Source organism: Nuphar pumila, chromosome 4 (assembly GCF_984573655.1).
Source record: "Nuphar pumila chromosome 4, dmNupPumi1.hap1.1, whole genome shotgun sequence".
Lineage (NCBI taxonomy): Eukaryota > Viridiplantae > Streptophyta > Magnoliopsida > Nymphaeales > Nymphaeaceae > Nuphar > Nuphar pumila.
This window is the reverse complement of record NC_143252.1, coordinates 44,321,822-44,452,005: the sequence shown is the minus strand read 5'-3', so window position 1 is coordinate 44,452,005 and position 130,184 is coordinate 44,321,822. Positions and strand designations below refer to the sequence as shown.

The window sequence follows — 130,184 nt, the reverse complement described above, 5'->3', positions numbered from 1 at the left end:
TTTTACCCTGTCTAAGGTAGGCAAAGCCAGCCTGACTAGGTCTATGATCCTGGGGGTGGTTTCTCCAAGTAAAAAAAAAAAAAATAGCCACATGATTCACTGGTAACTTCACTTTTGTCCTACGCCAAGTTACTGTTTGAATTTGAATAACTCTGAGATTTGAGGATCTCTAGTTTGACCCTCCCCACCCCTCAGATTGAGCTAGAGATATGCAGATTTTGGACTTGTTGGATCTGAAATACCTCATTTGAGACGGAGTTGGATCAAAGTGTGGGGCACATGCCTTGATCCGTGAACAGAGGCAACCGGCCTTGTTTTTTTTTCACGCACAAAACCAAAGGGCACACTAATTCAGGGTGAAAATGGGTCAGATTCGGGCTAGATTTTGCCAGATCTGAGTCTGAATCCAAACTGCAAGCAGTACATCAGAATCCAGGTTCAAATCTGACAAGATAAGGCTGAATCCGAGTCCCAAAAACACATGGTGATTGGATCCAAAAAAAGAAACAAAAGCAACTATTTATATCTAAAAAATGCAATTTGCGGGATTTTGAATCTGATCAATTTCAGACCTGACTTAAAATCTTGATCTGAATCCGACCCAAATCTAAAAGTAATCCTATTGAGCAGATATGAATCCAATATGAATGCACATTCAGATTTTACTTAAAAGATTCATTTTCAGAAATAACATATCGAACTCGAATCAAATATCCAATCATATTTGAACAGTGTGAAGTCTCTCTCTCTCTCTCTCTCTCTCTCTCTCTCTCTCTCTCTATATATATATATATATATATATATATATATATATATATATATATATATATATATATATATATGCAATACGCGCACCATCGGGAGAGGAGAAGAGTCCGGTCTTGTTATATCAATTAAGGTAGCGTTTGGATGACAAGAGGGAGAAACCTGGTTTTCTTCAAAACTTGGTTTTTGGTAAAGCATAAACTAAGTTTTGGAAATTTAAAATATAGAAAAAAAATGCTAAATTAACAAAAAAACAAAAAGACCATTTTTTGGCCAGGCTCCAGCCGTGCAGTGGTCGGGTTGTTGACTCCTGACAAGGGTGTCCATTTTCCGTCTGGTGGATGGCTGGATATTCTAACATTTAAAAAAATATTAAAAATTATTTAAAAAATGGCCGGGCCATTTTCCAACCAAAAATGGCGAGGATGGTGCCACCCGGCAAGGGAGGCAATAGTCTCACTGTTTCCCGGCTGGTGGATAGCCAGAATATGGCTAGATACCATAAAATAAAAAATAATATTAAAAAAACAAAAATGTTGAAAAAAGAAAAGAAAAAACACCAGGCTATTTTCCAATCAGCCATTGGCCTGGTTGCTGCCACCCGGCAAGGGAGGAACTAGTCTGGCCATTTCCCATTGGTGGTTGGTCTAATATCATAAAATTAAAAAAAAATATTGAAAAATGCTAAAAACTATTGAAAACAAAAAGAAAAAATCATCTGGCCATTTCCCGGATATCCACCAGTTGTAAAATGGCCAAGATGGTGCCACTTGACAAGGGATGCATCAATTCAACCATTTCCCGGTCAGTGGATGGTAGAAAATGGCTGAATAGCCAAAAAAATTAATAAAAAATAAAAAATGGTTGGGTGGTGCCACCCTTGCCGAGGGGCACTAGCCCGACCATTTTCGGGCTAGTAGCTGGCAAGAAAATGATCGTATATGTATAAAACAAAACTTGAACTTTTTGGACATTTTCTAGCCAATCACAAACCTGAAAGTGGCCGGCCGGGTGGTACCAGCCTGACCATTAACCAGCCGAAAATGGCCGGCCTGAGTTCTTTAAAGAAAGCAGTATGAAGAATAAGGGGTGAGAGGGTTGAGAGGGGGGGCAAGATAAGGTCACGAGGACAGGGGTAACCCGATAAACCTGGCCAAACCTTCCCCGTAGTTTAAACCAGGTTTTGCTAAACCAGATTTTATAAAAAACAGGTTTGGTGTGATGCAAAGTTGCAAACACGCACCAAATCTGGTTTTCAACAGAAAACCAAAACCAGGTTCACCCCAAGACCAGGTTTTAAACTCATCCAAATGAGGCCTCAACTTTGCGGATTACGTGTTCATGACGGTGGACCCTACTGTTGGATTAACCACTACGATTGACGTGGTGGTTATCCACGATGTTGATACATCCCCACATCAGGGATGATCCATCCGATAAATCAGCATACGATAAGGGGGAATGGTTACGCAAACCGTTCCCACCCTATGCTTTATAAATATAGGGTATCATGAGCGACCCTGATACGAGGAATACAGGTCTACTCACCGGCTGCTTGAGGAAGCTTGCGCTTGTGGTAGCTGCAGTCCGGCTGAGCAAAGAACCTCCGACGACCTCCATCTCCGGTAACCACAACCTTCTAATGGTCGGATCAGGTATGAGTTCCCTGCAATTTTTGTTCTATGTTTTTTTGTCTTTACGCAGGGCCACCGCCATTCAAGGGAGGCGATGCATTTGCCAGACGAGCAATCCCAACAATGGGTTATGGGCCCACTCCTCGCTTCCGCTGCAGGGTGTGTTTTTCGGTCGTCCAACAATGCAGGTTGCCGTGGGGCGATGATGCAGCTGGTCACCGACACCCGGCGATTGTCGTCGTTGGGTGACAGGACAAAAAAATCATCGGCTTACCTCCAGGTTTGGGGGTTTTCAGTCAGGATCAGCATGCCGGTTGCTCCTGCTGTATTTCTCCTCCATTAAGGTTTCTGCAGAGCCGATGATGCTGTCGCCGACGACTGTCGAGTCGCCGGAGCATGGCAGCGGGGTCTGTAATGGCTGGTTTCGTCCCACCATCGAAAGCAGGTGACCATTGGGTCACTGACGGTGGCAGCAACCCCGCCCTTGTCTTCGAACCGCCGGCAATCGTCGAAATGCCGGATCGATGCGATCGACGACCGCCATCTTCATCTGCATCTAGAGGAGAAAGAGTGAAATAGGGTTTTTCTGAAACCCTATTTCGTGTTTCAGGTTCTTTTAAACCTGTTTTGGATTTTCGGGTCCCGATTTGGATCTAAACCCTCCCCCACCCGAACCGATCCATAAGGCTCCTCTGGATCGGATCTGGGTTTCGGGTGGGGACCCGCTCTGTTCTGACCCGGATCAGGCTAAATCCTGGGTCAGACCCGGATCCGATTCATATCGGGTCTGGCCCAGATCCAGTTAAGCCCCGGGTCTGGCCTGAATCTGATCAAACTGGGTCTGACCCAGATCCAGTTAAACATAGAGGTCCGACCCAAATCCGGTTGCAAACCTGGTCTGACCTGGATCTGATTAAAACCGGGTTTGACCCGGATCTAGTTCAAACTGGGTCCGACCCGAATCCAGTTTGAATTGGTTCTGACCTGGATCCAGTAGGGTCCAGGCACTATTTGGCTTGAACCGGATCAGGGACTGATTCAGCCACTTTCGGGACCGGTTCAGAGCCTTTTTTAACCGGTTTCTTCCAGTTTCTCATCGGTTTCGAGATGCTAAGACCCTGTTTTCTTAAATATAAGAAAATACATGGATTTTGGCATACAGTTATAGGGTCTTTTATGAACTTTTGTTCATACTTGACATCGGTTTATAAGGTTTAGAACTGGTTTAGACCCTTGGATAACCGGTTTGGGGTTGTTTCAGACCGGTTCAGAGTGCTTTCAAATTGGTTCCTGCTTGAGGACCCAGGGTTTTACCCATTCAAGCTTGTCTTGGGTTATTAATCATGCATTTATTTGTAATTATGCATGCGTGAATGATTGTGTATAGTATTGGCATTAAGGATAGTCAGATGACTTAGTGAATTCATGTCACCAAAGTGACTGAATACACGTATGTTGTCAAAATTTTATACTATCATATGGTTTTAGCCAATATTACTTTTGTACTTATATTCATAAAATGATAAACGACCCAAAGGTAGTTTTATCGTGTTTGGAATTTAAGTAGGGTGGAATAAGATAAATGTGTCGAGATACATCACACATGTGTATCCAAAGATACCTTGTGTTGATGGTCTAACTTCACAAGAACCTTAGTTTTACCGAATATGGTTGGTAGGCGAAATGGTTTCGCGTGTCGGAGCTCTTACCAAAGTAGGACTCCGATGACCCCCTTCACTCGCCTGGAAATAAGCATATTAAGGGCATTTATTCTTTTGCTTTTTTCATTAAAGTTTTAGTCTCGTATGAATGCTTCTTGATACGTGTCTTTTGTCATACAGTTTCTAGTTCTATGATTTTAGATGACTCAAGCTCTATATCTTTTCTTGATGGATCTAACTTTAGTGATTGAAAAGAAACTGTTATTTTTACATTAGGGTATATGGATTTAGATCTGGCCCAAAGGATAGATGAACTCGCTGCCCTCACTGATCAAAGCACTGCTGATGAAAAGATTGCTTTTGAGAAGTGGGAGCGCTCGAATAGGCTTAGTTTGTTGCTTTTGCAATCTAAAGTAGCTAAGAATATTCACAATGCTATCCCACAATGTAGAACAGTGAAGAAATTTCTGAATGCCATTGAGGCACAGTTTGTGAGTTCAAACAAGGCCAGAGCCAGTACCTTAATGTCAAAACTTATAACTATGAAATATTCTGGAGGAAGAAATATTCGTTAGCACATTTTGGAGATGAAAAACATAGTGTCTCAGCTAAATAACATGAAGCTCACCATCTCTGATTCTTTCCTAGACATTTAGTTCTAACGTCCTTACCTTTGGAATACGGACCTTTCAAAATCTCTTACAACACACATAATGATGAATGGACATTCAATGAACTTATGTCCAAGTGTGTTGAAGAAGAAGAGAGGTTGAAATGAGAGAAGGTGCAGAGTGCACATATGGCTTCTCATACATCCAAGGTAGGACCAAAGAAGAATGCATTTAAGAGAAATGCTAGGAAGAAGTCAATTGGGGATAAGTCATCCCAAGACAAGCAATCTGACTCTACTCCCATAAGGTGCTTCTTTTGCAAGAAGAAGAGATATAAAAAGGCAAATTGCATAAAGCACAAGAAGTGGTTGGAAAAGAGAGGTAATTTGTCATTTGTTTCTCATGAATGTAATTTATTATAAATTCCTGAAAATAGTTGGTGGATTGCTTATGGTGCTATTGTTCATATTTTCAACTGTCTACAGTTGTTCCTGAGCAGAAGGGGACCAACAATGCATGAGAAGAGCATCTATTCAGAAAACAAGATGTGTTCACATGTGAAGGGTGTTGGAACCTGCAGGATTACTCTAGATACAGGCGTAGTTTTAGATCTTCATGATGTCTTTTATATTCCATCATATAGTAGAAACTTAATTTCAATTTCGAAGTTGGATAAATTTGGATATTGTTTTAAGTTTGAAAATTCCAAATTGTTCATTTATAAAAAATCAATTGAAATTGGTTCTGCATCAGTTTATGATGGTTTATATAGATTAAATGTGAAGATCCAAACTCAGAAGTTTTTGACTTCTGAATACGCATTGGTTGAAAATAAACATAGTTTGATAAATGATGAATCTTACATGCTTTGGCATCAAAGGTTGGGTTATATCTCTGAAAAGAGAATAAAGAGACTCGTAAATGAAGGGATCTTGGAATCTCTAGATTTTACCGATAATGACCCATATGTTGATTGCATAAAGGCTAAGCATACAAACACATATAAAGAGGGTGTCAAACACAGCATTGAGCTATTGGAGATAGTCCATACGGATGTATGTAGACCATTTTCCTCCTGTTACACAAGTGAAAAATATTTTATCACCTTTATTGATGACAATTCTCGGTATATGTATCTCTACTTGATCTTTGAAAAATCTAATGTTTTTCAGATGTTTAAGGAATTTAAGAAAAAAGTAGAGAAACAAATTGATAAGGTTATTAAGATAGTCAGGTCTGGTAGAGGTGGTGAATATTATGGTAGATTTACTGAGATGGGGTAAAAGGAAGGACCATTAGCGTGATTTCTCAAAGAGAAAGGCATTGTGCCTTAATATACCATGCCTGGTAGTGCCTGTCAGAATGGTGTAGCTAAAAGGAGAAATCGTACGCTTAAGAAAATGGTCAGAGCTATGTTGAATTATTCAACACTTCCCATAAAGTTGTGGGGTGAAGCCTTAAGGACTGTTGTGCATATTTTGAATAAGGTTCCTACAAAATCTATGCCTAAAACTCCTTATGAGTTGTGGACAGGTAGGAAACCATCATTGTCTTATATGCATATATGGGGATGTCCTGCAGAGGCTAAATTGTATAACCCCCATATTAAAGCCTTTGATTCAAGAACAACCAGTGGATATTTCATTGGTTATCCAGAAAGATAAAAAGGGTACAGGTTTTATTGTCCATCTCACTCACCACAGAATGTTGAAACATATAAGGCAAAATTCCTAGAAGATGGTTCAGTAGGATTGAGTGCACTTCAAAGCCTTGGTTTTGAGGAAGTACAGGATCGAGTTTCATCACCTATTAAGGAAAACATCAAAAGATACCACATTATTATTCTTAATGATGATGTGGTTGATTATTCGATTGTTAATGCACAAATCCAAAGTGAACCTATTGTGGACAATGCAAAAGAGCACGAACAGGATGATCAAGTTCAATATGAGCTTGAAGAACGACCTGTTTGGAGATTCACAAGGATTAGGAGATCTGCCATACATCCTGATTATGTGGTGTACCTTCAGAAGCCTGGTGATTGCATAGATATAGATGATGACTCATTGACTTTTATGGAAGCTGTTGAAAGCAAACAATCTTCGCACTGGATAGAAGTCATGAAAGAAGAGTTAGACTCTATGGCTAAAAATCAAACATGGAATCTTATCACGTTACCTGAAAGAGTAAAATCCGTAGGGTGTAAATAGGTCTTTAAGACCAAGAAGGACTCTAAAGGTAATATAGAGAGACATAAAGCAAGATTGGTTACTAAAGGATTAACCCAAATGGAGGGCATTGACTATAATGAGACATTTTCTCTTGTCTCAACTAAAGAGTCAATAAGGATAATTTTGGCCCTCATAGCTCATTATGACTTAGAGCTACATCAGATGGATGTGAAAACAATGTTTCTCAACGAGGATCTGAATGAAGAGGTATACATGGAACAACCTCTTGGTTTCTCTGAAGATGATCGTTTGGTTTGCAAGCTTAACAGATCAATATATGGACTTAAACAGGCCTCCCGACAGTGGTATATTAAATTTTTTCAAGTCATTGTGACTTTCGAGTTTACGAAAAATATTATTGATCAATGTATATACCTTAAGGAAAGTGGGAGTAAGTTCATTATATTGATGTTGTATGTGGATGACATCTTACTTGCAACCAACGATATGAAGTTGCTTTCAGAGACAAAACAGTTTTTTGCATCACATTTTGATATGAAAGATATGGGTGAGGTTGTTTATGTTCTTGGCATTAAGATCCGTCGAGACAGAGCAAAAGGTTTTATTGGCCTCTCCCAGAGATCCTATATAGATAAGGTGTTAAAGCGATATGGGATGGAGATTTGTTCTCCTAGTTCAACATCCATATCTAAAGGTGATAAGCTAAGCCTAAAGGATTGTCCACATAATGATATTGACAAAGCACAGATGAGTGATTATCCATATGCTCAGTTGTTGGCAGCTTGTAGCACGCACAAACATGCTCTCGACCAGAGATTCCTTTTGCAGTAGGGGTACTTGGCAGATTTCAGTCTAACCCAGGTTTACCCCATTGGAAGGTTGCCAAGAAAGTCTTGTGGTACTTGCAAGGGACAAAAGACTATATGTTGACGTATCATAAAGTTGATCACCTCAAGGTCATTGACTACTCAGATGCGGACTTAGGAGGATACCTCGATAGTAGAAAGTCTACTACTGGGTATATCTTCCTATTTGTTGGGGGCACTATCTCTTGGAGGAGTGAAAAGCAGACGACCACTGTTGCCCACACCATGGAGGCTAAATTCATAGCATTGTACGAGACTACCTCGCAGGCTATATGGTTAAAGAACTTCATATCACAGTTAAAGGTGGTCGATTCCATTTGGAAGCCACTGAAGGTCTACTGTGATAATGAAGTTGCGGTGTCCTTTTCAAACAATAACAAAAGTACTACGCCATGTAAGCATATGGAATTGAAGTATTTTGTTGTTAAAGAAAGGACAAATAATCATTTAGTGCATATTGTTAATATTGGTGCCAAAAAGATGATCATTGGTCCTCTTACTAAAGGGCTAGCACCGGGATTATATTCCAAACATGTAATGTGGATGGGATTGTTAAACTCTTTTTTTGACATATACACATAAATAAAGTGATCACTTATAGTTTTTTTATTCTCATTATGATTGTTATTAATCTCATAAGGATTAGAGATTCAACTAAGGACCTATAAAATAGAATAAAAAGGTCATTCTATTCATTAAATTATTCCCATAAGGTTTTCTGGTTAAAAAGGTTTATCGTCGGATCAAGTGGGAGAATGTTGAATTAACCACCATGATTGACATAGTGATTATCCACGATGTGGATACATCCCCACATCAGGGATGATCCATCCGATAAATCAGCATACAATAAGGGGGAATGGTTATGCAAATCGTTCCCACCCTATGCCTTATAAATATAGGGTATCATGAGCGACCCTGATACGAGGAATACAGGTCTACCCACCCACTGGTTGCCTGAGGAAGCTTGCGCTTGTGGTAGCTGCAATCCGGCTGAGCAGAGAACCTCCGACGACCTCCATCTCCGATAACCACAACCTGCTAATGGCTGGATCAGGTATGAGTTCCCTGCAATTTTTGTTCTCTATTTTCCTGTCTTTACGCAGGGCCACCGCCATTCAGGGGAGGTGATGCATTTGTCGGATGAGCAATCCCAACACCTACCTGATGCAAAAGGGGACCACAAACGTGTGTGGTCTTCAATCATCATAATATATAACATACAAGTCCCCCAACTCCTCTCTTGATTGGTTTTTGGATAATCCAAATAGGATGGATAATAAGGATCTTCTAAGGGTTGACAATTTTAAATTTTCATAAATATTCAATCATTCAAAATCACATTTCTGAATACAATAACCCAACAGTCTATTGATTTACAAAAAAACTATGAAAACCTCAATTCATACCGGCAAACATATTTGGTTGGTATACATATTTTAGTTTTCCTATATATATATATATATATATATATATATATATATATATATATATATATATATACACACACACACACACGAATCATTAGAATATGAGAACTAAAACAATGAGAACTAATGTGTGAATCACAATTTTCATATTTTTTTTCTTAAATTTAACCATACAGATGTGATCTACATGTAAGACCCATGAATTTTTTCAGAAAATTTAATACATGATGGAATTCTAGCATATATATATATATATATATATATATATATATATATATATATATATATATATATATATATATATATATATATATATATATTTCTCCATAGAATAAATTCATATAGCCATATGAATCGAGGCTCTAAATATTTAAAATGCATACACTCATTGCATTTCAAACATTTTTTTTAGAATTGAGGTTTTTAGAAATGATTAAGTCTTTGTGTAAATTTAGAAAGTTCTTTCAAAGAAACAAGACCTAGGTGTAATTTAAAAAAAAGAGAGAATAATAAAATATAATGAGTTTTAAAAAAATTAATTTAAAAAGATGTTGGCATAGGGCCAACATCATTATTTTAGGCAAGGGTGCACGCTAGAGTGCAACCCACGCCTAGTTCTTGAAATGACTTCAAAAAAAAAAACCGTGAATAAGCCTAGAGGGGTGATAGTTACAGTAACATTTTTGAAAGAGTATTCATGGAAAAATGCCTAGAAGGGTGTGAAACCCTGGAGGAGGACTACTAGCTGTCCATCTGGCCTGACAAATCCCAGCCCTTCATTTTGAAGACCCTACACTATAAATCCTCACTTTGAGAAAGAAGAGAGACAAATAGTCGATTCTCTCTCTCTCCACATCTCTTTCTTGCTAGTGTGTAGGGTCGGGTACCACTTGGGACTCCCCTCTACACGCCTAAGCAAAATGAGGTTCACGTTTTGGAGGGTGGTGTTCTTGTTCTAGAAAAGAAGAGCACGGTGAGTTTTTCCTAGAAGCTATCATTTTTTGTAAAAGCTCGAGTTCTAGCATGATGCCATGCCTCAAATGCAATTGTGCATATACGGGAACTGGGCAGATTAGAGCCCCTAATGAGTTTTGATTTTCTTTCTTTTCTGATTTTTTCTCTTTTGGTTTTTCCTTGGTTCAAATGCATGAACACACACACAATGTCTCCTCTTATTTTTATATTGCTGGTTTTCGTTTTTGTGCAACATAGTATATTTATTTTTTTTAGCCTCAAAGCTTGAAGGCGTTGATGGTTTGAGTGTGGCTAGAGGGTTTCGGTCACCTCCTTGCAGCATTTAGTGCAAGGTGTACTGTTTCCAGCACCCTAAAATGCACGGAGACTCCTCTTTTGTCGCATTCCCCTTTTGTCAGGCATTTGTCTTCTGTTCTTCCCCTGGGTTAGAAAATAGGTGTTTGCTACACCTTTATCCTAGCCATTCCCAACGCCGACAGACCTCGGTTCTGCCCTGATGTGGTAGCAACCCAAGCATATCCAAACATGCAGTTTGTGGGTTGTCGTATCGACTTTGGCCTATAGTGTTCTGCAGCTCAGAGGTTCGTCTTTCGGGTCTGGGTCCCTGCATGTCAGGCAAGACCAAACCGTGTGTCAGCCCGTTGGGTGCTATAGTACTTGACTATCAGCCCTGCTTTGCAGGGGCAGCAGCCCAAGTTTTTGCTCAGTAGGTTATTCAGAACTCCACCTATGCGAAACAGGCCCATGACAATGTGCTCCTTAGCCTCGCAAATTATACCCTAACGAGTGCCATGCGCAACTTCACGTGGTTGTAGCCGGTCCCATCTTCATATTAACCATCTGCCTGCAGCCCATCGTGGCGCAGTCCGATGCTTTGTAGAGGTTGTACTTCGGAGCCCCCTTGAACCTCCTTCCTATTGCACACTCCAGAGTTTTTTGACAGCACCCTTATTCATGCAAAATCTTGCAGAAAGGTTGCGTCATAGCAACATCTGGTAGCTGCAACTAATTTCTTGGACATAACCCTTCGCGACAGCATTCAGGTTGCTGCCAATTTCCTGCAAATCCACCGCTTTGTATTAGCTTTTTGCTTCTGTAATTTTTGCAGAAATGTCGCCTTGTGGCAGCCTCTTGCTGGCTGCATTTTCCTACATGAAATGGAACTTCTAGGCTGCACTTCACAAGTGCATTTCTCACACATTTCACACACACAGCAGCGCTTCACAGACTGCATTTTTTCGATATGGCAGCACCCCCTTGCTGCCAATTTTCTGCAGAGAAGATGCTCCTTGGACAACGTCTTTGTTGCTGCATTTTCCCGCAGCAGTGGCACCTGTTGGGTTGTGTTTCGCTGCTGCATTGTGGCTGCAGAAATGCGCACTTTGGCAACCCTTCTGGTTGCAGCAAATTTTTGCAGCAACAACATTTTTGGACAACATTTAGCTGGTGCAATTCCTGCAGTGGCGACATTTGCGAAACCGCGCTTCGTTGGCTGCAATTTTCTGCTTGGTTGGATACACACTGCAATCACCCTGCTTGCGGAAATATTGTGCATGTTTAATACCCTTGGCAATGCTTTTCTTGCTGTAAATTCTTGTAATTCTGGCACACTTGACATATATTTGGCAGTACGTATGACTTGACAAAATGACAAAGTTTAAACTCCAAATTATTGCAGCATGCTTGATAATTTGACAAGTCTACATGCATTATTGGCACATCATATCACTGAACTAAAATTTACTAAATTGAGCATGCTTTGTTTATCAAGTGTCTTAAAATTATCGTTGTTTCATAATGTACAATGTATGCTCAGATAGAATTGTGTATGTTTTCACATAACTTCTGATGCATGTTACACATTCAACACTTGATTCATTCCAAAAGGAAAAAGGGACTTGGAGCACCATTATAAGGGTATAAAATGTTGTTTTGAGACCTTGTGCATGTTGAAACTCCATGGCGAGTTAGTTGGGCGTTGGGCCCATTTCGTGAGCAGAGGTCACTTGAATGTCATACACCCTTGAAAAATAAAATGTGTGGTTATCGCCTTCATCGGTGAAGTGCTTCTCTTAGCCTAGATATGCTAGAGCACGTGAATGGGCGGGCTGACTTCGTCATGGTGTTCGTGTTGCTCTGCGGGGAGCACAAGGTAAATGTGCCTAAGCACCTCGAAAGGAAGGAATGTTTACTAACCAAGCCTAATAAGATAAACCGCCTAGTAGCCCATTTATAAACGGTTCACCTTAGAGAGGATGGATTATACAACCCTAAGTGATCGGTCAATTTTACGATACGTTTTAAGGAGCAATGGTATCCTCGTGGCCTCCAGTCACTCAGAGTGAGGGAGGTCGAGGTTGCCAATAGTGGTATCCCTCAGCTAATGCAGTAGTGTGGATTGCAATCTGTTGCTTATGCAATGTTTATCTCAGCCACGAGTTGCTCACATGAGGTTGTTACTCGGTTTGTATGTACCCCGGTTATCACACTAAATAGAATAATAAACATTGATGGTATTTTTCACAGATACGATATTTTTCTTCGTGTACTCGAAGGAGTAATCAAGACAAAATAAATAAACTAACTTGCTAACTGCTGACTCTTTGGTTATATGATTGTTGTTTTAGTTCATTGTTTAACTGTTTAATTGCACTTGGTTATGATTTTGAAAGCATGCCAGTTACTTGATATTGTCACTCACTGCTTATTCTGATTTCCGTTGCAAGTGGTACTTTTTTTGTTATAGTTATAGTTGCTTAATGTTAATTATTGCAATGAATAATGTTTATAATTGCCTATGCATGCTAGATGTACTCTTATTTTTCATTAGTGGCAAGTTATGATTTTATCTCACCGACTCGCAAGAGTTTTGACTCCATTTTATGGGGTACAGGTGATGCTTGACAGGTAGTGCGATGGAGTTGATGTATCGTAAGGACTGGACCCATGCTTCTAAACGTTTCATGTGATTCTGGTGGTCATTTTGGGAGAATATCCCAAGTGAATTTTTGTAAAAGATTGTAAATCTAATTGTCTCAATTTTGTAAACGAAATGTAATTTTGTAATTCTGCAAATGTCAAACTCTGTCTGTAACCTGCTCAAAGATTTTCAACTCATTTTCCCTTTTCAATTTTTCCACTTTGCACAATCTTACAAGAAAAAAGTTTTGTATAAAAAATCACGTATTTTAAGTTGGTATTTTTAGGGCGTCATAGCTTTTGGTATCAGTGCAGTGTTTTAGAAGTATGGTCTGAGACTGCATGCATCGATCATCATAATGTAAGTATACTCGACTCAGTAGATTAGTTTGATTGTTTTTTTGCTCTTGTATAATTAGATAAATGTATGGTTTATTAGATGTCGTCGGATGTGAGACATGACAAGTTGCTTGAAGCTTTACACGATTTGGCTCAAGGCATAGAGGGCCTGAACCAGGTAGTTCAGACAATAATAAGAAGTGTGTGAGTGCTTGTAAGTCGGACACCTCCTTGCGCGAGATGCAAGATGGAATATGTGGGACAAATATGTCCTTGTGAATTATGTGACTGCACCTATTGTAACCTCAGAGGACACATTGAAGTCGAGTGTCAGTTGAAGTTTGGCAAAGAGTTTTGGAAGAGAAATGATGCTACACTAGAGGATGTAGTTTCCCAAGCCAGTCCCATGCTGACTCCTGCGAGAATTAAAGTCCCTGACCTAGACCTTGAGACAGTTTGGCGTACTTCATCGAATTCTCCCCAGTACACACCAGCTTCACCTCTTCGTTCCCCAGTACCTAAGCGGAGATGATTGATGAATCGTAACGACTATCATGACTACTACACCAGTCATAACTAAAACAATGTTGTTCTTGTTAAAAGTCTTTTTGGATGAAGTCCTATGATAGTACTTCATTTTTGTGTTTTCCAACTCAGTTGGATATATTTTGTGACTTTATCACTGCTTAAGGGTATTTTAGATGTGATGTTTTAAACAGAATTATATGACTTACTTTTCTTGCGATAAGATTATGTGCATATTATCTTATACGAGCCTTTTTCTTGTTCAAGATGGCTTGACAAGGATGTTGCAACGACATTATGGATACCCTCAACAACATTGCGGAGGTTGTGGATCACCAAGTTGAAGCAATACGCACTATAGGTGACAACCTTCAACAGGTTGCTCAAGGGCGCGAGACTCCTGCCCCAGTACCGATCACTGGCGTCCCTTACAAGCAATTCATGAGCATGAATCTGCCATCATTCAACGAGAAATCCACTCCAGAAGCAGCAGAGAACTGGATTCGAGAACTGAAACAAATCTTTCACGTACTTTAGGTTGGTGTGGATAGGAAGGTGGATTTTTGGGATGTACCGATTACGCGAAGATGCTGAGAGGTGGTGGGCTACCACCTTGGAAGTCAAGTTTGCCAATGAACCAGTCACATAGTGTAACGCCCCAAACCCCAACCAAGGAAAAACCTTAGATTTTTAGAGTTAATTTTTTTTTGAAAGGTTTTAAATAAGCAACGAAAAACAAGGGGAAACAATGGTTGCAGGTCTGGACGAGTTATAGATGAATCATTACAAAACTCACTATAAAGTAGTCCTTTACAAAATGAGACTGTAATTATATCAAGAATACAAGTCTCCCAAAAATTGGAGAAAATCTCCTCAAAACCCAAAACTAAGACCACAATATCGAAGTGTGGGCCCCAAGCCTCCAGACGTGTAACCGTCACATCGCAGCTAATCTAACCATCACCTGCATCCCCATAAAACGGGGTCAGTACTCTTGTGAGTTGGTGAGATAAACCATTCATAATATACTATTTTCAAGAAAGCATGAACATGATAACAGTTATGACATGAATTATGTAAAAGAACTATGGCTAACATGATTGAACTGTTAGAAATATGCAACCAAAGTATATGTGTATGTGAGCATATATGTGCATCGTGCGATAAGTACGAGAACTAGCAAAAGTATCAATACAAAGCTATGTGCATCATGATAAGACTTGTAAGAAACATGTAACCAAAGTAAGGCAACTACGATACATATAATGAGGAAAGTACAAGGAAAGAAATACATTATACAGTTCTAAGGTACAAAGCAAAACATCTAACAAGGCAAGGTCAACATGTGATTGGTTAGTGATTATGTTCTTCTTGCTTACTTCTTCGGGTACGCGAAGGAACCTCGCATTCTGTGAGACCTGCACTCGGCGTCTGTTATTCAATTTCTAAAATTATAACCGGAGAAGCTACAGACCGAGTAAACCTCATGCGGGCGGCCCTTGGCCGAGAGAAAACCGCACATAGGTAAAGAATTGCAATCCATACTACTGCAATAGTTGAGGCACCTCAATAGGTCACCTCGACCTCCCTAACTTTGAGTGACTGGAGGTCAAAAGATGCATTTGCTCCTTAAAACGTGTCGTGAAATCGACCGATCACTCAGGGTTGTACTGTCCACCCTCTTCAAGGTGAACCATTTTGTGATTGGGTAATCACACGGTTTATCTTTCTTAAGATGGTTAGTCTGACACACCTCCTTCTGAGGTATTTAGGCACACTTGCCTCATGTTTCCCGCAGGGCCATACTATCGAGGTCTTTTCTCGCCCATTCATATGCTTGAGCCTCACACGGCTAAGAAGAGCATATCGCCTGTGAAGGCGGTATAACACCATTTTTTTTCTTAAGGGTATTACAACACGTGAGTTCACTCACGAACGTGGGACCATCGCCCAACGCAACTCATGTTGAGTTCAACAATATTAACTAGAAAATGTGCCAATGCCCTAACATGGTGTTCGATCCCAAACCTTTGTCGAGACACATCAAGTGCGTAGTGTGTGTCATGCTTCAGTGTGGTGCCAAGAGGTGAAATCAAATAATGAACATAGATAACACACATGAGCTAAGTACAACACTTGATGATATGCTTTGATAAGCAAATTATGCCATGTAACATGATGTGCCAAGGTGTAACACAGTCTACGAACATGATAGTGCACAAACCCAATATGACACTCGATGTAAGTGAACGACAGTCTAGTTTAGTGTAATGGTGTGCCAAAGTGCAAGTGTGAAGGCATACAACATATTTTCTTATTCTCGCACATATATCGAAATGTAAACAGTGGCAATTACTCATATTACATACAATCCACATTGCAATGTGCGAATATGTGCAAGTGAGGGGTTGTCTTTTGGCAACCACATTCGAGACATGAGTCAAATATGTAATTCCATAAATTATTGAAATTATGACACTAAAGCAAATTAAAAAAATATTTCCAAGCATGTGCCATTATATACAAGTGATGTGCGATGCTTTATGCAACAGAAATGCGAGAGAATATATATATAGAGGTATAGGCGTGCGATATTTCACAACCAATTTGCCAAAATCCATACATCTTATAAGCGAAAATCGTGCCACGATGAGCACTTAGAACTCACACGGCTTTGCTTACTATTCTTGCGCAAAAAAAGGAAATTATGAAGACGCCACACCTTAGCTCAAGAATTTTGGAAATAGGGGCAACATTCAGCTACAACGCACACATGCAACATAAGGCACATGTGCAGGGAAAAAGGTGCCAAGGCAGCCCGCAACTCGCTGCCTTGGGTCGTGCCTCACAACCGGCCGTGGGACTACAAAGCACTGCAGCCCCATGTTGCCAATGCAGCAGGGCTGCAGCCTGCACCGACACTAGGACGTCCAGCAGTAGGGAATGTCCTCCTGCCAACGTTAGCTGTGACGACCAGATAGCGGGCTACAAGGCCAGTCCGCGGCTGCCTTGCAGGCCACGACAACCTCCCCAGACTGTAACCGTTTGGGTGCTAGAACCACCAAATCCAGGTCTGGTCTATGAGGGACCAGAGCCAGCTGAACATGCCCTGGTATGAACCAGTGAGGTTTGGACCAGAGGAGGTGAGGTGCGGTTCACGCGGACAACCCCAGACTAAGACAGTTCGGGTGCTCCAACGGCCAAACGGCCCCCAGCCTGGTCCGGTCCATGAGGGACCAGACCATGCTGGAACAAGAAGGTCTCTGGTCTGAACCAGGGAGGTTTAGACCGGAGGAAATGGTGCAGGTTGTGGGCCCGCGCAGGGAGGCATGCGGCCAACAACCAACTACCCGGGAGCAACCTGCACCAAGTTGCCAGCCCCCTCACGGCTGCATAACAGGGAACCCCTATCCGATCCCCTGCTCAGACCAAGGAGCTCCTAGCAGGTCTGAACAGGGAAGGTTCAGATCAACCAGACCGAAGACAGGGGCTGCAGCAGGCCCCAGACTGGGGGTATTGTTGTAGCTCGATTGTGGATAGGGAAAAGGGAAGGGGAAGGGTGCTCTGGGCTGACCATCACTCGGTCGGCCTGAGTCACAGTTGCAACGCATGCAGCCACCACAAACAGAGCTATGGCAGCCCGAAATAGAGAAAAGTCGATGGTGACTGGGCTGGGTTGTGAGTGAGCTCAATCTGATCATGCATGCATCCAACCGAACCCCTTTAAGAGAGAGAGAGAGAGATGAAGAAAACATAAGAAAGAAAAAAAATGCAAGGACATACATGCTCACAAAAATGAAAGAAGAAAGCATACTTTCACTATGCACAAGAACAAAAATGACATTCTTTCATAGATTTACCTAGAACCCCTTGCATTTCACAAAATGAAAGAAGGAAGTTCTGGGTTCTGAGCATTTCAAAAATCAAATGAACTCATTTCAACAAGAAACGAGAAACCGCGAATGAGAAATGCATTTACACGGACAAATGAGTGTGTGGGTGCTCAAAAACATGAAGAAACAACTATTCTAACACATGCACACTCTAATCCGCTGAAAACCCTTGTGTGCACCGGATGCAAAGAAGGTTTTGGTTTCATGCTCAAACCGAATATGCATTCAACATTTCATCTAACTCAAAAACAGAAAAAGGAGTGGAACATCTCACCTTGGTTTCAAATGCAGAAGGAGAAGATGTTATTCTTCTCTAGCTTGAAGAACAAAAATAGAGCACACACCACACCCACAATTTTTGGTTTTTGGAGGAAGAAGAGAGGAGAGGAAAGAAAGAGAGAGGGAGAGCTCCAAAAATGTCACTTTTTTGGTCTCTCTCTCTCTCTCTCTTTTAAAAAAGTTTTTATACCTTGCATGCAAAATGGATGGCTAGGATTGATTTGGAGGATCTGACGGCCATGTTGTGTTTCACACCCATCAAGGCAATGGCAAGAGTGAAAGACTCTAGCATGGTCGCCCAAATGCTCCATTAGCATTCTCCTTTTTAAATCTACTTTTAAAACTTTCAAAAGTGTCATGGGGCTGCCGCCCCATGCACCCAATAGAAGCTCTCTTCTTTAATCATTGCATTTCTTGAAATTACATGGATGTCATGGGTTGCCGCCCGCTTGGCCAATCCGCATGCTTTCTTTTAAAATTCTTACCTTTTTTACCAACTTGCCACCGCTCAGCTTGGTCAACTCGACCAGCTACGCTCCCTCACATGGGTGACACCCAGTGAGGTCGAGCCATGGCGGGGTTTGACCCTCCAGTCAAGCCCAAATCTACCTACGACGGAAAATTTTTGAACATTCTATTTTATTTTCTAAAATTTGATATTTCTTCCTTCATAATTCCCTGAGAATTAAATTCGTCGCTTCGATAATTCGATAATTCGATAATGCAATAAATTCGAGAGATGACTAGAGCATCGCTCTCGCGAGCCTCCCAATTTCTAGACTCTCAAAGCCTAGCGACTAACGCGGATCCGTCGAGACCATAATTCGACTCGAGCTTTTTATATAAAATTTCCTGCGGAAATTTTTGGATCTTACACATGGACACAGTTCGTGGAGGTTTTCTATGTAGCATACTTACCGAAGCACGAGTGGAGTCGGAAGATACAAGAATTTTTAGATCTTTAACAAGGCAACGCTACTTTGGCAGAATATATCACTAAGTTTAGAAGCTTGGAACATTATTTTTTGAACGTCTATACAACGAAGGAAGAACGAGCGATAAAGTTTGCTCATGGACTGAAGCCAACATTAAGAATGAAGGTTTATATTCATGGCCCCAAGACTCTGGATGAGGCCTTGGAGGTGTCTACTCTTCTAAACCAAGATTGGTCAGAATCTCAAAGGATACAACCTTTTCGTGGAAACTAGCAATCAGGCCAAAAGAGTTGGCCTAAGAAGAGATCTTTTAAGAAGAATTCTGACAGAAAGAAGTTTACTCCCCCAGCAAAGAAGCCTAGATCCCAAGGAAACACCAAGTATCAACAACATAAACCACCAGCAGCAACATCAGGTTGTTAGAAGTGTTTCATCGATCATCCCGACAGGTCGTGTCCACGTGATACTGGTGGATGTTTGTATTATGGCAAGATGGGTCACTATATTAAGGACTGTCAAAAGAAGCAATCAGATGACTTGAAGAAGAAAAACCCCGAACCATCGCAACCATCATTTCAGTGACCGCAGCAACAATAACCTCAACTACACAAGGTGAGTGATCAGAAGGCAGTGGTGGGATGTGCTTATGCAGCTACGGTGAAACAAGTAACCAAAGACAAATTGGTTAAAGGTACCGTATTAGTCGCTGGACAAGCAGCTTTTACTTTGTTTGATTATGGCGCTTCACATTCTTTCATTTATGGTAAAATTGCTAGAACTTTGTATGTTCCTATTGAATCCTTGAATTACCCATTGGAGGTCCACACTCCGACCTGTGATCTTTCTTTATGCACTACTTATATCCCAAATATCGAAGTATCTGTGGTAGGTCAGAATTTGCTAGCTGACGTAATCCTGCTAGCTATGATTGAGTTTGATGCCATTCTAGGCATGGATTGGTTATTCGAATATCACGCTCAAGTTTTATGTAGAGAAGGAAAAGTTGTCCTATCTCATCCCAATCATACGATTATGGAGATCAGACTCTCTCGACCACTGCAGAACAGTCGTTTGATTTTTTCTTTCAAGGTTCAAAAATATTTTCGAAACGGGGGTACTACGTTCTTATTCAGTATTTCCCCAGTTGAACCAGAAATAATCTCAATTGAGAACCTAGATGTGGTTTAAAAGTTTCCAGATGTGTTCCCTGAGGAACTGCCTGGACTACCTTCTCAGCGAGAGATCAAATTTTGTATCAAATTGTTGCCTGTAACCACTCTGATTTCCAAGCCACCATATTGTATGACTCTAGCTAAACTTGAGGAACTAAAGAGACAGTTGCAATAGTTGATAGAGCAAAGCTTTATCAGACTGAGTGCATCTCCATGGTGTGCACCAGTATTGTTTGTGAAGAAGAAGGATGGATCCATGAGGTTGTGCATCGACTACAAGATGTTCAATCAAGCTACGATTAAGAACAGATATTCGTTACCAAGAATAGAAGATCTCTTTGACTAGTTACAGAGAGCGAAAATATTCTCAAAGATTGACCTCATATCGGGTTATCATCAACTCTGAATCAAGGAGGAAGATGTCTTAAAGACAACCTTTCGAACTAGATACAGATTGTATGAGTTCATAGTGATGCTATTTGGGCTCACGAATGCACCGACAACACTTATGGATCTGATGAACCAGATCTTTCGTCCATTCGTGGACACCTTTGTGATCATATTCATCGACGATATCATGATCTATTCAAAGAGTCCTGAGCAGTATCGAGAGCATTTATGAATTATGTTGGGAGTACTTCAGAAGCATCAGCAGTTTGCCAAGTTCTCCAAATGCGAGTTTTGGCTCAAGCGAGTCCTGTTTTTGGGTCACGTGATATCCAGTGATGGAGTGTCAATGGATTTAGCAAAGGTCGAAGTCGTGTTAGATTGGAAACAGCTCCAGAATATCTCAAATATCTAAAGCTTTCTTGGATTAGCTGGATATTATCGGCGTTTCATTCAGGATTTCTCCATAATCGCGCTACCAATGACGAAGATTTTGCGTAAGGGAGTCGAGTTTGAGTGGACTAGCTCATGCAAAGAGAGCTTTCAGATTCTGAAGATAAAACTAACGATATCTTTTGTCTTGGCTTTACCTTCTAGAAGAGGTGGTTTTATGGTGTACACAGACACTTTAGGACTAGGTTTGGGATGTGTGTTGATGCAGCATGGCAGAGTTATCGTACACGCATCGAGGTAGTTGAAAGTTCACAAGAAAAACTATCCAACTCATGATTTGGAGTTAGCACAAGTGGTGTTTGCCTTGAAGTCTTGGCGGCACTACCTGTACAAAGATACGTTTGAGATCTTTTCTGACCACAAGAGTCAAGTACTTATTTTCTCAAAAAGAATTAAATATGAGACAACGTCGTTGGCTCAAGTTTATCAAGGACTACGAGTTCGCATTGTCTTACCACCATAGTAAGGCGAATGTTGTGGCTGATGCGCTTAGTCGCAAATCAAGAAGTGTATTAGCTAGTCTTGTAACGCCTCAAATATTTTAACTCAAAAATTTTAAGGATTTTTTTTTTAACCAAAGCGAAAATGTTTTATTAATTCCTCAGTCAATTAATTTGGGCGGGTTACAGGTGATAGCACAAACTCAATAACATTAGGCGGATTAAAATCTTGCCTTGAAATCTTACAAGTCATAAATTACAAACTTAATGAATTTCTTAAAGTCAGAGTTCCTCAGGACATCCACAGAAGATATGGTCTCATGGCATTGTCCGCAGTGACGACCGTAATTGCCCATTTTCATCTTTTTATTGAAAATACTAATTCAGAAGGGGTCAGACTACCCTGTCTGAGTAAGAAGCATAATATTTATATGAATGTGCTCAGTGTCATGTGTACAAGTATATGTGCAACACATTGATATAAGAAATGACAAACATTTAAACAAGTCCTGAATGTATTATTCAGTAAATACAAGCATTTCATGATTTATTACATAAAGGAAAGATATCAATGAATGATGCATGAATGAATCGCATTCATATTGTAACCAATGCAACATCAAGCCTTGTGTGTATACTTGAAGACTTTCAAAAGTGTATTGACTTTATGTTTCTCTTGTTAATTACCTTGTGGATGCACATAGACGTTGAACATCGTAGCGAACTGAGACCATACAGGAGTTTGTTATACTTTTTCAATTAATACCCCATATGATTAGCCGTACGAAGGTCCAAAGTGGACGGTTCGCGACCGAGAGAGTACTCCTCAATGGCTAGAACTAGAATTAGGATGCACCCTGTAACTTCTGCAGAAGACTTGGATCTATCACCTAAGACACATTGGTAGTCCTGACCCGCTAACTCTGAGGACTGAGCACTGAGCACCAGGTGAGACGCTTAGCTCTCACAAAAACAAAAATGTCCCACAAAGCTTATACCATCTACCCTCTCTAAGGTAGACCTTGGGTTCAACAATTGTGTATATACGGAAACTGGGCAGATAAGATCCCCTAATGAGTTTTGATTTTCTTTCTTTTCTAATTTTTTCTCTTTGGTTTTTCCTTGGTTCAAATGCATGAACACACACGCATGATGTCTCCTTTTATTTTTATCTTGTTGGTTTTTGTTTTTGTGCAACATAGTACATATATATATATATATATATATATATATATATATATATATATATATATATATATATATATATATATATATATATTATCTTCAACTTGAAGGCACTGGCGATTTGAGCATGGCTGGAGGGTTTCGATCACCTCCTTACAATGTTGAGTGCAAGGAGTACCGTTTCGAACACCCCAAAATGCGCTTTTGTTGCATTCCCCTTTTGTCAGGTGTTTGCCTTCTTTTCTTTCCCTAGGTTAGAGAATGGGTGCTTGCTGCACCTTTACCGTGGTCGTTCCGGATGCCGACAGACCTGGGTTTTGCCCTGCTATGGCAGCAACCCAGGCCTATCCAAACGGGTAGCTTGTGGGCAGCCGTATCGACTCCAGTCTGTAGCGTCCTGCAGCTCGGACATTCTTCTTTCCAGGTCTGGGCTTGCGTGTCTGGCCACATCAGGCCGTGTGTCGGCCTGTTAGGTGTTGTAGTACCTGACTATCAGCTCTGCTTCTGCAGGGGCAATAGCCCGAGTTTTTGCTCAGCAGGTTATTCCGAACCCCACCTAGGCAAAATAGGCCCATGACGATGTGCTCCTTAGCCTCGTAAATCATACCCTAACGAGTGCCCTACGCAACTGCATGTGGTTGCAGCTGGTCCCATGTTCGTATTAACCATCTGGCTGTAGCCCGTCGTGGCACAGTCTGATGCCTTGCAGAAACTGCACTTCGGAGCCCCCTTGAACCTCCTTCTCATTGCACACTCCAGTGTTTTTCGACAGCACCCTTATTGTTGCAGATTCTTGCAGAAAGGTTGCATCGTGGCAACATCTACAACTAATTTCTTGGACATAACCATTTGTGGCAGCATTCACGTTGCTACCAATTTTCTGCAAATCCACCACTTTGCATTAGCTTTTTGCTACTGCAATTTATTGCAGAAATATCACCTTGTGGCAGCCTCTTGCTGGCTGCATTTTCCCGCAGGAAATGGAACTTCTGGGCAGCACTTCACAAGTTGCATTTCCAGCACGTTACACACACACACGACAATGCTTCATGGGCTGCATTTTCCCCTGTGAATGCATGTATATGGAAGCATCCTGTTGCTGCCATTTTCTACAGAGACGACGCTCCTTAGACAACGTCTTTGTCGCTGCATTTTCCCGCAGTGACACCTGTTGGGCTGTATTTCGCTGCTGCATTGTGGCTGCAGAAATGCGCTCTTTGGCAGCCCTTCTGGTTGCTGTAAATTTCTGCAGCAACAACATTTTTGGACAGCATTTAGCTGGTGCAATTCCTGCAGTGGCTGCAATTAGTTGGACACACACTGCAGCACCCCCGCTTGCCAAAATGTTGTGCATGTTTAATACCATTGGCAATGCTTTTCTTGTTGTAAATTCTTGCAATTCTGGCACACTTGACACATATTTGGCAGCACGTATGACTTGACAAAATGGCATAGTTCGAACTCCAAATTATTTCTGCATGCTTGATAATTTGACAAGTCTACAGGCATCGTTGGCACATCATATCACTAAACTAAAAATTGCTAAATTGAGCATGCTTTGTTTATCAAGTGTCTTAAAATTGTCGTTGTTTCATAACATGAAATATATGCTCAGATAGAATCGTGTGTGTTTTCACATAACTTATGATGCATGTTACACATTCGACACTTAATTCATCCCAAAAGGAAAAGGAGACTTTGAGCACCATTATAGGGGTATGAAATATTGTTTTGAGACATTGTGTATGCTAAAACTCCATGGCGAGTTAGTTGGGCATTGGAACCACTTCGTGAGCAGAGCTTACTTGAATGTCATACACCCTTGAAAAATAAAATGTGTGATTATCGCCTTCACCGGCGAAGTGCTCATCTTAGCCTAGATATGCTAGAGCACGTGAATGGGCGGGCTGACCTCATCATGGTGTTCGTGTTGCTCTGTGGGGAGCACAAAGTAAATGTGCCTAAGTACCTCGAAAGGAAAGAATGTTTACTAACCAAGCCTAATAAGAGAAACAACCTAGTAGCCCATTTATAAACGGTTCACCTTAGAGAGGATGAATTGTATAGCTCTGAGTGATCGGTCAATTTTATGACACGTTTTAAGGAACAATGGCGTCCTCATGGCCTCCAGTCACTTAGAGTTAGAGAGGTCAAGGTTGTCAATAGTGGAATCCCTCAGCTATTGTAGTAGTGTGGATTACAATCTGTTGCCTATGCGATGTTTATCTCGACCACGGGCCACTCGCGTGAGGTTGTTACTCGATCTGTATGTACCACGGTTATCACACTAAATAGAATAATAAACGTCGATGGTATTTTTTACTACTTATTCTTATTTTTGCCGTAAGTGGTACTTTTTCTGTTACAGTTATAGTTGCTTAATGTTAATTACTGCAATGAATAATGTTTATAATTGCCTATGCATGCTAGATGTACTCTTATTTTTCATTAGTGGCAAGTTATGGTTTTATCTCATCGGCTCACAAGAGTTTTGACCCCGTTTTATGGGATACAGGTAATGCTTGACAGGTGGTGCGATGGACTTGATGTGTCGCAAGGACTGGACCCACCTTTCTAAACGTCTCATGTGATTCTGATGATCATTTTGGGAGAATATCCCAAGTGAAATAGTTTTTGTAAAAGATTATAAGTCTAATTATCTCAATTTTGTAAAGGAAAAGTCATTTTGTAATTATGCAAATATCAAACTTCGTCTGTAATCCGCTCAAAGATTTTCAACTCGTTTCTCCTTTTCAATTTTTTTGCTTTGTGCAATCTTAAAAAAAAAAAGTTTTGTCTAAAAATTCACGTATTTTAAGTTGGTATTTTTGGAGCGTTACACTATATGCTTGGTTTCATAAGAACACACTATTGAATCATCCTATTTTGATGCATAATTGAGTTGTTTTTAAGGCTTTAAAATTAATGACTCATATTCTTCATAAATATTCAAGCATTAAAAAATCATATTGTTTTCTTGAAAATACATGATTCGATAGCTCATTCATAGCAAATTCATCATGTCAAACACATCTACATGGTTGGATTTGCAAAAATAGTGTTAGGAATGCCCATATTTCCATTTCTCATATTTCAGTTCTCATATTCTAGTGAATCATATACATATAATCACTAGAATATGAGAACTGAAAATATGAGAACTAATTGTGAACGGCTACTTTCATGGATTTTTTGGATTTATAAGAACCCACTCTTGAATTATCTAATTTTGATGCATAGATGTAATTTTTTTAAGGTTTTAAAATCAATGACTTATAATCATTATAAATATTCAAGCATTCAAAAAACATATTTTTTTTTATCAAAAATACATGATCCAATGGTTGATTCCTAGTAAATTCACCATGACAAGCACATGTACATGGTTGAATTTGCAAAAAAAGTGTTGGAAATGATCACATTTTTAGTTCTCATATTTTAGTTGTTATATATATATATATAATGAGTTCTTCAGGCTATCTTTTTTCGTTAGGTCTCATTAGGCCCCATCAAAAATCATAGTTTTAAGTATTTTTTCTCACGTCTAACACAGTAGATGTGAGTCTTATAGGTTTTGTTCAGTGGAGACCAACTTTTAGATCGCCATAATCTTACCTGTATAGAGGTTTTTTTCGTGATCCAAAATCAATGGCCATGAAAGTACCAGTTTTTCTCAGCTCATAAAAATATATTTTTCATAAAAAAACATTTTCTAAGAGTCGATTCTCGCAAAATCGAGCATGCTAAACACATCTAATGGAACATATCTATCGTAAAACACTTAAAACCTATGGGGCTGAACCGGCAATGAAGCATAATATGTTCAGTTTTCTCTCTCCCTATATATATATATATATATATATATATATATATATATATATATATAACACGGGCATGGCAGCTTTCAGCGATGCACCAAGTGTCGAAATATGATTGGTTCTTCGTCTGATGGACTTCATAGTCAGTTGACAGGTAGCGTCCGGTTGTTGTACAAGGTGACACCGTTAACATCATCTTTATTCCTCGTCTTTGTCGCCAAGTCGTGCACGTACCGCCTGTTGATGGCTGCAGCTGGGCTCATTGGGCTCGGCTAAAGGCCTTGAGCCGATACATAACCTTATACTCCTAAGCTGGAGTGTAGTATCAATATAAAGTTACCACCTCGGGAGTCTCCCACGTGGCCACCTCGGGAGATGAAGATGATAGATCAAACCTCACAGCACACGGGTGTGTCCTTAACTTTCAGAGATAGGTCACATAAGGCAGGGGTGGTCGTGGGGCCCCACTCGGGGTTTTCCTTGCTTCAGGCGAAGGGTTCTTCTTCATAACAAAAATCAGTACAAAGTCGCCATTTTTTCATACTTTCTTGATCTATTTGGTTTGCAAGTCAAGCGCCATGAATCAGATAGGGACCTAGTGGTCTGTTTAGTTAACATTATGTTTTAGATTCTCGGATTGCATTGTATATATATATATATATATATAAGGCATGTTTTTTATTTTAAGAGCTGCAAGAATCAACGGCTAATAATGCACCAAAATTTCTTGATAAAAAAAGGTCATGTTTTTAGCTAAAAAATACTCTAAAAATGTGTGATTCCTAATGGATGAGCCATGCTAAATGTTCCTGTGGTGTCACTATGTCATATTAGGTAAAAATTAAACACATGTTTTTTTGCTAAATAGTATGGTACTATCAAGAGTAGCCAATATTTTTTTTGTTTTTACCACTATTTTTCTTACTGTTCTGTCATCGTCATCAAGACTTGGTCATCACTGTCATCGTTTTCTTCACCTCTAAGCAGCAGGAGACCGGTTCCGTTCATCCCGTATGTCATCGCTCAACTTCATACCCCTCTGAAATCTCATGGATGTAAGTTGTTTTGATCAGACCTTATAGAATTCAACGTGGTTGATTTAACAGGAATTGTCCCTTGGATTGTACCTTGGTTTTTGAATCGCCAAAAAATCATGCACACAAGTAGGATTTAGACTGTTTAAATGTGGATCTTTTGTAAATGAATGACGTAGATCACATCCATGGAATCCGATTTGGTCGGAGGAACTTGCATCAATGAAATCCCAAGGAGGGATATTAAGATCATAGGGATCGACATAGGGGTGAGTGGAACCAAATTGAAGCGGCAGTTTGCATGAGTTTAGGAGATTCTTTTCATACCTCATGCTTGAGGTACGCCGGTTTTAATGTGATGCACCACAAGTAGAGCCACACTTTAATGAGGGGTCGCGGATTTGGAGATACACCTATGAACAAGGAACTCTCAGTGGTGTGTATATATTAGAGCCAGAACTAGGTATTTTCATTACCTTTTTTGCAAATTTGATATATAATGCAGATGCGTTCGTTCAACCGAGTCTATTAGCTAAGAATTGACAGTTGGATCATGTTTTTTTGACAAAAAAAAAGATTTTTAGATGCTTTGATGTTTAAAATTTTGAACACGCAATTTTCAATCATTAAAAGATCATGCTTATTCATCACAATCGCATTATTTAGGAGCCAACCCCTTTAAAAACCGAACATGTAGTTCCCATATGTATAGTCAGATTTAAGAAAGAAAAGACCATGAAGTTCACCAAAATTTCTTGATTAAAAAAAAAAGTCATGTTTTTAGGTCAAAACTACTCTAACAAAAGTGTGATTCCTAAATCCGATTCTAAAAGTTTAAACTAGCAGTTGCATCAAGTATTGACATTTTTTATTTAATATTTTATTTTTCACCATCCTAAAACAAGAACATACTTGGCGATGATCTAACCTATGAGGCAGGATCACCTGTTCACGGGGGGGGGGGGGGGCAGCAGCAAATGGATGGTGATCAGGTGCAACCGCACAATTGCATCTGTGGAACTTGATTGCGCCTGATCCCATCTGTCTATCAGTGAAAGCGAGTGTAGGTAGGTAAACCATGCAATGTTGTTGCCATTTGGTGGCCAGATCCATGCGAGAAAGAAAATACCTCACCGCGTGGTTTCAAGGTATTCTCTCTCACCAATGGGGGGGGCTTCGCTTGTCTGGTAGCAGCAGCTAGTGCACGTCACCTTGTGCTGGGATGTTGCAGGTTCAAAAACCCAATGGTATAATTGTATAACTGGTAGGAGTTTGCCTAACTCTCACATGCCCTTCAAATAAAAAGGTCTTCTCTCCCTCTCTCTCTCTCTCTCTGTGTTCATCTTTTCTATTAGTCCAAAAGAAACCACGATCATGGTCTGGATATCTTGAATGAAGGCTGAGATTGACCTTGACTACTCTCTCTCTCTCTCTCTCTCTCTCTCTCTCTCTCTCTCTCTATATATATATATATATATATATATATATATATATATATATATATATATATATATATATACCAAGAATCAAGAAAGTTTCCTCTCGTCACTTCTGCCCGAGTGCAGTTCCACTCATCCCCTATGCCACCCTCCATCTTCATGCCCCTCCTAAATCCTAGGATGCAGGTTGTTTTGATTAAGTCGGACCTTGTAGATGAATTCGGAATGATCAATTTAATAGGAATCAACCCTGGGATTGTATTTTTTCGATGAAAAAATATTTTTTTTTTAAATCACAAAATATTATATTCTGTTGACCATTGATTTTTTTTAGTCACTAAAAGAATCCTACACACAAGTCAGATTTTGCCAATTTAAATATGAATCTTCACTAAATGAATGACTCAGATCTCATGTGTGTGTTTTATTTGGTCAAAACAATTTGCATGAATGAAATCCCAATGAGCGGTATGAAGATAGGGATGACATAAAATGGAACCGATTTCCTTCGGCCTACTCTCCCTTTTGATCACTTGCCCATACGAAAATAGAAAGTTTTAAGGCCTACTTTTTTCGAACAAGGATAAGAGCAATTAGAAAGTTGAAGTTTTTTGTGCGAAGAAGCCACATATCACCATCGCTTTAGTTAAAGAGGCGTGAATGGTCTGGAGTTTATTAAAGACTCACCAAACATGGGTGGACTGGGCCCACTACAATGATTGAGATGTTTGGGGTTTTTCTCAATGTTGTCAAAATCGACTATCGAATTGTTTGCAGGGGTGGCAATCGGGTCGAGTTGGCGGGTCAGCATACCTCAACATGAACCCGACCTGTTTATTAAACGGGTCGGCTGTGGCAAACACGAACCCGACCTATTTATTAAACGGGAACGGGTTGACCCGCCCACCTAACCCGTTCAGGTTGGTGGGTTGGCATACCCCTAACGAACCTGACCCGTTTAATAAACAGGTTAGGCGGGTCGACCCGTTTAAGCCAAACCCGAACCCACCTAAGAAACGGGTTGGCGGGTCATGTCAGATTTTGCCACCCCTAGTGTCAACGGGTATGGGTTTATCCGTACCCGACTTAAACCAAATCCTATAGGGTTCGGGTATGGTGATAAATAATAAGACCTGAGTCCGGATAATACATGGACCCATGTATTGTTTGTGAAATTTTATACCAGATTCAGATCTGACCGGGAATTGTTTGCAGGGGTGTCAACTGGTATGGGTTTACGTGTACCCGACCTGAACCCTAACAAATTTTCAAAATAAAAATTGGTTTTACTGGGTATAGCCCGGGTCTGGTTCATGTAGTTCCTATTGGGTTCGGGTATGATTTTTCTTATAATGGGTCTGATTAGACCCGGGTTCAGACCCAATACCATACCCAACAAACAGGTCCAAGCCTAGTTCCACCAGGGTCCGACTCAAAACCAACCCATTGACACGGTGACACCCGCTAATTGTTTGGCCAACCATTCAGGTGAATCGCTTATACCGATTCTCAAGTGAATCGTTCTGAATCTGCTAAAAAATATTTTGTCAATCAGAACGTGACATGTGTTAAAACTATTAAAATAATATTTAAAAAATAATTTTAAGCATTTTTTAGTTTTATTAAAAATAGCCTATTCAGTATGATATGATAAATAAACCGATTCAGGTTGATTAGCACCGATACTGACAACCAATCAGGCTGGAGAGCCGCACCCAACAGCCCTCATTCTTTGCTATTCTTTTGGGTATATTCCTCACTACACGGCCCTCCTACTGAACTCTGACCCGGTAAAACGCGTAATCATGAGCCATGGAAATATGCTTGAAGCTCTGCGTCAACTAATAAGCCAAAACTCTTGCCGACTGCTTAGAACCGCTTTAATTTCATGCACCCGCACTTGCATTACCGAATTGACTTCTCAACTACTTAAAAATCTAGTAGAAAACATGTATTGGTTTAATTATGTTTTATTTGAGACGTGTTTTTAGCACTGAAAAAAATCAACAGCATATATTATATAAAAAAATTGATTAAGTAAAAATCAAGAATTCTTGTTAAATTAATTCAATACAAAGTATAATTTTTAGTAAAATAAGCAATGATAAACACATTTATAAGTTTGAATTATGTGAACTTAAACATGTTTTTTTAAGGAGGTATGAGACAATTTGGGAGATGAATGGTATGGAATGTCCACATTTCTCTTTCTCTCTCTTTATATATATATATATATATATATATATATATATATATATATATATATATATATATAGAGAGAGAGAGAGAGAGAGAGAGAGAGACTAGAATATGAGAACTGAAAATATGAAAACTAATGTGTGAACCACGATTTTCATTGATTTTTTTTCTCTTAAATCTAATTGTATAGATGTGATCTACATGCTTGGTTTGATAAGAACCCTCTCTTGAATCATATGATTTTGATGGATAAACGAGATTTTTTTAAGGCTTTAAAATCAATGGCTCATAATCTTTATAAACATTCAAGCATTCAAAAATCACATTTTTCATCCAAAATACATGATCTAATGGTTGATTCCTAGAAAATTCACCGTGCCAAAGCGCATCCACATGGTTGGATTTGCAAATAAAGTGCTGAAAATGCCCATATTTCAGTTTTCATATTTTAGTGACTCGTATATATATATATATATATATATATATATATATATATATATATATATATATATATATATATATATATATATATATATATATATATATAGAGAGAGAGAGAGAGAGAGAGAGAGAGAGAGAGAGATATGTATAATATATGGTTCCTACACAGTTTATGTCCTACACCATCCTAAATACTTCTGAAAAATATAGTTGCACATGTTTTATGTCTAATCCTTTAGAGATGTATTTATCTTCACTTTCTTTTGAATCCGTTTTATAAAACATGATTTGTTCATGAGCTACTGATTACTCTCTCTCTCTCTCTCTCTCTCTCTCTCTCTCTCTCTCCACGTATACATAATGTTGTATTTCGGTGATGGAATATAACGTCATATACAATAAGATGGTAACTGCTCTAGATTTCTCATAATTGATTCGGTAGGAAGCCACTCACTATGGAAGCAGATCAGGTCATGCTGAACATGAGCGTTTTTGCTGATGCTGACATAGTGGCCATCCAATTTGCATTTTAAAAAGCTAAAAAGTCAACAAAACCACGTGGCATTCATCCAAAATGCAAACAGATGGCCACGATGTCCGCATGAGCAAAAACGCTCATGTCCAACCTGACCTGATCTGTTTCCACTCACTATGTCCTCATGCATCTTTTTGCTTTGTGCTCCAAGAAACAAAGCAAGCTGCCCTTGATCTGCATCGCCCTTGCAAGTTACCAAAAAATCTCTCAAGACGTGGCTCAACTCGAATCAGCAACTAAAAGAAAACAAAAAGAAAGAATTACACAAGTATTAAATACCAAGAAACAACAAAACAGCATCGAGCATTCCACACGCGATGTGATCTGATTGGTCCACACCACCCTATTGAAAAAGCCATAAAACTCATCCAAACAATCGTTAATATTAAATTATTAATTTTATGCACTAACCAAACCCAATATCTCAACCATTCTGATCATCCTCTTCATTTTTGTTTTGTTATATTCAAAGGGAACCCTCCCCCTCCCAACGTCTCATCAACTTGGTGACATTTACAAGTCGCCCCTAACAGATGAGCAGAGCCCTTGTGGGCATCCACTTAATTAACTATCATTATATAATAAACTAAAGCAACACACGCTCAATGATGGAGAAGGAAGACTACGGCACAGCAGAAGAATCAGACTCAATGATGAGCATAAACGGCCTCTCGCGGAAGAGGAATAAGAGGAGGTTCAGCGATGAGCAGATCAAGTCCTTGGAGAGGATATTCGAGACCGAGACCACTAGGCTCGAGCCGAGGAAGAAGACTCAGCTAGCCAGGGAGCTGGAGTTGCACCCTAGGCAGATTGCTATATGGTTCCAGAACAGGAGGGCTCGGTGGAAAGCAAAGCAGATTGAGAAAGATTACAGCCTGCTCAAGGCAGATTATGATGCTCTGCTTGCTAGTTTCGAGTCTCTTGAGCAAGAGAAGCAAGCCCTAATAAAGCAGGTAAATGTTAATTAGATGTTTACTTGCATATGGGCTTACTATAATCTCTATCATGGTTCACTGGTACCGGTTTCAGAATCCTGGAGGGCAACCAGTCCTAAAGTTGCCCCTGTTTGTGGTGTCCGTCAGTGGAAAATCCCAGGTCCCCTTTACCCGCCAAGGATTACACCCAGTTTTTTACTTTCTTTTTTTTTTTTTGGACAGAAAGCTGGGGTTAGACAGACCCCTACCAGTTATACAACCATACCATTTGGGGTTAGAACTTGCAACGTCCCAAACACAAGGTGATGTGCACTAACTGCTCCTGCCAGACAAGCTGAGCCCCCCGTCGGTACACGAGGTACTTGCCCTTCGGGTTTCAAGCTTGTGAGTCATGGATACTCTTTTTTTTATAATGACATGGAACCTGCTTAGGTTCGGAATCACTTAATGGGGCTGCCTTCTTAGATGGTAAATCCCCGGTGAGTGCCTTAACTAGCAAAGAACACGAATCAAGCAATCCACCAATATGATCCCAAGTGCAATCGATCTTACAAAAGAAGTGATCCATAGATCCTTTTTATTTGAATTTTTACTCTGAGAAACCACTTCAGGATCATAGACCTAATGGGTTTAGAGTAAATAATAAACCATTTTTTATTTGATTTTTGCAGTAACTTTGTGCTTTTCATGTTGGCTTGGTAGCCCATGGTTCAAGGGAAGATGTTAAATGGGTTGTGTGGTGTGTCAAGCCAATTCAAGGTGGGGGGTTGACCCTGGTGAGCCTGGTCTGGCTGGTCCATCATTTACAACAGCAGCTGGCCCCGCTTGTGTTTAATTTGCAAGAGCCTTGAAGAACCAAACGTCTTAGAGCCATGCCAAACTACAAGCTCTTTAGTGAGGAACTTTATTTGTAAACTTGTTGGATGTGGTCTTACCTTCATGCAACCACTAGTTCAAAGCGGCCAGGGGTTTGATGTAGGGGTGTCAACGGGTCAGTTTGGTTCGGGCCCATGTAAAAACCAGACTTAAATATGATTTGAGATGCTGGTATGGAGTTCGGACATAGGTCTAACCCACCAAAAGAGAAACCATACCAAATCCTATAAGGATTACATGAACCAAACCGGAACTATAACTGGTAAAATAAATTTTTTATTCTTTTTACATTGAAAATAGAGGATCTTTTGTTGGAACTCATGTCAGTTTCGAATCTGGTATGAAATTTCACAAACCATACCCGGCTTCATATATTAATCAAACCCGTTAGGTCCAACCCAAATTCTAAAGAAACCTGACCCTATAGGGTTTGGTACGGGTCGGGTCTGGGTCAAAACCAACCCATTGATACGATATAACTAGGGGTGCCAATGGGTCGGGTTTGGTTCAGACCTAGGTGGAACCAAACCAGGCCCCAATTCAGGTAGAGATCCATATCTGGTTTAGCTCATATTTAACCCCGGTTCAAATCCAAATTCAGTTATGGTTTACATCCAATTTTAAGATCCAGATCTGTTATAGTTTAGATTTTGATTCAAAATTCATATCTGGTCATAGTTTGAATCCCTATCTAGTATCTCGATCTGTTATATTTTAGATCTTGATCCAAGATCCAGATCTGGTCATAGTTTGAATCCCTATCCACTATATCCAGATCTATTAGAGTTTGGATTCCTATTCAGGATTCAAATTCGGTTGTTAATAAGACTCATATCCGATTGTACTTTAGATTTTGACCCAATTATTATTAGAATTGAGATCCAAACCCAAAATTTATATCTGATTCAACTCTAGTCAAGGGGTTGTTTAAGGTGGTCTATGTTGAGTTTCTTGGGATCAATCAGCGCAGGGCGTGGTCCGATCATTAGAATCAAGAAGGCGAATACTCAATTGTATTTTTAGGAGCGTAGTTGCACGAACACCCATTGCATCGATGACTTGATCCTAAGTGGTACAACTATCGCATAAAAATTTGCACGTTTACTCGTGCCTCAGCGTTCACTGGTTTAATCTCAATTGCCTTACCCACTAAGGTAAAATTTTCAACAAGTGCTCGGGTGCAGCAGTGCATAAAAAATGTGCAATGTGATTATACCTGATCCAGTGGGGTAGGTGTGAATCCAGCCTTTCCTTCTGCAGAGTAAATAAAACCCTTGAGTTCTGTTACCAATGACCTCTTAAAGTACTTCGAGTTTCAAACTTGCAACATCCTTCAACTCTAATGTCTCATACACTACAACAAATTAGGGAAACAGCACACAGAAATACTGAGCTATAGATGCCTTTAGTTTTTTTGGGTAAAGCATACCCCGACCAGTTATACAACTATACCATTGGGTTTTGAACCTGCGACGTCCCAACACAAGGTGACGCTGCTCTTACGAGACAAGCGGAGCCCCCATGGGTAGTAGATCCCTTTTGTAGTAGCGATAAAGGTAGTAATTTTTTCATTTTTATTAAAAAAAGTCGGTCACCTAATCATTAGTTCTTTTGCAGTTGCAGAAGTTGAGTGGTCTTGTAGGCAAGCATCCGAAGTCAGTCTCCACAGAGAATAAGGCATGGTGCGAACCGGTTTCTGCTGGAAACAGTGAAGAGGGAGACTCGGAAGTTGGGGACGGGAAATGTGTGATGGCGAAGGAAGAATCGGATTTGAGGTTGGTTTTGTCCTCAGAAAGCGAGTGCAGCAAAATTCTTCCTAAATGTGAAAACAAAGAAGGGGAGGAAGAAGAAAATTTTGTGGATATCAACGGTTGTGAATATGACCCATTTGGCTTGGAACCCTCTTGCTGTCCTGATCAATCTTCACAATGGTGGGAGCTATGGCTTTGAATATGTAAGTTTAAAAACTACAAAAAAGGAGAAAAATAAATGGAATTTTAGTGGCTTCGAGAGTTCAAAAACACTGTAGAGAAGATCACTATAGAGTGCAGGTTTGGTGCCTGAGCAAAGACCTGACACGGGAATGGATGTAAAACAACGTTGAAGCCATCTGCTACTTGTTTGGATTGTGATAAGAACTGGTATGTAGAAAGGAATCCATTCCATTAGTTGGATTTGGAACACTCCATCACCTTTCCTGGTTATAAGATTCGGTAACTGAAACAATCATCTTCCATGATGATTGCACGATGGTAGATCAAGTGCAATCACATTGCATAATTTAATGTGCTGCTGTATTTGACCGCCGTAGATGTGATGACAAGTCTAAATAGTGTTTCTGAAAAGAGCCCTGGCACTATTGTCCATAGGCCAAGAAAGCATGGGCTAGTCATGTTGCATTTTTCAGGATTATATTCTTAAAGGAAGATCTGGCCCAATGTGATTGCACACTCTTGGTGTTGCTGCACTTATCACCCACCATCTGATGTTTCCACAGATTTACAGTGATCATGTACAGCAGCATACTAAAAGTGTGCAATTGCATTGCACTTGATCCACCCTCAAATTGTTACGGGTTGAGGGCCATTATGCTAAAATTTCTTTTATAAAAAGATAAAGTTTGAAGTTGGCAAAAGTATGGGTCCAAATATAGTCTCTCTTGTTGTGGTTAAAACGGACGTACCGGGTCTCCCCACAAGTGTGAATCGATGAAGGCGAAGAAAATAAATCAAACCAAACCAACAGCAAAAACAAAAACACACAAAGATTTACCACTACAACAAAGCAGTGGATTAGCGACGACCTCATTCCGTCGCTAAGAGGCTTAGTGACGGATTAGCGATGAAGTAGCGACGGATTAGCAACGAAATAGCGACGGATAGCTTACGTCGTGAATTTTTCGACGCTAACTGGCGACATAATAAATTTGTTGTCAGTTCCATTGCTAATTGCGACGGAAAAATGAACGTTGTATTCCATCGCAAATCCGTCAGTACTAAACGGCGACCTCTGCTTAGCGAAGGATTTACAGTCGTCGCTAAATTATATGTATAGCGACAAATATATCCATCGCTAATCCGTCGTAAACAAGAAAAAAAATAAAAAAATTTATTTAAAAATTAAATATCGAGAACGCTACAATTTATATTGTCTGTACAATTTATATTTCCTGTAAATAAAAAACAAAGTACACATAAAATTTCATATAAAAGGAAACTAAAACAATTAATCGTTCCAGTTTAATTATTTACAATTCAACAATTACATTTTCGAAACAAAAAAAAATAGAACAAATTCAACACATTAATCTAATCATCACCAAGATTTTGTGTGTCTTCTTGTTCATTGCCTTGATCTGTCCCTTTAGCTCCGCTACGCTGATTATCGCTAGCAACCTACACAAGAAAAGAACAGTCAGTATTGATAAACAAAATATATTGAAATAAATTATACACTATATGTGATTCTATCATGTGCTCATATGTGTTCTAAGACAGTAAAAAAACTCTATATGTGATTCTATCATGCTCATATCTGCTCTAAGGCAGGCAAAAAACTCTATATGTGATTTTATCATGAATGATGTGTTCTAAGGCAGTAAAAAAACTCTATATTGATTATATCATGCTCATATGTGTTCTAAGGCAGGCAGAAAAACTCTATATGTGATTTTACCATGCTCATATGTGCTCTAAGGCAGGCAAAAAAGCTATATATGTGATTCGATTATGCTCATATGTGTTCTAAGGCAGTCAAAAAACTGAATATGTGATTATAGCATGCTCATATGTGTTCTAAGGCAGTCAGAAAAGCTCTATATGTGATTCTATCATGCTCATATGTGCTTTAAGGCAAAGCAAAAAACTTTATATGTGATTCTATCATGAATGATATGTGTTCTAAGGCAGTAAAAAAAACTCTATATGTGATTATAGCATGCTAATATGTGTTTTAAGGCAGTCAAAAAACTTAATATATGATTATAGCAAGCTCATATGTGTTCTAAGGCAGTCAAAAAAAAATTATATGTGATTTTATCATGCTCATATGTGCTCTAAGGCAGGCAAAAAACTTTATATGTGATTATAGCATGCTCATATATGCTCTAAGGTTGGCAAAAAACTCCATATGTGATTCTACTATGCTCATATGTGCTCTAAGGCCGGCAAAAAACTATATATGTGATTCGATCATGCTCATATGTGTTCTAAAGCAGTCAAAAAACTGAATATGTGATTATAGCATGCTCATATGTGTTCTAAGGCAGTCAAAAAAACTCTATATGTGATTCTACCATGCTCATATGTGCTCTAAGGCAGGCAAAAAGTTGTACATGTGATTCTAGCATGCTCATATGTGTTCTACGGTTGTCAAAAAACTGAATATGTGATTATAGCATGCTCATATGTGTTCTAAGACAGTCAAAAAAACTGAATATGTTAAGGCAATCAAAGTTACATGAAATCTAACGACATGCAATATATTGCAAGAAACTTACATAACTGAGAGGGACCTGCAATCGAAGTTTCCCTATTCAGCAAAAAATTATTGAACTCAGCTTGGAGAACGTCGGCGACAGTTTCATGGAAGTAGTCATGTATTGTGTCCTTAACGATTTGGCGTACATCATCACCGGAAAGAATAGGATGCTGCTTGGAGCTTATGCCGACGAAAAAAGTCTATGAGCCGTAACTGAAAGAAGCAATAACAGATGAAGTGTTAATATTACTCCCAAACCCAAACACACTACCCTTTTTGGGTTCACCTGCTGCAGTCACCCATGTTGCAGGATTAAATGATGGATGTTGAGTAGCGTCATCGTCATATCGCTCTACCATCTGTTGCTCATATGCCTCCTGCAAAATAATGTTTAAAGTATGCATTAATAATTAATGATAACATTATGATAACTTGCATATTGCAATGATTATTAATAGAATAAATACATACCGTTGTCGTTCTTGCCTTCTCTGATACGAAGACTCCCGTGGTCTTCCATTTAAGTGTTTCAACAAACACATCCTTATATGGTACAATACCTCCTTTTTCTGCTTCCTGCGAAGTTAAATGATAAAAGATTTAGTTAATAAGTTTGCAACAATACTTATAAAATTAATATTATATATTGATGAGTTACCATTTTCTTCAGGTGGCTCCCAAATGTCTTACATCCACCTGTGTGTAGTTGGGCTTCGGGCATTTTGCTCGATTTTGTGCAATCTTTGCAGAGCGATTTCGAAATGCATCCCCCACCCACTTGTCGCACATTTCATCCCAATAATCTCTCCTGATAGTAATAGGATCATGGCCCTTCCACTATAGTGGATCATCTATTCCGCCAGATGTTTTTTTTGTTGCAGTCTTCATATTGTGCAGCATGTCTGCAAATCGATTGGCAGCCACCTTCTGTCACACCTTCCTTGCATCATTTTCCTTCACTGTAGATGCGAAGCAATTCGAAGCCTACAAATATTTTCAGAAAATTAGTAGACATGACTAAAAAAAATTTAAATATGAAACACATTAACTATAAGAAACAACTATATACCGTGAATGAGGACCACAATCTATCTATCACCTCTTTTGGATACTCTTTCCATTGAGCGATTGGTCCTCGTAGATGTTGAAGAAGTGAATTTCTAATCTCGCGTACTACTTCTTATGGCTCAAACCCTCATGTTGTATATGAATTGGTACACAGTAAATATCAATATAAAATATTTATAAGATATACAATAATTGAAAACAAAATACTTACGGTCGATTATCGATATACACTATTTGAATGAGTCTTCTTGTGCCAGACTGAGAAGACCTTGCATCCTGTGTTGGCTCCTGACTTGTGTGATCAACTGGTGTAGATGGGTCGTGTACAGGCGAAACATCATCTATAAAAAAAAATACGTTAGAATTTCTCAGAATGCGCATTTCAACTAATCAAGCATCCAATTAGTTAAATGATATACCTATCATAGGAGCCCGTGAAGATGAAGGTTGGGCCTGACTACTGATGGATGAACGATGTAAGACCCGCAATTTTTCAGAAAATATCTGAATAAAATTCATGAGGCATTTACCGCTAAAAATGGCATTTTTCTCAGAATGCGAAACGAATCAATTCCTGCGAGCCAGATACACTTAGGATATTCGTCGAATCGCGAATATATGCTCAAACACTCTGGAAGCCATAACTTCCTATCTGAACAAAATCAAAGGATTCCTGCGAGCCAACTTTCTTAGTGGCATCAATACGAAGATAATGGCGTACTCAAAATTTTTCGGAAAAAAATCGCCGAAAACCCAAAATTCTTGCGGGACCCACAGAAATATTTCTCAGAAAATATTCTAGAATAATCTAGAATATTCCAACACCTGCCAGCATCTTCCAGAGCCTTCCAGCATGTTCCAGCACCTTCCATGGAAGGGATTCTCAGAAAAGCCCAAGGGTAAAGAGGGGAATCTGAAACTTGGGGCCCAAGTTTCAGAACCTATAAATAGAGGACCCCCCCTCCTTTAGAAAATCGCCAACCCCTCTCTCTCTCCTCCTTTTTCCAAACCTCCTCTACCTAGCCTAGCCCACCTGAGCCCACCTGACCTGGTCTGAGCCTGCCTGACTTAGCCTGAGCCTACTTGACCTGGTCTGAGCCTGTCTGGCCTGGTCCTAACCCACCTGACCTAGGTCTGAACCTACTTGACCTAAGTCTGAACCCAGTTGACTTGACTTGAACCTGGTTTGGTTCAAAGTCAAAGTCCAAGTCCTTTTTCATCCGAAGTTCGAAGTTGATCCTTTTTCGAAGTCGAGCCTCGTTCGAAGCATTTGAAGCAATCAGAGTCGTTTCTTCCTCAAATTGAAGTAAGTTCGCTTCATTAAACCATCTCTCTCAAGTATTTGATTGTTTGTATATAGCATATATTTTCTGAACTAGTATCTTGCTTTAGTTCTTGGTTGAGCCCTCTAGGACGCTTCGGTGTTCACGCGCTCGCCTCGTAACTATCGTCGGATATATATGTTTGAATACGCAGTATATGCGTTCTTCAAAATAGTATCTCACCCTAGTTCTTGGTTGAGCCCTCTAGGACACTTCGGTGTTCACTCGCTCGCCTCGTAACTATCGTTGGATACAGATCTAGGTGTATATCTGCTGATACTGCCGACGCGTCTTATATCGCACAGGCCATGTAATTTACCTTTGTCGTCGCGTCGTATGATGCCAAGGCTCCTGCTTTCTGCAATTTACGATTACTGCACTTCCGATTATGCATTTACTTACGCCGTCGCGTCGAACGATGCCAAGGCTCCTGCTTTCTGCAATGTATTTACTTACGCCGTCGCGTCGAACGATGCCAAGGCTTCTGCTTTGTTATATATGTAGAATATTTCGTTCAGTTACACGCTCTGAACAATAGTATATGCATTTCCTTTACGCCGCCGCTGTATAAAGCACAGGCTTCTGCTTATATTACATATATGGCGCGTAAGTGAGCGTTCAAATGGAGATCAACTCCAAAATCGCCCATGCGATTCCCTTACCGCTCCTCGTGCAAGATTCTGCTTGACGAATGAAGCCCCTATTGGAAAGGCTTCGCCTTTTGGCAAAATGCTCTTTACGTAAAGACTAAATCAATTACGTATGGCCTGGCTATGACCCAAGGTTCCTGCAACCTTGATGGATGCAAAGTACGCACAACGGTGCGCATCCATTTCCCGAGTTAAGCGTAGCGATTTCCCACCAAAGAGGGGAGATGCCGCTGAAATGGATAAAAGAAAACGCACGCTTTCTCCGTTAAAGAGAGGAAGTGCTGCTGAAATTCCTGAAGGAGCTAAGAATGACTCAGAAAGAACGTAGCAGAAGTGCTACCCAGTTATGGAACGCCTTCTACGATGTAGAAAGGTTCGTCGCACCACTGCCGGTAGAGCAGAGAAGGTGTTGACAGAATGGTTGGCAGAAGAGCTGCCAGAACCAGTTAAGTGGCACAATGATGTCCTTTGTTGGAACAATGTCTGAATGACTCGTCTCCCTGACACCTGCAAGGGCATCATACTTGTAAGAGCCGTTGCGCCAAAGTAGTGGTAGCGCCTTGACAAGGTCCTGAGCTCGTTGCGTAAAAATACGCCGAGTAGCCGATCCGTAGAGATCGAGTCATGTGCATGCTCATTAAGAATTATCAGACAACCAGACTCGTAAGGGCCGCTGAGCCGGAGTGTGTTGTTTCCACCGAAAGAGGTGAAGTGCTCGTCAAGGCCGAAGTGCCGAGAGCAGAGTTAAGCATGCATATGAATAAAACCTTTGTTCCACGGTAAAAACCGTGTGGTTGATTGGGGTCGGGTACATACTTCTCAAAGGCTGCCCTATAGGCATGCAATGTTCGTCAAGTAATTGTAAGACCGGCAGGCCCCTTTCAGAATTTCTCACCGAGGAAGACGGTGATGGCGCAGCCTTGAGTGACATATATTTCACTCGAACCTGATAGAGTTCATTGATGGCCTTCGTCACTCAGAGGTATGGAGGTTGTGGTTATCCTTAAATATCTAAGGATTGAACCCAACTACTGCAGTAGCAGAATGCATTCGGATACCTAGGGATCTCTTCCGGTATGTTGTACCGTCCTACTAGGGGGATGGGGTCAACAAGCCTCTGGGGTATCTAAAATACATAGAATAATCAACCCCCAGATCGTCGCGTTGTCGCCCAGATATGAGTCCCCTAAGCTCAGGGGGAGGTGCAATTATCGAAACAAAGCATTAGCTTAGGTACAACGCTACTTTGAATGTATGAGTGGATGACGTTGTTGAGTCAGTCCTGCATAACTTTTGTGAAGGTGTCATGGTCGGTATACTACTGGACCGATTGGGAAAGAACCCCATTGATATCCGTACGACTAAGTGAAGCTCGGAGAGCTGTCCTTAGATTCGTAGGATACGGATGTGCCAAGCATAAAGGCTTGAGCTAGACATCCATTCGTGACTCTGAGGAAGTCAAGGCTAAGTCGTAGAGACTTAAGAGGTTATTCTAACTCACAGCCCTGAAGAGGCTTATGCGAAGTCATGACGACTTGCGTGGATGTTCAACTCATAGCCCTGATGAGGCTTTTGCGATATACGCTAAGTCATGGAGGCTTGAGCGTCGTATTACGAACTGCGACCCTGAGTGGTCTATGCATTTACTTGAGTTGAATAGATAGGTGTTTGCCTACTTACCAGACCATCAGTGGTTCTGACCCTGTTTAATGGGGATTTCAGGTGTTGAACCTGCGTGGCGATATGCGGAGCAAGGCGGCATCAAGTTCCAGGGTTTCTCTAGACAGAGTTGTACTGTTTCCTTTTATTGAACCTACACTGCTTTTCTAAGCAGTAGTGTTGTAATAAACATATGTTTTCGATAAAATGGAACACTTTGGTGGTCAATGAGTTGCTTGGCCACATACCTGCAACGTGCTCGGAGTTTTCTAAAACCGACGACTCATTATCGTCTTATTCCGCTGCTAAAAGCTTTCTAAATTTCGCTGCAAAGAAAAAAAAAAAGAAATTCATGAAAATTTTAACTTAGCTTTGTTTTGGAAATCCGGGGCGTTACAGTAACCTTCACAAACCATATTCTAACAAATAACAAATGTCATACATTACATTCAAATAATTTGCATCAAGTATTACAATATATTCAAATCATTCGCATCAAGTATTGCAATACATTCAAATGATTCGCAACAAGTATTACAATACATTCAAATAATTCAAATCATTCACATCAAGTACAATACAACTCATTCATTTACATCAAGTATTACAATACATTCAAGTCATTCACATCAAGTATTACAATGCATTCAAGTCATTCACATCAAGTATTGCAATGCATTCAAATAATTCACATCAAGTATTGTAATGCATTCAAATCATTCACATCAAGTATTACAATACATTCAAATAATTCAAATCATTCACATCAAGTATTACAATACATTCAAGTCATTCACATCAAGTATTACAATACATTCAAGTCATTCACATCAAGTATTGCAATGCATTCAAATCATTCACATCAGGTATTGCAATGCATTCAAATCATTTGCATCAAGTATTACAATACATTCAAATAATTCAAATCATTCACATCAAGTATTGCAATACAACTCATTCATTCGCATCAAATATTACAATACATTCAAATCATTCACATCAAGTATTGCAATGCATTCAAATCATTCGTATCAAGTATTAAAATACATTCAAATAATTCAAATCATCACATCAAGTATTGCAATACAACTCATTCATTCGCATCAAGTATTACAATACATAAAAATAATTCAAATCATTCACATCAAATATTGCAATACAACTCATTCATTCGCATCAAGTATTACAATATATAAAAATAATTCAAATCATTCACAACAAGTATTGCAATGCATTCAAATCATTTGTATCAAGTATTACAATACATTCAAATAATTCAAATCATTCACATCAAGTATTGCAATACAACTCATTCATTCTCATCAAGTATTACAATACATAAAAATAATTCAAATCATTCACATTAACTATTGCAATGCATTCAAATAGAGGTTTGTATTACAAGATTTTGCTCACTAGCTTGAGAATTCTTCCTCGTCACTTGTTTGACTTTCATATTCTTCTTCTTCTTCTTCATCTTCTTATTCTTCTTCATTGTTTACCCATCCACTTGGTATATCATTTGGATCACATTCTTCTATGAATGTTTCATCGGCCAATTGAGATATGACATGCATATCATGCGCAACGTCGTGACTATAAGAGAAGTCATAGATATCATCTGATTGATAATAATCACTGTCTTCAGCTAACTTGTCTTCCTATAACTGATCATACTCAGGGTATAGTTTGGACTTCACCTTGCAAACTGCCCACCATTCATTTCTATCTGACTTTTTTATACTCGGATATGAAGTATAATAAACCTGTTGAGCTTGCGAGGCTAATATGAATGGTTCATATGTTCCAAACCTTGATTTATGATTCACCTCCATAATGCCTGAGGCTTTGTCGAGTCTTGTTGCAGTTGGATCAAACCAATGACACTTGAATAAAGTTACCCTATTATTTATGCCTAAGTAAGTCAACTCCATTATTTCCTCTATAACACTGTAGTAATTATGTTCATTTTCACCGTAGCTGCTACCCTTGACAAACACGCCACTATTTATCGTTGATTTGTTTATACCATAATCTTTTGTATAGAATCGATAACCATTTACGATGTACCCGTTGTATCATTACACAACTTTGGTCGGACCATTTTCTAAATCACATATTCCTTGATCTTTAACATCACCATGGCGGACCTATGCACAGATATAAACAATGATTGTAATCACGACCAATTAAGTAACTTAGTGTTGTTTACAAGTACAAAATTTATTTTAGTGTCCTTACCAACTGTTTCAACCACTCCACAAACTTAGTTTCACGTTCTTTTTGTACTTCTGTATCAATGAGATGTGAAACTTCTCTTCGCAACTCCAGATCAAATCATCTGCAAACCACAAATACTTATATTATTGAACCATGTATACACATACAGAACATAAAAGGATTTATAATTGTGTTGCGTCTACATATAGTTACTCGATGTATGGGTCGATCGCTGAGCAATTAAAAAGAATATAGATGTGTGTTGCATCTTGCTCTTGATCCGTCAAGAGCCTTGATCAACAACTACCAAATGCATGCCCAAGTGGTTGAAATATCGACAACTTGTCAGCTACGGTTACTTGTTCTCCATCATCGTTACGAGGCGGGCATGTGTAACGTGTTGGAATGTGAGGTTCAAAGTACATAGATGAGAAATTTGAAATCTCTTCTAAAGTGTACGCCTCACAAATAGAGCCTTCTACTCTTGCTTTATTACGAACCTTTTTTTTTAGGTCAAACATGCATCTGTCAAAAATATACATTTCAAATTTAAAATATCTGTCATTAAAGAGACAAATATAAAAAAACATATACCTTTCAAATGGGTACATCCATCGATATTGCACAGGGCCACCAACCCTTAGTTTATATGGCAAATGTATAATCAAATGTTCTATAACATCGAAAAATAATGGCAGAATTTTTTTTTCTAGCAGACAAACAGTGGTGATGACAGAGTCCTCGAGATTATTTACATCAGATACTACGACTTCCGATGCACACAATGTTCTAAAAAATCCACTCAACTTAGACAATATCCCCCATATTGGTTTGTCTAACATATCATAGAATGCTAGGGGTATCAATCATTGCATAATGCCATGACAATCATGGCTCTTCAACCCATATAACTGTCCATCGTCAATCTTCACAGCTCGAGCAATGTTAAAGACATATCCATCCGAAAATCTCAATTGTCTCAACCATTGACATGCATGCTTTATTTGATCAGGTCCAAGCACGTACTTTGCCTTAGGTTTCAGTACTTTGTCATTATACTCTTTAAGTTCTAATTCTGGTCTTTTACATATTACTTTTAAATCCATACGGGCCTTCGGATTATCCTTCATTTTTCCTTTAACATTCATTACTGTATTGAACACATTATCAAACACATTTTTCTCCACATGCATCACATCCAAATTATGTCGTATCAATAGGGTCGGCCAATATAGTAGTTCCCAAAAAATAGATTTCTTTGTTCAATTATGATTCTTCCCAAATCCACTGAAGGGTGTTGGACTGCGGGCATCTGTCAATGCATCTGGAAAGTATCACAATCTTCTTAGAATCTCTATGCCAGACAATCTTGTGGATGAACCTTTCAAGCTTGTGGATGGATCTCTATGCGAAGTTCTGATGAGTATGATTAAAGTGCTTCCAAGCTTCAGTGTCAACAGGATGCGTGATCTTGTTTTCATCGTGTCGAACTTTATTTGCATGCCATCTCATGTGTTTAGTTGTCCTTGAAGACATATACAATTGCTGCAATCTAGGAGTGATAGGAAAGTAGCGGAGCGACTTGTATGAAACTTCCTTTGATCTCGTGCTACTATTGTCTCTTGTCTTTGGCTTGAACCGAGGATGCTCACATGACAGGCATGATATGTTGTTTTCCTGATCCTTAAAATACAACATGTAGTGATTTGGACAAGCATCAATCTTTTTATACCTCATACCTAGAGCGTTGACCATAACTTTCGCACGATAGAAATTTTGTGGCAATTTCTCATCTTTGGGCAACATACTCTTCACAATCATGCACAAACGGTTAAAATATGATTGACTCAAATTATACTCGGACTTCAAATTCATTAGTTGAAGAACTGCAGACAAGATAGTGTGACTCTCGCAACCGTTCCAAAGTGGCTCATCAGCATCTCTAAGTAAATCATAAAATCTACTAGTTGCATCGTTTGATGATTCTTCATCTATGACAGTTCTTACATCACTAGGACTCATAACAGAACCCAGTTCTGTTCCTGCGACATCAAATATCAAATCCATATATGGATTATCGTGCACCACATTCACCCGTGCATCAAAATTGTTTCTAAATTCTTCGCCATGAAACGTCCAATTCTGATAATCACTCACAAAACCCTTCCTGTATAGGTGATGTCTAACGCCATGAGGTTCTACAAATTGATTATTCTTATAAATCTTGCAGGGACACCTAATCTAACCTGTGGGGTCCACTGTACTGACACTTGTCGTTGCAAATTCAATAAAACTTTCAACACCATCCATATATTCATGCGATAACTCATTGTCCACTATCCTACGGTACATTCATTCACGGTTTGCAGTTATTTTCGTAGGATATTACGAATAATAACCTAACCAATTAAAAGAGAACCATCAGAATGCTATGATGAAGAAAATATCAAATTTATCATGCAATATATAATGTCATACAATAATAAGAATTATGATGCATGCATTGATAACTTAATATTTTAATGTGCAAACTATTAATGACACGATACATTCATTTGAAGCATGCTTTCATTATATAATTTCACATGGAAGTCATAATCAAATTGAAAGTAACTACATGCAAGCATATATACAATTACATCAAACATTGCAATACATCGAAATCATTCATATCAAACAAATGTCAAACATGTACCTGCAACAAACACACTTCAATATTTCACTAACTACTACAATGCCTAGCATGGAATCCGTACTCCAAAAATAAGAACACTTCTATTCTCATACATTAAAATCATGTTCAGCATGATCTCCGAACTCCAACAAAGCAGCCCTAGATATCAACAACTAAGTGAGTGTGTGAACAATAAAGTGTTACATCTAATAAATTAAATAATATGTGATGCGCTTGCATCACTTACTCACCACGGGTATTTACCCGATTTGCATTGTTTTTGTCACTTACTTACCACGGGTGGCTGAGCACAAGCGGGTTCCGTTGAGAAATCTGAAAAAAACACTGTTTTAAAATTAAGTCACCACCTGCCAAAAAAAAAAAACTTAGGCAAATAAAAACATCTTGCATAGGCCTTGAGAAGCCCAACACCTAATGACCTACCGAAATGCATGGGGTCGACCCCCTGTTGGAAAATGCAAGGGGTCGACCCCTTGCCGGAATAGTGGGGGGTCGACCCACTGCCGGAATAGCGGGGGGTCGACCCCCTGCCAGAACAGCAGGGTTTCGACCTCCCTGCCGGAATAACAGGGGGTCGACCCCCTGCCGAAACAGCAAATGGTCGACCCCCTGCGTTCCTGCAGGGGGTCGACCCCCTGCCAGAACAGCAAGGGCTCGACCCCCTGCCAGAACAGCAGGGGGTCTACCCCTTGCCGAAAACTGCAGAGGGTCGACCCCCTGCGTTTCCAGCAGGGGGTCGACCTCTTGCTGGAACAACAGGGGGTCGACCTTCTGCCGGAAACGCAGGGGGTCGACCCCCTGCCGAAAAATACAGGGAGTTTTAAAATTTACCTGGCGGCGGCGACGGCGGCGGAAGGCTGACGGGAATCGACAGCCGGCGACGGTGGACGGTGGGGGCCGGCGGGAGGAAGAGGGCGACGGGAGGGAGAGGGCGGTGGGCGGGAGCGAGAGCAGTGAAAGAAGAAAAGAAAAACAGGGTTGGGATTAGGGGTTATGCGACATTTAGCGACAGATTAATTTCGTCGCTAAGCTGCCGTAAGTCAAAACACGTAAATGGCGACGGAATATATTATGTCGCTAATTCCGTCGCAAATTAGCGACGAAAGATTTTCTGTCGTAAAATACATCGCTAAATGGTGCATCCATTACGACAAAATTTTCCCTCGCATAATCTATCGCTAATTAGCGACAGATAAGGCGACAGGATATATTTCATCGCTATTTTCGTAAATTTCATTGATTATAGCGACGGATGTGTTTCGCTCGTTAATTCATCGCTAACGGAATAATTTCATCACTAAATTTCGTCGCTAATAACCTATTTTCTTGTAGTGTACGTGGTTCCCTCAAGATGAGGTACGTCCACGACGACCGTTAGTTCGACACCTTCCACTATCTTTAAACAAAGATTACAAAGTCGTCAAAAGGCATAATTAATCCTTACAAACATGCAAGGTGAAACGAGATGAACATGAGGATATACCTCACTAAAGAACAAAGAACAAAGAACAAAGAACAAAGAACAAAGAACGAATGATCTGAAGAACTAGCTCCACGAAGTTGTCCTGAAAGAAGTGCAACAACACTTCTTGTTTTGTTCTCTCCACACCCTTTTGGTGCCCTAAAAGTGTTTTTCTATCTCTTCTATTTTTTGCTCTACTGCGCTACTCTGATCTCTTTCATCCATCCCTTAAATAGAGGACGAGACTCGCATTAAATGTGAAAGACTAAAGATCTTGCACAACTTACGATGCACCTGAAGCACCTTATCACAATTTGCTATCTAGCGATTATCACAAATAGCTATCTAGTGATACTCACAAATCGCTATTCAGCGATAATCACAAATTTCTATGCAGATTAAAGCACTTTTTGCTAAATCGGTACTAACAAATCGCTGATCCTCAAACTCTAAACAGTTGAATCGTCATTCAGCTGAGAGGACTTCTACAAATCGCTATCCAGCGTACAAAAATCGGCCTCAAGAAGATCAGACGTCGTGCTCAAAATTCTGCAGCGATACTGAATGTGCATCGAACCATTGGATCCCACAAAGGAGGGAAACCCAACAATTCTCCCCCTTCCCGACTTATGTGGAAGCTTCTTTCATTCCTGATAGGAATCGACAGTTCTCATACTTGTCCATGGGCAATGACTTGGTCAACATATCTGATATATTGTCATCAGTATATACTTTCTCTAATTGCAGCAATTTTTTATTCAAGACATCTCGAATCCAGTGGTATCGAACATCGATATATTTTGATCTTGAATGAAACAAAAAATTCTTACTCAAATGAATTGCACGTCAGCTATCACAGCGAATAACATATTCTTCTTGCTTCAAGCCCAACTCTTGCAAGAATTTCTTCACCCACAACAATTCCTTATTGGCTTCTGTAATGGCGATGAACTCAACTTCTGTAGTGGAGAAAGCTATACATTTCTATAATTTCGACTGACATACAATTGCTCCCCCTGCAAAAGTAATCAAATACCCAGAAATAGACTTTCTATTGTCTACATCACCAGCCATATCAGAATCTGTGAACCCTTTAAGAATAGGTTCACCCTTTCCAAAGCATAGACTCATCTTCGAAGTGCCCTGAAGATACCTCAGAATCTATTTCACTGTTGCCCAGTGTTTCTTCCCTGAATTTGACCGAAATCGACTAACAACTCCAACAACATGAGCTGTGTCTGGTCGAGTACAGACTATAGCATACATCAATGAACCTACTGCCGAAGCATAGGGAATTTTCTGTATCTCAATTCCTTCTTCATCATTTGCAGGACATTGACTTGAGCTAAGTTTGAAATGACCTGCAAGTGGACAATTAACAGGCTTTGCTTTGCCCATGTTGAACCTCTCAAGAACCTTTCTGATATACTTCTCTTGTGATAACCAGATCAACCCATGTGATATGTCACGAACGATTCTCATTCCAAGAATCTGCTTTGTTGAACCTAAATCCTTTATGGCAAAGGTCTCACTCAACTTCAACTTTAACTTGTTCATCCTGCTGATGTCTTGACCCACAATCAGCATATCATCTACATAAAGCAAGAAAATGGTAAAATTACCATCTGAAAATTTCTTCATAAATATACAATGGTTTGTGGAGGTTCTTGAATATCCATGATCAGTCATGAAATATTCAAATTTCTTATACCACTGCCTTGGTGCTTACTTCAATCCATACAAGCTCTTCTTTAGCTTGCAGACTAGGTGCTCTTTACCCTTGCGAATGAAGCCCTCAGGTTGCTCCATATAAATTTCTTCTTCCAAGTCACCATGCAGAAATGTAGTCTTCACATCAAGCTGCTCAACTTCCAAATTCATGCTTGTAGCTATACCGAGTATAGTTCGGATGGAGGACATCTTTACAACTGGTGAGAATATTTTATCAAAATCAACTCCCTTCTTTTAAGCAAAACCTTTCACTACAAGACGTGCCATATACCTAGGTTGAGAGTTGATCCCATCAGTCTTCTGCCTGAAGACCCATTTATTCTTCAACACCTTCTTCCCTTTAGGTGTCTTTACCATATTAAAGGTGTGATTCTCATGCAATGAATTCATTTTCTCTTTCATTGCCTTAAGCCACTCAGTTTGGTTTTTGTCCTCCAAAACTTTTTCAAAAGTTTGTGACTTACTTTAATTTGTAATCATCACATACTCATTCAATGAGTATTTCCTGAATGATTGTTTCTCTCTGGTAGATCTCCTTATCGGAGTCTGAGGAAGTGACTCTTGGGGTGTTGGCTCCCCCTCAATCTCTGTCTCAACACTTCCTTGCTTTGCATTACCATGAGAAGGTGGCATCTCCTCCACAAAATCCTGAACAGCTGGCGCATCATGGGGATCTAAGTCAACAAGATCATTTTTACTGGACTCTCATGGCTTAGTCTCTCCAATGTCTTCAATGGTATGATCTTCCAAGAAGACAACATCTCGACTTCTGACCACCTTCTTATCAATAGGGTCATATAGTCTGTAGCCAAATTCTTCATGCCCATAGCCAAGAAATATGCACTGCTTGGCTTTTGGATCAAGCTTGGACCTCTCTTCCTTCGGAATATGAATAAATGCTCTGCAGACGAATACTCTTAAGTTTTCATAAGAAGGTTCTTTCCCTGTCCAAACTTTCTCTGGAACATCTCCCTTTAAGAGAATAAAAGGAGACAGGTTGATAAGATCAATTGTTGTCCTCATTGCCTCACCTTAGAAAGATCTTGGCAATTTTGAGTGTGACAGCAAACATTTGACTCTCTCAAGAATGATGTAATTCATTCTCTCAACAACCTCATTCTGTTGATGTGTTATCCTCACAGTTCTTTCATGCTTGATGCCATTAATGGTGTAATACTGATCAAATGACCCAATATATTTGCCACCATTATCCGAGCGAACACACTTCAATTGCCTGTCAGTTTTTCTTTCAATCACGGTCTGGAAATGCTTGAATATATCTAAAACTTGGTCTTTAGTTCTTAGTGTATAAACCCAAACTTTCCTAGAGTGATCATCTATAAAAGTCACAAAATACAATGCACTGTCAAGTGTTTTGACCTTCAAATGTCCGCAAATATCAGAATGTACGAGATCTAGACCATAATATTTTCTACATGCAATGCTTCTATAAAAGAAAACTCTGTTATGTTTACCATGAAAGCAATGAACACAAGGTTCTTAAGATATACCTGTTGCACCCGCCAAGAGCTCTTTCTTAACTAGAACTTGCAGTCCCTTCTCGCTCATATGCCCGAGCCTTCTATGCCATAACTCTGTGGACGAGCCATTCTCCACAGTATTCACAACACTCTTGCAGATCTTTGCTTGCAAAGTGTAAAGGGAACATGTCTTTATTCCTCTAGCTACCACCAAGGAGCCTTTGACTAACTTCCACCTTCCATCACTAAAGGTGTTATTGTAGCCCTCATCATCCAACTTTCTGACACAGATCAGATTTAGTCGGATGTCTGGTACATGCCTCACATCTTTCAACAACAATTTGCAGCCAACGTTTATTTTCAGGCAAATGTCGTCAATGCCAACAATCTTCGACACGTCTTCATTTCCCATTCAGACATTCTCGAAATCACCTTGCAAGTAGGAAGTAAAGAAATCAACCCGTGAAGTAACATGAAATGAAGCTCCAGAGTCAATTACTCAATCAGTTTCTTGACCGATCAAATTGATGTTAGTGCCATCACAGATAACCATGAGCTCTCTATCTGTGACTGCGGCTGTGACACTCTGCTTTTCTTTTGAGCTTTTCTCTTTGCTTTGCTCTTTGAACTTGAGCTTCCTGTACTCCCGCTTCATATGCTCATTCTTGTGGCAATAATAACTCTTGTCGTCTTTCTTTGAGCTCGAGTGTGAGTGGCCTTTGGATTTGCTACGATAGTGCAGAGTATTGCTCTTACAACTACTTCACCCTCGGTTTTCAATTACAAGCGCCTCAGAGGTAGAAGAACCTGATGACTTTCTCCTGGTCTCTTCATTCAAAGACTGCTAGTAACTTGGCTCATTGTTACCGTTCCATCAGGTGCAGAGTTACTAACTGTGACAACCAAGGCTTCCCAACTCTTAGGAAGGGAACTAATGAACAACAAAGCTTGCAACTCACCATCAAAAGAGATTTTCATTGTGGCCAACTGATTTACAATGCTTTTGATCACATTCAAATGCTCTGCGATAGAGCTGCCCTCTTTATACTTGAGGTTTACAAGCTTTTGAAATAGAAAAACCTTATTCACTATCGTCTTTCTGTCGTAAAGGTTTCTAGTTTGGTCCAAAGATTATGCGCCAAAGTTTCTGTAGATACATGATGAAAAACATTGTCATCTATCCACTGCCGAATGAAACCGACTGCCTTTCGATCTAGCTTTCTTCATTTGTCATCTTTCATCTCTTCTGGTTTGCCACTGACACCCTTAATGAGTCTATCCAAATCTTTATAAACTAAGATGTCTTCCATTTTAGTTTTCCAAGTCATCCAGCTTGTGCCATTCAAATTGATCATACGACCGACGTTGTTCTTCATGACTTCACAAAAAAAAAGAACCAAAGCCCTGATACCAGATGTTGAAGTTAAAACAAACGTATCGGGTCTCCCCACAAGTGTGGATCGATGGAGGTAACACAACAATGATAGTGAAAGAAAATAAATCAAACCAAAAAAACAACGAAAACAAAAACACACAAAGATTTACGTGGTTCCCTCAAGATGAGGTACGCCCACGATGACCGATAGGTCAACACCTTCCACTATCTTCAAATAAAGATTACAAAGTGGCCAAAAGGCATAATTAAGCCTTACAAACACATAAGGTGTAACGAGATGAACAAGAGGATATACCTCACTGAAGAACAAAGAACAAAGAACAAAGAACGAATGATCTGAAGAACCAGCTCCACGAAACTGTCCTGCAAGAAGTGCAGCAACACTTCTTGCTTTGTTCTCTCCGCACCCTTTCAGTGCCTTAAAAGAGTTTTTCTCTCTTTGCTCTGCTGCGCTACTTTGATCTCTCTCATCTATCCCTTAAATAGAGGACGAGACCGTATTAAATGCGAAAGACTAAACGTCTTACACAACTTACAATGCGCTTGAAGCGCCTTAACACAAATCGCTATCCAGCGATAATCACAAATCGCTATGCAGGTTAAAGCACTTTTTGCCAAATCGTTATCGACAAATCGTTGATCCTCAAACTCTAAACAATTGAATCGTCATTCAGCTGAGAGGACTTCTACAAATCGCTATCCAGCAAATACAAAAATCGTCCTAAAAAAGATCAGGCATCGTGCTTGGAATTCTGCAGCGATACTGAATGTGCATCAAACCAATGGATCTCAGAAAAGAGGGAAACCCAACATCTTTCTCTCTCTAGGCTTCTTTAGGTTGATTAAAAATGAAAACCTCAAAAAGTATTGTTCGCACTTGTCACTCTTTTCTTTTAATTTTTTAATTATCATTTTTTAAATAAAAAGAAAAGAGATAGTCATCCCACTAAATGGCCTACCCCTTCATTCTCACATTAAAAAGTCATATCGTGTTTTTTTTTGGGCAAATCTCACTATACAGATGCTATCTCGACCCGAATTGTTTGCTGGATTTCAAACTCGACCGATGTATTATATACGTATTTTTAGTAAAAATAAAAAATTGAAATCATACGGATCTGGGTTTGGGATTTCATTTTCACGATATGATCAAACCACAGCTGGAATCCCAACATGATAATTTGTTATTTTGGCAAGTTGGGGTATACCATGAAGGATTGGGTTACCCGACCCGTTTACCTACACATGGGCATTGGGCAGCATTCAAATAACATTGATGCAATGCTTATCACAACTCCACTTTATTTTCATGATCATTTAAATGGACTGTATTGTAATGGTGTAAAATAGATGGTTCAAAAGAAAGTCATCTTAAAGTGGGTCTTTGATGCGATCCATTTCCAAGTTGATCACAAATTAAATAGCTCATGACGATGTGTCGTCTGACCCACCCCTGACCCGAACCAGTCTCAATTAGTTGAAAAGTTGGCTGACCGCTTTACTCAAAATAGCCATCACTTTTAATTAACACCAATAAAGCCCTATGTAATCATCACCTCCATATTGCTAGACATTTTCATAATTATGATCACATGGGGATGTAAACGGGTCGGATTTAGCCATTACCGAGTCTGACTTAATCAAAATTAGGTTTGGATTCAGTCAGATGGAATTAGATAAAACCTAGTCCGGATCTGACAAGCTTAGAATTCGATATTTACACTTAATCAGATTCAGATTTTGTCGGATTTCAGATCTTAGTCAAATTCGGATTCAGGCTGGGTTGACAAAATCAATACTAATTCTGATCCAACTACTAATAGGATCTGAATTTGGTTGCCCAGTCTAACTAATTGGATTCAAATTAGAACGGTCCTACCTGTTGACATCCCTAACCAGAATTCAAAATGACATAGGAGAGTATACAATCACGACAGGTTAAAAATTGGCCTATTCTTTGAATGGTTTTGAAAATCCATTTAAGGTTGAATACAACCACGACAGGTTTCAATCCTGATTTTTTTTTACTGGGGTTAGGAACACCCAAGTTTTTTTTGGATATTTATACAAAAAAAACCTCTCACAAGATTAGAGATCTAGCGGCGCTGGCTCTGCCTGCCTTACTTACTATGGCTGTCCTGACAGCATAAAACTCCATGAGCTTGCCCCTTGCGCCCATGAAGGGGAGGGTGTTGAGTGTGCACCCCCGAAACATGCGTGTTCTGGGTTCCCACTGAGCACCGCGTGGCACTCAGTGGGGTGTACGGGAGAGCCGTATACCTCCGCATATCAGCCCGCCCCACAAAGTTGCCATGCTTCAACTTGTGCAAAAAGTGATGCCCATGAGATTTGAACCTTGGTCTTGGCCCAAACCCACTATGCCAAACCCAAGTATTCAAACGCCTGATTTTACTTGGGAAAATGAGAGAGATCTTGGGATCTCTCTTTCCACACCTCCCCAATCTCCATGGAATAATAAATTGTCGGGTCTTGGATCCAAGGATCTCCCTCGGATTTGAGATTTGTGGATTTCTCACGGGATCTGGGTCGGACCGCCCCATGGATTGCCCAATGTCCACCCCATGGAGAATGGCATTTTGAGTCATTTCCAAGAGAAGCAAGCGCGTATTCGAAATCGCCTCCGAAATTTTGAAAACCGTTCACTCCCGCCTCTCTCTCTCTCTCTGTATGCAATGTCGGGCCGGCACGAGAAGGAGAAGGGGGTCAATGTTCAGGTTCTCCTCCGTTGCAGGCAAGGCCACCGGGATCACTTTCTGTTTCTCTCTTTGCTTGTTTCTATATCTTTTTTCGGATGCGGCATCGGTTCGTTTGCGTTTTATAGTTTTTCTGATCTTGTTGAGCGAAATTCTCAGGCCGTTTAATGATGAGGAGTTGAGATGCAATGCGCCACAGGTCATCACCTGCAACAAGTACCAGCGGGAGGTCTCCGTATCGCAGAGCATCGCGGGCAAGCAGATCGACCGCGTGTTCACGTTCGACAAGGTCCCGACTTTTCCCCCTTTGTTGCTCTTTCGAGCTTTGGTTTTGTTTCCTTTTCGAATTAGGGTTTTGTGTTTGCTTAGATTGCGTTTCTGTGTCACCGATTGCGATTCCGCCCTGAGAGTCGATCTTGTGTTTCTTTGCCCATCATCCTTGTATTCTGTTGATTGCTGTGTTTATTGTTGTTGGTTTTGCATTTAGTATAACAAACGAATGCATAACTGATAGGGGAGTAGGTGGAGGATCAACCACTTTAATGCCCATTTCAAAGATTGATAATTTGGTATCTAACTGTATAAAAGCGGGCATGGGTCTATGGATAGGAGATGCTGTGCGAGTATAGTTATCTGCCCTGAATGGAGCGTTTCAAGTTCAGCTTTTGCAGGTTCTAGATCTGAATGTTGGGGTTTGGGTCACATGTGACTGAAACTCCAGCAGTTCTGGGTTGTTTGAGAGGCACACGAGTCCTCCGCTTTACATCTTTTAGTCTTTCTTCCGGGGTTCTGTTCTTTTCTCTGCTCTTTTTTATGGGAACTGTGGTTCATACTATGAAATTGGCTTGCAAATGCAGTTCAACATAGGAAATCGGATGAAGGTATATGAGTTTCTAGTTGTTTGTATTTGATATGTGGTCGCTGAGGCTTGGGAGTGCAAAAGGAACTCTTTTCTGTTATTCTCTGGTCGTGCATTTTACACCGCATATAATGGGACAATTCTCGCCAAAAGAAAAATAATGCAAATTGAAATGAATTGATATTGAACTTTTTATAGAAAAGGGCTAGAAATCTTTAGTTTATGAACACTTAAGTTGGTACTTGCTTGGCTTTAATAGAGACCCAACTTCTCTTTCTTTCCCAACATGGATTGAATTGGGTCAACCAGTGGAAAGATACACATAAAAAATGATGTTGGGTGGATTTGGAAACTCTATTTCATCAGGTATGTCATATGCACAATGATAGATGCATTTGTAATAGCCCCTTAGGGTGCTTCCGTGGGCATCTTTTCATTGGTTTGGAGGAAGTTTTTAAGCAGACATCACTGTAAGAACCTTTTCTGAAGCATAGTTAGCAAAGCTCCATTTGAAACACATCTTTTTCAATAAATTTTCAAGCCTAATGAATCCTTGTGTTCCTTGGGATGCTGATAATAGAACTGTTCTCTTGGGATAAATGCTTATAACACAAAAAAATGTGTTAACAAAGGCTTCTTAGAAAACTCCAATATGATCCAAACTTTAGCGAATCTTGTTTTTGGATCTCAGGTTCAAACTGTAACCTATCTTGGTTTTCAAAAAAAAACAAAACAAGTGTCTCTCCTTTTTTGACCTCATTTGATAAATCTAGAGCCGAATCAAACCCATGTATGCTATCACTGAACTTTTTTATTACTCATTTTCATGTCCTTTTTTTTTTAACTCTTGTTGAATGCAAAACATTTTAATCATGCATTATGATTTTTTTCCATTTTATGTATTGGTGACTCTGTTGTCACAATGGAGCTTCTCTCGAATTAAGCTGCATATATATTTTACATTCAAGGAATGTCAGGCTTCGGTAGTTCTCAGAGGCTGTCTTCTTTAAACATACATTCTTCTAGTTGCTATTCTTTTTCTTTGCTGTTTTTGGTTTTCTATTAATTGTCGATGGTGTTCTCTTTATCAGTTCAGCAATGTCTCTGCACAGCCCACTTTATGCACATATGGTTGGAAAGCTGCATCATTTATCATTATCATTTTCTGCATCTCACTGTATAATACACTGTTTTCTGTCATTATGTTATGTTAATATATCTGCTTCATGGAAAATTGGTATATTAAGCTCTTGCATTTGGAATTTGACATGCTTCCATTCCTTGTTTTTTGTGATTGATCAGAGACTGATAATTTCTGCACATATTTTTTGTTATGTAGTTTTTTTGTCCTGGTGCTCGGCAAAAGGACTTGTATGGACAAACAGTTGTCCCTATAGTGAATGAAGTATTAAAGGGATTCAATTGCACAATATTTGCATATGTTCAGACTGGAACAGGATAGACTTACACAATGGAAGGTGATTGCAAAAAGTCAAAGGTAATTTTGGAGCAGGCCTAGTTATCTTCATATGATCATTTATTTTCTGTGTGCTCCTTAGTACTAATTTTGATTTTTTGAATCACAGTAGCGCGGGTATTTTTTTCCTTGGAGATAATTTACAAAACTACATTGCTTTTCTTGTTTCTGTAATCCTCAGTGTGGAGAGCTACCTGCTGATGCTGGAGTAATTCCTAGAGATGTAAAGCAGATTTTGACACCTTGGAGAGCCAAAGGGACGAGTATAGTGTTAAAGTTACTTTTCTAGAGTTGTACAATGAAGAAATTACTGATTTACTTGCGCCAGAAGAGATAACAAAGATTACGTCGGACAATAAACCGAAAAAACCGTTTCTTATGGAGGATGGGAAGGGAGGGGTCCTAGTTAGAGGTCTTGAGGAGGAAATTGTGACAAATGCCAGTGAGATATTTTCCTTACTGGAGAGGGGGTCATCCAAGCGGCGTACTGCCGAAACTCTTCTGAACAAACAATCTAGGTACATTTCTTGATCTAGTATCTCTGCAGTTATTCTTATGTAGATGCTTCCTTTCACTGTTTTTAATGTTGCATAAATGTTTCCTTCAGCCGCTCTCATTCACTATTTTCTGTAACTATCCATATCAAAGAAGCAACACCTGAAGGTGGAGAACTTATCAAATGTGGGAAATTGAATTTGGTTGATCTTGCTGGATCTGAAAACATATCAAGATCGGGGGGTAGAGAGGTAAATTAGAGGGATATGCCTTGCACTTTCTGATTTATTTTGCATTGGAATTTGGAGCTACTACTATGGTAGTAGAAAGCCAATGTCTTGCATAAATACCACTGAATTGGGGATGTTGATCATTTTGCCAGCATTGCCTATTTTCCTCCTAAATTGCTAAGCTCATGTAATTGAAGTTGTTGTTCTTTCTGATATCTTAAATCTAGGGTTGTGCAAGAGAGGCTGGAGAGATCAATAAAAGCTTACTTACTCTTGGTCGTGTTGTTACTTCTCTTGTGGAGAATCTTGGCCATGTCCCTTACAGGTAGGGGTGACAATCAGATCGGGTCGGCGGGTCAGAATACCTCAACACGAACACAACCCGTTTATTAAATGGGTCGGATGTGGCAAACACGAACACAACCCATTTATTAAACGGGTAACCCGACACGACACGGTTAACCCGTTTAATAAACGGGTCGGGTCAACACGACACAATTATATCTCTCCGTTAAAAGATGTTGGAAGCACGAAATAAGAATGAGGGGTTATTTTAAGTAAGAAGAAATTAAAAAGAATTATACTTTTAGCTTGATTTGATGTTAAAAAAAATTAACGCTTTTTTTTAGATGAGAACATTTAATGCTATTGCTCTCAAGTCTTGTCACCTCTGCAGTGAGACTCCACTGTTTAACTTTCCACCTCTTTCTCTCTCTCTCATATTTAATGCTATTGCTCTCAAGTCTTGTCACCTATGCAAGACAAATTTTAAATATTTAAAAGTGTCGTGTATATTTAAAACGGGTCGACACGATTACCAATTTGGATTACAAACGGGTTGCGGATTTAATTATCCCAAAGAACCATTTTAAATATAAACGGGTTGCGGGCTGACGGGTTCGTGTAAACAGGTTGACTCGCTCGCCTAACCCGTTTATTAAACGGGTCAAATGGGTTGGCATACCCCTAACACGAACACGACCCGTTTAATAAACGGGTTAGGTGGGTCGACCCGTTTACAACACGAACCCGTTTAAGCCAAACTCTAACCCGGCTAAGAAGTGGGTTGGCGGGTCATGTCAGATTTTGCCACCCCTACTTACAGGTTAACTTGCAAGATCTGTGCATGTGCGTGCGCGTGTGTGTATGTTATGTGTGCATGATTGTGTGGGTGCACCTGCATGCATTTGTGCTTGTCTATGTGTGCCTATGTGCATGTGGGAAAGTGTATTTTTTGTGTGCATGCATGCGTGTGTTGTGTGTCGATGCATGTACATGTGTGCATCTGCGATTCTACATGCATGTCGTCTATTGTGATAATATAATGCTTGACTGTGGTGTTTAATCTAGGGATGGCAAAATCTGACACGACCCGCCAACCCACTTCTTAGCCGGGTTAGGGTTTGGCTTAAACGGGTTCGTGTCGTAAACGGGTCGACCCGCCTAACCCGTTTATTAAACGGGTCATGTTCGTGTTAGGGGTATGCCAACCCGCCAACCCGTTTGACCCGTTTAATAAACAGGTTAGGCGGGCGGGTCAACCCGTTTACACGAACCCGTCAACCCGCAACCCGTTTATATTTAAAATGGTTCTTTGGGATGATTAAATCCGCAACCCAAACTGGTAATCGTGTCGACCCGTTTTAAATATACACGACACTTTTAAATATTTAAAACCCTCCCTGCAGAGGTGACAAGACTTGTGAGCAATAACATTAAATGTGAGAGAGAGAAAGAGGTGAAAAGTTAATCAGTGGAGTCCCACTGCAGAGGTGACAAGACTTGAGAGCAATATCATTAAATGTTCTCATATGAAAAAAGCGTTAATTTTTTTAACATCAAATCAAGCTAAAAGTATAACTCTTTTTAATTTCTTCTTACTTAAAATAACCCCCTTCTTATTTCCTTCTTGCAACATCTTTTAACAGAGAGATATAATCGTGTCGTGTTGACCTGACCCGTTTATTAAGCGGGTTAACCGTGTCGTGTCGGGTTACCCGTTTAATGAATGGGTCGTGTTCGTGTTGAGGTATTCTGACCCGCCAACCCGACGACCCGACCCGATTGCCACCCCTAGTTTAATCTGTCAGAGATAGCAAGCTTACTAGGTTGTTAAGGGATTCTCTTGGTGGAAGGACTAAAACTTGCATAATTGCAACGGTATCTGTTCAGTGTTTGGAGGAGACACTTAGTACTCTGGACTATGCTCACATGGCAAAGAATATTAAAAACAAGCCAGAGGTTGGAATCAATATTGCTTTTGACTTTGGTAATTATTATTGGTCGTGTAGTGGTTTTTTACTCTTTTTTTTGCTCTTCGTTCCAACAGTCGAGATGATCTCTTTCCCCTAAATGCAATGGTTCATTCTTTTTCTAAGTCACATGTTACTAGCCATCTTGGTTGTTGCCATCACACGCCCATTCAATAGGAAAACGAAGGACCATCTATGGCATGGATGATCATCCATGCTGGTTGGGTATTGTATGTGCAAGGGATCAAATAGATCCTTATCAAGCAGCTTCAATGGAGAGAACTTTTCACCATCTACTGCTTTCAAGAGATGGGGGGAGGGATAAAAGCATATCGTTGTGTTGTTTAACAATAAATCTTAGCTGTAGGCATTTTAACTTCAATAGCGAACAACATTTGAACTTCAAAACAAAAGCCCTAACATCCCTAAACTATGTCATATTGGTGCGGGTGAGGGTGCAGCGATGCGGCACTTTAAAAAACTTGGGTGCGGGAGTGTATATATATAATTATATATATAATTTTTTACAGTTAACAATAACACTAATGAAATAAAACTTGGGTGCAATTCATTTTCTGTTTAGAAACAGTGACTTCTCGAAGTCGCCCTTTTCTAACCAAAATCGATTTTTCAATTCTGTAAATTGGGTTAGCTTCTTAATTGAATTAAGCAACTTTTTCCTCAAATTTGAGAGGAATCGGGTTTGTTTAGCCTCTGTAACATCCAGTTTACCGAAACCTGTCTATTAAAATCCAATTTCCTGTTTCTGAAATTAATGCTCTGATGTTTTGATCATAACTCTAGTTTCAGGAATGATTTTGATATTATGTAAAATAAGGAAATGCTTCCTTGCTGAGTTGTGAGTCCATGAATTCATTTTAAGCCAAATTTCAGTTGTTTAAGACTCCCATCTGTCCAAAAATCCCTTTTTTAAATGCTTTCACAAAATCATGCATCATATGTGTTTATTTTGTTTAATTTTCTTTATTTCTGAGGCATAAAATGCTAATTTTGGATATATTCTTTAATTTTTCAATAATTGAGGAAAAATTCATAAAAGCCTACATTTATTTCTAACAAGTTTGCTTATTTTGCAGGATTTTCTGTTTTGTTATTTCTTTTCAATCGTTGTATTAATTCAAAGGTTGTAATAAATCAATTAATGAGAAGTTTACTTTATGCTTAGTTTAGAATGAATGAGCATGTAGTTTAACTTTTCATTTTTCATAATCAATATATTGCATTTTTATTTTCATTTTCAATAACACTATGGTGAAACACGAATGACACAAGCACCATTCTAATAAAAGTTGATTAAATCCTAAGTTGACGATTTGCATTTATGGCCATAGTCAAAATGTGAACAAAACTTAGGGTTTTCATCTTTTATGGAATAACATTAGGTCCACACTGGATCTCTTTCAAAAAATCATCATGTTTTTCTAAATATTTTATTTCTTTATTAGAGTTTAATTTAAAATTAATTCAAAACATATATCAATGGCCATAGTCAGGATATATTGAGAGTTAATTTTATTTTAAACTATATAAAGGCACCAAAATGTATTTTATTCTTCAAATGAATTTAAATACGATTATTATATAATACATTTTATGGCCATAGTCAGAAATGTATTATATCTTCAATCTTATTTCAATTCACTTAAAGAATGAAAATATGCTTTTCAACACCAAATTTCAAATTCCCTTCAATGCATTCATCATTTAAGATAGAATTTCATCAGCATTTTCCACCTCTTTGAAACCATTTTCAAATTTTCAAGTGAATTTTGAAATATTTTTCAAAAAATGTTTTTTATTCCTAAATTCCAAGTCATTGTTTTATTCCACTTCATAGATTCAATCTTATTTCTCAATTTCATTTTCAATTCCCTTTAACTTTAAATTCTATTTCAAATACCTATTTTCAATTCCCAATTTTCAATTTTATTTTTAAATTTCTATCTTTGGATTTTACATTCCAACTCTGAATTTTATTCCTTATTTCTCTCAAAACCCCAATCTCGATTCTCAATTCAATTCACACCTCAAATTCCAAAAAACTTGACTTTGGATTCGGTTTCTAGATCTTCGATTTTAATGCTTTTAAATTCATTTCAAATTCTTGAATTTTAAAATCGTCATCTGATTTGCGACATCTTTCAGTAAATTGCTATTGCGATTTACCGTACCTTTCTATAAATCATTGTGCGATTTATAATGACTTTTAGCAAATCATCATGCGATTTACGGTGTTGCGATTTATCACGTCTTTCAGAAAATCATTGTGCGATTTACAACTTCTTTCAGAAAATCATTATTGCGATTTACAATATTCTTCAATAAATTTTAAATCAATTTCTGAACTTTCGGGCCGTTTCTTAAAGGATGTTTTCAAGATCCATTCCCCAAATCACTTGGAAAATCTCAAATTTTTTGAAGCATTTCTAAAAATATGCATTCTTCTGAAGTTCAAAATCATAGCACAAGCCTGATTCAATGTGCATTTAGGACTTAGAATAATCACTTAGATAAATTTGGGCAAAGCAAAGGCATGAATTTGATCCTTGGTTCGATTACCCCCGGTAAAGGCGCTAGGAACGGTTGAATCTCGTACCGATGAGCGAATCCCGTCTCTTCATTTTCCCACAAAATTTCAAAGCAGAGGCGAGTAAATTTTCAAAAATCCTTTTCCAAAGGTCAAGTGAGACCTTGCAAGAAATTTTCTCTTTTTCCCCTAAAAAGGCAGAAGAGGAAAATTTTTGCAATGATCACAGAAGTGGCGACCGAGATGGGACTCGTCTTCGTCCGGTCGAATTTGTGCCTTTTGCTTTACTTTGATATTGTCTAAGTCTTTATTCTTTCAAATGTCAGCTTCATTCATGCAAACTTTAGGAGCCTAGATTTTGTCCTAGCTGACATAATGCATATAGGATCTAAGTATGGTTTGGTAGGACCATATTGAGGAGATTATTCCATGTTCACTTAGACTTAGGTCTGAAATACAACTCTCCTCAATTGTAGGGATTAAATGCAAAAAATGTATGCAAGTATATGCTTCTCTTCATTTAAATTCTATCTATTTAGGACTTGCATTAGAGACATATGGTTTTATTGCATGTTGAACATGTTTTCAAAAACATCCCTATCTATGTTGTCCCGATCTTCACGTTGCTGGGCTGTCTCACTAAACCATAGTTCGGGAGAGAGCCTCACAACTGGACCACTTGTTTGGGTTAGCGCCCCCTACCACGTACCTAAAGGCCATAGTCCAAGGTATATCGTAGGTGCTCAAGGATGTTGGGAAGCCATTACCTTAGAACCAGAGAAATATTTTATATGCCACGTACTTCGAGCTTCGTCTTGAGTATATCGGCGTATCTTGATTGAAATGAGATGATCTAAAACCCTAGAGTTAGGATTAAGGTCCTACAAGCCATTTCAAAATATTGCATTTAGAGTCAGCCTTTACGGAGTGCTGTGTGCGCATCCTTGTTTGTGTAACTATAATTATGTGATGTTTTCTTGAATTCTTCTATATATATAAGACCTTTTCCCAAACCTTGGGTATATTATTCAAATTTTCTCTTTATTTTAAAAAACATAGGCGTATATTTCCTCTATCTACATTCTTTTTCTCTTTTATATATCAAATTTTCTTGAAAAAAAACCCTAGAAAATTCCTTTAAAATTTTCTCGATCTTTCAAAAATTTCCAGGTTTGTATTTATTCTTCAAGAGTCTATCCATAAGTCATGTATTCTATCTGATTCTCCTCATTCTTCTTTGCCCCAGTATTATTTCCGATGGCGTCCAACTCCCTTGATGTTGTCTTTCCCCGGGATCATGTCTTCTATCAGATAAAGGAGGGATCCCCGGATCATCAGGTTATCCAGACCCATTTCTTCTTCCCTCGGTGGTATTATTCTTGGTTCGCCACCTTCTCGCGTATGTTCCCAGATCACTTGGATAACTGTGGATTGGAGATGACATCAACAATAGGCAAGCGAACCATCAATGGAAGTTTGATTTAGGATATGGCAAAACGGTGGAACCCACGTACCTGCATATTTTGGTTTCCATAGGGAGATGTGACTTTACTGATGGACGAATTCAATGACATTATGGGATTGCCCGCACCAGCTGGTCAGCCAGATGATCCTGTCGAGCAACAGTTCCTGATCAACATCAAAGAGGTAGATGTTCGAGAAGCTTTGGCCAGAGCAACAGGGAGCAGATCTTGGTCTCTCATTAAGATCAGCGGAAGTCAGTTCATCGACCTATTTGGACTCTATCGCAAGTACGGAGCCTACGAAGAGGTTGACACCTTGTCTCGAGCAGCGAAAGACAGAATTCAACATGCCATGATCCTATGCACAGTGGGATTAACTTTCTTCCAAGATGGTCAGAATTTTATCGATGTCAGAGTTGCCCAACTCTTTCAAAGATGGGGAAGCAAGCAGACCCGTCCTCTTTCAGTTTCCATGGCCGCCTTAGCTTTCCTCTACCGAGGCTTAGCTCGCTTTGCTCTAGGAGAGACCATTCTAGTGGAAGGATGCACCTATGCCCTGCAGTCGTGGTTCTTGCGACATGTGCCATCAAAGGCCAGTTCCTTCAGGTTCAACACTAAAAAGCCGAAGTCTGCCATTCAGTATCGAGCTTTGATCGAGAGTCTACATCAGGAGGAGATCATTTGGGATTTCTTCGACAAGCGAGAATCAGTTCCTCGCTACACTTATGCTCGTAGCAAGCGCTACAGATTGCTTGGCCCCTTCTTCTGTGTCGATTATCAATCAGAGAAGTGTCTCAGACAGTTCTCGCAACGACAGGTTCGTGCCAACATTCGCTTCCCGACGGGTAACATGCCAAAATTCAACCCGCAGTCGGATAAGTGGTCTGGGGCATACCATGTAACCAAATATACTTGGGATTCCTTCATTCCTCTGTCTGTATTTCCTAGATCAAAAGTATCTACTGAATATCAAGAATGATGACAAACTGTCTGTCCACTTTCTCTTTGTCTCTGAATCTATTATTAATAAAATTTACTTTTTGCTCTACTGAAAAGTTGTATGGGCCAAATTTTACTCTTTTGCGCTATAGCATAAATGGTCACGATTCTAGTGACGACCTCATCCCTTGTAATGAGACATTCCTCGTATTTCTCTTCAAAGTCTTTTATCATGGTTGACGACCTCGCCTAGGTAACAAGGCATATTTTTCCGTTATCATGAAAATGGTGACACAATTATCAAAAGTCTTGTGATGACCCGATCCCGGGTAATGGGATAACCTTTAAAATTATCTACCAAACCCTCCATTTATGCATTTCTTGAATTTTTTTTCAAAAGAGCTTCTTCCACATTCTAATCATTCTCTTATTCAGCCAAGGACAACTTTGGCATCTCAGAATGGTTCAGACTAGAACTGACAAGCGAACCGTTCAACAACACAGTGACAACAAGATAGAGGAAATGAACTCTCCCAGGTTGTCCAGGGGACATGGCCCAGAAGAGAAAGATGATGCTGATCCCGCCATGTACAAAATATTTTAGAAGATGATGTCAAAGATGATGTCTGAGCAGGCTGGTGCTGGTCCAAAGAAAGCAACATCTAAAAGCAAAATCAAGAGAAAGCCCATAAAAAAGCATGTCATGATCAATAAACAGAAAGGTCAGCACGACAACACCTCTGAGGAAACAGAATCGGTAAAAGAAGATTCTGAAGAAGAAGAGCAATAAATGTTTATCCCAAAGCACCTGCGACATTCTAAGAGAACGGTTGAAGAGCCTGTATTAGTAAACAAACCTAAGTACGGGGTTCAGGCAAAAGACTCAATCCAAGCATTGACCAAGATAGTCAAGGATTTACAAATCCGAGACAAAGGAAAGAAAGTATATACCAGGTAGGACTTCTACCTCGGTTTAGATGGAGATAGCAGCTTGGAGAATCTCCCCAGGAAATTCATTAAGTTTGACGGATCCGGCGATCCCAAGGCCCATTTGGCAATGTTTTTTTTGCAGAATGTGCCAGATTCAGTGAAGATAACCGTGCTCTCTTCCTATGCTTCCCCCGCAGTTTGGAAGACATAGCTGCTAAGTGGTATGCAGAGCATGTCAACCCCATCGAGTTGCGAGATTTTGACAAAGTTGTTAACATGTTCATTGAGCGATTTCTGTTCAACACAGAAGCTCTACCCACGCTCAATCATTTATACAACCTCAAGCAAGAAAGCAATGAAAAGGGCGGAGATTTCATCCGCAAATGGAGAAGTATTTGCAACAAAATGAGGAATATGCCCTCCAAATCATCCTCAACAACTTCTTACAGCTTTTGAGAAGCCTCATTTCCACATACCCATCAAAATCATTCATCGAGCTGACAGAACGAGCAGAATGACTCGAAATGGGAATGAAAAATGGAGTATATGAGGGAATTACTCTGGTAAAAAATGCACAGGATCAAAAGAAGAAGGCACATTTTACTTACTCATCCGATACCCTAGGCGACAATCATGGCAGTGGCATAAAAAACAATAACAATAGTCGCATAAAATCTGATCAGAACAAAGGAAGGAAAGGAAAGTTCTTCAAAAACAACGACAAGCCTCGTTCGAACGATTCCCAACAAAAAGAGGATCTTCAGGAAAAACCCAAGCACATCAATTGGAGTACGGATCGCAAATTCACTCATCTGGATCAACCTCTAGAAAAAGTCCTAGAATATCTGTTGTCCCAAGGAATGGTTAAGCTTCCTAAAATCGTAGATCCTCCAATAATCATGGGAAGATTTAAAGAGCAATTCTGCAAATTTCACAGGACAATGAGGCATGATACAAATTATTGCTTCATCCTCAAAAACTTGATACAAGACTGCATAGATAAGAATATCCTCATAGAAGATGAAGAGGAAGGAAAGATGGAAATCCTGTCAGCTCCATTTCCAAATCATTCCGCAGCGACCATCTCAGAATGCTCCTTTCTTCCACAAAACCACATATGCCCATGCTCCAATGAGGACATAAGTCTCCAACATCAGGTCATGGTTCTGCATCGGGACCAGCCTACACCCAAGAAAATGGACATCATCTCAATCCTGAGTTAGATGAACTCGTCTGCTGAGAACAAATGGGTCCCAGGTTTCCCTAAGAAGTTCATTAAAAAGAAAGTCCCTGCAGAAGAAACAAAAACCTCTAAAGCAGCTGAAGAGTGAGCCAATCTGTTGCAGAGGCCAATCACGACACTCTTCAATGTTTCAATCCTAGAACTGACTCATGATTCCCCAAAACATCAAGAAATTCTAAATGATCTGTTGAGAAAGATCAAGGTGATGCCAGGCACCACTCAAGAAGATATGGCACAAATTGTGAATCAGGCGATGACCAATGTGCCTATGACCTTCTCAGATGAGGACTTGCCAAAACCTCATTCTTTTCATAACAATGCGTTATATATTGTGGTAAGAACCAGGGGCATGACTGTTCCGCAAGTTCTCGTTGATGGAGGCAGCAACCTCAATATTTGCCCAGAGATGACAACAAAAGCCTTGGGATTGAAAGAAGAAGAATACGTGCTTGATCCGATTACGATCTACGACTTCGATAACCATGGGCAGACTGCCAAAGGGAAAATCTTTTTAGAAATCTTCATCAATTACTCAGTACATACAATTTTATTTCATGTCGTCAATGTGCCACCCACTTACAATCTTCTGCTGGGACGAACATGGATCCATAATGCCCATGTTGTTCCGTCAACCCTCCACCAATGCATTAAATGGTCCAAAGGGGGGGTGATCACCACCATTCTGGGAGAAGATCCCGAAGAGAGGCTACCACAGCCTATGATCCTCCGTCCAACGTTTACATCATACATCCCCAGCATCCGAGAAAGTGATGAAATCAACCTCAACGAAAGTTTAGAGATGTTGAAGTTGAAGGATGTTCAGGAAGAAGAAAACATTGCTGCAATAATCCAATGGCAAGGACCCTGTTTCTTTAAGCTTGGAGGACGTATCAACTACACCTCTTTCAAAGATCATCCTTTATTCCCTCAGTTTTCCAAGGCCAAAAGGGGATTTGATCTGCTGATAAAGCATGGGTACCAGCCATTCCGAGGCATGGGAAAAAATGAAAACGATATAGTAGAGCCAATCATTCCTGCTCGACATTCAGACAGTTCAGGGCTGGGTTTCGCCGGACAAGCCTCCAACGAGGAAACCGTATTTGTCAAAAGAACCAAATGAGAAGGATAATGCCTTAGTTTTCCTGCTTTTTGTTCTTGTTTTTCAGTTCGTCTTGTAGGGACGACGCAGTCTCAGTCTTTTGTGCCCTCTGTCAGTCTTGTAAATATTTGGTCGTTGTTCTCAACTTTATTAAATCAATGAAAGCTTGATCTTCTCTTCACATTTGGGCATCTATCACTCTTGCTTATATTTCGTCAGTGCCATTGTTCTTTGCTTTTGTACAAAAAGCTTGTTTTGGGCTTGTACTTTCTCTTAAAAACCTTCTTGGCATTTTCAGGATCGTCAAAACATGGCTCCTGAATCGATAAAAAGGTTCATTATCAATCCCAAATTCTCCCAAAATAATTTAAAGTTGGCAAGAATTCATAAGATAAAGGCAAGAGCAGGGATCAATGAGGCAACAGAGCAGATCGAAGAGCTAGCAGAATTCGATTCAACTATTCAAGAATTGCCAGAATTTGCTCATGTCCAAAAGCAGGACGAACCATCGTCTTTGGTTCAAGATCCAACTGAAGATATCAACATTGGATTAGAAGATGATCCGAAAATTCTTAAAATCGGCTCGGGCCTAAATGCAGATCAGAAAGCAAGACTCATCCAGTTTCTTAAGCATCATCAAGAAGTATTTGCTTGGACTTATGAGGATATGCCGAGATTGAATCCCAAGCTGGTTGAGCATCGACTCAAGTTAAAACCAGATTCAAGACCAATCAAGCAGAAACTGAGGAAGTTAGACCATCGAGTTGAGCAACAAGTTAAGGAAGTACTTGAAGATTTGTTAAAAGCAGGCTTCATCTGTAACGCCCCAAATTTCAAACTTACGAACCTTTTAAGAAAAACAGGCAAGAGACTAGAAATATCTCTTTCCTTCAGAGTTGGTTTATGAAATCAGCAGAAGATTTTTCTTTGATAAATCATAAGGCAAGCTGACAACTCTGGGCACGTTAGCTAAAAGAACCAAAACGCACAAAAATTCGGATATCCTAAGGGAAATCCGATACAAACCCAAGCGTCCAGGACACGAGCTAAGAGCAGGAAGAAGAAGTCTTGAAGCCATCTTGCAATCGCGCCATCGCCCGTAGAGTACCTAAACATCACCTGTACCCATATAATGGGTTAGTTTCGCGAAAAACTAGTAGGTGCACAAGAGAAACTAACAGAAAACTGAATTAAGTACATTTAATTCAGTAGGCTACGCAGTTTAAAGCAGATATGCAGTTAAACAAGTAAGCAATGCAAGCAGGTGAATAATGCAAACATGTAAGCAGTACAAGCGAATAAGGCGTGCGAGCGAGTAAGTAGTGCAAGTGAGTAAGCAGTGCAAACAGTAAGCAGTTCAACGCAAGTAAGCAGTTCAACTGACCAACGCATTATACGATCCATTTGATCGTAAGCTGTGAACTACTACGCAACAAGCTTGTCCTCGTTCCTAGAACGAGGTCTCTGCATCTAATCACCACCAGGACATAGTTTGTCACTCGCTACTTCTAACCAACGCTTTGTCCTGAACGACCTTAATTTATCCTCATCTCTCAAAGTCTTACGCGGCTAACCGTCACCGGTTATGACACACTAAGGCGTCATACCTTCTCAGAAAAGCTCACCCTTCCGTAGAAGGTCCAAAACATGATCACTAACTCAAATCGCTAACGATCTAATTCTCACACCTGAGTCAAGCATGTAATCATGCTTAAACAGAAAGCCGAAACTATGAATTCATAGTTGGCTATCACAAACAATCTCAGAAGATCGTCACAGCTCACCATAACTTTTATGGTAAGCAAAAACACAAGATCCACGTCGGATCGTTCGGTCCGAGAGATATACGATCGGACAAGGAATTACCGCCCTAGAGGGTATACCTGATCTTGGACCCTACACTTCCTCACAGGAGTTCACCGTCTTTGCGGCTACCCGTTCGTGGACAATGTACATCCTCACAGAGATCTCCCACTGTAGCCGGGTCACCTGATCTGGGAAATGTATAACCTCACAACGAAACCTTTGGGAGATCAGTCCCTAACAAATGTCATATCCAATGATAATCATTGCGATACACGCAGCCACACAAATGACCGCTCTCAGGGTCGATAGCCACTAATACAAACAACAAGATCAACGCCCGGAACACTTGGTCTTGGACATGTATAACCTCACAAGGAATTCTGGCCTAGATGGTATACCTTGTCTTGGACCATACACTTCCTCACAGGAGTTCACCGTCTTTGCGGCTACCCGTTCGTGGACAGTGTACATCCTCACAGAGAATCTACCACTCTAGCCGGGTACCTGGTCTTGATCATACACGCCCTCGCAGATAATCCTTTGGAGATCAGGTGCTCGACAGACACCCCACTCGGTGATGCATGCATCAATAATCGACTGCTCTAAACCATTGACCGCCTCCGGGTCGATAGCCACAATATGGGCACAACCATGCATATCAGCAATCTGCATCGTATCACTTCACATAGAAGCATAAAATCCTACGCATCGTATTATGCCACAAGGAATATTGCAATCCTCAAATAGGCCCTCTAAGCATGTGTAAACGACACATGAGAACGCGCAAATATGGAAATTCAGTTGATTCTATGGGCGAAGGGTAACTAACTCTACCCGTCCGCCAAACAAAACAACTGAATAAGACAAGCACTCATAACAATGCTCGTAAAACATATAATTACCATAAAATGGCTTAGTCCATGAACAAGTAATTAAATTAATCGTAAGGCATAAACCATTACATCACAAGCCATTCATAAGCAATCATACGGCAACAGTTATATCACAATAAGTAAGCATCTTATAAGACAAGCGGCCACATCAATCCTAGTTGCCACCAGTTCGTAGATTACGAGCTGTATGCAATCACATCAATCATAAGAGATGCCAGCCAACAAGTGCTACGCTACAATAAACACCAAACAATTCGACCAAGGGATAAAGCAAGTCACATGCTAATATGTTGCAACTGGCATAATGCTATTATTATAAGTATTTAACCAGTATGAAAAGCTCCTTATTACTCCGCAAAGAACTGCATAAGCAGTTTAACCAACTAGAGTAACGCCTTGACAGACGTGCACAGCTCAATGAGTGGCATACTAAACTATCTAGCAAGCAAGAGAATTAGTAGTGCAAGCGAATCAGTAGTGCAAGCGAAACAGTAGTGCAAGCGAATCTCACGACTGAACGACCAGTGTGAACAGACCTTATGTTTCGATAATTACGAACCTGCGGGTACACGCAGGCAAAACGTAGAATCAACTAAAACAAGTTCGGGCGTCTGTTATTCTATGTATTTTCAATAACCCGAATAGCTAGTTGAGTTCGCTCCATAGGGACAACTTTAGCCGAGAGAGGATTCTCCAAAGGAGGCTATGCCACAGACGCATCCAACTTCTGCAGAAGTGTTGATGTAACAACCCGTTAAAAAAAAAAATGGTTAGGATTCGGGTCGGATCCGGACCCGGACCCGACCCGGACCCAATGGAGGCACCGCCTCCCTCGTGCCTTTAAAAAGATAAGGCAGGGGGGGGTTTCAAATACGAAACCCTCCCCCTCGCTGTCTCTTCTCCCTCACCGCCTCCCGACTCTCCCTCGCTCGTCTGCTGCCGCCATTTGCGACCTCTCTCCGCCGCCGCCGCCGACCACCAGGTACGTTCTCCCTCCTCTTCTTCTCCCTTTTTTTCCGTCTCTCTCTCCCATTCCTCCCCCCCTCGGTTCTTCGTTGCACAGGGAGGGGAGGGCTGAGCCTCCTCCCTGCTTTCGTACGGCAGGCGAGGGGCGGAGCCCCCTCCCTACTTCCGTACGGCAGGGGAGGGGCTGGGCCCCTCTTCCCTGCTCTCTGCTACGGCAGGGGAGGGGTCGAGCCCCTCCTCCCTGCCCCTTTTTGTTGCGCCAGCAGGGGCCATCGACCCCTGCCTTTCATTTGCCAGCAGGGGCCCATGGCCCCTGCCTTTCTTTTGCACCAGCAGGGGGCCATCGGCCCCTGCCTTTCATTTGCCAGCAGGGGCCTATGGCCCCTGCCTTTCTTTCGTCAGCAGGGGCATAGGCCCCTGCCTTTTGTTTGCCAGCAGGGGCCTATGGCCCCTGCCTTTCTTTGGTCAGCAGGGGCATAGGCCCCTGCCTTTCATTTGCCAGCAGGGGCCTATGGCCCCTGCCTTTCTTTCGTCAGCAGGGGCATAGGCCCCTGCCTTTTGTTTGCCAGCAGGGGCCTATGGCCCCTGCCTTTCTTTGGTCAGCAGGGGCATAGGCCCCTGCCTTTTGTTTGCCAGCAGGGGCCTATGGCCCCTGCCTTTCTTTGGTCAGCAGGGGCATAGGCCCCTGCCTTTCGTTTGCCAGCAGGGGCCATCGGCCTTTGCCTTTCTGTGTGCCAGCAGGGGCCATTGGCCCCTGCCTTTCTGTTTGCTAACAGGGGCCATCGGCCCCTGCCTTTTTGTTTGCCAGTAGGGGCCGATCCCCTGCCCCTTTTGTGCGCAAGCCTATACCCTTGGTCGACAGACCCGGGGAATCTTTGGAAGCTACATCGTAATGGGGACAAATTATTACAATTGTTGATCTCCAGCTGAAGGCGCAAAGCTACCTCAGGAAGGGATGCACTGCCTTTCTGGTTAGTGTCGTCCAGTCCGAGCCGACGCGAGTCTCGATGGGAGACTTGGAGGTTGTGCGAGATTTTCCAGACGTCTTCCCGGAGGAACTGCCAGGCCTTCCTCCACCTCGTGAGGTGCAGTTCAACATCGAGTTGCTGCCGGGTACTGCGCCAATTTCTAAGGCTCCATATCGGATGGCACCAGCCGAGCTCGAAGAGCTCAAGAAGCAGTTGCAGGAGTTGATGGATCAGGGATTCATCCGCCCCAGCGTCTCGCCTTGGGGAGCTCCTGTCTTGTTTGTGAAGAAGAAAGACGGATCTTTGCGATTGTGCATCGACTATCGGATGCTCAACCAGGCGACAATAAAGAATAAGTACCCGTTGCCACGCATCGAGGATCTGTTCGATCAGTTGCAGAGGGCCAAGATCTTCTCAAAGATCGACCTTAGATCTGGGTATCATCAACTCAGAATTAAGGGAGATGATATCTCCAAGATGGCCTTCCGGACCAGGTATGGGCATTACGAATTTACGGTCATGCCCTTCGGACTCACTAACGCTCCTGCAGCGTTCATGGATCTCATGAATAGGGTGTTCAAACCCTTCTTGGACACCTTCGTGATCGTGTTCATTGACGACATCTTGGTGTATTCCGATAGCTGGGAGCAACATCGTGAGCACTTGAGAGTTATTCTCGAAACTTTGCGAAAGGAGCGTTTGTACGCTAAGTACTCTAAGTGCGAGTTTTGGCTCGAGGAGATCATGTTTTTGGGACATGTCATCTCCAAGGAAGGTGTGTCCGTGGATCCAGCGAAAGTCGAGGCTGTACTCAGTTGGCAGCAACCGAGGAATGTTCGTGACATTCGGAGTTTTCTTGGATTAGCTGGGTATTATCGAAGATTTATCCAGGACTTTTCTAAGATCTCTCTACCCTTGACGCAACTCCTGAAGAAAGAAGCTAGGTTCGTGTGGGACGACATGTGCGAGAACAGTTTTCTGATGTTGAAGGAACGTCTTACGACTGCTCCTATTTTGGCCTTACCTTCGGGTCAAGGCGGCTTCGTGATTTACACCGACGCTTCCGGGACAGGCTTGGGTTGCGTCTTAATGCAGAACGATAGAGTGATCGCCTATGCATCGCGCCAACTTAAAATACATGAGAAGAATTATCCGACTCATGATTTGGAGTTAGCAGCGGTGGTCTTCGCATTGAAGATATGGCGGCACTATTTGTATGGGGAGCGGTTCGAGGCTTTTACAGATCATAAGAGCCTAAAATATTTGTTCTCACAGAAGGAGCTGAATATGAGGCAGCGGCGTTGGCTGGAATTCCTCAAGGATTACGACTTTACCTTGTCCTACCACCCGGGAAAAGCGAACGTTGTGGCCGACGCTCTGAGCCGCAAGTCTCCCAGCGTTTCCGTTAATTTGTTATTTGCGGGGTGGAAGCTGATCGAGGATTTGATATCGTGGGAACCGTTTGCAGTCACTCCAGTTTCGATCAGTCTTTCCAGCATGGTAGCTCAACCTGAGCTATTATCTAGGATCTTTGTTAGTCAAAAGAGCGATGAGCAGTACGAAAAGCTGAAGGCTCTAGCGCAGCGGGCCGATACCCCCTTTCGTCTGAGTGAGGAAGGAGGTGTATGGCATAAGGATCGTCTCTGGGTGCCAAAAGACCCTATTTTGAGAGATGAGATTCTCGCTGAAGCCCACAAGTCCAGGTACACGATTCACCCGGGCGGCACAAAGATGTTCAAAGATTTGCAGCGCAGATATTGGTGGAGTGGAATGAAGCGGGACGTAGCCGAATACGTTTCGAAGTGTTTGACTTGCCAACAGGTTAAGATCGAGCACCAGCGACCAGGCGGAGTGATGCAGCAGATGGAGATTCCACAATGGAAGTGGGAGGACATCACGATGGACTTCATCGTCGGTTTGCCAAGGACGCGGAGGAAACACGATGCGATTTGGGTGATCGTGGATCGACTCACTAAATCGGCGCATTTCCTCCCTATTCGGCTCAGTCAGTCCCTGGACAGCTTGGCAGATCTCTATGTCAGGGAGATTGTGAGATTGCACGGTGTTCCTGTGTCAATCATCTCCGATCGTGACCCGAGGTTCACCTCCAGGTTTTGGGGACAACTGCAGTTGGCCTTGGGCACGAAACTGAAATTCAGCACCGCTTTCCACCCTCAGACCGACGGACAATCTGAACGCACGATTCAGACTTTGGAGGACATGCTGCGAGCGTGCATGTTAGACTGGAAGGGAGAATGGGACTCTCATACCGGGTTGGCAGAATTCGCGTACAATAATAGTTATCATGCGAGTATCGGTATGGCCCCGTACGAAGCTTTGTACGGGAAGCCTTGTCGATCACCTGTTTACTGGGATGAGGTTGGTGAGCGGATGTTAGATTCACCTATAGTGCTACAGCACTATACTCAGCAAGTGCAGATGATCAGGGAACGTTTGCGTACCGCGCAGAGTCGGCAGAAGTGTTACGTTGATCGTCGACGTAGAGAGCTGGAGTTCTCAACAGGAGATATGGTTTTTGTTAAGGTATCTCCTACAAAGAGCGTTTTCCGTTTTGGGAAGAAAGGAAAGCTGAGTCCCCGGTTCGTCGGACCTTTTGAGATCCTGGATCGGATCGGTGAGGCGGCTTATCGTGTTGCGCTGCCTCCTCAGTACGCTCAGATCCACGACGTCTTCCACGTATCTATGCTGAGAAGATACGTTCACGACCCATCACACATCATTCATTATGATGATGTGGATATCCAAAAGGACTTGACGTTCGAGGAAAGACCAGTGGCAATCGTTGAGACCAAGTGCTCAGATCGAAGACGATTTCTCTTGTAAAAGTACGTTGGCAACACCATGGAATAAATGAATGTACATGGGAGCCCGAGTCGGATATCAGGGAAAAATACCCTGACTTGTATTTTGACCAGTGTAAGGAATAAAAATTTCGCGGACGAAATTATTTTTAAGGAGGGTAGGATGTAACAACCCGTTAAAAAAAAAAAATGGTTAGGATTCGGGTCGGATCCGGACCCGGACCCGACCCAGACCCGGACCCGACCCAGACCCAATGGAGGCACCGCCTCCCTCGTGCCTTTAAAAAGATAAGGCAGGGGGGGGTTTCAAATACGAAACCCTCCCCCTCGCTGTCTCTTCTCCCTCACCGCCTCCCGACTCTCCCTCGCTCGTCTGCTGCCGCCATTTGCGACCTCTCTCCGCCGCCGCCGCCGACCACCAGGTACGTTCTCCCTCCTCTTCTTCTCCCTTTTTTTCCGTCTCTCTCTCCCATTCCTCCCCCCCCTCGGTTCTTCGTTGCACAGGGAGGGGAGGGCTGAGCCTCCTCCCTGCTTTCGTACGGCAGGCGAGGGGCGGAGCCCCCTCCCTACTTCCGTACGGCAGGGGAGGGGCTGGGCCCCTCTTCCCTACTCTCTGCTACGGCAGGGGAGGGGTCGAGCCCCTCCTCCCTGCCCCTTTTTGTTGCGCCAGCAGGGGCCATCGGCCCCTGCCTTTCATTTGCCAGCAGGGGCCCATGGCCCCTGCCTTTCTTTTGCACCAGCAGGGGGCCATCGGCCCCTGCCTTTCATTTGCCAGCAGGGGCCTATGGCCCCTGCCTTTCTTTCGTCAGCAGGGGCATAGGCCCCTGCCTTTTGTTTGCCAGCAGGGGCCTATGGCCCCTGCCTTTCTTTGGTCAGCAGGGGCATAGGCCCCTGCCTTTCATTTGCCAGCAGGGGCCTATGGCCCCTGCCTTTCTTTCGTCAGCAGGGGCATAGGCCCCTGCCTTTTGTTTGCCAGCAGGGGCCTATGGCCCCTGCCTTTCTTTGGTCAGCAGGGGCATAGGCCCCTGCCTTTTGTTTGCCAGCAGGGGCCTATGGCCCCTGCCTTTCTTTGGTCAGCAGGGGCATAGGCCCCTGCCTTTCGTTTGCCAGCAGGGGCCATCGGCCTTTGCCTTTCTGTGTGCCAGCAGGGGCCATTGGCCCCTGCCTTTCTGTTTGCTAACAGGGGCCATCGGCCCCTGCCTTTTTGTTTGCCAGTAGGGGCCGATCCCCTGCCCCTTTTGTGCGCAAGCCTATACCCTTGGTCGACAGACCCGGAGAATCTTTGGAAGCTACATCGTAATGGGGACAAATTATTACAATTGTTGATCTCCAGCGAGGAATTCCTAGTGAACGTGAGTCATCTGCTCACATTGACTACATCCCTCTTTGGGCGGCAAGGCTCATTTGGCCCTGCCCCATCCTTTTTGGTTTTGAGTCATTTGGGACCGTTGGCCCCAACTCTATGTATTGGAGAAGTTGAGTCTTTGCCTTGCTTTTGCTTTGTCGGGGCTTGCATGTTAATATCGCATATTCGCAGCTACGACGGATCTCATTCGCGCTCCGCGACCCGAGCCGTCAATTGTGTACGTCCGCAGACGTCGGCAAGCTCGTAACCCTCCAAGGTAAGGGAAGATTGTACGAAAGACTTGGATAATTGAATTAAGTTCAATTAAACTAAAAACGATCAATAAAATGAATATATATATATATATACAAATATATATATATATATATATATATATATATATATATATATATATATATATATTTATACGAGTATGCACTTAACTCAAGGACGCGGTTTCACGATCCTTGCCCTTTACCTTATGTCAGTCTATACTTACCATCGTGTATCACGTCGAGATCTCGTGTTGCATTCTTGCTTATGGTTTGTATGTGCCGTCACGCATCGTGGCGAGGTTCAGTGTCGCACTTCTGCTTACCGCCTTTACCTTGTCGCCGCGCTTTGCGCCTAGGCTCTTGTTTTTGTATGTATTATTACTGCTTTGCTATTGCAGATGCCGCACAGGTTTTTGCTCTTTGCATATGCCTTAAAGGCATCCTCAGGCATTCACCTCTCTCTCTTGCGACGAGAGTTGAGATGGGAGCTAGCGTTACATCCTCGTCTAAGGAGGGGGATACCTTGCAAGGATCCTGACTCCTTAAGTATGCAGTCCTGCAGACGAGTTGGAGGTTCTGTTGAGAAACATGTATCCCGTCTATCGAGGCCGGTGTCGAGTCATGCGAGGCATGCAGATACCCCGATAGCGGATGAGGTTCTAGAAAATCGCAGGCATAATGTTGGCACAAGGTACTGCTGTTTCAAAGGATATAGTAAAGTTGATAAACTTTACATCCTTGTGAAACACTCCTGTTGAGGCTTCTTTTGAGGAGCTATACCCCCTTCATCCTAGAGTACTTGTAGTCGTGCACGACACGTCTAGTACTGCGATGATCGGATGAGACGGTCGTGCCACCACGAACAGTGCGAAATGCACAATGCTGAAATCACATAAATGGCCTCACATTCGCCTTCACAGGCAAGATGCTTGAGTGGTTTAAAGACTACAGCATAGAGTGGGTCGTTAGTTAAGCAACCCCTAACGTACCTGTTCGTTTCAAGTGGTCTGTCAAGGGAGAGGACAGGACGGTACAAACTCCAATGGACAGGTTGTTAACAACCACCCTACGGGCAATGATCCGGCCTCCCCAGTCATTGGAGTTAGGGGAAAGGGGCTACAATAGTTAGCTCAAAACTTCTGCAGAAGTTGGATGCATCCGTGGCACTGCCTCCTTCGGGGAATCCTCTCTCGGCTAAAGCCGTCCCTCTGGAGCGGACTCAACTAGCTTTTCGGGTTATTCAAATACATAGAATAACAGACGCCCGAACTAGTCTCCGTTGTTTCTACGTTTTGCCTGCGCGTACCCGCGGGCCAGTAATATCGAAACATAAAGTCTGTTCACACTGGTTGTTGAGTAGTGAGACTCACTTGCACTCGCTTGCACTACTGACTCACTTGGACTCACTTGCACTCGCTTGCACTACTGACTCACATGGACTCACTTGCACTCGCTTGCACTACTGACTCACTTGGACTCGCTTGCACTATTGACTCGCTTGCACTACTGATTCGCTTGCACTACATACGCGTTTGCACTATTTATCTGCTTGCATTGCTTACCTGTTTAACTGCTTATCTACTTTAAACTGCGTAACCTACTGAATGAAATGTACATAATCCAGTTTCCTTGTAGTCTATCTTGTGCACCTACTAGTTTCTTTAGCGAAACTAACCCAGTCTATGGGTACAGGTGATGAATAGGCACTTCACGGGCGATGGCAAGATGGTTTCAAGACTCTCTTCTTCCTGCTCTTAGCTCGCGTCCTGATGTTTTTGGGTCTTGTAATGGATTTTCCTTGGGACATCCGAATTTTGTACTTTTGGAACCTTCTTTTAATGAAAGTGCCTTTTTCAAGTAGCATGGGTTGTATGTTTTGGTTCTTCAGCTAACGTGCCCAAAGTGGTCAACTTGCCTTTCTAAAATTAACAAAAGGATGGGCTTCCGCTTATTTCTTAAACCAACTCTGAAATAAAGAGATTCTTTTAGTCTCTTGCCTGTTTTATGAAAGGTTTGAAAGTTGAAATTTTGGGGCGTTACAGTTGAGCTAACTAATGTAGCCCCTTTCCCCTAACTCCAATGACTGGGGAGGCCGGATCGTTGCCCGTAGGGTGGTTGTTAACAACCTGTCCATTAGAGTTTGTACCGCTCTGTCTTCTCCCTTGACAGACAACCAGAAGCGAATATGTACGTTAGGGGTTGCTTAACTAACGACCCATTCTATGTTGTGGTATTTAAACCACTCGAGCATCTTGCTTGTGAAGGCGAATGTGAGGCCATTTATGTGATTACAACATTTTGCATTTAGCGTTGTTCGAGGTCGCACGACCGTCTCATCCGATCATCGCAGTAATAGACGTGTCGTGCACGACTACAAGTACTCTAGGATGAAAGGGGTAAAGCTCCTCAATAGAAGCCTCAACAAGAGTGTTTCACAAAGATGTAAAGTTTATCAACTTTACTTTATCTTTTGAAACAACAGTACCTTGTGCCAACATCATGCATGTGATTATCTCGAATCACATCCGCTATCGGGGTATCTACATGCCTCGTATGACTCGACACCGGCCTCGATATACGGGATACGGGCTTCTCAACAGGACACCCGCTAAGTAGTTCGCTCAAACCCCAAATCGAGATCACCCAAGATATGCCAAAAAGGCGAGTAGAACCAGCCAATCACATCCTTCCAAATGCTTCGATTTTGAGCAGTTTTTAATGCTTTTGCGCAGCTCCCTGAAACCTCACGTCGACTCTGCAGGACTGCACACACGAAGAGCCAGGATCCTTGCGAGGTATCCTTCTCCTTTGACAAGGATGTGCCGCTCGCTCCTGACTGAACTCTTGTCGCAAGAGGGAGAGGGGTAAATGCCCCTTGCATCCTCCAGGAGGATGCCTTTAAGGCACACGCAAAGAGCAAGAACCTGCACGTCATCTGCAATAGCAAGACAATACCAACACATATGCAAAGGCAAGAGCCTAGGCGCAAAGCGCGACGGCAAAGTAAAGGCGGTAAGCAGAAGTGCAACGCAAATCTGTGCGCGATGCGCAACGGCAAAGTAAAGGACAAGGATCACGAAATCGCGTCCTTGAGTTAAATGCGTACTCGTATAAATATATATATTTCTATATATATATATATATATTTATTTAATGGTCTCTTTTTAGTTAATTGAACTTAATTCAATCGTCCAAGTCTTCTGTGCAATCTTCCCCTATCTTTGAGAGTTGCAAGCTTGCTGTCGTACGCGGATGTACGCGATTGGCGGCTCTGGTCGCGGAGCGCGAGCGTAATCCGTCGTACGAGCTGCAAAAGTAACGATCTTAGCAAGCAATACCAAAATAGAAAGTCAGGGGCACTGACGTCGTCCTGACGTAAGGAAGCAGAGGCAGGGGCATCGTGCACATGCGTACCTGCTATAAGCGCAAAGAGCAGGGGCACGACCACGAGCCCCTGCTGACATGCTGTCAACAAACAACGGGGAGGCAGGGTTGCGCCCATGCCTTATGAAGGCACGAGGAATGCCGAGGGGTCGCCCTGCTTACCAGAAGAGCAACGAAGCGAGGCCCTTCCCTGCAAGCCACTAAGGCGGAAGCAGGAGGTCGCACCTTGCCTTTCAACAACGAACGGAGGCTCGCCTGATGTCAAGGAAAAGCGAGGCGTGGGGGCTTGCCTCGGCCTGCCGAAAAACAGCGAAGGCAGGGGCGATGCCCCTGTCTAACGAGAAAAGAGGCACAGGGAGGGATCGGCCCCCTTCCCTGCCGCAACAAGGAGCAGGGAGGGGGCCGAGCCCCTCCCCTGTCAAAACAAAGAGCAGGGACGGGGCTCAGCACCTCCCCTGTCAAAACACGAAGCAGGGAGGGGGCTTAGCCCCTCCCCTGCCATAAGGGGATGCAGGGAGCAGGGAGGAGGGGCTCGACCCCTCCCCTGCCGTAACAGGAGGCAAGGAGGGGGCTCAGGCCCTCCCCTGCCTAAAAGGGAGCACGGAGGGGAGCTCAGCCCCTCCCCTGCCGAAACAAAAGAACAGAGAGGAGGGGGCGAGCCCCTCCTCTGCCGAAAGAACCACGAAGAGGCAGGGGCGCAGAAGCCCCTGCCAAAAAGTGGGCCGACACAGGGAGCTCCGCTCCCTGCCGGCGAAACAAGAGGGACAGGGGGAGCGGAGCCCCCTGTCGACACGACAAGTGACATGGGGCGAAGCCCCCTACCGACACGGTAAGTGACATGGGGCGGAGCCCCCTGCCAACAAATGGCGACGATAGGGGGCTTTGCCCCCTGTCAATCGACCCGAAGAAAAAGACAGGGGGGGAGTCCCCCTGCCGACGACAGGGGGCTCATCCCCCCTGTCGGTCTATCTCTCACGGAGAAGAAGAAGAAGAGGCGAAAGGAAAAGAAAAGGGGAGAGGAGGTGGGTGTGTACCTGGAGAGTCGCCGGAGCGGAAGGCGGTGGGTCGCCGGTGCCTTCGCAGCAGAGAGAAGGAAAGAGGTGGCCGTCGGCGAGTCTGGGGGTCGTCGGGTAGAAAGGCATTGCCGGCGAGGGTGGGCTCTGGTGGTGTTGTCGCCGTCGAGGGTGGGCTCTGGTGGTGCTGTCGCCGACGACGGCCTGACAGGACACTTCGGCAAAACACCGAAGACGAGGGAGAGTCGGGGGGTGTTGGGAAGAGAGAACGAGAGAGGAAGAAGGTGGCGGGGTTTCTCTTTGAAACCCCTGCCTCCCTGTCTTCAAAATACGGGAGGCGGTGCCTCCATTTGGGATCGGGTCGGGTCCGGGTCCGGATCCGACCCGAATCCTAACTTAATTTTTTTTTCAGTTTATTACATCCTACCCTCCTTAAAAGAATTTCGTTTGCGAAATTACCATGACCTACATTAGTAAAAACACAAGTGAGGGTAATTTTTCCTAATATTTGACCATTCGTCAGCCGAATCTTTGTTCGAGTTCTTTACCATCCTTGATGTAAACAAGGGATACCAAAGATCAAAATCTGAGGAAACTCGAAAAAGAAGCAAAAAACATCCGTATTATTCATGCGTAACATGAGTAGTTCACAAAAAACCCAGCAATGCTGGTACATAAGCATAACATGTCAAGCCATTTAGCTTAACAACGCTAAAAACATCTATAAAATAAGAAAAATTGTATACTTACAACGCGATGCAGATGCTCAATGGTCAAGAATCCTTACTTCCCTTATCTCTGATACCAAGTTGTAACGCCCCAAATTTCAAACTTGCGAACCTTTTCAGAAAAATAGGCAAGAGACTAAAAATATCTCTTTCTTTCAGAGTTTGTTTATGAAATCAGCGAAAGATTTTTCTTTGATAAATCATAAGGCAAGCTGACAACTCTGGGCATGTTAGCTAAAAGAACCAAAATGCAAAAAAAATCGGATATCCTAAGGGAAATCCGATACAAACCCAAGCGTCCAGGACGCGAGCTAAGAGCAGGAAGAAGAAGTCTTGAAGCCATCTTGCAATCGCGCCATCGCCCGTAGAGTACCTAAACATCACCTCTACCCATAGAATGGGTTAGTTTCGCGAAAAACTAGTAGGTGCACAAGAGAAACTAACAGAAAACTGAATTAAGTACATTTAATTCAGTAGGCTACGCAGTTTAAAGCAGATATGCAGTTAAACAGGTAAGCAATGCAAGCAGGTGAATAGTGCAAACACGTAAGTAGTACAAGCGAATAAGGCATGCGAGCGAGTAAGTAGTGCAAGCGAGTAAGCAGTGCAAATGCGTAAGTAGTGCAAACAGTAAGCAGTTCAACGCAAGTAAGCAATTCAACGCAAGTAAGCAGTTCAACTGACCAACGTAGCATACGATCCATTTGATCGTAAGCTGTGAATTACTACGCAACAAGCTTGTCCTCGTTCCTAGAACGAGGTCTTTGCATCTAATCACCACCAGGACATAGTTTCTCACTCGCTACTTCTAACCAACGCTTTGTCCTGAACGACCTTAATCTATCCTCATCTCTCAAAGTCTTACGCGACTAACCGTCACCGGTTATGACGCACTAAGGCGTCATACCTTCTCAAAAAAGCACACCCTTCCGTAGAAGGTCCAAAACATGATCCCTAACTCAAATCGCTAACGATCTGATTCTCACACCTGAGTCAAGCATGTAATCATGTTTAAACAGAAAGCCGAAACTATGAATTCATAGTTGGCTATCACAAACAATCTCAGAAGATCGTCACAGCTCACCATAACTTTTTTATGGTAAGCAAAAAGACAAGATCCACGTCGGATCATTCGGGCCGAGAGATATACGACCGGACAAGGAATTACCGCCCTAGAGGGTATGCCTGATCTTGGACCCTACACTTCCTCACAGGAGTTCACCGTCTTTGCGGCTACCCGTTCGTGGACAGTGTACATCCTCACAGAGATCTCCCACTGTAGTCGGGTCACCTGATCTGGGAAATGTATAACCTCACAACGAAACCTTTGGGAGATCAGTCCCTAACAAATGTCATATCCAATGAAAATCATTGCGATACACGCATCCACACAAATGACCGCTCTTAGGGTCGATAGCCACTAATACAAACAACAAGATCAATGCCCGGATCACCTGGTCTGGGACATGTATAACCTCACAAGGAATTCTGGCCTAGATGGTATAGCTGGTCTTGGACTATACACTTCCTCACAGGAGTTCACCGTCTTTGCGGCTACCCGTTCGTGGACAGTGTAATCCTCACAGAGAATCTACCACTCTAGCCGGGTCACCTGATCTGGGAAATGTTTAACCTCACAGCGAAACCTTTCGGAGATCAGGTGCTCGGCAGACACCCCACTCAGTGATGCATGCATCAATAATCGACTGCTCCAAACCATTGACCGCCTCGGGGTCGGTAGCCACAATATGGGCACAAGCATGCATATCAGCAATGTGCATCGTATCACTTCACATAGAAGCATAAAATCCTACGCATCGTGTTATTGCCACAAGGAATATTGCAATCCTCAAATAAGCCCTCTAAGCATGTGTAAACGACACATGAGAACGCACAAATATGGCAATTCAGTTGATTCTATGGGCGAAGGGTAACTAACTCTACCCGTCAGCCAAACAAAACAACTGAATAAGACAAACACTCATAACAATGCTCGTAAAACATATAATTACCATAAAATGGCTTAGTCCATGAACAAGTAATTAAATTAATCGTAAGGCATAAACCATTACATCACAAGCCATTCATAAGCAATCATACGACAACAGTTATAACACAATATGTAAGCAGCTTATAAGACAAGCATCCACATCAATTCTAGTTGCCACCAGTTCGTAGATTACGAGTTGTATGCAATCACATCAATCATAAGAGATGCAAGCCAACAAGTGCTATGCTACAATAAGCACCAAACAGTTCGACCAAGGGATAAAGCAAGTCACATGCTAATATGTAGCAACTGACATAATGCTATTATTATAAGTATTTAACCAGTATGAGAAGCTCCTTATTACTCCGCAAAGAACTGCGTAAGCAGTTTAACCAACTAGAGTAACGCCTTGACAGACGTGCACAGCTCAACGAGTAGCATACTGAACTATCGAGCAAGCAAGCAAATTAGTAGTGCAAGCGAAGCAGTAGTGCAAGCGAATCTCACGACTGAACGACCAGTGTGAACAGACCTTATGTTTCGATAATTACGAACCTGCGGGTATGCGCATGCAAAACGTAGAATCAACTAAAACTAGTTCGGGCGTCTGTTATTCTATGTATTTTCAATAACCTGAATAACTAGTTGAATTCGCTCCAAAGGGACGGCTTTAGCCAAGAGAGGATTTCCCAAAAGAGGCTGTGCCACAGACGCATCCAACTTCTGCAGAAGTGTTGAGCTAACTAGTGTAGCCCCTTTCCCCTAACTCCAATGACTGGGGAGGCCGGATCGTTGCCCGTAGGGTGGTTGTTAACAACCTGTCCATTAGAGTTTGTACCGCTCTGTCTTCTCCCTTGACAGACAACCAGAAGCGAATATGTACGTTAGGGGTTGCTTAACTAACGACCCATTCTATGTTGTGGTATTTAAACCACTCGAGCATCTTGCTTGTGAAGGCGAATGTGAGGCCATTTATGTGATTACAACATTTTGCATTTAGCGTTGTTCGAGGTCGCACGACCGTCTCATCCGATCATCGCAGTAATAGACGTGTCGTGCACGACTACAAGTACTCTAGGATGAAAGGGGTAAAGCTCCTCAATAGAAGCCTCAACAAGAGTGTTTCACAAAGATGTAAAGTTTATCAACTTTACTTTATCTTTTGAAACAACAGTACCTTGTGCCAACATCATGCATGTGATTATCTCGAATCACATCCGCTATCGGGGTATCTACATGCCTCGTATGACTCGACACCGGCCTCGATATATGGGATACAGGCTTCTCAACAGGACACCCGCTAAGAAGTGCGCTTGAACCCCAAATCGGGATCACCCAAGATATGCCAAAAAGGCGAGCAGAACCAGCCAGTCACATCCTTCCAAATGCCTCGATTTTGAGCAGTTTTTAATGCTTTTGCGCAGCTCCCTGAAACCTCACGTCGACTCTGCAGGACTGCACACACGAAGAGCCAGGATCCTTGCGAGGTATCCTTCTCCTTAGACGAGGATGTGCCGCTCGCTCCCGATTGAACTCTTATCGCAAGAGGGAGAGGGGTAAATGCCCCTTGCATCCTCCAGGAGGATGCCTTTAAGGCATACGCAAAGAGCAAGAACCTGCACGTCATCTGCAATAGCAAGACAATACCAACACATATGCAAAGGCAAGAGCCTAGGCGCAAAGCGCGACGACAAAGTAAAGGCGGTAAGCAGAAGTGCAACGCAAACCTGTGCGCGATGCGCAATGGCAAAGTAAAGGACAAGGATCGCGAAACCGCGTCCTTGAGTTAAATGCGTACTCGTATAAATATATATATATATATATTTCTATATATATATATATATTTAATGGTCTCTTTTTAGTTAATTGAACTTAATTCAATCGTCCAAGTCTTCTGTGCAATCTTCCCCTACCTTTGAGAGTTGCAAGCTTGCTGTCGTACGCGATTGGCGGCTCTGGTCGCGGAGCGCGAGCGGAATTCGTCGTACGAGCTGCAAAAGTAACGATCTTAGCAAGCAATACCAAAATAGAAAGTCAGGGGCACTGACGTCGTCCTGACGTAAGGAAGCAGAGGCAGGGGCATCGTGCACATGCGTACCTGCTATAAGCGCAAAGAGCAGGGGCACGACCACGAGCCCCTGCTGACATGCTGTCAACAAACAACGGGGAGGCAGGGTTGCGCCCATGCCTTATGAAGGCACGAGGAATGCCGAGGCGTCACCCTGCTTGCCAGAAGAGCAACGAAGCGAGGCCCTTCCCTGCAAGCCACTAAGGCGGAAGCAGGAGGTCGCACCTTGCCTTTCAACAATGAACGGAGGCCCGCCTGATGTCAGGGAAAAGCGAAGCGAGGGGGCTTGCCCCGGCCTTCCGAAAAACAGCGAAGGCAGGGGTGATGCCCCTGTCTAATGAGAAAAGAGGCACAGGGAGGGCTCGACCCCCTCCCCTGCCGCAACAAGGAGCACGGAGGGGACCGAGCCCCTCCCCTGTCAAAACAAAGAGCAGGGAGGGGGCTCAGCCCCTCCCCTATCAAAACACGAAGCAGGGAGGGGGCTTACCCCCTCCCCTGCCATAAGGGGATGCAAGGAGCAGGGAGGCGGGCTTGACCCCTCCCCTGTCGTAACAGGAGGCAAGGAGGGGGCTCAGCCCCTCCCCTGCCGAAACAAAAGAACAGAGAGGAGGGGCGAGCCCCTCCTCTGCCGTAGCAGGAGGCAGGGCGGAGGGCTCGACCCCTCCCCTGCCTTGACAGGAGAACAGATAGGAGGGGGGGGCGAGCCCCTCCTCTGCCGGAAGAACCACGAAGAGGCAAGGGGGCAGAAGCCCCTGCCAAAAAGTGGGCCGACACAGGGAGCTCCGATCCCTGGCGGCGAAACAAGAGGGACAGGGGGAGCGGAGCCCCCTATGGACACGACAAGTGACAGTGGGTGGAGCCCGCTGTCGACGATAGGGGGCTTTGCCCCCCTGTCAGTCGACCCGAAGAAAAAGACAGTGGGGGAGTCCCCCTGCCGACGACAGGGGGCTCAGCCCCCCTGTCGGCCGATCCTGAGAAAGGCAGGGGAGTTAACCCCCTGCCGATGAGAGGCGACTGCAGGGGCTCTGCCCCCCTGTCGGTCGATCTCTCACGGAGAACAAGAAGAAGAGGCAGAAGGAAAAGAAAAAGGGAGGGGAGGTGGGTGCGTACCTGGAGAGTCGCCTGAGCGGAAGGCGGTGGTGGTGGGTTGCCGGCGCCTTCGCAACAGAGAGAATGAAAGAGGTGGCCGTCAGCGAGTTTGGTGGTCGTCGGGTAGAAAGGCATCGCCGGCGAGGTCGCAGAGGGGAGGCTGTTGCCGGCGAGAGTGGGCTCTGGTGGTGCTGTCGCCGACGGCGGCCTGACAGGACACTTCGGCAAAACACCGAAGACGAGGGAGAGTCGGGGGGTGTCGGGAAGAGAGAACGAGAGAGGAAGAAGGGGGCGGGGGTTCTCTTTGAAACCCCTGCCTCCCTATCTTCAAAACAAGGGAGGCGGTGCCTCCATTTGGGTGCGGGTCCGGATCCGACTCGAATCCTAACTTATTTTTTTTTTCAGTTTATTTCATCATCCGAGCCATTGATTATCCAGATTGGTTGGCAAATATCGTGGCAGTTCCTAAAAAGAACGACAAAGTTCAGATTTGCATTGATTTCAGGGATCTCAATAAGGCTACCCCGAAGGATGATTATCCACTTCCTAATATTGATCCTTTAATCGATAGCACGATGGGCCACGCCATGTTTTCTTTTATGGACGGATATTCAGGCTACAATTAGATCAAGCTGGCCGTTCATGATCAGTCAAAAACTTCCTTTACTACAACATGAGGAACCTTCTGCTATACAGTCATGCCATTTGGGCTCAAAAATGCCGGGGCAACCTATCAGAGGGCAATGACCATTATTTTTTATGACCAGATGCATAAAAACATGGATGCCTATGTGGATGATATCTTGGTCAAGTCTAAAGAAGAGGAAGATCACCTCGATGCCCTTAGACAAGTCTTTGAAAGATTCATTCTTTACAAGTTGAGACTTAATCCTCAGAAATGTATTTTTGGAGTAGAGTCCGACAAATTGCTCGGCTTCATAATCAGCAAAAGGGGAATAAAGGTGGACTCGGCTAAAGCAAAAGCAATTATTGATATGCCACCCCCAACCAATCTCAAGGAGTTGCGAAGCCTTCAGGGGCGCATTCAGTCCATTCACATGTTCATCTCCATTTTGGCCATGAGATATGAACCTTTCAATCATTTGCTAAGAAAAGGAGTAAAATTTGAATGAGGATCGGAATGCCAACTCTCGTTTGAGCGCATCAAGTAGTATCTCCTTAACCCACCGATTCTGAAGCCACCAAAATTGGGGAGGCCTCTCTTATTATATATCTCCATCAATCAGAATGCCTGTGGTGGATTTCTTGCATAATATAAATAAGGCAGTTTGATAGAGCACGCCATCTATTATGTGAGCAAAACTTTCATTGATTATGAAAAGAAGTACTCTCGGATGGAAAAGACTTGTCTAGCTCTGGTTTGGATGTGCCAGAAATTGAGATATTACTTGTTGGCCTATGAGGTCAATTTTTTGTCAAGACTTAATCCTCTCAAATACATTCTCGAGCAACCGTTTCTCACTAGACGAATTGCGAAATGGCAGGTCCAACTAATGCAATATGACTTAGAATATGTTTCTCAAAAGTCAATTAAAGACCAAGCCATCGCAGATCAATTGACAGACTTTCTCCTGACAGAAGAAATAAAAGCGGAGAATGATTTTCCTGATGAGCACGTCTACAATGTCCAACAACCTCCAGTTTGGAACCTATTCTTCGATGGCTCTAAAAATATGTCTGGCATAGGGATTGAAGTCTTGTTAATCACTTCAGAAAAAGAAATGATCCCTTATTCTCTCAAACTTGGTTTCCAGTGCACTCATAACATAGCTGAGTATGAAGCTCTAATACAAGGCCTCAAAGTTGTGCAAAGTTTCAATGTCAAGAAAGTGCATGCCTTTGGCGATTCGTTACTTGTCGTCAGTCAAGTTAACACTGAGTGGCAGGTGAAAGATTCAAAATTGATCCCATATCAAAAGGTCGTCCTAGCTCTAGTGGACAACTTCGAAGAATTTCAGCTCAATCACATCAGGAGGGAGCACAATCAGATAGCTGATGGCTTAGCCAGCCTGGGCTCCATTCTATCCTTTAAGGGTAGCGAATCATGTCGTTCTTTCGAAGTTGGTAGGCTTGAGCAACCTGCTTTCATTTCAACCATGCAAGTAAACCAGGTCAATCAGAAGGAGAAGTCTTGGTACCAAGATATCAAAAATTTCATCAAAACTGATGAATTTCCACCAGAAATGCCGAAAAGAGAGCAATACACAATTCAACGCATGTCTGCCCGTTATTTTATCCTTGCCAATGTTCTCTACCGCCGTGGGTTCAGTTCTGAGTATGCCAGATGCTTAGACAAAGATGAAGCTATGAAAATGATCCAAGAGGCACATGAAGGGATTTGTTGTGGCCATGTTGGCTATCAAACTCTCGTACAAATCATCCAAGTAGGGTATTACTGAAAAACCATGCAATAGGACTGTCATCGGTTTGTGAGAAAGTGCGTCAAGTGCCAAATGCACGCACCTTCCATCCACGCGCCGGCCGCATATCTACAATCAGTTGTTTCTCCTTGGCCATTTTCTATGTGGGCTTTTGACGTCGTAGTTCCAATTACTCCTTCCGCTTCCAATGGCCACAAGTATTTCTTAGCCGCTACAGAGTGTTTCACCAAATGGGTTGAAACTATTACTCTGCGAACAGTAGAAGGCCGCTATGTGTTTTCTTTCATTCACAAGAACATTCTTTGCCGCTTCGGCATACCACATGACATTGTTTCAGACAATGGAAGTCATTTAAAAAATGAGAGAATGAAAATCTTCTGTTCCAAATTCAAAATTTGCCATCATTTCTTAGCTCCTTACTATCCTCAAGGGAATGGTCAGGCAGAGGCTACCAATAAGATCTTGATTCACATTTTGGAAAGGACTGTGAAAATAGGTCGTGATTGGCATGAGAAAATTCATGATGCACTTTGGGCATACCGAACCACCATTCGGACTCCAACCAACGCCACTCCTTCAGAGCTTATTTACGAGACTGAGGTAGTATTACCTCTCCATGTCCAGAAGCCTGTCCTCAAATTTGCCTCACTTATAGAATTGTCACTTGATCAATATCAGCAGCAGAGACTGACACAACTTGATCTACTAGATGAAAGAAGGCTCAAGGCAGTCGAGCATGCCCAATCCTATTGGCAAAGAATTGCTCGGCAATATGCTAAGTTAGTCATTGAAAGGAGATTTCAAGTTAATGATTTGATACTCAGATCAACAGCTCACATCAAGCATCGCCCGCAGGGCAAGTGGTCACCAAGTTGGGAAGGTCCCTACGTGGTCAAGGAAGTGCTTCATCGCAATACATATCGTTTGATCAATGCAGATGAGGTGAAATTGTCAGATCCTATCAATGCTCTACACTTGAAGAAATTCTACACCTAAAAAGTGTCCATGTTACCATTTGTATCCTTCCAAGAGCTCTTTTTAATAAAAATGATCTCCTATTATCTTGACATTCTTCGCCATCATATTGGGGCATTTTTATTTTATAATTTCATCTTACTTTCCATATGCAGGCAAAACCAAATCATTTCTCCTATAATCAATTTTCTTCTTTACCCATTCAGGATAAGGGAATAATCCTGAAAGTGGCCCACATACAGTAAACTATGAGGGTCTAATCAATCAAAAATTTTTCATTAAAAATCTCTATTTTCTAAATGTAGTTTAAAAATCGAGCTCATTTGCCAAACCCCAGTCCTCGCACTGGGTATTCCTCAGATTTTTCAATCATATACCGAGCTCATTTGCAAAACCCAGTCTTCACACCGAGAACTTTCAAAAATACAATCTTCTGATTAAATTTTGTTTCTTCTAAAAATTCTAGTTCTGACTTGAACTCCCAAAATCTGACTTATTTCAAAAAGATCCGACACTCGTTGGTCATGTACTCCAAAAAAGATTCAGCTTTTGCTGATCATGCACGTCAAAAGATCCAACTCTCATTGGTCATATATTTCAAAAGATTCAACACTCGTTGGTCATATACTCCAAAAAAGATTCAGCTTTTGCTGATCATGCACGTCAAAAGATCCAACTCTCATTGGTCATATATTTCAAAAGATCCAACACTCGTTGGTCATGTATTCCAAAAAAAGATTCAGCTCTTGCTGGTCATACATTCCAAAGGATCCAGCTCTCGCTGGTTATGTATTTCGAAAAATCTAACACTCGTTGGTCATGTATTCCAAAAGACCCAGCTCTCACTGGTCATACATTCCAAAGGATCCAATTCTCGCTAGTCATATATTTCAAAGGCTCCAGCTCGCGCCGGTCGAGCTCCCAAATCAATTCACTTCACAATCAAACCTTCGGGTTTCAGTTTCTCAAATCTATCATTTCCAAATCTTCAAATTTTAATCTCTCAATCAGTTCTTAACCTTTTGGTTGCAATATTCTCAAAATCTCATCATTTTCTCAAACATCGGGTTATAATCCCCCAAATTCAATCATTTTCAAACCATCGGATTAAACCTCTTCATTTCAAAAATCCAGTATTTTTCACTGGTCGGGATTTCAAAATCCAGTTTCTTATAACTGGTCGGGATTTCAAAATCCAGTGTTTTCTCTTGTCGGGATTTCCAAATCCAGCTTCTCTTAGCTGGTCGGGATTTCAAATCCAGTTTCTCATAGCTGGTCGGGATTTCAAATCCAGTATTTTTCACTGGTCGGGATTTTAAAATCCAGTTTCTTATAACTGGTTGGGATTTCAAAATCTAGTGTTTTCTCTGGTCGGAATTATCAAAATCGAGTTTCTCATAGCTGCTCGGGATTTCAAATCCAGTGTTTTCACTGGTCGGGATTATCAAATCCAGTTTCTTATAACTGGTCGGGATTTCAAATCCAGTTTCTCATAACTGGTGGGGATTTCAAATCCAGTGTTTTCACTGGTCGGTATTTCAAAATCCAGTTTCTCATAACTGGTCGGGATTTTAAATCCAGTTTCTCATAACTGGTCGGGATTTCAAATCCAGTGTTTTCACTGGTCGGGATTTCAAAATCCAGTTTCTTATAACTGGTCAGGATTTCAATTACAGTATTTTTCACTGGTCGGGATTATCAAAATCCAGTTTCTTATAGCTGGTCGGGATTTCAAATCCAGTGTTTTCACTGGTCGGGATTTCAAAATCTAGTTTCTCATAGCTGGTCAAGATTTCAAATCCAGTATTTTTCACTGGTCGGGATTTCAAAATCCAGTTTCTTATAACTGGTCGTGATTTCAAAATCCAGTGTTTTCTTTGGTCGGGATTATCAAAATCCAGTTTCTCATAGCTGGTCGGGATTTCAAATCCAGTGTTTTCACTATTCGGGATTATCAAATCTAGTTTCTTATAACTGATCGGGATTTCAAATCCGGTTTCTCATAACTGGGCGGGATTTCAAATCTAGTGTTTTCACTGGTCGGGATTTCAAAATCCAGTTTCTCATAACTGGTCGGGATTTCAAATCCAGCTTCTCACAACTGGTCGGGATTTCAAATCTAGTGTTTTCACTGGTGGGGATTTCAAATCCAGTATTTTCACTGGTCGGGATTTCCAAATCTAGTTTCTAATAACTGGTCGGGATTTCCAAAATCTAATTTCCCCCTAAAGCTAAATCAAAGGTTCCACCATTCCTCTAAATTTCAGCTAAAGGTCTCATCAAAATATATATTGAGTAGTTTTTCACAAAGGATTCTCAATCATTTTGCCAATCTGCTGAAACAACCATTGATTCCAATATTTTACGGCACAAAGAAATCATCTCAGATTGCCTCTAGTATTCTTTTAAAAAAGGTGAAGCTTTTTGCGAAAAGGGATAAAATTCAGTTCTTTTTTCTATTGATCAACCAAAAGGATGTAAGAATTATCCTTGGTATGATTAGCGAAAGGAATATTCAATGATGTTGAAAAGCCAAAAGCGAATCGATATTGATCATAGTTATGTCGCATGTTTAAAGATGACTTTCTGACAATCAGGTAGTGGAAATATCCTCAGCGATAAAAAGAATCCACTCAATCCATATCTCCTCATTCATTTAAGCTGTAATCAAATATCCGCAAAAAGGATCTCTCAATTGTCGTTAAGTTGAAGGCGAATATGCGAGGTAGACCGCCGGGGCCAAAAAAGATTCGGATCATCTCCGAGATGAAGGAGTTTGTGACGGATCCTTCCAGGGAACGTTCAAATCACCGTCAAGATGAAGGCGACTGCACTGAACCTCCCAACAAAACCCTAAAAGATATTTGACTACTGTTATCATCAAGAGATTTATGACCAATGAGCCAATATCACCAATATAATTCCTGAGATAAAAGAAGGATCAGAGCATCTCCAAGATGGAGTTTGTGACGTACCCTTCCCCGAAAAAGAGAGAAAAGTCAAGACATCTCCAAAATGAAGGATGATGTAAAAACCCGAGAAAACTCAATGTCTTAAAAGAGTGCCAAAGAGATCATCAAGGGAAAAGTCCCAGGACATCAAACTGCCAAAATTGCCAGAAATCACCCTTTCTTATGCGAAATTTTTTCATCAATATCTTTTCACTGATTGTTTTTATGAAATTAAGAATGTCTCTTCTCTTCTCATATAAGGGAAATGGATAACTTTCTTGAAGAAACTCAATAGCATTAAAATTTGAATTCGACTCTGGAAACCAGGGAGTTAACCTCATTTGGAAGGAATACTCTAGGTAAAAAGAGGAAATATCTTTTACACACGTGCACATTCTGAAGTATTTGAATCAACTACAAATTTTATCTTATTGGCAAAAATTTTCAGGTAAATCAGAAAATGATGAAATCTACCCTAATTAAAGATCCTTATGGGGAAATCGATCGCCTAAAATCTGGTAATTTTGCTGCTTAGTAGTTTAGTTTGTGTTATTTGAGGTTGATCTGGTGGCTTCTGTGCTGTTGTTGAAAGAATTGTTTCTTTGTTATATTATGTGGACCATCATCATTATCATCATCAAGTATTATCCCAACTACATGGGGTCAGCTTTGTTATATGATGTGGACCAACAGATCTATTAGACTCTCACTGTTGCCAAAATCTTTTGTGTGCTTTCTGCTAGAGGTTTATGCTGCTCGGTAGAAAAATGGCATCTACATTCCTACGGAGCACTATTTTCACGAGGAAAGTGAAAAAAAGTTTGTGGTGTTTCTTTTGTAGACGGTAAATGGTTACTGTTGTGATTGGTCGTGCCACAGAACTCGTGTTGCACTAATGACTGCTTTGACAGTAGGCAATGAGATTGTGTCACCCTTGTTTACGTTGATATTATAGAAAGCCTTTTAGTTATTAGGCCTGCTGTTGGTGATTTTTCATTAGCAAGATAAGAATCTGTCACATAGGTGCGGGTGTGGGTGCAGGTGCGAGTATGGGTGTGGATGCGGTGATGCAGCACCTTAAAAAAACTTGGGTGCGGGGATGCGGAGGATATATATATATATATATATATATATAAATTTTGTTTAACAGTTTTAAGTTAACATTAGGTGTATGTGTGTGCATTTATGTATTTATATATATATATATATATATAATAGATAAAAATGGACTTGATTAGGGTTAACTGAATCTACTTTTGGATAGAAATGGACCTCATTGTGGTTGACTTCACCTAACACAAAGGAAGCTGCATCCAAATGTTGCACTCGCCTCGGTGTGGGTGAGACGCGGGTGTGGTGCCCTATTAGAAGAGTCCGTGTTACATTGATAAGAATTTAATGGTGACCCTAGATTTATTTATTTATATATATATATACAGAGAGAGAGAGAGAGAGAGAGAGAGAGAGAGAGAGAGAGAGAGAGAGAGAGAGAGAGAGAGCATCGTATCACTGGAGGCCTCCGGCATTGAATGCGGTCCAAGACTGCCTGGTTATTTTTTTTTTCGTTTTTTAAGACATTTAGCGCCGGTCCAAGACCGGCGTGCTTTCGTCCGATGTAACGTCGAACACTTCCTATATATATATATGTGAAAACTGAACATATTCGGCCCCATAAGTTTTAAGTGTTTTATGATAGATCTGAGTTGTTAGATGTGTTTATCATGCTTGATTTAGTGGGAATCCACTCTCGGATCAATTTTTTTCTATGAAAATGCATAGTTTTATGAGCCAGGCATAAACTGATACCTGATTTTGGATCATTGGAAAAACCTGTATACAAGTCAGATTCCGGCGATCCAAAAGCTGATTCCCACTAAACAAATCCTATAGATCACATCTATGGTGTTAGACGTGAGGAAAAATACTTAAAACTATGATTTTTAAAGGAGCCTAAGGAGGCCTAACAAAAAAGGAGTCCTAAGGAACACATTACTCTTTCTCTTTCTCTCTATATATCCTGTGTCAATTTTATAAATTTCTGCATCGTATTCTACGATGTTTGAGAATATGCTGCACCCAACCAATTCATATGCATCTTGAGTTTTGTTGTTAATATATACTTTCACTTTCATATGCCTATTCCTTTATGCATAGTTGGCAAACCCGGTGAGTCGACTCGGGAATCACCCGAGTCAACCCAGATCAGACCCCAACTGGGTCACAATTCAGGACTGCCGATCCAACCCATTAAATAAAATTTTTATCATGTATTTTATTATTTTAATGCATAATTCTTATATAAAGTCACTTGTTACGAAGAATCTAATATTCTTCAATGGAAAAAGTTAATAATCATGTATAATTATATGTTTTTGCAACTTACCTATTGACATATTGACTTGAAGTTTAGTTATTTCCATGTCTTATTCATGTGCTTACACTATAAAATATGGAGTCCTGACTCGTCTGAGTCACCGAGTCAACCCGCTGACTCCGTGACCGAGTAGGGGTCCCATCCTAGCCCGAGTCACGAGTTTTCCAACTATGCTTTTATAACCCCCTCCGACGATTTCGTCGGAGGGGATAACCATAAAAAAAAATGACGGTTTCCCTTTTGGGGAAACCGCGTTTACGAGAGGGGGTGAGGATAAACCTCACCCCCCAAAATCCGCGGGAGGGTGAGGGTTATCCTCACCTTGTGTGAGGGCTATAAAAGCCCTCACGCAACCCTCCATCTTGCATCAAGCGAGCAACGGAGAAAGAGAGAGAACGATAGAGAGAGTGAGAAAGAAGGAAAAAAAATAGAGGGCTTAGCGACAACAACGACGACAACGACAAGGTAATCGTCCTCCTTTTCATCTTCTTCGTCTTCGGCGGGTTGAGGGTTGGCAGCCACTGCCGGCGAGTGTTAGAGAGAGAGAGAGAGAGAGAGAGAGAGAGAGAGAGAGAGAGAGAGAGAGAGAGAGAGAGAGAGGCGGTCGACACCTCTGCTGCAGAATGGAAGGGGGAGGGTCGGCTCAGAGCCCCCCCCCCTCTACAATGAAGAAGACGCTGCCCCTTCCACGTTCTTCTTTCTTTTAAAGGGGACCGACCCGATCTGGGTGTGACCCGGATTGAACCGGGTCGGTCTGGGTGCGACCTAGACCGAGCCTGCTAGTTTGGGTCGCACCCAGACCAAGCCAGCTTTTAAAACAAAAAAAATTGTGAGATCGGCTCGGTCTGGAGACCAAACTCAGGGTCGGGTCAGACCACAACAACAACAACAACTACGCCTTCATCCCAAAACAATTGGGGTCGACGATATGAACCAAAAAAGGAAATCATTCTGGGTCTTCCACTTGAATCCTTCTCCTCCAATCATTTCTATCCAATGCCATGTCCTCGGTGAGGTTCAAAGCATTCATATCCTTTCCTATCACCTCCATCCATGTCTTCCTAGGCCTACTCAGACCTCTTTTAACTAATATATTTTCCCATTTCTCCATCCTTCTAACTGGAGCATCATTAGGCCTTCACCGAATATGTCCAAACCACCGTAAACGATTCTCTCTCATCTTATTTTCAAAGGGTGCAATGCCTACCTTCTTACGTATCTCCTCGTTCCGAATCTTATCTTTTATTGCATTTCCACACATCCATCTCAGCATACGCATCTCAGCTACACTCATTTTTTGAACTCGGGGTCAGGTCAGACCGAGTTAAAAAAACTGGTTGAATCGGTTCAGATTGAATTGGTTCATGTGGAGTCAGTTCAGACCAAACCGGTTCATGTGGAGTCGGTTCAGACTGAACCATGTTGGATCAACCCGAGTCAGATCGAACTGGGTCCCGGTTTTTAGTTCAGATCCAGTTTGATCTGGACCAGACCAATTTCGAATCTGCACTAACTGATCTGGATTTGATCGGATCAGTCCTAGATCTATATCAGAATTGGATCTAGATCCAGTTAGACTGTTCTGGATCAAGTCAGGCTGTTCTGGATCCAATCAGACTGTTTTGGATCTAGATCATAAATGGATCTGGATTCAGTTAGACAGTGTTGGATCCAGTTCATAAATGGATCTGGATCGGGTTGTGAGATAGTCTCGAATTGTACATAAATTCAAAATAACCAAAATACCCTTATGGGTACCCGAGATCCATTTCAGTAAAATGAGCATAACTTTGCACTCCGAACTCAGAATTGAGTGAGGTTTGGTGCGTTGGACTCGTATCAAATAGAGGAATCTACTTGTCTATTAGTTTTGGTTAGATTAGTGACACCAAAATCGAGGGTTCATGAGTCAATTCGAGAGGATTATTTTGGTAATTCTGTAAGAGGTTTTGTGCTTTAATGCTAGCATGTTTGTGTAATGACCAGATCATATTGTTAGAACATCTTGAGACTTGATTGCGGCCAGAGCACAATGTTTGTACTCGACGTAAGGGATATTATAAGTAATTTTAGATGTAAATAAACATTTTTACGTTGCATGCTATTGTAATGTTGTGAACTACTATGATTAGCATGATAGCTTTCAAGTGAGGACATGGCATGCATAAAAATTACCATGCTTGACATTTTGTGATGATTTCATGTACATGTTTATTGTGACGCACATGCTGTTATGGTATGACATGCATATTAGAAAGAGATTATGTTGTGATACCATGTTTATGTGATTACTGATAACATGCATTATGATGAGATTATGTTTAGATTGGAGTCCTATTTATTGTATTCATATTGTATGAATGAATATTTTAAGATCAGCATGCATGACCCCTTAAATCCCGAAAGTGGAGACCTATGGCAAGAGCTACCTGGTTCGCGGCCAGAGTGCAACCTCCATGGAGAGTGGGCCACCGGTGATTTAACGATGTGGAGACACTTCATCGTTGTGTGCTTAGTATGAGATAGTATGAGTCCTAATGTCATCATGAGATTAAAGAGTGATATCCGTCGTGATCAATTTACGACATTACTCGTGAGAGGATGAGTGAATTACGAGTTTGAGAATGCGGTTCAACGTGTTGAACTTAGTTTATGACTTAGGGTTACACTTACATAGTGTTTTGGGACTCTGGAAGACCATGTAACCATCATGGTTAGGATGTAGCATGAACCATACCGAGATTGAGAGCCTGACCTTTGTTAGAAAGTGACTTTGAATACATTAGGTTCAATAATAAACCCATACACATGCACACGAAGTGCGAATATACCCACTCAATGGAACAACACAAGCACATCATGTGCTAATACATAAACCCATAAAATGGGTAAATATGACTTAAAGTCATGAGTTGAATATTGTTGAGGAAAAAGGAAGAAGAGGGTAAAAACCCTATACAATGGAGCATAAGCTCCTACAAGGAGTGAGAGAATTACAAGGGGAAAGCCCCTATTTATAATACAAGCAAGGAGCCACTTAGGGGGCTCCCAAAGGAGTCGTTGGGAGCCCCCAACGGTCATATTTGTGACCGTTGGGGGCTCCCCAACGACTCTTTGGGGAGCCTCCCTAGGTGGCGCAAACCACTAAAAAAGAAAAAGAAAAGTAAAAATTACAAACATATTCCAAATGGAATATGTGTAAAACTGTGAAATGACTAAACTACCCCTATGCCTATAAATAGAAAAATATATATTATATATATATAATTAGGATAATACATATGCATATATACCATATATGAATATGTATTATCCTTTATATATATAAAATATATATAAGATTACATGGGTTGAATGATACATTTTAACAACTTTCTGGTTAGCTACCGGTGGGGTTCCCGTGGTGGTTTCACTGCAATGCCTGGCAGTACAGGGACCACTGAGAGTGTATGGTTCATTGTCAGGCTAACATGTAGAATTGAGGTGTTCTACGTGGGTTGTTACTTCCATAGACGAGTATGACCGGTATAACCGACCTAGTGATATTTTATTGAGTGAGGGTTTGAGAAAGATAATGAAGGTAATTAAAATATACAAATTTGTGTGGTGTGTCGAAAACTAAACTAAGACTAGGGGCTTAGAGCCCACTACAATTGTAAGTTTAAGTGTTTAGTTGCTTATAATTATTCCTTACTGGGTTGTAGACTCACCCTCCTATGTTTAATTACAACTGTATGTTGCAGGCACACTAGCATAGACAAGACTTGATCGACTTCTTCTTCAGCAGAGTATTTAGTAGTTTTTACTTTCATGTCATTGAATAATAATGTATTTGTTATTTTCTTTTGTTATGAATGATGAACATTGTATTAGGAGGCTTATTGAATGATAATGATTTTTTTAGCCATGTTTCTCTGTGTGAACTTTTAACTATTCCCTTTGGGAAGTAATACCAACCGAACTCGGACTCCCAATTTACAACTTTTATGAGTTCATTGCAGTCAATTTTTGTTTTAGAATCCTATTTATGTGCTAATGCTTGGCTGTTTTTTTGCCACATTGAGAAAATGGAGTGCATGCCAGACTCGAATCAGAAGGTATGCTAAACCTTAATGTCAATCCTTGCTTACGATTTGTGTGTGAAATTATGAAATACAATTTTCAATTTTGCAATACCTGCTTCATACCTTTTTTATCCTTCATGAAGCAAATAGAAGAATTGAAAGAGAAACACAATGCTCAAACTCAACGGTCTTGTTTTGCAGACCAAACTTGATTCAACACAGGTCTTTATTTTGGCCCATTTATTTAAACCAGTGGATTAGTCCATCCAACACACTTCATTTAAATAAATGAATTTGTACTCTTGACCTCGTAGAAACGAGGAAGTTGCTTTCCATGGCTAAGGAGGGTTTGAGGAGGCAACAATACACTCTTCAAGACAGAATATGTTATATCTCAACAAAGAAAATCAGGTTTTAATATTCTAAATCTTGTGTATTTTAATATTTGTTTAGGAACCCTAGAAAAGGGCAATGATGTGATTTACATATTTTTGGACAAAATGCTCTAGCTGATCAGGCATGCATCTTGCACTCTGAATTAGACAAATCAGTAAGAGATGTATCTGCGTTGTTTGCCAAAATAGGTGTCGCCTTTTCCGACTCATGGAGCTGCTTTCTCATACTTGTGTTCTTGCACTAGTGCATACTAGTAACTTCTCGTTGGGCTTGTATTATTTTGTCAGAGAGAAAGGAGAAGCTGAATGCTGGAAATAAGTCATTGGTTGATGAATTTAAAACGGATCTTTCACATAAGCTTAATGAACTCTCGAGTAATGTGGCTGCATCCTTGACTCAACAAATAGAGTATCTTGAAGCTATTGAAAAACAGTGTAATTCTTGCCTAGATTTCCATGATAAGGTTTTTCTTTTGTTTTTATTTATCCTTGAAATGTCCCTTTGAAAGTCATTTCATTGTTTTGACACCTATATCTCTAATCCATGTCAGTCTGAACTGTTATTGAAGAAGAAAATGGTGGATTTGGAAGGTTTGTATGCTTCTCATCTGGAAGCACTGCAAAATGTCGTCCGGCTACATAAGGCAAATACAAATTCTAATCTAGACGAGGTTGCATCATTATGTCCAAGTAGCTTGTCTTCTGTTGAAGTGGTTAAGATTTTCCTGGTCTGGAATTTCTGTTGCTATTTAAGTTCTTTGCCGAGTGAATCCTATGATTTGGTTTGGTTTAGATACTTAATGTGGAGGCTGGAGAAGCAAACAAGATGTTCAAGGATATCCAAGCTACGTTCTCTAATCACCAAGGCGAAATAGCTAATTTCGCTAGAGAGCTGAAGGAGGTATATGGGCGTGTTGCCTTGCTTTGTGCACTTGTTGCAAGATATGGCACTATCTTGTAAAGCTTGTTCTGAGTTTGATCCATTATTTTTTCTGCAACAGAGATCTCGTATGAGGATTGAGCTTATTAAAGAAGCTTCTATGACTACATCTGGATTTTTTGAGAGGCTGGGTATAGAATCACGGAAGCTTCATATCCATCTTTCCCAAACACGAGGCATGCATGCAAAGCATTGTTGATTTTCAAACGGCATTTGAGGTATAATTTATTCTAAGCATTTCATTGTTCCTGTGATTAGTTTTTTTGCTTGGTTACATGTCCTGATTGGTGCACCGGAACAATCAAGATTGGATGAAGATAAGCTGTTGCAAGGCATTAGCAATCTGATCTCTTCATCCATGAATCAGATAAAAGAGTTGGTATGCAATTATCATCATAAGATTCCTGTGCAGGATTGTCAACATGGTTCTTGACTGGGTTTTTTGTTTCAGGTAAATACGAGTCTTCTGAGTTTGAAGGATGCTCTTTCAGAGGAAAGGCTATCATCTCAAAAGCATGTGTCTGCGATAGCAGGCGTTACATGTGATGCAAAGAGAAAATGGGAGGAGTTTGCAGCTCAAGCTGATGGCGATGCAAAGGACACTGCAGATTTTTCTGCTGCAAAGCATTGCCTTCTGGAGGACTATCTTCAGCGATGGTTAGTATGATCATGATTGTCCTATAAGTTTTTCGCCATTTCATGTCACTTACACACTGTAAGGTATGATGGGTGTTTAGATTATTTTGTTCTTGGTTTTGGACTCTGCAGTGTTAGTATGACAGATGCAGTTTCTAGGCACTGTACGATAACTTATGACTCGGTTAAAGAGATGGGGAGAAGACATTTTGACAGTGGAATCTCTTGCAAGGTTGGTAGTATATTCTATGCAACCTTCTCCGTTTCTATTCACATCTGTTTCTACTCCAGTTTCTTCCAAGACTGCCAGCTCTGTTTAGAATTTATTTGAAGTGACAAACTCCACATTTTTTGAAATAGATTATGGTCACTATTATGCTATGTAACACGGACTCTTCTAACAGGTTACCGCACCTGCGTTGCACCCGCACCTATGTAGGTGTGACACTTGGATAGGGCTTCCTTTGTGCCAAGTGAAGTCAACCACACTGAGGTCCATTTCTGTACAAAAGTAAATTCAGTTAACCCTAACCAAGTCCAGTTTTATCTATATTATATATATAAATACACGTAGTGTTAACTTAAAACTGTTATATATATATATACCCTCCCCGCACCTCAGCACCCAAGTTTTTTTAAAGTGCCGCATCGCTGCATCCGCACCCGTATCCACACCCACACCTATGTGACATAACTATTATGAGATGTCAGAATTCAGAACACTCACCTAAATTCATAAAACTTACCTCAGTTTTTGTAGAACTTCATTTAGTGTCAATAAGATTATCCAAGATATCAATAAAAGCTGTTTTTTTGTTGAACAATTTGATTTTTTTTGCAGATATTTCTGTGCAAACTATTTCCTTTTGTGGTTTTGTAAGTTCTGATTCAGTTCTTTTCCTTGATGTCAATTTGATATTTGTTATTTTGGCATTATTGTTCAGGGATGCAGTTAGCTGCAACGAGATGCATGATGCTGAAGTATACGCCAGCAGAAGTGCTGCTGAAAAAGATATTTCAAGAGAAACTGCGTGCCTTATCCAACACATCGAGGGTAAGTGCTTATCTGTGTGATGATGTGCTTAGTTTGTAGGAATTTCTAAAAGCAATTGTTGTTGGTTGAACAGGTTCATCTGAGAATGTGCATGGTAGATGTGGTGAGATGTCTACTGCGGCTGCTCATTCGAGTGCTCTCACAAAGCTTGAGGATGATCATGGTCGCTCCATTCATGACATTGAAGACAATTCAGAAAGATGCTTTTGCAAGAAATACATGGTTTGTCATCAATTCATCATAATTCATACACATCTGAGTATACTGTATGGACATGCATAAAAACTTTGCCAACGGCTGATGGTGCTGATCACTTTCTTACATTGTAGGATTACGAACCAACAACACCGAGAAAGAAGGATGTAAGCTTGCCTAGCAAAGAAATGATAGCACAAATGCAGACATTGCCATTTGATACATTGATTGAGTTTAGGCAAAAACATCCCTATGAGTCAGATGAGAAAGACCATGCTGTTAATTGTGTGCTTAAGGAGACAAAGATTACTGGCCTTGAGGATTTTGTGACTGTTCTTGATTCTAGAACACCATTGAAGGAATTATATTTGTGTGTTTTTTGAGGTGTGCTTTAAATTGTAGCTATGTTGGCAAAAGATCTGTAACAGTTTTTTTTTTTTGAGAAATTTATTTATTGTATTTCAACGAAGTATGGAATGCAGTTTTCATGACAACACGGGTTCAAATTCTGATGCCGGCTTGAATTATGGCAACAGGTCAGTTATACGTTGGGTCAAGCTTAATCTGTATACGTTGGGTCAAGCTTAATCTGATACCGGATTCAAATTTCAGTGGCTCTGGTTCTGGATCCATATCTCACACTAGTGTTGTAGATCTTGATATGATTGGATTTACTGTGTTACTCGACCCATTGAAAACTGGTCGAATATCATGATTTGCTTGGGGAATATGTGAAATGGGTAGGGTTAGTCCCTGCATCGACCAGGTTTCAAACATGCATATTTACTTGATTTCTGCTTGGATCCAACTAGACCTGAAAATAGTTCATTTGGTTCTGACCCAAATTTGGGTGTGTATTATTTGGATTCAACCAGATGGGCTACATCCAGTTTAGAAGCGTCACTTTAGGCTCATTTGCACTCCTAGTCGTTGGTGAAGGTTGAGAGAGAGAGAGAGAGAGAGAGAGAGAGAGAGCATTGGAATCTGGCGATTGGATAGAGAATTGAAAAGGGTTGTGTCAGATTGATGAGAATTGGATAGTGATATGGGTATGCAGTGTTTGAATAAACCCAGCTCATAATTTTACATGCCAGTCTTAAAAAAAATTACAGTTTGATAATTTACACAACCATCTCCTTTTGTTTCTAAATACCTGAGCATTCCATTAGTGATACATGTGACAGTTGGATTTAACTTGAATAGAAAAAGGCATCACACTGCTATCTACCTATTCCAAACACCTAAGAATACTCACACCATCAAAACCCTCTAGTTATTTGAGTATAGGATTAACCATGCAAGCTATAGTGGAATTTAAATGTGAAAACACTTTAAACTCCAATTTAAATTGCCCATTGCAATCCATAAAAGGAAAATTTCTTGGCCTATGCCAAATGAATTAAATAATTTTGTTGCGCTCCTTATCATAGTGATAAATATTAAAGATGTTTTGAAAATATTGTGATCTTGTCATGATATATATAAAAGCCAGTAAATACATAATATGTTCATAATCTTGCCTATTTTAAAAATTTGATGATTCCATTACGACACTAATGCAACAGGACCACAGTTTTAATTTTTTAATATAATAATTTTTATATGTTTATTACACTCAATGTATGTTTTAGAATTATATATGTGTTCATATTTTTTTAGGGTTTTCCATTTAAAAAAAAAAATTATCGTGGAAATTTCCCTTAAAAGATCTCGATGCAAAGATCTGTGACAATTCTCCAAATTTAAGAATTTGTAAGAGAAACAATAGTGCTCATTCACGTCACATTCAAACGTGCTACATTATTTCGTTATAGCATCAATACTTTAACATTCACCAAGTAATTCATTGCATGACATTATTTTGTGAAAATAAAGGAATGCTACAGATCAAGAGCATTAACTACTTTATTTTTCACACGAATAACCACCGATATTGTTGTAAATCCAAGATCCTATCCTTCTGAAAGAGGGTGCTAAATCTCTCCCACATGAACAAGTATTGACAAAAAATTGAGTTGAATGGTGCACTATAACAAAAAGAGGGCGAAAGGCTTCACTGCACTGTTTCTGAGAGGGAGCTTGCACAAAGGCATAGGTTGTAGGTCAGGTCAAATAATGGCTTCTAGGGGCCCTCCTTCAAGCTAGAAAAATTGTAGAATCTTTCGAAATTCAAGCTAAGAAATGTGAAATTTGCCTTGAGCGAAAACATGTTCTTGTTTGTGAATATTTGATTATGCTGGATTTGTAGAATTGTTGTGTCATTGTCAAGTTCTTTATGGGATTCGAGCATCACTTAGGCCTATGCCCCTTTGTCTAGACTCTAGAGAAAAAAGGAGATTGATACTATTTATTTTTGTTATATAGAACAAGTAGGGTAGCCAAGCTTGGTCAGGATAGAAGGCCTGCTCCAAACGGGCAGAACTTTTGGTGCTGATTACCTAGTTACTTTTGGGTTGCTAAACCTTCCTGAGGCAGTTGGAGTCGTAGTCTCTCTCTCTCTCTCTCTCTCTCTATATATATATATATATATATATATATATATATATATATATATATATATATATATATATATATATATATATATATATATATATATATATATATAAAGGGTAGCTGCCTACTCCAATCCACACCTACCACCAAGATACTAGGCTTCTCATTTTTTTTTTATATTTTTCTAAAATTACAGTGTGTTCTACATGCTTGATTTTATAGAAATGAAAACTTGAATCCACTGATTGCCATTTGCTTGTGGTAGGGAGATATAGTTGAGGGCAGTTGCCTATTTCGATCAGTGCCTATCACAGCTTACTGGGTTTTAAAGTTTTTTTTTATCAAATTTGATCATACAGATGTGTTTTACATGCTTGATTTTATAGGAATAGATTCTTGCGTCCTCTGATCCTTATATGTAGATAGTTTTTTATAAGGTTTGAAAATCAAATGTGTAAAAGTTTTATAAATATCATAAATATCTAAGGCTTAAAAATCATGTTTTCTTTTTTAAAATTAGAAAAAACATGATCTAAGTGTCGTTTCCTAGCAAAATCAACCATGCTGATCGTATCTGAAGGGTCTGATTCACGAAAAACAACCTAAAAGCCCTTGTTTACTCATGTTAGACACACACACACACACACACACACACACACATATATATATATGGACCGTCCAACCAAAGGAAGGTACAAATCGTTCAAACCACTTTTAAAAATTTATCTAAAAGCAATTTTGGCAAATTTGACCACACGTGATTTCATGATAAAAAACCTTGTGTATAGATTGAATTTTTATGATCTAGAAAACTTCAAAATTTTCAAATAGTTGGTTTTAGCACATTATAAGATCCTATGTACACATTAAAAGGATTTGCAACAAGAACTGGTTCTTAGGTTTTTGTCTATAAAGACGGCATCCATGCATTCAAATTCGTGAAAGTAGTTTGGACTGTTTAGACTTTCCTTTAGCTGGACGATCTCCTTTCCTTATATAAATAAATAAATAAATGTATTTATGAAAGACAAGATATTTAAAAGTCCGTGTGTTACTATAATCAATAAAATTTTGAACTTTTCCTTTATGTTTTCCTGTGGATTTACGATTGACTTTTAGAATCAAGAATTTGGCCTTGAAATACTTTTGATCATGCTTATATATTGATATTCAGTCTAAACTGATTCTTGAAAATTCCCAGATATTGGTAATATCATGTACAGACTCTAAAATAGAAAGGGACAACAGGATTATTCAGATGGAACAAAATGCTCACTGTTTCTCCTTATCTCTTTTTATTTTTTTTACAGTAATTATTTTTATTTTCTAACATAACTTCTACCCATTCTAACATACAGAAGAATACCCTCGATTGCCTTTTTGAACTTTAGGAGAAAGAGGACACCTGATTGTTGCTTTCTGACAGGTAAGATACAGGAGAATCACTGGCAGATCTTGAAAAGTTAACTTTGGTAAGCTTCAAACCACTGTTGTGTCTATTAGCAGGATCAGTCAAAGAACTTGTGGTGCTTTGTCATAGAAGAATACAATTTCATGGAAGGATCCTCAGTTTGCTCCATCTGCATTGGATAACTGGGATGTGATCATAGATAGTTCTTATTAACTATTTGGTTCAGTCAGTTTGTACAATATTCCAGTTCTAGCTGTTTGGAGAAGGCAAATTTGTCCAATTGAATGGTCGAGTCTGGCAGTACAAAATAGCTCCTTGTGGAGCTTCTACATGTACTATAACAAATGGAAAAGTTAAAAGAAAAAGGAAAAAAGAAAGTTACTACTGTACACATTCAAGGACCAACTTTGCTAGACCCATAATAATCCAAGAAGCCAAAAAAGAAAGAAAAGAAGAATGGATCTTATTTGAACTAGAGAGACAAGCAGGAGTCTGTTGTCATTTTATAGTTTGCATAAACGACGAAAATATCCAAAATGGTGGGCCCAACAATAAATGGTGATGAAACTGGAGGGTGTCGAACTGTCTCATCCGTTCCAAAGAAAAGGGTTTTTGTGAAAAAAGGACAATAATTCAATTGTCAGTTTCTTTTGAAGTCCATTGCCTATAAGCAAAAAAAAGAAAAAGAAAAAGAAAAAAAAACAGGCAAAAAATTGTCCGTATTTATTTCATGAAAATTTTGGCTACAATCTAGAGCACAGTACTCTTTAGCTGAATTTCAAGGTGCAGGCTTATTTGGTCAATTGAATCCATGAATGCATTAAGCATAGCCTATTTACTAGGAAATGCACTTTAGTTTATGTTGTGTGGTTTCGATGTAAAAATATAATTTTCTTAATATTGAAACTTTGAGGCACTGTGAACCATTGAATTTTGTATCAGGACAGCATTTGCTACGCTTGTGGGTAAATAACCTCTTAGTTGGAAATCACAGGGAGATGTTGTTTTGATCGATCTGACCTCATGGATGTGTTCACCATAGTCAAAATAGTAAGCTTTTTAGGTAAAAAATATGTTTTGAGGTTTGAAAAATTAGTATATTGTAAGCCATTGATTTTTCAACCCTCATAAAATCTGACATATATGTCAGAAAAACATGATCCGAAGGTCAGCTTTTACTAAACTTAATATGTAGATCACATTTAAAGGTTCACATGTGAAAAAAAAAACTGAAAAAATAAAGTATTGCATTTTTTCACTAAGGGGCTCCTTACCCACAATAGTAGCAAACATTACCCTTTTATAACCCTTAAAAAACATGCTTATACAACATGAACAATCTAAACCATGTTTTTGAATAAGGAAAGCCATATAGATGACATCCTTAGTGCTTGATTTAAAAAAACCAAAAAAAAGAGTTAAAAGAACAAGTGGTTTTTACTAGAGGGTATGGTACACTGGAGGGTATCCAATATTTTCCCTTTATCTATCAAGGATGAAGAATTGAATGAAAGCCACTTATGTACCATGACTATACTATTAGAATGAGTACCCAAAAGACTTTCCCACCTAGTATTTGATGCCCTTAGCCATAGACAACTGTGCGTGCACTGCTCTGAAGGTCAGTGTGACTCATGATATTCACGAGATGAAGATCTCTTTTAGGTTCTCTTTATTTTATTTTATATTTATTTACTTTTTTAAATATAGAGAGGATCAGTTGAGGCCGTGAGGGTACCTCTGACGGCAAGTCCCACTTCTTGCCACCATCTTGGATTGTTTATATTCCAGATGGGTCTTGCAATTTATTTCAGAGCCATTCATGATCGATCTAGATGAACGGCTCCTATAACATCTTGAACTAATGACTGAAAATCTCTCTTTTCTCTCTAAAATAAAGAATGGCTGAAAATTCATATTGTTGGATGTGGTTCATCACATGAACTAATGAACGACATCAAAGGCACCTCTAATTAACTTTTTTTTTTTTTTTGATATTTACAGGTAGAAACTGCACTCTCGATCAAAGACCTAGCTAATTTTGCCTGACATACTTAAGATCACTGTCCTTACAAAGTAAAACTCCTTGGGCTTACCCTTTGCCCCTAGAAAGGCACCCCTAACTTGATAAGCACACTTTTGCATACATTTGGGGAGATTGCATGTATTTGAAACTGGTGTAGATAAAAACTTGACCTTTTGTTTTTTAATTTATAACCCGAAGAAACTGCACCTGACATGAAGACCTGATCGCGTTGGCTCAGCCTGTCATACCTCCGACAACTTAAAACTTCGAGGCTAGCTAAAACCCCTGCCCGGGAGCCATAACTTGGTTCTCTCTCTCTTTTTTTTTTTAACCTTAAGCTAATCACCCATGTCACATGGATATGGATAGTTGTCAACTTGAGATATCAGTACGTGAACTTTATGAAAAGCAGGACATGAGGACACACTTTTTAAATATTTATCATGTCAAATGTGTTTTACTATTTTTAATATATAAAACACATTCAGATTATTAAGTACAAGAAGGTTTAATAAATAAATGGTGTCAGACACGTGTCATATTGTGTCACGAGGCATGTCCGTGTTCGTCTCGTGGTGGACCCCAACTGACACTAACACGTCCATGTGACACAACTTATGATCCACCCACATGTGAAGAGAGGAGGTGCAAAATTTTGTTGGTACGAGAGGTGCACACTTGCCAGATCCTATTCTGGCTGTCCCTCGCTGTAGCATCTTTCTGGTACTCCCTCCTTGCTTAGCAGCAAAGTCTTTGGGTTACTTTGGCATGGTGGCAAGGGATACATGTTTAGGGTACAAAAAGCTATTGACATCCTTCAATTTGAATGCCTTAAGTAGGGTTGCTAACGGGATGGATTCTGAATTCGATCTGATCTGATCCACTCTCCAATGTATTTTCTGATCTGAAATCTGAACTGTTTGCGTCTCAAGCCTTAAGCCTATATACTTAGTCAGGTGTGTGAGAACTGGTGATGTAATTGTATTTATTTAAAGTAAAAGTTGGCCTCTAATGGGTCTCAAAGAGATACAAACAAAACATCAAAATCAGTAACACCAGTCATGTGGCTTGAGACTGATCTCCACAACACTGGTCTAGTCCAAAGCAAAACACTGGTCTAGTCCAAAGCAAAAATGGTCTGTTTGGGTTGAATTGGTTTGCCTAAATAATTAAGACAAGTTGGAGCAAAAATTACAATGGTTTGAAAAGATAGCAGTCGAGTTAGTGGATTCCACAATTCTATGCCAGCATATATATGAATCTGGAGTTTCTTAAAGGGCCTTTAATGGCTACTCTCGCCATTACCTACAAATGTCCATTTATGTTCATGTTTTTATTTTTGTTGGTTGTTTTTCATGAAACCAACTTTACAGATGTGATCTACATGTTTTACTTAGTGAAAATCAACTTTTGAATAATCTGATTAGGACATGCAGGTATCATAGTACTTTATAAGGCTTCAAAAATTGACGGCCTACAATGTGCCATACTTTCCTGGGTCATAAAATTGTATTTTGAAAAAACATGATCCAAAAGCCGGTTCCCACTATTTTGAACATGCAGAATCTATCCATGAGGTTGCTTTAGATCAAAACAACTTTGCGCATAAAAGATCCAAATACATTTGCACTAAATGATGCTATTACTAAAACACTACCCTTTCTTGAATGTTGGTAGTCTACAATAATTTAAATTTAAATGCTAAATATCATAAAAAACATGCGAAAGGAGATCAAACAATATATATATATATATATATATATATATATATATATATATATCACTAGAATATGAGAACTAATGTGTAAACCATGATTTTCATGGATTTTTTGTTCTTTTCTCTTGAATGTGATCTACATGCTTGGTTTTATAAGAACCCGCTCTTGAATCATCCGATTTTGATGCATAAACCTAATTAAGGTTTTAAAATCAATGGCTCATAATCTTCATAAATATTCAAGCATTCAAAAATCACATTTTTTCATCCAAAATACATGATCCAATAGTCGATTCCTAGCAAACTCACCATGCCAAGCACATCCACATGGTTGGATTTGCAAAAAACGTATTTGGAAATGCCCATATTTCTAATTCTCATATTCTAGATCTCATATTTCAGTTCTCATATTCTAGTGATCTCTCTCTCTCTCTCTCTCTCTCTCTCTCTCTCTATATATATATATATATATATATATATATATATATATATATATATATATATATATATATAGATTACCAATGTTAGAAAAATCCCTAACATATTACATCAAGAATGGAGACATCATAAATGAGAAACCGAAGGAAATCAGGCGGTTTGTCTTTCATAACCTCAGACCATAGTTGCCAAAATAAAAGGTGGGTATGACAAAGAGACAAGTATGATTTAGGAAGCAGTGTTCAAGAATTGCATGCAACTGAAGCAGCAGTTGAGAAGCAAAGGGCAAGAAACATCAACTGATATAAGTAACAAATAACAATAAAAACAGATGGTTAAAACTATTTTTTTTTTAAACTTAGAGTGAATTTGAAGTCGTTTTATAGGGATGGAAATATTTATTATATATGTATATCTACAATGAAAGCTTAAGTTTTTAAAAGAAAGTATAATTGGTTTAAGATGAAAAAATATTTCCAATATTGAAAAAGTTCACTGTCATATTGAGAAAAGTAAGCCATCCATTTCTTGGAAGTGATTCCTCATAAAGCTTCAAAAGTGTGAAAGAAGAATGTAGTTTACAGGCGTCTGAAACGAGCTTCATGAGATAAACGAACTTCGCAGCTTAAAGAAAGAAGCACTTTGTGTCTGCTTTCAAAAATTTTTTTTAACAGAAAATATAGGTTTAGAACTGGTCCGAATCCGGACCTGGGTGCTGGCACTACCTAGGGATGCAAATGGGTCAGATCGAGGATGGAGCTTTTGCAATTTTTTAGCTATTGCGGAACCGACTCCGATTCAAATCTGTATGTATTTAACAGTTCAGCATCAGAACCGTTTACATCCCTAGTACCACTAGACCAGCAACTCAACAGGCGATGCCAATGCACATTGACCGAGCACACTTGCACCAATGCCTCCCAAGTCATTTACCAAGTCGAGCCCGACCGATTTCTGAATTCCCCACCTTCCCAAGCCACGACCCTTTTCAGCAACCCCAAGAGAAGCAAAGGAAGAATGAAGATGGATGACAAGAATGGGTTCTGATTGCTCCTAAAGAAAGAAGAAAGCAGAAAAGCAAAAAGGGAACAGATGTGGGGGTGGGGATTCCGAGGCACAAAACCTGCGCTTTTAGGGCTGCAGGATATGACATTACCTATGCCCCCATCACTCACTCTCTCTCTCTCTCTCTCACACACACACACACAGCACCACTAAACGAGCTGAGCTTGGGCTGTTCGGGCTGAGCCTTTCTCTCTCTCAACGCCAGTAAACCAGCCGAATCTCTCTATCTCTCTCAGGGTAAATGAACCGAGCTTGGGGTGTTCAGGCTGAGCCTTGGTATGGGTACACCATGCTCGAGCTCGGCTCATGAGCTGTGCGGAGACGAGCCCAAGCTTGTTACGAGCTGAGCTTTGCAAGCCAATCACGACTTGGCTCTTTTTTTTAATTTGTTTTAAAGTATTTTTCAAGCTTGATAATATATAATATATGAAAAATACATATGATATAAGTATAATACATGTATAAACCATATATAATATGCAAAATAAGCTTATATGAGTCAAGCCGAGCTTGTCATGTTCGTGCACAGCTCATTAACCTTACTGAGCTGGCTCATAGCTTAGCTTGCCGAGCTCAATTTCTAAGCCAAGCTCTCTCCACACACACAGCACATATATACATCTTTTGATGGGGTATTCAGATCTTCTAACTAAGATCCAAATCCAAGCCGAAAAAGGAGAGAAGAAGAGCTGGTAAGCAAATCAAACAGCGGTGTGCCCAAGGTTGGCTCTTTTTTGCGGTGAGCCGAGTTGAGCTTGAGCTTATGGTGAGGACAAATTAAATGAGCTAAGCTTGAGCTGACTCATATACAAAAAAAAATATAGTTTTTTTATAAATTTAAACTAATAAAATTTCTCATTTTTACAAAAAAGTTGTATGCCATAGGATTCAAACTCTAAATTTATTACTTGCAAGCCTAAGGCTTCCGCCACTCCGTTTTATGATACAAAATATATTTGCTATAACTTAACAAACTTACGCAAGCCGAGCCGAGCCGAGCCGAGCCGAGCCGTATTCATGTTTATATTGCTAAGCCTGTTTCAAGAGTTTGAACTTGTAATTTAGGGGGCGCCATGAGCTGCATGCCTCCCCTTTCCCAATCCTAATTGAGAGGGAATATCAACGGAATCCAATGGTATATGGTTGTATAACTGGTAGGGGTCTGAGTAACCTAAACTTTCTCTGTGGAAAAAAGTCCTAATGAAAAGGATGGGAGGGGAGAAATGTGTAATTTGGATAGGAAAGGCTGGGCATTTCAAGTGTACTCAATGAGAGATAAAAAAGGGAGTATGGAAGAAAGAAAAGCGTGTTGTACGCGATACCATTGTCAGCAAATTATGGATATATAATAGAGCGCGTCGGTGTGGTCCGGGGCCCGGTGGTGCAGTCTGGGCAGAAGTACAGCTGCCAAATAACGAAGAAATAGGAACTTTGAAGGCCGTCGACCCCCTCTCCTATCTTCTTTCCGTAATCAATAAAAACTCCAACCATTTTTTTCCCACTTCTTTTTCATCCTTCCGTCTACGTGCATGGTTTTCTGTAAAACCCCTCTTTGAAGAGTCCCTCCCTTTTCCCACGGTAATAGACAGTGGGAGAGTAGGGAAAGTTTCACTCCTCGTGATGAACCGTTCCTCAATATTAAATGAGAGAAGTGGGGAGCATAGTGACAAACGTTTTTATCGGCAATTTCTCGTTTTTCAAAAGCTCACGAGAAATTGAAAAAAAAAATTAATAAATCTTGCATTCTTTTCGGCAATAAAAAAATAAATTAAAAAATATAAAATTTATTTTTTATAAGAAATTATTAATAAAAAGTATTAATAAAAATTATCTAAAAATAAAAACACATGATTTTTTCGTGATAAATAACTGTTTAAAACGTAAATATCATGTTTAAATCACGGTATTTATGTTTTTTTCATAAATCTCACGAGAAATTACCGTTTTAAACTTTCAAGCAATTTCTCACCATATTATAGCGATATTTTCATAAAGCTCTCGATATGAGGTGTCCCCCCACCTTCGTGTGGGCTCTATAAGAGAGCCAAAGAGCTCTCTCATTCTTCCCATTTTTCACAGAAAGCTTGAGAGAGAGAGAGAGAGAGAGAAAGAACATTGATCGTGACACCGTTTGACGAGAGAAAGAGATAACAAGTAGGTCAACCACCCTCTCCTTTCATGTTTCATTTGAACAAGCACATCAACAACCATAAAGATTTCCATTGTTGTTACAGAGGAAGAGAACAAGGTAGAAGAGGGGTGCACCCTCTGCCTCAAAGTTTAACAAGAGACAAGGGAGAGGGAGGAGGAGCCACCCTCTCCGGCGTGCAGCTCCATTGTAGATGGATGGGGCATAGGCGGAGCCACCGTCCCAACGTTTGGTAGCCACATGCAACCACACCGGGTTGTCGGCACCATCGCCATTGTAACGAGCAAGAGGTGGAGTGCTTCTGCCCTAGCCACTGGCAACCGTTTGGTTACTAGCGAAGATTAGTTGAGAGAGAGAGAAGAAGGCGTGTGACTATCTTAGTCATCGATGACTCGAAGGGTTGCATGTGGCACCGTCGCAGGAAGAGAGCTGATAGGGCAAGGGGTGGTGGCGTACCTGCCACTACCGTTGGCAACTGGGTGGTTGCCAAGGTTGTCTTGGTCAAAGGATAGAGACGACAGGGGGGGGCTCTGTCGTGGCTTTTAAAGCAAACCCAAACAGACTTGGTCCAGGTTTGAAACAGAGTCGACCAAGACCAACTCAGTCTGGATCAGGGTGCAACCCAGACTGGGTCTGGTGGATCTGCACCAGAGAAACTCGGTATGGGTGTGGCCCAGGCCGAGTGTGGCAAGAAAAAAGAAAAGAAAAAAAAGAAAATTGAGACGAGACCATCTCGATTTTTCTTTCATGAACCAGACCCAGGCAGACCAGGTCAAGGTCTAGTTTCGGTTATTCAGAGAGGCCCCAGGTCCAGTTGGATTTGGGCCCAGTTCAGACCAAATCCAGGTCCGGGTCCAGTTGAATCTCGAAATATGTTTGGTTCTTGTTAGTACTAAACAGGGACCGAAACAATTTTGGGTTAGGTTGTACCATATGGAGATGGAACTGGGTCTTATCTGATTTTTACTAAACTAGATATGGATCCAGTTTGCTATAAAAGGTTTGGTAACTGAATCCTTTTAGGATCGGTATGGACCGAACCCAAACCAAGTTGGGTCTGAATAAGATTTGGTAAATTCGGGAATAAGTGAGTAACAATAAGAAAATAAGAAAACAGGTTAGACTCACTTGGATCAGGTCGAAATCTATTCACATACATACTTATATATATGAATAAATAAATAAATGAATGAATAAATGAATGAATAAATAAATAAATAAATAAATAAATATATATATATTAGTCGAGTGCATCTTGGGACAACCAAACCTGGGTTCAGTTAGTCAAGTATGGACTGAACTTGGGCGGAGTCCTGTTCTGACCTGGACTAGGTAAAATACCAAATTACCCTCTGGCATGTGGTCAATATACAATTAGTAAAATGGTCATAACTTCACACCTCGAACTTGGAATAGGATAAGGTTTGATGCATTGTAATCAGAACGTAGGGAGGAATCCATCTATTTTATTTTCATGACCAAGCATGTATCATAAAAAACAAGGTTTGAGAGACCATTCTTAGGAGGGGTAGTTTGGTAATTTTACAAAAATATGAGAGACGTTTGTTTAAGTGAGTCTTTATGTACTAAAGAAATCCTATTATTACTATAAGACACTTGGTTGCAGGTTAGAGTTTAGTGATTACATTTGAAGTAATGGATATTATGAGCATTTTTTAGTTAATAATAAACAGTGTGTTTGTTTGCGTGTAAGAGATAATTTGCATGAAATCATATATGTTTGAGAATGTAGTTGTTCCTTCATATATAATGTAGTTGTATTTTAGAAATGTTTTTTATGCATGCTTGAGAGATTGAATGAATGCATGTGAGTTAGTCATAATACAGAGACTAGTTTCATGTATCCTTGAGTTTTCTATCTATATGAGAAAATTATGTGATTTTAGACAAAAATTCATATTCTATGCTTCTTAAGAATATAAAACTACATGTATGTGAACAAAATTGAGTATTTGAGTGATTTCCTCGAGTCCCTTCTTTTAGTTATATTTACTGCAATTTAAGTTATCTTTGCATGTTAGACTTAACCCTATAAATTTCGAAAGAGGCGATAAATGAAAATGACTACTTGACGATAGTTAGAGTGAGAGCTGCCATAAAAGTGGGTCATTGACGATTTATTGATGCAAAGACACTACATTGTCTGCATGCTTAGATTTTTGTGAATATCAGAACTCTAGGAATACCCTGAGAAACTTACTTGAGATAGAGAAAAAATAAACTTCAGGGAGTTCATGTGGTAAAACCAAGAGTTGTATAATGTATCCTAAGGGTTATGATTCACACAGTGATTTGAGATTCTAGGTAGACCAGGATGTAACATGAGTCATGAACCTTACAGGTAGGTATAGCTCTTCAGTCTGACTCTCCGGCTAGCTACCGGTGGGTCATTTTTCACTGCAATGCCTAGTGACCCTGGTCGAGATCATTTAGAGTGATTCATAGTCTGGCCAACATCGTAGAATTGGAGTATTATACACAGATTCCTATGCTCATGGTAGGCTATTTTTGGTATAGCCAATCTAAAAAAATAGTTAGCATTGAGTAAGTGCTAACTTATGAGTTTTGAGAAGGTTAACAGGATTTTAAAAAAGACAAACATCTGTGTTATGTGATGAAAAACTAAACTAAAATTAGGGGATTAGAACACACTACAGTTGTAAGTCAAAGTTTAAGTTGCTTATAAATAGTTTTTATTGAGTTGTAGGCTCACCTCTTTAATAATTACAACTGTAGGTTACAAGAGGTCTTTTAGAGACAAGTTGACATAGTCATGACTTCAACAAGTGTTCTTAAAAGGCTAGATGGAGACTGAACTTTCATCTGGTTTATGTTTTTATTTTATTGAACTCATATATATATCAATGATGTAGCCTGTGGGGACTTTTATTAAGAAATGATGATGTTTTATTTTGGATTTTTTTTTTATGCCATAGTTTTGTTGTGTTCACTTTGGACTCTTCCTTTCGAGAAGTAATACCTACGAACCCGAACTCGAGAGGTCTCAGATCAAGGTGTTACATTTTCTTTCTTTTTTCCTTTCTGTTTCATCTACCTTTTTGAAAAAACTTTCAATAAAAACTCTTAAGATGCTGTATGGTAAAAACACAAGATAGTTGGGGGCAAGAGATGAGGTGAAAGTTGAGTTATAGGGGCAGGGCTAGGAGACAAAATAGCCACTCTTGACTCAGATTGTAAAGCGCTTGTTCAAGCTCATGAAATAGGATCCGGAAGATGAACATGAGCAAAAAGTGTTCCGCTCGACTGGGCTCTATACTTTATATCCTTGAGTATTGATTTCAAATCTTATTACTTGCTGCTTTAAACCTGTTTGGGGGGGGGGGGTGTTGTATGTAAGACCATGTGGTCATAAGGTAACAGTTGGAGGCCATTCCAATAGTCACAATACTCAAAAGAAAGAGACATGTCTCTTGGGTGATAAAGGGATTTCTCTCAAGGTTGTGTCCCAAACACTTGAACTCTTCACATCTAAAAATGTAGTGAAAAATGGTATGAAGTATACATACAGACATTCACAGAAAGTAACAATTAAGGTTACTAAAAACATTCAAATAGAGAAAGGGTTGAGAGTGAGGGATCCCTGGTGATTTTGAGTGTAACTACGAAGCCTTCATCCTGCTGAAAATTGGTCTCGTGTAAGGCCACTTCCCATCATTGGTACCAGAGCAAGGTTCGACGAAACCATGTTGGTGAACGTGTGCATGCTACTCTATCTCTCTCTGTTGGTGCTTGTAAACACAATCAGCGTGCTAACACTGGCTCAAGAACAAAAACAAACATTCTTAGAAAACAGAGATTCAAAGGAATTTTTGCGGAAAAAGGTTAGTAGATTATACATTTTCTCTCAACAAACAATGATATTTTAAAAACCCTGTTTATAAGCCAAAAAGGGTCATTCTAGAGGAACTTACTCGATTTTATAGAAAAAACACTATAGTCATCACCGAGGTGCTCAAAAATTGGAGGGCTCCTGGAGATAGCAGTCCACTCTTTACCGAAAAAATATAGAGGGCTTTTAGTCCTCAGTTGCTCATAAAAAAAATTTATAGTCTCAAAGTCGATAAATAGAAAGTGAAAAGAGAGGAGAAGAACCATCGAATTACCACCACCAAGGTTTTTTCCCTATATATTAAAAAAAGAAAAAAAAATTAACAGATTACCTCATAAAGGGATTTTCGTAGATACTGCCATAAAAAACCCGGGTTATCTCAAGGATAAAAAGGGTTTTTCAACAGACATCCAGTTTAATCGGTCGGATAGTGATCCTCACGCTAGAAAAATCGAACAGGTCGAGCGTACCCTAATCAGTTTAGTGGATTCCTCCACTCTGTCGGGCCATTGCGAGAAAACCCACAACGTCATAGGTGGCTGAAGAACGTCAGGCCAACACTGGTACATGTTTCTCCAACGGGTCATCGCCATGCAGATGTCTCATCCACTCCAGTGAGTCATTGCCGAAAAAGCGCAGGAGATGGCAGCTACCGCTCTCTCAAATGAAAAAGAAATCGGTGGCTCACCAGAAATTGCACTCGGCTGAAATCCCTTGCAAAAAAAGCATCGGGTTGCCACCCGTTGTCGGAAAAGCATTATCGCTCCAGTTGAGAGAGAGGAGAATCAACAAGGCATCAAGGGGTTAGGGTTTTCGATTTTGAGAAAGAATAAGGGTCGAGACCCTTCTTCGGTTTTCTTAAAATAATTTTTATAAAGTTTTGCTACATTTCATTTTAGTCCAGTTAATTATCAAAAATTATATTTAAGAACCGAAGTTATTTACTGATTTTGTGGTTTGGTTTCTGAAATTTTCAAAATAATGTTCTGACTTTTCTAATAATTACAGAAAGGTGGTTCTTCCTTTTCCTACTAAACTTAGAAAATTTTATTATTACAGAAAGGCACTCATCTTTTCTAAAATTATAGAAAGAGGGTTGAATCTTTGTGTTTAACTCAAAAATTTCTTTTTTAGGCTTCTAGTTCCGTTTTGCTTAAAAAAGGTTTCTATTTTTTTAGAAATTGCAGAAAAGTGGTTTATTTTTTCTGATTAACTCAGAAATGTCAGAAAGTGTCCAGTTTTATTGAGTTTTACGCAAAGGGTCTTCAAACTTTTTTGATATTGCAGAAAAGTGTCCAAACTTTTTGATTAACTCAGAAAGTTGCAGAAATAGGTTTATGTGATTTTTTTTTTACACAAAACCTCTCAAATTACTTTCTAAAATTATAGAAAAGTGCTTCTAAGTTTTAGAAAATCACTTGCTACTTATCTTTGTCGAATAGTGCTTAAATTTAGCAATTTTTGTGAGTTTCTTACATACTTAAAGATCATATTGCATGCTAAACTAGTTTAGAAAAATCAAAACTAGTTATATTTATAAATATTAGTTGAAAAACTTTATTAATTCTAATATTTGTTTATAATTAGGAATATGATAAATTGAATTGTTATGGTTGAGTTATCTAAAATCGAAAAACTCAATGGGACAAATTTTTGAATATGGAGAAGAAAAATAGAGTATCTATTGACATATAATAAGATCCTATACGTATTCAACAAAGTAGAATATTCACTAACTGATAAATCGACTGAAGAAGAGAAGAAAGCTCATTGCAAGTTTATTGAAGATGATTAATTTGCTCAAGCAACTCTTCTAATTTTTATGCAAGATGACCTTATCCGAGTGTTTAAAGATTTTAACACTACGAAAAGAATGATGGAAGAAGTCAGAAAGAAGTACAATATGACTTCAGAGACCCACAGTCAACTTCTTCTAGAGCAATACAACTCTTGCAAGATGAAAGAGTAAGATAACATGGTCAATCATGTAAATCAAATGCTCGTAATGGCTAAAAACTTTGCCATAGCAGGAAATGATATTCCTGAGTGCATGTAAATCTCTATAATATTAAATAGCTTTCCTCCAATGTGGAAAATGGTGTCAATTTCCATGAGATTGAACCACAAAAGTCTTACTCTAACAGAGCTCTCTTTTCAATTAGCTCTTGAGCAAGAGCACATGACAAAAGGCAAAAATGAGAAGTTATGAATACTCAAGAGACTTTCTCGGCAACCTCTCACAAGTTCAAGTCTGAAGGCACATTCTTCAAGAAATTTAAGAAAAATAAATTCAATAAGAAGCATCCAGTGCAAACCAATAACAACAAGACTGCAATCACTACAAGAAAAACTTTAATTAGAGACAAAAATTTGTGATAGATTTTTTCCATCACAAATTTGCGATGGATTAGCTAGAGAAAACTATCCCTCGCTAACATTTGAATTATTTGCGGAATTAGTGACGGAAAAAATTCCATCTCGAATCCGTCGTTACTCAGCGATAGATTCGCGATGGAGACTATCTCAACATCACAACAGATCAACGACAAAATTTTTTCATCGCTACTCCATCGCAAATTTGTGATGGAGTTTGCTACAAAATTTTGTCATCGTGAATCCGTCGCTAAATTTCTCATAAATCCCTAATGCGACCGCCTCCCTCTCCGGCCACACCGACCGACGCCATCTCTCCTTCTTTTTTCAGCGACCCCACCGACGACCCACCACTTGTTCCTCCAACTTTGACAACTCGACCGAAGTCCACCATCGACCATGTCGGTGAGCTCGTCTCCCGTACCCTCGTGCCTCCCCCCTGTCCCTCTTTTCAACCTATTGGTAGAGGACCCACCCCCTGTTGCTGATATTTTCCGGTACGTGGGCAGAGCTCGCTTGCCGCTGGTATTTTTCGGCAGGAGGCGGAGCCCCCTGCCCTTGTTTAAGCAACAACGACAGAAGGATCCACCCCCTGCCATTGTGTTTGATTGGCCGACAGAGGGCGGAGCCCCTCTGCCCCCTCTGTCGTTGTGTTTGATCGACCGACAGGGGGCGGAGCCCCCCTGGCACTGGTATTTTTTGGCAAAGGGTGGAGCCCCCCTGCCCTTGTTTAAGCAACAACGGCAGAGGGATCCGCCCCCTGCTGTTGTGCTTGGTCGATTGGCAGGGGGCGGAGCCTCCTATCGCTGGTATTTTCTGGCAGGGGGGCAGAGTCCCCTTGCTCTTATTTAAGCAACAACGGTAGGGGATCAGCCCCCCTGCCGTTGTGTTTGCTCGACCAGCAGGAGGCCCTGCACCCCTGCCACTGGTACTTTTCGGCAGGGGGCTCCACCCCCTGCCCTTGTTTAAGCCACAACGACAGGGGGATCCGCCCCCCCTGTCGTTGTGTTTGCTCGACCGGTCCCTGCCCTTGTTTAAGCAACAACCACAGGGTGATCCGCTCCTTTGCCGTTGAGTTTGCTTGGTCGGCAGGGGGCGCCACCCCCTGCCATTGGTACTTTCTGGCAGGGGGCTCCACCTATTTTCTTCTGCTTCTCCCTGTGTCTTTGTCTTTAGCAGATAAGAGTAATATGCATTACAGGTGCGTAACAGAGTAAAATACGTGATGCTTAATGTTAAGCATTGCATGCGGCTTAAAATGCTATGATAAAAGAAACAAGCAAAATGCAAATCGGGTAAATACTCGTGGTGAGTAAGTGATGCAAGCACATCACAGGTTATTTAATTTCTTGAATGCAATACTTTTCTGTTCACGCACTCACTTAGTTGTGGATATCTAAGACTGCTTCGATGGAGTTCAGAGATCATGTTGAGCATGATTTCAATGTATAAAAATAGAAGTGTTCTTATTTTTGGAGTTTGAATTCCATGCTAGTCATGGTAGTAGTTAGCAATATATTGGAGTGTGTTTGCTGTAGGTACATGTTTGACATTGTTTTGATATGAATGATTTGAATGTATTGTATTGTTTGATGTGACTGTATCCATGCTTGCACGAAGTTTTTTCAATTTGATTATGCCTTCTATGTGAAATTGTATCATGAAAACATGCTTTAAATGAATGTATCATGTTATGAATGAGTTTGCACATGAAAATAAATGATAAGTTATCAATGCTTCAAATGAATGGTTTTGCACATGAAAATATTAAGTTATCAATGCATGCATCATAGTTCTTGTGATTGAACGACATTATATATATATATATATATATATATATATATAAATATATATATATATATATATATATATATATATATATATATATATATATATATATATATATATATATATATATATGTGTGTGTGTGTGTGTGTGTGTGTGTGTGTGATATATCAAATCATTACATCCACCATGAATGCATGATAAATTAGATATTTTCTTCATCATAGTATTCTTATGATTCTCTTTTAACTAGTTAGGATAATATCCGTAACATCATAGGACAAAATGACTGCAAACCGTGAATGAATGTACCATAGGATAATTGATAATGAGGTATTACTTGAATATATGGATGGTTTTGACTGTTTTATTAAATTTGCAATGGCAAGTGTTAGTATAGTGGATCCCACAGGTCGAATCAGGTACCCCTGCACGATGTATAAGAACAATCGATTTGTAGAACCTCATGGTGTTAGACATCACCTATACATGAAGGGTTTTGTGAGTGATTATAAGAATTGGATGCTTCGTGGTAAAGAATTTCAGAACAATTTTGATGCATAGGTAGATGTGGTGCACAATAATCCATATGTGGATTTGATATTTGATGTCGCAGAACCAGAACTGGGTTCTGCTATGGGTCCTAGTGATGTACCAACTGGGGTAGAGAAAGAAGCAACAAACAATGCAACCATTAGATTTTATGATTTACTTAGAGATGTTGATGAGCCACTTTGGAATGGTTGTGAGAGTCACACTATCTTGTCTGCAGTTCTTCAACTAATGAATTTGAAGTTCGAGTATAATTTGAGTCAATCATGTTTTGACCGTCTGTACTCTATTGTGAAGAGTATGTTGCCCAAAAATGAGAAATGGCTATAAAATTTCTATCGTGCGAAAGTTATAATCAACACTTTAGGTATGAGGTATCAAAAAATAGATATTTGTCCAAATCACTGCATGTTGTATTTTAAAGATCAAGAAAATAGCAGATCATGTCCGTCATGTGAACATCATTGGTTCAAGCCAAAGACAAGGGGCAATGATAGCACGAGGTCAAAAGAAGTACCATACAAGTTGCTCTGCTACTTCCTTCTCACTCCTAGATTACAACGATTGTATATGTCTTCGAGGACAGCTATACACATGAGATGGCATGCAAATAAAGTTCAACATGTTGAAGATAAGATCACGTATCCTGTTGACGCGGAAGTTTGAAAGCACTTTGATCATACTCATCAGACCTTCGCAATAGAAGTGAGAAATGTTACGCTCGGTTTATATGAATTTCTAACTCATTGTTCTGTAAGTGATGTTTCACCTACACATGACCCACATACACCAGCTACTCATACACATCACGGTTGTGATACATAACACATTTATTTGACAGCCTTATAAACATTATATGCATGCGTGAATCACTGTGACATTTTTTTGACAACCTTAGAACACATATATGCATGATTGAATTACTTTGAATTTTTTTGGTCAGTCTTAGAACACATATCTGAATTCTGTTATTATCCTTCACTTTATTGCTAGTCTATGTGTCATTCAACCATTTACTTTGATTGTATTAGATTAGGTGCATTACATATAATTTATTTTATTATATTTTGTTTATCAATACTAACATTTCGGTTCTCTTGTAGGATGCTGGAGATGATCAGCGTAGAGGAGCTGATGGAGGCATGAATGGGGGGTAGATCGAGACAATGAAGAGGATGATGCCCCAAATCTTGGCAAGGATTAGATTCATGTGTTTAATTTTTTTCACGTATTTGTAACTAATTAGAACTTGGCAAGAAGTGTACTGGGTTATTAAATTTGTTTAACTTATAACTTGTGTTAAACTTGTTTTACCTGCTTTGTATATGTATTTTTTATGTGTACTTTGCTTTTTATACACAGATTATATAAATTGTATAACGAGAAAATTTTCTCGATATTCATATTTAAAAAAAAAAATTAGTTTTTTTTTTAATTTTGTGACGGATTAGCGATAGATATTATCTGTCGCTAATATCTGCTGCCAATTTAAATCAGCCAATGTTTTGCGATGGAATTGAATCCATTGCTAATCCCTCGCTAAATTGGTGATGGACATTAGCGATAGATACATATTCGTCATTAAATTTTGGTGATGGATTAGCGACGAAACACATTCCTTCGCAAAACCAAATCAGTCCTTATTTAGCGACAGATTGGCAACAAATAAATTTTGTCAACAGATAAATTAGCGACAGATTGGCAACATGATCCATCACTAATTATCGATGGATTGGCAACAGATAAATTTTGTCGTATTTTAGCAACCAGGATTATGTGACAGACACTTTCTGTCGCTAAACACGTTAGCGATGGATAGCGTCCATCGCTAATATGCATTTTTCTTATAGTGAATCAGAGGAGCATATTTCTCTCATGAAAATCTTGAAAATTTTAAGAATAATTGCTCAAATAGAACCAAGAACGAGAGTCTAGAAAAGCAAGTAAATGCAGAACGAGAATTAGTATGCACAGTATCTGAATCATTGATCACAGATAGTGATCTTTCAGGGTGGTGGATTGATTCAGGGGTTACGTGACATGTGTATAAAACAAAGGAAAGACTTATAAAAATGAAGACGTTGAAGCCTAAAGATCATAAGGTGTATATGGAAAATAGCACCTATAGTGATGTGATCAGGATAGGGAACAATAGGCTTTAGGTAGAAAGGATCAGTCTTCTACAAACAAATGTACTTTATGTACCTTCCATGAAAGAAAAATCTTTTAATAGTGAAAGATTTTGGTAAAAAGGGCTTCAAAATTCGCTTTTGGGGTGACAAACTTAGGGGTCGCTATGATGCTGACCATGGTCTTTTTCATCTTAATATAACTCCTTCTACAAGTAATATAATGAATATTTCTGGTTATATTGATTGTGCATTTAATGTTGATGCATATTCATGGAATTTAAGGTTAGGGCATGTAAATGTCAAAAAAATAAAAAAATATTTTCATAAGATTATTACCTTATTTTAAAAATATAGAATTTGAAAAATGTGAACCATGCACATCAGAAAAAATGACTAAAAAACCTTTTTCTAAGAAAAGTAGGTTATATGACTTTCTAGTTTTGGTACACACAAATGTTTGTGGACCTTTAACAGTAGAAACACATGAAAAAGATCATATTTCATCATATTTATAGATGATTACTTTAGGTATGGATATATATACCTAATTTGTAAGAAATCTGAAGCTCTAAAAAATTTAAGGCATACAAACATGAAGTTAAAGGATTACCAGGAAGAAATATCGAGGTTATCAGATCTGATAAAGGAGGTGAATATAACTCTAATGAGTTTAAAAACTTTTTCATTGATAATAATATAACTCCTCATACAACTATGCTTTATACACCACAACAAAATGGTGTAGCAGAATGAAGGAATAAAACCTTAATAGGTATGACAAGATCTATGTTGGCACATACAAATTTTTACAAGAAATTCTGGAAAGAAGCAATTTGTACTACCATGTATATTTTGAATAAGGTTCCTTCTAAGACTGTAGAGCTTACTCTCCATAGATTATGGACAGGTAGAAACCCAGGCTTGAGTCATTTACGAAAGTGGGGGTCACCTGCTCATGTGTTAATTTTTAGTCAAATAAGAGATAAGTTAGATAGCAAGACTATTAAATGCATCTTTATGGGATACTTAAAGAGATCAAAGGGATATCGATTATATAATCCTAAAAAAGGATTTATAGAGAGTAGAGATGTAGAATTCTCGAAAACTTAAGAAAATATTTTTGATCCTGAAGATGATGATGTCTTTCTTGATATCATAAATGATCTTGGGATACCAAGTCAAGAGTTAGAGCATAATGATCCAGTTATGAATGATGAGTAAAATTCACAACTAGTAACTAGGCAGAAAAGAACAAGAACCACTATAAGAAAAATGCTAATTAGCGACAGAAATTTATGATGGATTTTTTTCTGTCACAAATTTGTGACTGCTTAGCGAGAAAAAGCTATTCATCGTTAAAATTTGACTTATTTGCAAAATTAGTGATAAAAAATATTTCATCGGTAATCCGTCGCTAATTAACGACGGATTAGCGATGAAATTTATTTTGTCTCACGATCCATCGCAACTTAGCGACAGATCAACGACAAATTTTTTTCATGGCTACCCCATTACCAAGTAGCTACAAAAATTTTCCGTCGCTAATTTCCTCATAAATCTCTAATTTGAGTCCCTTTCTGTTTCATCTCCATCACTTGTCGCCCGCCGCCCGCCACCCATCTCCTGATGCCCGTTGCCCGTTGCTCGACGCCCATTGCCCATCGCTCGACGACCTCCCCCTTTGGCTCAGGTAACCCTCGACTCCCCTCTCTCTTTCCTTTTTCGTCGACCGTTTCCTTTTTTGCCAGGGATGGGCCGAGCCTCATTGTCACACTGTCTTACGGGATGCGAGGGAGAGGCTCGGCCCCCTCCCTATGCTTTTTTCGTCGGGGAGGGGCCGAGCCCCCTTCTTGTCTTTTTGTCTTACGGGATGCGCGGGAGGGGCTTGTCCCCTCTTCTATTTTTTTTTTCGCCAGGGAGGGGTTGAGCCCCCTCCTTGTCTCCCTATCTTACGGGATGCACGGAAGGGGCTCGACCTCCTCCCCTATTTTTTTTCGCCAGGGAGGGGCCGAGCCCCCTTCGTGTCTCCCTGTCTTACGGGATGCTATGGAGGGGCTCGACCCCCTCCCCTATTTTTTTTGCCAGGGACGGGTCGTGACCCCTCCCTGTCTCTCTGTCTTATGGGATGAGAGAGAGTGGTCGAGCCCCTTCCCTATTTTTTTTTGCTAGGGAGGGGCCGAGCCCCCTGCCTGTCTTACGAGATGCGAGGGAGGGACTCCGACCCCTCCCTGTTTCCTTTTTCACTAGGGAGGGGTCGAGCCTCCTCCCTATATTGTTTTATATATTTGTGCTTTGCAGGTACGTTGTTGAGCTAATTGCGTGATGCTTAGTGCTAAGCATCGCATGCGGCTAAAAATGCAATGCAAAAAGAAATAAGAAAAAATGCAAAGGCAAAAGCAATACAAATTGGGTAAATCCCCGTGGTGAGTAAGTGATGTAAGCGCATCACATGTTATTTAATTTTTTGGATGCAACACTTTTCTGTTCA

General features: G+C 40.6%; 1 protein-coding gene and 1 pseudogene across 1 annotated transcript; both read left to right on the top strand.

Moving 5' to 3' along the window:
- The first annotated feature begins 32,735 nt into the window (after positions 1-32,735).
- Positions 32,736-35,888, top strand: LOC149840137 (homeobox-leucine zipper protein HOX13-like). The gene is made up of 2 exons (XM_090005003.1): positions 32,736-33,080; positions 35,556-35,888. The coding sequence occupies exons 1-2, from the start codon at positions 32,736-32,738 to the stop codon at positions 35,886-35,888; spliced, it is 678 nt and encodes a 225-aa protein (XP_089861129.1).
- A 20,906-nt stretch (positions 35,889-56,794) lies between these two features.
- Positions 56,795-106,066, top strand: LOC149840136 (kinesin-like protein KIN-5C; annotated as a pseudogene).
- Positions 106,067-130,184: the final 24,118 nt, after the last annotated feature.

Excerpts from the sequence above, each read along its gene's own strand:
- LOC149840137 (XM_090005003.1), top strand. The coding sequence starts at position 32,736 with ATGGAGAAGGAAGACTACGGCACAGCAGAAGAATCAGACTCAATGATG. Across the intron at positions 33,081-35,555 it reads AGCAAGCCCTAATAAAGCAG|TTGCAGAAGTTGAGTGGTCT; the intron begins GTAAATGTTAAT and ends GTTCTTTTGCAG.